Consider the following 144,179-nt stretch of genomic DNA (forward strand, 5'->3'; position numbering starts at 1 on the left):
CAAATACAAGTAATAAATAGGTACCACTTCTCAGTGGGAAGGTAACAGCATTCAATGCAGTCATGCTGACCACATGACCACCAGAGCAGTCCTCAGACAATGCTGGCTCTTTGGCTCAGTAATGGAGATGAGCACTGCCCACTACAGTTGGTTACAACTAGACATTCATGTCAAGGGACTACCTTTACGTTTTGTTTTTTTAGCAAGACAAAAAGGGATGCTCTTCTTGAGATCTAAGTTATCTCTGCTTTTTGTGAAGCTACAAGCTCCTTTGTTAGGCAGAGAACACTGAATTATAAAGATACCCTCTGTGTTTTTGCATTAAAAAACATTTCTAAAGTGGTGTTTTGGTAAAACATGCCAAATGTTGTCCAATTTTTTTAGACTAATGTTTTACCTTTGCTGGAGGTAGAAATCTCAAATGTTAAAGTCCCAATCCATTGGTCCTCTCTTTAGGTTTTCCCTGATGCAGCTAAAACACAGTAGCTACATTGACGTCTTCATCAGGCAAAAGTGTTACAAAATCATACAGGAAGGGAAAAATTATGAAGATATTAGCCACAAGCCTGCAAGGGAGCAGAATATGAAGGAAAATCTGTATGAACTACATTATAATGGTTTGAATGCCAGCTAAGAATGCTTTGCCATCTCTTTTGTTAAAGAAATGGCATGTTAAGTGGCTCAGGATGGATAGTTCATTCATGCCTTTTTATGGGAAATGGCTGCTAGGAGAGGATTTGGTGATCATCCCAGGAATGTGATCCACTTGTGATCCTCAACATGACCATCCCAGCTAGTTTCACTGCATGTGTATGGGGAAAGCATCTAAGGTACAGCCTACAGGGTATGTAAAGCCCCCAGAGGCATCTTTGCGGTTATCAGGGATCTTCTAAGGTCCATGTGTTGCCCCAAATGTCACCAAGTGCCTCTAAAGAGGTTCTGAAACACACACAATCCCTCCGCCAGCAGTTTTAGGCCCAAGAGAATTTTTTTCCTCAACAGGATTTTTTTCTGCTAATTTCCCTATTGTGGGAAAAATGGTCCAGAGGGAGCCAGAAACATGGCAAAATTGCACTCCATGGTCTCTATGGGCTATGGAGTTATTTTGTAAGGTTGACTGGTTGGGGGAAAAGACCTCCAAGGTCCTTTGGGGAGCTTTTGCATCCCTCTAAAATCTGACAGTTGCGCACACCTGCTATGAATACATGTTATAGGCACATTGAAAAAGTTGTTTTATTTTATTTTATTCTTTGGGGAGGGGGGACTTTCAGAGTCTGCCCCCTCTCCAGCCAGCAATAATTAGTAACACCGCAGAGGCAGTGTTATATATTTCTTTCCTCCCAGAACTGGCAGATGCATGGACATCCCATCTTTAACTTTGCTTAAGTCCTTGATTTTTCACACAGCACAGCCACTATGGTGTAAAAGTTTGAAAGTTGGACTACAACTCTGGAGACCTGGGTTCAAGTCCCCGCTCAACCATGGAAACCCACTGGGGACCTTGGGCAAGCCACATTGTCTCAGCCTCAGAGGTAGGCAAAGGCAACTCACCTCTGAACAAATCTTGCCAAGAAAACCCTGTGATAGGTTCACCATAAGTTGAACACACAACAAAAACAACAAGAACAAGAACATTTAAATGGTGGAATACAGAGTCATGCAATGCAGAGATGGCTGCCACTCAGGAAACTTGAAAAGGGGATTAGAAAAAAATCCATGGAGAAGAGGGACATCCATCTGTTGCCAGATAATGCAAGAATATGTGTGTGTGCATGTGTGTAATTGAGTCTTTGTTCTGATGGCGAAGTTTTTTACAGAGCTATTTGAACAGAATGCTGGACTAGATAAGCCTTTCATTTGATCATGGTCCTTATGTTTTTATATTATATTGTCTACCATCACTTGGTAGAAGCAGCCAAAATTGATGAAATATATGGCTTTGTGTCTTTATTGCTAATGTAGCACTTATCTTAGTGTCTTTTAGAATTAGCTGACTCCAAATTCTCCTGTTCATGTAAAGGAGGCTTTAAAAGGATCAGCAGTGAACTGTAGGTCTATTAAATGCTCAGGGTCAAGATTTTTAGTTCATCACTTCCTAGGAGGTAGAAATGTGTGAATCTTCTCTTTTTCTTCCAGTCTATACAAGGGACTGTGATGGCTAGTCTGGCTGGTCTAAAATACACTGCAGAAATAATCCATTTTGAGAAATAATCCAGTTTTAACACTAGAAAACTGTGGAATTAATTTTGAGAGAGATTTAATCTTCACTATCAGAGAGCTCTGATGCCACAATAAACTACAGTTTATTCCCTAGCACTGAGACAGGGGTGTTAAAGCAATCTTAAACTGGATGATTTCTGCAGTGTGTTTTGGACAGCTGTTGAAACTGTACCTTGGAAAAGTTACTTTCAAAGAGTATAAAAATGGCCATTAGCTATGCTGGCTGGGAGATTCTGGGAGTTGGCCGAAACATTTTCAAAGCTCTGGTTTCTCACCATTGCCACCACTGAATCATTGGCCTAAATCAAGTTGCTGGTTCCAACTAGAGTAGATCCCAGTGAATTAATTGCTGAAGGGCATCTTAACTCATATGCAAATTCCATTGTTTCAGTGGGGCTAGTCTAGATGGGACTAGCAATTGAATTTAGGCCACTAACATCCATCATTCTCTGTAAGAAAACTCTCCTATCTTTTACCCTACAGAAATAGCAACAAATCAGCAGGTGGCCCTAGGGAACACAGCCTTGGACAATTAGCCCTAGGCAGGAGGAAAAGATTCACTAGGAGCAGCTTTGTTGCAGCCTTGCCTGCAAGCATGTACCTTCCTTCTGTGCAATGTCAGTGGTGGTAATGGCAGCAGCTGGTTCATTGTGTGCATCAGCAGGGAAGCAACTTTGAAAAGGCCATTCCCAAGCTGCGGTATCATATTTCACAGGTTTGGGTTGTGAATCCTCAGGGAGTTGAGTTAGTTGGTTTAAAACATAATAATGGCCTGGAGGCTTGCAGATTTCTCACAGCAGGCACGTTTGGGCCTTCCATCTACCTTCTCATAATTTATTATGAGCATTTGTGTCACTAGATGGTACCGTGTTTAAGGCCTAGAATGTAATTTTCAGCTTCTTTCTCAGATGTCTAGTTCTTTATATTAGGTCCCATACACAGAGACAGCAGCAATGACAACAATGTCTAAAGTGTGGGATTGAAAACAAATGTTTGCATTTTAAGGCTTCTTCCAAAGGGGATAGAATTCAAAAGTGTGTCTTTTAACCATTGCATTGTTCCAGAACTCTCATCAAAAAAGTGGTAGCAAAATAAGGAAACTGTCCCTCATGTAAAACATCAGCCCTCCAAATGAAATTTTCCTTTAGTCCACAAATTTCTGGCATTGCAGAGCAGCACACTGAAAAACATTTCCACATAGAACCCTTCTATATGTTGTGTTCTCATTCCCTTGGTGACTATGCTTGCCCCCTTTTCTTTGGATGCCTAGATGGCATTTATAAATGCTCAATCAAAGTTTTAAGTCACTGCAATGCTAGAAATTTGAGGATTGAAGGAAAATTTCATTTGGTGGGGCAGAATTCCTATTTGAGGGGTCAAAGCCTTCATTTTGCCCCCTCCTGCAGCTGTGTCCAAGCTCCTATAGTGTTTCATACCATTTTATTCTATGGGTAGATCCACACTGTAGAAATAATAAAATTTGATGCCACTTTAACTGCCTTGACTCCATCCTACAGAATCCTGGGATTTGTAGTCTTGTGAGGCACCAGCACTCTTTGATAAAGAAGGCTAAATATGTTGTAAAACTATGAATCCCAGGATTCTATAGGATGGCGGTACAGCATTTAAAATGCATTATTTCTACCCTACAAACAGATGTACCCCATGTCCTTCCAAATTTGCTTTCCATACTACTATGTGCCCATATTCTTAGGACATTTCGCTTCTTTCTATGATGCATTATCAGGTGTCCTCACACCTGTCAGTTCTTTACATAGTTGGGGAGAAGGTGGATCCATCTTGACTCACCTCACTCCACCCTACCCTACCCAAACCTACCCTGTAACCCTGGGCACTTTCCATGAACAAACTTTCTTTTAACACCATCTTCAGATTCCTTTCCTCTTTCCCACTGTTGCCAAGCAACAAGCATTTTTTTTGTTCATGGAGAAGAGTGCTGACACTTTCAAGAACGGAGGAACCAAATTTCATCAGCACTCTCAACATGACTATATGTCCTATGTTCTGTTTTATTATTGGGCTTAGATGACATATGTTTTCGTATGTACTATTTATACGTTTTTGTCTGCTTACACTGGTGTGTGCATGGCGCTCAGTCTCATTAACATCCTTGGCAGGGTTGCATTAGTGTGAATTGCTACACTATGCTGCAAACCTACAGTATGCTGTTCAACATTACAATGAAAGACATTAATGGAAATTTATGGGGAAACTAAAGAGGCCTTTTTGCACCTTCTATAGCATTGACCCATTTTTTTCTTCCCTTCCTTTAAGGACAAACTGTTGTGAATTAAGATCCACCTCCTCTCATGTATTGAAGAATTCAATGAAAAAGACTTGGCTGTCTCTTTGATAGGACCACAGAATACAAATTATTTCAATACATGATGTTCTCTTTATATAGTGATCATGTTCCAGGCACTTAGGTTATGCAATGGACTCATGCCACCATGTCAACATATACCACCATGCTGCATTTTCAAAATATTGTCACTAGGTGGGGTGCTATAATTTGTTTGCTTGTTGTGCTGGTCCTGCATTTTGGCAACTTCCCTGTATGGGTCAAAAAGGTATTAATGTTTTCCTGTGAGACAAATGAAAATCAGCCTTACTGAAGGTGGGAAATGGAGGAGGAAAATGCCAGAGGGAGGAGCTGTTCATGAAGGACATGCCTAGGCTTCTGTCATCACCAGAGAAGAAGCAACATGTCTATGATAACAGTGGCAGTCTTCAACGTGAGATTGAAGCACCTGGTGATGTCATTAGGTATTATGCATAAAGTGCCAAGCATACAAACTCAGCCACCCCTACCACACACATACACACACCACATTTTCCTGCTTGGAAATGAAGACAAAAATCTCAGCTAAGGGTCTGTTCTTAGATCAAGGAACACTTAGGTCTAATCTGCAGTGGAGAATTAATGCAGTTGGATGCAACTTTAACTGTAATGACTCAATGCTATGGAATCCTGGGATTTATAGTTTGTTGGGCAACTGAGTTCCCTGACAGAGAAGGGTATATATGGCGCGTTACAGACAGGCCTAAGAGGCGCCGTTCTCGCGCCGTGATTACCCGTGAGGGGCGGCACTTCCGGACGCGCCTTGCCTCTCACGCGTAACCGATACGTCAAGATAGTGGCGCCCTATACAGATGGACTCCCTCATGGAGCAAACAGCAGCGCCGGGAGACCGCCTGAAAGCGGCGGTTTGTAATGCCTCTATATCTCAAAAACCTACAAATCCCAGAATTCTATAGCATGAGGGCATGCCAGTTAAATTTGCATCAAACTGTATTATTTTTGCAGTGCAGATTAGACCTTAATCTAGTCTGGTTGCTTCTAGTGAGAAGGTGGATGCAAAGCAGAGTAAAGGGTGAGCCCTGGTGCCACAATGATGGAGGGAAGGAGGAAGCTAATTAAATAAATGTATGGGCCTCCTAGACAGTCTTTGCAAGTTACAGTGACAAATCAGTTAAGCACTGCAGATTGTAGCAATCTGCTGCTCTCCTAGTTGAACTGGAGATTTGCACATAATCCTTTAATTTTGCCTGCAGCTAGAAAATACGCACCAGGAATGTGGTGTTTGGAGAAGAGTGCTTTGGATACCATGGAGAGCCAAAAAGACAAACATATGGGTCCTTGAACAGATCAAGCCTGAAATCTCTTTAGAAGCTAAAATGATCAAATTGAGGCTGTCATATTTTGGCCACATGTTGAGAAGGCACATATCAGTAGAAAAGGGAATAATGATGGGGAAAGTGGAAGGAAGTAGAAAGAGAGAAGGACTGCATGCCAGATGGATAGATTCAATCAGGGAGGTCACAGACATGAATTTGCAAAAATCAAGAGAAGTGGAGGCTAGAGAGTTGACTCAAAGGCAGTTAGCAACAGCAACAACATACTTGAAAGAATTCTGGAGTCATATGGAAGAAACACCACATTGTCTGGTGGTTAGAACTCCTTCTCTTGACGTGGTTCTCTATGTATATGTGTTTAATAAAGGAAAATACTTCAAAACTGTTTCACTTTCATAGTCAACTCTGACATAATCTAGGCAGCAATCTTTCTACTGTTTTCAGAACAAGCTAACACATCTACATGCTTTTCAAATGAAGCCCCCCTATAATATTTTAGTGAAGCTATAAGAAGCGCATAGATGGCCAAGTCAATTTTTTCCAAGCAATGATGAAAATGGAAAACAAGCTGGAGGTGTAGCAAAGTGCTCTTGAACAGTGGTCCCATCTGGGCATCCAAAAGTACTAAAAGTACTACCAGGTTGCACATCTTATCCTTTAGACTCCTAAAGCTTTGAGCAACCCATCCTCTCCAGCTTGGTCTCATGTGATCCTTGGCCTAATTTCAAATGTTCTCTGTAACTGATAAGTTCAGAACCCTGGAAAAGTGTTTTGTCTTGCCCTCAGAAACTCACTGGGTAGAGAAGAAGAAACCTGGTGCTGAAAGGAGAAGCTTCAGGCAAGTCTGCACTTGGCATTCTTCCACAGTGCCTCTGGGCCTTGGTTGTGTCATTCTCTGATAATGCCTTTGGGCCTAGTGGTGCCATTCTTCAACAATGCTTCTGGACCTAGACATAGTGTTATCCCATTAGTTGCTACCTCACTAGTTTCTCTTCCTTGCCTCTTCTTGTTAGTTATGCTGGGAGCAAGGAAGACATTAATTACTAATTTCTTCTCATCATGATGGTGCAAAATGACACTATTATGGTATATAAAAAAATGAAAAGAACAGAAATAATGAAAGGAAATCAATAGTTAACACTCCTACAGAAAAACAAAGGACAATTATCAGGCTCTTCATACAAGCAATCTTACCTCTGCACTCACTTGAAAGCAATAAGGTGGGTGGTGTTGCATTTAATGATAGTTAACAGGAGTCCTTTGCCAATTCATACTAGATAAGACAGTGTTCTAAATGAATTTTTCAGATTTTAAAAAGTCATATAAATCAAATCCTTCTTTCTCCCAAAATAGCAGCAGACAATACAGAAATATTAGAAACAAAACATGCAAGGATTTGTCAGTGACATTATCTGGATGTCAATACAGTAAAGACTAGTGGCTTAAAATACCCTAAAGCTACCAGGTCCCCTCTGATCTTAGAAGCTAAGCCATGGTTAGTACTTGGATGAGAGACCATCAATGAATGCCAGGTGCTGTCGGCTATATTTCAGGAGAAGCAACTGGCAAAAACACCTATGAGTATTTATTGCCTAAGAAAACCTTATGAAATTTATGGAGTCACCGTAAGTCAAGAGATGATTGCACATACATACAACCTCAGAGAAAACAGCTGTTGTGGAAAGAACTTAGGTAGTCCTTGAACTGTCTTGCAAGTTCCATTGGTGTTCTTAAGCAGTCCCCTTCAAACTAGTCATCTTCTGGATGTGCTGATGTGGTCATGTCGGCTGAGGATGGTGAGATCTATAACCTCACATATTGGAGGGGGTATTATCCTGTAGAAATCTATTTTGAAACACAAGTATGTAACTAATACATTATGAAGATATCAGCAGGAATTCCTTGTCAAGTAAATATTAAAAAATCAGTTGGGCATGTGGAACATTTAATAAAAGAACAAAAGAAAAGTAGACTGTACAAGAAGTCAACCAAGTCTCCATTAGGCTCAAAAGGGCTCCATTATTACTAATAACAGTCTGATTGAGGAGGAAGGCAAACAAGACAAAAATTCCAAACATCAGGCCACCATGATCAAAGAACAAAAACCTCAACCAAACCATGGATATCCACTAAACATTAAACTTATATTTTATAAGATCTCATATCCCAGTTACTTATATCACATCAGCACTGAGAAGAGTGGAATGAAAGTGTGTCATAAGTTTGTTTTTATAGGAAAGACAATTGTGCCATAAATTAAGCTGTTGTAACTTGTTGAGTTGTTTAATAACTTTTTATCTTGTTTAAATTATTCATTTATTTTTAAGATGAAATTATTTAATTTCAGAGAGCTCACAATAAAAGAACTGAAAAAAAGTATTGCAGAAGCTGTTGGATTGCAGCTCCAGTCAGACCTAAGTAGCACAACCAGTCAACGGTGAAAAGTGATGGGAAACCTGCAAATTGCCCATTTGTAACATGAAACAACACAAGAAGCCAGTGAGATGCTGTGGCTGCAATCCTGCTCAGTAAAGAAGCTCCACTGAAGTGAATAGCTTTCTTTTCTAATTATAAATGGTCACAGGAATGGTCAGGACAAGTCATAGAGGGGCCAAAGAACCAGTGTACATGTGCACAGTGTACATATGCCTGTTACAATCAATCATACTTGTGATGATTGAAAAAATGTCTAATCTGCAGTTCAGTGGAGGCAGGAGAAATAACGTTCTGATAGCAATCAGATTTACACAGATTCACAAAGTCCTATATGGCCAGAAACTGTCACTGGCATAAATCTCAGGCAACTCACTTGGTTTCAGTGACGTCATTCATAAATGATGCCAGTGGGAAGGAATTTGGTATTTCTTCATATCTGCTGTGTAGGAGAGAATGACAGATATCAAGCTTGTTTCTGGGGAACCATTCCGCGGCAATTGCTTTTGAAAGGAAAAAGACCAAGTCTGCTTAGCCTTGTCTCAGGATCTTGGCTGAGTTTACAGTTCTATGTGATTTGGCAACAGCTATGGCAGCTACCTACCCTTAGCTTCCTCCTTAGGATTTGAGAATGTTAAAATTCCGCCTTCTCTGAAGTTGAACAGTAGATGTCTACCTCCCCAACAACTGTAGATTTATTTATTTATTCTCACAAGAATTTGTGTGTGTTTCTGAGTAAAACACAGTATAGGAAGGGAGGGAGGCCTAAGATGTCCTATCCCTATTCCATGTAAAAACCTAACCAGTCTGGCAACTCCTTACTTCATCACCAGTAGTTTAGTAGTGGTAATGGAACATTTTTAAGTGCAGATTTGTTGTTGCTGTTGTTAGCTGCCCTCGGTTCAGTTCCAACTCATGGTGACCCTGTGGATGAAACATCTCTAAGAATCCCTATCTTCCACTGCTCTGCCCAGATGCTGCAAACCCTTGCCCACAACCCCCCTGACTGAATCTGGTTTGTGGCCTTCCTCTCTTTATTCTACCCTCTACCTTTCCTAGCATTGTTTTCTCTAGTGATCCATGCCTTCTCATTATGTGGCCAAAATACAATAGTCTCAACTTGATCACCTTTGCTTCCAAGGAGAGCCCTGGTCTGATCTGTTCAAGAACCCATTTGTTTGTCTTCTTGGCTCTTCATGGGATCCAGCATCACATTTCAAATGAGTTGATTTTCTTTCTGTCTGCTTCCTTCACTATCGGTCTCTCACATCTGTACATGGTAATTGGGAATACAGTGGCCTGAACGATTCTGACTTTAGTGCTCAGTTGTATGTCTTTGCTCTTCAGTATCTTTTCCAGTTCTTTCATAGCTGCCCTTCCCATTTCTAGTCTTCTTATTTCTTGACTGCAGTCTCCATTCTAGTTAATGTTTGATCCTAGATATGGGAAATTTTTAACTATTTAAATGTCCTTGTTGTCTAGATTGAATTTGTGTATTTCTTCTGTGGTCATTATTTTTGTTTTCTTTATGGTCAGCATCAGACTTGCCTTTGCACTTTCATCTTTGACCTTCCTTATTAACTGTTCCAATTCCTGAATGTCTTCTGCTAATATTATGGTGTCGTCTGCATATCTTAGATTGTTAATGTTGCTTCCTCCTATCTTCACTCCTCCTTTTTCTGATTCTAATTATGCTTTTCTTATGATATTTTCAGTATATAAGTTAAACAAGTAAGGTGATAGGAATGCACCCTTGCCTGATCCCTTTTCCTATTGGGAACCACTCTATTTCCCCAAATTCTGTTCTGATAGTGGCCTCTTGTCCTTGATACAGATTCCTCATTGGGAATATCAGATGTAGTGGCACCCCCATGTCTTTGAGTGCATGCTATAGCTTTTCATGATCTGTACAATCAAATGTGTTGCTGTAGTCAGTAAAACACATGTTGATTCTTTTTTGGAATTCTTTGGTACGCTCCATTAGCCATTGCATTTTTGCAATGTGGTCCCTAGTTCCCCTTCCTTTTCTGAATCTTACTTGCACTTGTGGAATTTCTCTCTCCATGTATGGTTGGAGTCTATGCTGCAAAATTTTGAGCATTATTTTGCTTGCATGTGAGATTGTATTTCCTTTCTTGTGGGTTGGTATCTATATCACGTATCATAAAAATCTCTATAACCAACTGAGTGATTAAACACTCAGGCAGAGCTCAGCAAAAAAACAGGGAACCTTAGCAGCACTGGCAGATAATGTCATTGTTCTTGCTAAGCCAAAACCACAGTGTTACGGCCCTATGAGCCTGGCTGTGCAATACCATTAGTGAAAAGCATCTTCTGCTGCCCCTGTGGGAAGCATGCTTGTTTAGGGGGTGCAAGACAGCACTGGCGTCATTAGGGCAGTGCGGTGGTGTGGCCCACACTGGGTGCCACCCCAGAAGGGGGGATGCCACATGGCCAGGCCCTTCACCCGTGCTCCCCCTGCATCATCCGCACATGCGCTCCTACCCCCCCATGCTGTCACCACATTCCCAATGTGCGCTCCCACCCCCAGGCTGTCCCTGTGCTCCCGTCTGTGCCCTCCCAACCCCCTCACCATCTTGTGCTCCACTATGCACCCTCCCACCCCATCCCCACTACCTGCGTGTGCTCTCTTCACTCAGTCTCACCTCCCACATCATTCTAAACTCCCCTGCATGCCCTCCTACCCCTGTGCTGTCTCCATGCTCCAACCCCTGTGTTCGCACCTCCCTGCTCCATCCACATGCTTCCTTGAGTGCCCTCTCAACTCTTTGCACTGTCCCATGTTCCCCTGTACACCCTCCCACCCACCCTGTGCCATTCCTGTGCTTCCCCATGTGCCCTCTCAACTCCCACATTGTCCCCGCACTCCCTCAAGTGTGCTCCACCCCCACACTCCCCTACATGCTCTCCCATACACACCCTGTCATCCAAACACTCCTCTCCCCAAAAGCTGCCCCCTGGCCATCCTGGATGGGGCACCACAGGGGGAGGGAGTGCATAGTGCTCCTGGAATCCCCACCCCCAGAAACCCTGGCTGACACCTGGTGCAGGGAAGCCACTGCAAGACAGGCTGAATGACACACACGTAAGGCTCTGACCATCAACACTTGTCCGACAGTGGCACACTGCACTGCCTGGCACTTGTTGCTGCTAAAACAGCCACTGTTGCTGTCAGTGTGTGTCCATACCTTCCAAATGTCCCAGTCTGGCAGGGACAGTTTCAATTAATCTTTTGCCTTCCCACTTTTTGAATTCTTTTTTTAAAAAATCCTAGTTTCTCTTCCCCCCCCTCACACACCCCTTCTCCTTTGCATACCTTAATTACTGCAAACTGAGTTCAAAGTGCAAATTTAGTCATGCTTAACTTGATGAGGGCGGTGGAGGAGAGGAGAGGTGGAATTTTGTCCTCCCTTTCCATGGACTCATGGAAAAGCAAACTGCTACTGTCTCTTCCAGCTTATATGATTTTCCTAAACAACTTCTGCCACCTTGATCACAATCTGTCCAGTTGTTGTTTGGCCACACATGTCCTGGTTTTCATCCATGAAATAGTGGAGGGTATGATCCACCATATATGCATATTTGGGAGGACCTGGCCTGGGCAAAATCTCTTTCTGCCATTCACTCAGAGGCTTTTTCCAATGGAGCTTTTGTGGCATGTAGAGAAACAGCTGATAGTCCCAAAGTACCAACAGACAACCACTACTGCTACTAAAGTACTGGCTTATGAGGATGGATATAGTGTACTGTTTCTTTAAGAGACCTGTGCGAAATGCTTTTTAGACAAATGTGGAAGTAACATTAGATCTCACCTTGGGCCTAGAAGAGCATACATTTTGAGCTTTGTCATCATCATATCCTCCAACATTTCACAGATGAAAAGTGAGTCATATATGGCCAAGGGCATCAGTGTGTGGTCAAAAGGGTGTGGCAAAGCAGTAAGAGGGATAAAATTATTAATGAGGAAAAACATGTAAAACTACTGTTTCAAGGAGAGAAACATTGGAATGGGCATATTGGTTTTAGAAAGGTATGAAAAAAAGGAGGGAAAGCCAAATGAGCATATTGGTTTTTATTCATTAAACCTAGAGTCCTCCTGCAGTTAGTTCTGGTATACATAGATGAAATTGGTCCCTCAGGTTACCTGACCTCTTGCAGACCTCCTTGAGCTAAGCAATTCCCCCAACAATTATGGAGATGCAGACACATTTGGTGGGGATCCTAAACCATTCCTCCCCCCTTTCTGAGTAACAAGGAAGAGAGAAACTGGGACGTTTTAAAAACAACTGAGAAAGTGGAAAGGCAGATGATTCATTGGGACTATCCCTGCAAAATTAGTGAGAATGGATTAGATCAATAAATGCTGATGTTTACAGAGGACTTGAATATGCTGAGATTTATCTCATGATGTACATATCAGTGGTGTAGGAGAAGGAGGCCTTGCAGGGTCAAATATATGAGACCTTTTTATTAGCTGGGACTATGGCATCATCTGCCAGCTCCCTCCCCACCCGGACTTCCCACAGTATCTAGAGGGCAAATAAATTTCCCCAGTAACAATGTAATGTGGGAGGCTGTAAAATCTGACTGAAAATGTCCCATTCCTGTCCACTTTGGCTTGTTCACTCCAAGTATTGCAATGTTTATACAATCCATTTCTTGTTTTACAATGTCTAGCTTCCCCTGATCCGTGCTTCTCACATTCCATGTTCCTGTAATATGTTTTATGCAGCTTTAGATTTACCTTTCACCTCTGAGAATGTCAACAGCTGAACATCCTTTTGGCTTGAATCCAGTTGTGTCATTAGCCACAACACCACTTGCAGTTATCCCCTGCTATTCCCTAGTAGCTTATTGAGTGCCTTCCAACCTGGAAGTCTCATTTTCAGGTATCATCTCTTGTTTCATTTTGAATTGTCTCATCATCAGGTTTTCAAGACAGAAGATTTCATGAGTGGTTTTCTAGTGCCTTCTTCTGCACAGTACTAACACAGTTAGCTAGGTGCTACTGCCATTGTCTCAGAGGTTCTCTGCCAATGTCACCCCAGCTACTGCTGCTTCTAGGTAGTTGTTTGTCTATTTACTCTGGCTCCTCAGCAAAAGCCTGACTGACATGCGAGACCCTACCAGAAACACTGCTTCCATCAGTATGGTCTCTTGTTGTTGTTGTTGTTGTTGTTGTTGTTGTTGTGTGTTTTCAAGTTGTTTCTGACTTATGGTGACCCTGATGCAAACCTATCATAGGGTTTTCATGCCAAGATTTGTCCAAGGGATTTGCCATTGTCATCTTCTGAGGCTGAGAGTATGTGACATGCTCAAGGTCGCCATTGGGTTCTATAGCCGAGCTGGGATTTGAACCCTGGTCTCCCAGTGTCTTAGTCCAACATTCAACCCACTACACCACGTATGCAATCCCACTATCATGGAAAGAGAATGGCATGGTGGGCACTCAGTGTATACCTACTATTAATTTTAATCGTATTAGCCTATAAAGGACTAGTCTGGTGGGCTAATATATTTTTTGCAAGATTTAGTGCAGGAAACCCACAATCCTCACTCTAATATAGTACACACACATATCCTTCCCCCCCGTCCTCCCCCTCAAATTTTGCCATTTTTATTCAAAGGCCTGTGACTTCCCCCTGGTCTTATGTTTTGTCTCTGAAAACTGAGGGAATGGGAAATCTGCTGACCTGCCAACCCTAGAAAGCAATATACAGAGAAGAGAAAGCTGGCAGAGAGAACATGAGAGAAAACACGTGGACTACGGGTTGGGGAGTAGAGTGGAAAGAGCAGGAGTTTGTTCAAGGAATAGGTTTGTGTGTGTGTGTGTGTGTGTGTGTGTGTGTGTGTGTGTGTGTGCTCTCTCTCTCTCTCTCTCTCTCTCTCTCTCTCTCTCTCTAAAACCCCTGAGGCCTTTACTCAGCATAATATAGCCAGTCAAGTGAATGCAACGCTTTTAAAAGGCTCTGGCAGCTCTTTCATTAAAAGCCTGACCGCAAGGCTGGGTTATAAATTATTTGATATTAAAACACACATTTTAAAAAAGGGAGCGAGGGAGATCATTTTCAAGTCATGGAATAATTATTTGGGTGCTTGATTCTAGCTCCAAGCCTTTCCAGCGGAACCAAAATGTCACAGGGCAGGAAAGAGTGAAAATGAACGGGAGGATACTGTTCCCTTAGAATGGACCTGCCTGCAAAACCCAGGCCTTCTGGCTCCCTGGCTCCCCTCCTAGACTACCTGCAGTGGGGTCTCTTGGGCAAGTACCAAATACTATTTTGGGGCTCAGTTCATGCTGCTTTATGGGTGCACAATATGGTATTGATGGCACAGGGTCAGCACAAGATGATCCTGATGCTATTTCAGCAGCCAGTGCTACACCCCACTAGTCCAATCAAGATGCAAGGAACCAGGTTATTTGGGCACAAAAAGGGAGAAAGTCCCTCAAGCATTTTTCCTCATCCTGTTCAATAAAAATACATTAACAACAACTTAATTAACAGTTCACTATTCTTTCATGACCCTCAACATTTATTTACTGAGGTGCTTCCTTCCTCTGCCTAATGGTAGGGCTGGTTCTTGAGCCTTCATTTCTCCCCCCCCAAAAATAAAGTGAGAAGCCACAAGGGAAGAATCCATGTGGCAGCTCCTAACCATGCCTGCATACATTCAGAAAGATGCTGACATCGTGAGGAGTTACACAGCACAGTGTGAATGTGTGAGCTTACAGCTTCTTTTCTACTTGCTCCTTGTGCAACTGTTGAATATGGCCTTTCCGCCTCAGTGGATGTATTTGAAGCAAATGCAACAGTATCACCCTTATGCGGCTGGGTGAGTACAACTCCCAGCCCATAATCAGAAGTGTCACTCATCATGATAGTAAGTAATTCGAGATTAGACAGTACAAGGGCTCGCTATTGACAGTCAAGACCTTCATAGAATCAAAACCAATGTGTCTAGACAAAGGTTGAGAACCTCCTTGAGCTTTAAACAGCACACTCTGTTAAATACAGAGCTTCATTTTCTTTTTTGCTCCCAGATAAGTATGTAGGGGCCCGATCCATGCTTGTTTCACAGGATTCTGTCAGTACTTCTTCTGTCTGCAAAACATTACTAGAAGCAGAAGACTTCTAGCGAAATGCCTTTCTTTGATTCTCTCTTAAGCACTTGCCTCCATTCCCTACTAGATGTAAAATCAGACAAGTCAGACTCTTTCATCATTTCTTTCTTTACTTGTGTTTGAATCTCTTCTGATACACCATCCATAATTAAGAGAGCAATCCTGACTGTAGAGTAGGACGATACTTCAATATCAGGGCATCCAATGCATTCAAAATTCTCTCAGGCTCATTCTGGCTCAGGGAAGTGGGAGAAGATAGGCTTTCACATTGCTCCCTCTTTGATATATTTGTTGTGGTTATTACTTCCATCTCATAGAAAGCAGTTTTCCCACTTTGTTGGTAGCTGACAGGAAGCTGAAAGGGATTCGATCTTTTTGAATCGAAACTGCACACACCACACTCCTGATCTCCCGTTTTCTCTTCTTTGACTTCAATGCTCTAAAGTCTGCAGAACTATGCAAAACAGGACAGGAAGAAGGGATCATAGGTTGTGTCTTCGTCTCCACCAACAGGTCCGTTTTCATCTATGGACGAGAAGATCAAAAAGGATGTTGAGAAACTGGAGTGTGTCCAAAGGAGGGCGACTAAAATGGTGAAGGGTCTGGAAACCATGTCCTATGAGGAACGGCTTAGGGAGCTGGGGATGTTTAGCCTGGAGAAGAGAAGGTTAAGGGGTGATATGATAGCCCTGTTTAAATACTTGAAGGGATGTCATATTGAGGAGGAAGCAAGCTTGTTTTCTGCTGCTCCAGAGACTAGGACCTGGAGCAATGGATGCAAGCTACAGGAAAAAAAGATTCCACTTCAACATTAGGAGGAACTTCCTGACAGTAAGAGCTGTTCGACAGTGGAACAAACTCCCTCAGAATGTAGTGGAATCTCTTTCTGTAGTGTTTTTTAAACAGAGGCTGGATGGCCATCTGTCAGGGATGCTTTGATTTAGATTTCCTGCATGGCAGGAGGTTGGACTGGATAGTCCTTGCAGTCTCTTCCAACTCTATGATTCTATGATCTCACCCATCCTGTGGCCCCTTGCCATCTCAGGTGCCATAGAATGCTATAGTATAAACAGCAACCACTAATGTCACTCAAATGTTATGTAGCATTCTGTTCATTAATTACAATGGCATAAGTCTGAATCATGCCATTTTTAAAATTGTTTTCCTGGTGAGCATCCAATGATCCAAACTCCTCCCAAAGCTACTTTTTTTAGCAGGTAGCAACTCTCCATGGCCATTTCTGTGTTGCTGGAGAAAGGGGCGGGGGATGAGATATGAATACACCATGCATCCAGCTATGAGAAAAGAGTTGGATGAATCTCCACTCATCCCTCCACAGAATCATACGGGCAACACAGAAATGGCCATGGTCAGGGGGCTGCACTTACAAATGCAGGCTCTCAGACATTATGTTGTTCTGAAAGTTTTCAAGCGCTGGACTAATTCTGTTCGCAATAAAAATGTAACATCTGGAAATTAAATTGCATGCTCTTGCTTGCTGTACTGATTACTATGGCATCTTTTGGTAAGATGACAAGCATTCCCCCACCCCAGCAACTGTACTGAACTGCCTTTGTGGGACATTTTGTGATAAGCTTGCAAGAAGCTGCGTAGAGCCACATTAAAAAAATGTTTTGCTGGGATTTGAATTTGCTGGCTCTGTGATTTTTTCCCCCTCACTCACTTTCCTGGCTGCTGTAAACATTTGTCTGCATTTTCACTGGTGTGTTCTGCAGAAGATCTACAATTTGAATTGTACCTCTTGTATCCCAGCTTATTATTTTGGCTTCTGCAAGAGCTGTCTCAATTTGGGCTGTAACGGTTACTGCTTTTTTCTAGTATGAGATCCAATTCTAGAAACAAGCATTCTCATACATGAGGCATATTTGTTTTCTGAATATGGTGATTTCTTATAATCTCAGCTACAGTATCACATCACACTATCAGATCCTTCAGAGCATCGGTGCATTGCAGTCCTTCTAAAATAAACCAGCCAAAGAAGTAGACCTCCTGTGTTTTCATCTGGTTTCTTTTGAGCTTAGCTTTCAACCCAGACAAAACACAAGTTGCCTTTTTTACAGACTTGACTAGTACAAAGTAGGAAAATGGCAGTATAAGTGTGACTGATCTGATTACTTTATAATATTTTAAGGTTTTCAGGTGATGAACTCTGAAATCGCTTTCTAGGAATTCTTTAACACATAGAGTCATTTCCATCCCTCTATTTCATCAGCAGATTCAAGAACTATGCTCACTGCCTCTCTTTTTGTCACACATTGTCTTGAATCCTATTGTTACATTGAATCAAGGGAATTTATCAATGTCTTGACTCACCATTCATCAGTTTAATTCAGTGAGCCTAGTGTGGTGTAGTGGTTTGAGTTTTGGACTAGGATTCTGGAAGACCAGAGTTTGAATTGCCAGTCAGCCAAGGAAACCTACTGGGTGAACTTGGCCAAGTCACACTGTCTCAGTCTAAGAGTAGTGCAATAGCAACACTCTTCCTTGGCACCCCCCCCCCCCCGTTATTTGGTCACCACCAAGTCAGAGCTGACTTGGAAGCACAGAACAACAACAAAAAGAGCAGCAACAACTGTAATTTGGACTAAATCAGGCCTTTGATTCTCAGTATATAGGAATGTCATCCAGGACTGACATGTCAGGATTTCAGGAAATGCATGTGCAGTTTAGGGTGGTGGTGGACATATTCAAAGTGATAATAGAATTTGTATTTGAATTGTATTTGATAAAGAGGGAAAAAAACAAATATGCTTACTGATTTCTTAGGACACAATTTGTTGCATCATCACATGGCCTGCAGCTGCAGTTGTGTGCTGATTATCTTTCCCTTATCTTGCTTTGTCTCCAAGCATAGAATTTGGTGGCTATGGATGGGGCTAGTCTACAGCCTCTTAAAGCTCCAACACATTTTCTTCCACCATGATGTCAAAAAGCTAAGCCTTTCTCCCAATGGCAGTACCAAATTAAGCAATATCCACCCACCATTATTTGTGCCTCTCCCAAGCCAAAATAAACTTCTCCATCTTTGATTTGATTTTAGTTGCCATTATTTCAAATTTCAAACAAAATTTTTGGAAGAGCATGCTTAAGAGGAGGGAGAATATGCTTTTTATGATTAACAAAAGTAGCTATTTGTTGTTGTTGTTGTTGTTGTTTAAAATATGAAAAATACTGACTTACTCTACTTCTCTTGCTCTTTCAGCACAAAAAGAACTACATGGTCCATGAAAGGAATAAGGGATAAACTAATTAATTCCAGACCACAGAAGTGGAAAAGAAAGCAAGGACTCTGCAATTAATCAGGAATGCCTAAGCCAATCTCTTCTATCAGATATAGTAGGAAGTGCTAATTGCAGAAGATAAGCCACTCAGTGGGGAGTGCAGCATTGGCTTCAGAATTAAAGAACAATGATGATGCTTTGGTGCTCAAAATTGTAGGATATAAGGGGAAATAAAATACATTACCCATAGTGTGTCCTCATCCAAGAAGAAATTGATGAAGTGGTAGAGATTGGGAATTTATGCATAGGGAGCAGGGATGGACAAAGTGTGGCCCCCATGTTCACAGGGCTCCCCTGAATATTTTTGTTTTAAAAAGTTGACATTAAAGCTAGTGAACTACTAAATACTTTATATGGTTGTTGTGTGCCTTCAAGTCGCTTCCAGATTATGGTGACCTTAAGGCGAACCTATCACAGAGTTTTCTTGGGCTGAGAATGTGTGACATGCCCAAGGTCACTCAGTGGGTTTCCATGGCCAAGCAGGGAATCAAGCCCTGGTCACCAGAGTCATCATTTAATGTTCAAACCACTACACCATGCTGGCTCAAAATACTCTTTAATAGTCAATGGATACATGAAATAAATGCTGTGATACTGAAACCACATCAAAAAGTATATTTAATTGGCAATGGGACAGTTAACGTCACAGTCCACTTCACAGTCACTTTCAGAACATTTAAAATTAATTTGTATATAAATCTACTTTTAATAATAACTAATTAGGCTATGAGTGGCAGGATTTTATTTGTTAATTATGAGATGCAGTTTTATTTGTTAATAATAGAATTCAGCTAAAAGTAATATATGGAAATATTTTTTTTAAAAATCAGCTAAGCTCTGCCCCTTTCCTTTTGGCTACGCTTGTTTGGCATAGAAGCGTCCAACCCTTGTCCAGCCTAACAAGTGGCCCCAGATCCACACAGGTTGCTGACCCTGACACAGCCTAGAGACTAAGTCTGTACAAGAAGTACTCTCAGAGTAAAATGACAGGAAATGGGGGTGGAATATTCTCTTTCATTCAAATATTTTAAATACACTGGGTAACCCAGTGTGACAGATGTGAGCTCCCGACATGAAACTGACTGTCCTCATACTCTAGCTAGCTCAGCTTCCTTTCTGTGAGTGTAATAGTTGTGACAGAGGTAGTATGGTTGTTATACAAGAAAATGGTTTGAGAGATCATGAAAGTAGATTTGTCAAGATGTTTATGAAGATGCAGGAAGCTGGAGGAATAGGAACAACCATTAAAGCAGGGGTGGTCAAGACTTTAAGGTTGCAAGATTTTGTTTTACACTAGAACCTCATGGCTCATCTACAGAGGCCAAGTGCAGAACAGTGGTTTAGGAGAGCAGAAAGATGTGAGAAATAAGTGCATGAGTTTGTTTACTGTACCAGAATTGGAATTTTCAGACAAATCTAATCCTATTTTCTCCCAAGCTTTCATTATTTTAGGAACCAAATTGGACTGAAGATGTTGTCCTTGTTGTTTTGGCCATGGTTTGAAACTAGAAGTCATTCCAAATCATTCTCAGAATTGCCAGTAGATCTTGATTTACTTGTTGCCCATTACTGGATAAAAGGGTCAAGAATGAAAGCTCCAGTTAAACTTTTTCTAGCCACAATATTACTATTAGCCACATCATTACTATCCTCTTTCCCTTCTTCATTGTTATAAATGTCATCATCATCATCATCATCATCATCATCATCAAACAACTAGAAAAAGTTCAGCTGGAGCTTTCCATCTTTAGTGCTAAAGTTACAGAAAGGAGGTGTAAAAATGAAATTAATAATTGTATTTACATGTACTCCCTTCCCAGTGAAGATCTTTTGATCTTCTTGAATGCACTTGGGCCTTACATTTGGGCATGGTTTATACACTTGGGTCATTTACACAAAATTCTTTTTGTGTATGTCTCTGCCCTTAATGTTTATATGTCCTTGCTTTGTGAAGGTGAGACATTTTTTTTCTTTTCAAGATCTCTTTTTGCCTGCAGCTCTGCCTTTGAAAGCAGACTATAGTTGTCTAGATGGGCAAGATCATAGACTGTAATGAGGGTGGATGGAGGGGTTGGGGCCCCTAAGACTAGTTTCATTAGGCTAAGCTCCTCTGAAACAAAGGGACAAAATTAGACCATGCAAACTCCTATGTAGTTGAGCCTCCTCAGGAATTATCAATCAGAAGTATACTAAATGATCAAGTACTCAGAAATATTAAGACAGCTTTGGTTGTTGAGCCTTCCCAACAATAAAGACTGGCTGCAGTCTATCCTGTGCAATCTACTTGGGAGTAAGCTGCAGTGAGCACACGGAGGGCACTTCTGATTTCTGCTTGTAAGACTCATCTTATTTTAACTGATAATGGATGGTAAAAGTAATTTGTCTTTGGTTGCAAGTAGGCAAAATTCATGACAAGCTGCCTGTCAATGTTCACCTCCTCCCCTGAAAACAGTTTTGGGGTCCCATGTATAGTCTGACTTGGGGTAAGATGGCTTCCAGTGTTAACACATGGAAGTAGAGCAAGTAGAAAGCAGTCACAGTCATAGGCAGGGTAGCATAATTTTGCTGAAGGAGCTGTTGCTTGACTCTTTTGAGGAGGAAGGACCCTCCCATCTCCTTCACGTTTCATTACAGTTCCCAAAACACATTGGCTTTATTTAGCCATGTTGATTATTAATGATGGTTATGTACCCTGAGACTTCTCTAATCATTTTTTAGAAAGCACTCGCAGAGTAAATCAATAGAATAAATCATGCAGCAAACTTAAAGCATTACTTACTTGGGGTGCTAATAAGAATAAGCTGCAAGCTGGTTTCTAGAAAAGCCTGTTGCTTGCTTCCTTTCTTGCTTAACCCTCCCACTGCCCACCTCCTCTTCTTCTTTCATGACTTCCAGCTCTTCTTGTTCTACATCACAGGCTCCTTTCAGCTTGCTGTGCAGTCGATATGTCAATGGAGAAAAGCTATAATATATGTCTGGCTGTATGTGTTTGTGTGTGTACTGGTACAGATATATAACAAGATTCAGCTAGCTCAGTTTAGATCAGGGACTGAAAAGGCCTCTAGGTACAGACAAGTCTTTGTAAGTTTCCCCGGCCATTTCTGCTCCCCTCCCCCTGGCTGACTAAATGCAGTTTTAATGTCCATTGCAGCATATCATGTGAGGTTCAAAATCCTCCACCAGTGCATCAAAAGATCTGCCTGTATTACCTGTGGTTGGAAGTTGGGGAGTATCTGTGTGGATGCATGCATATGGTGTGTGTCTCCATGTTAAGTGTATGTCTCTCTTGGGCTTTTAGTCTGAACTGTAAAGAAGCTGCCCAAGGTACCAGCCTATTTTGTGGGTCAGCATTGCTCCTTAAAAGCCTGGAGACAGCATAGTGTAATGGACTATGTAGAGAAGTGGAGTACATCTCTGGAGACCAGGGTTCAAATCACTACTTGTAAACCCCTTGGCTAAGTCACATTCTCTCAGCTTTAGAGGGAATCAAAGGCAAACCCCCTCTGAACAGAATGTGCCAAGAAAACCCCATGAGAGGGTATGCCTTAAGGTTGGCATAATTCAGAAGCATCTTGAAGGCACACAACAACAACAACAACAACCATTCATCATAAGGGCTAGATACCATAAAGGCACCAGATGCCATCCAATCTTGGAATATAAACAGGGTCATCTCTGGTTAATATGTGAATGGGAAACCACCAATGAATACCAGGTGCTCTAGGCTATATTTTAGAGGAAGGAATTGACAAAACCACCTCTGAGTATTCTTTATCTAAGAAAAACCCATGGCATTTGTGGGGTTACCATAAATTGACAGGTGACCTGAAGGCACACGCAAGCACACCCACACATCCACCACCTCACTGACATGGAAGCCTCCAGGGACAGATACCTTATAGTGAGAATCTGAAATCCAAGTACCACCTCATCTATAGCTATAACTATAGTCAACTAATGAGAAACTTGTGTTCTAAGAAAAGGAAAGTCTGATAATGTCTCCAGCTGCAGCTGGGATTGGGTGATCACATGGTGCCAGTCCCTTCCTTACTCCCTCTTTCTCCCTCTCCACACTATTCCCAAGCAGCCTCTTTTCTTCTTCTTTTCCAATTTGTTTTCTTTTCTTACACCCCTGAACCTAAATCACATTGCCATAATTGCAGAATATGGGGAGGGAGATGAGTTTAAAGAGCATACTTGGAAAGTGAGTCCATGCCAGGAAACAGCTTCTGTCACATCAACTGAGGACATGTGATAAGGAAAGCTCCCAAACTGGTATGTATCTGGTTCCTCTATCTAACATGATTACAGTGAGATTGCAGTGATATTGGGGTTCATGCGAAAAAGTCCATAGCTTAAACCACTGTGCCATGCTGGTTCTTGAAGATGTTTTATCCTGACCATTTTGGCTCACAGCTGCAGAATTTCCATTACACCATGTCATTTGGAAGCAAACCAATATGAATCTCCCCAAAGCACTTATGGGACAAAGACAACTGTAAAATCTACTGTTTCCATCCACTTCTTTCATGTCCTTGGGAAATGGCAAGCCAAGAGATATATAACCTTCTAGATTAGATGCAAAGCAAGGAATCTGCCAACTCTGCATTCTCCAGGGTCTAATATTCTTCTTAGAATTTCCTGAGGTGCACAAATTTGTGTGTTTGTAGTTCAGTACCAGCACAATACACTTTCAGTTTAGGCATTTTGCTGTATTACAACCCAAATTCTCTTTGATAATGTGGGACTCCTTTATACCACTCTGGCAGTTTAATGTTGCCTTAAAGCAGCTGTGAATTAGTCAGGGTATGAACCACTCTAGTGCAAATGACATTTCAAATTCATTTGGTAGTATGCAATGACATGCATTACACAGAGACCTTTAAGCTCTAGCTTTTCTGAAAAGCTGTAGTTTTCAAACAATTGGGGAGAGAGGAGTATTCTGAATTTCTGTACAAATTCTTATTTGTCCCACTTTGTTTGCTTATTCACAACTCTGTATACAGTATACTATAAATATATACTCACACACACATTCTGTACATGTGAGACAATGTGGAAACATTACATGTCTGGACTACAACTCCCATAATCCTCCTTCTAATTTAGTGCTGGGTGGGGAATTTTGGGAGTTATAGTCTAAAAGTGTAACATTATCTAATATGAGAAATATAGAATAGCACACACCACCCACTTGGCCACACAATATTTACAACACCAGTGCTTAGCAATTAAGTGGTACATATCAAATCTTCTTTCTTTATTTATGCATTATTTTAGACCCCATACACTACTTATAGTTGAGAGTCCAAAGCCGAGTGAATGAGTAGCTTTTCCCTAGTAGGGCTTCCTCTAAATGTTGGTTGACTATCTGGCATCCGTCTCAGCCAGGACAGCCAGCGGTCAAGGATCATAGGAAATCAAAGGGGTGGAGAGAGGTAAGTTGAAAAAGAGTGACCTAAAGCCACCAACTCTCTCTCTCTCTCTCTCTCTCTCTCTATATATATATATATATATATATATATATATTATCCTGAGGCTTTCAGCACTGCTTTCTCTTGTGTTCTTATGTTAATTGGTTAGATAATCCTTACATTTAATAGCACAATTGCTGATAATACACTGGAGGGATAATGTCCTTTATTATACCTTTAATGAGATAGTTCAGATTATACTTCACATGTTACCTAAAAGAGTTGTCGCTTACACACTCCCATTTTGAGATTAGATAATTAACAGCATAGCTATATTCATATTTTTTCATAAGAAATCCAAAATGGTTTGCATGCGTTTCCTTAGAAACAAACATATCTATGGTGAATTTACAGCAGTTTAATTTAGTGAAGCTACCTATATTACATTTCAAAAAGCTAAAACCTACCCATCCTAGTTTGGAAGTTTAGGCTACAACTCTGTACCCTCTTACCTGGGAGTATGTCTCTCTACCTGCATTAAATTAGGCTGAGCTTAACTTGTGATGTAATTTGTCCCAAAGTGTGTGATGTGGGGTGACCTTTTGGACTTCATCTTCCAGATACAGTAACTTTTCCAAGCCTTGAGTGCAAGTCATTTTTCTCACTAGTAAAAGTTTGGGCTGTAGCAGTGAAAGAAAAGTCTTGTGTGGATATAGATCTTTCACATGAGATATCTCTGGCTATTTATTTCTTAGATCATACATGAATGAATGCATGCATGAATGAACACACTACAATTCCTAGAATTCCATGGTGTTGAGCCATGGCAATTGAAGCGGTTTCAAACTGGATTGGTTCTGCAGTGCAGATGCAGCCTCAGACATGTCTTGCAAACTCAGGACAGCTGCTGTGGCTTGCTTGCTTGAACCCATTTCTCTTTATTGCGGTCTTCTTCTTCTCCTGCTGCCTTCCACTGTTCCCTGCATAATTGTCTTTTCCAGGGAGACATGTCGTTTCATGGTGTCCAAAGTATGATAGCCTCTGTTTAGATGCGTACTTACAAGCCGTGTTTGTAACTGGCTGTGTGGAAGGACTGGAAACGATCCAGACAGAGTCCTTGGTGTAATGGGGTTCATTGGAAGAGTTAACAGTGAGTCAACCAGGAGGCCTACTAGTCAGCCTCAGCATGAGAGAAATTCATTGTGTTTCTGGTAGCTTTACTCCCTCCGCTTTCCCAGCACTTGCCAGTTCAGCAGCTGGTCCCTTTTGTAACCTGCTGAGCAGATAAATCTCCACTTTTTCTATGAAAAGCCACATCACATTTAGAGGAAGGGCTCCTGGCTGTACAGAGGTTCCCTCTTTCGCTTTAGCCCACACATTAATGTGGTTGCACACTGTCTCTGTTGCTTTGCACTTAATTGTTAAATGCTGTGTCAAAAACTTCCTTAGTTTGAACAGCTCATCTGTTTTTGTAATTCATGACGTTGATAATATAGTCACATACATTGGAAAACATTTTTAGGTAGTGGTGCTTTGCAAGGAGAAAATATTACCTTGTATCATTCCCAATGGAAGGATACCTGTGATCTCCTCTTGAACATCTTTACTCAGGTAAACTCCATTTGGTTTGATTAAGACTGATTTCATGTAAGTGCCTTTGGGATCGTCCCTTAGATTGCAATCCTAAGCACATTTCCTAGGGGAGGACAAAAACTCCATGGAACTCCTGTGAGATTTCTAAATAAAACACACTCTTATTCTACCAAATTGTTTGTTCATTTGCTTTACAACAGGCCTCGCCTGAAAGACAAAGAGCCCTCCTTCCGACCACCATCTTGAGGGGGAGAGAGGCCTATGTCAGAGAGCAGATGAGCTGGACTTTCCCCCTTCCCTACTGTCATTCCCTTCTCCTTTTGACCATCCATTAAGAACCCAAGCCCTTCCTCCATTCCATCTGCCTTGGTCCAGGCCTCGGAGGTAGAGAAGAACTGCTGGACCTCATCCCCTTCCCACCACCTCTCCCTTCTCCTTTTGTGTCGTGTCTTTTTAGATTGTAAGCCTGCGGGCAGGGAACCGGCTCACTAAAGGATTGTATGTGCAGTGCTGTGTAAATTTACAGCGCTTTATAAATAAAGGTTAATAATAATAATAATTACAGAAATGCAGTGACTGAAGCAAGGTGGTTTCACTTAGTTTTTGCCCTCCTTTCATGCAGTTATTTTTCCCCATTTAAAATCGTGGGAGTGGGTATTGTCCTTTGAGTTTTCATATACATAAATCCTGGTGGTGGCTGTTTAAAGCTTTACAACCATAAATAACCATTTGTTATTTGTAAAAAAAAAAATCTTTATACATAGATGAAGTGTAAAGGTCCTTAACTGCCTGCAGGCTCATAGACAGAGCACCCAATGCAAGTTGGATCACTGACAAGATGCAGCTTAGAGTGGTTCATAATGTAGTAGTGACTTCTGGCTAGTTTCCAAGGTGAGCAGAAGCAGACATCTTTGGAATCATAAAGCCCATCCTTGAATCAAGATTGGCAAGGGCTTCTCAAAACCAGCAGTGGGATGGATTTTTCCCCCAGGGTGCATTAATGATTTGATCTTTAGCTGTGCTTGTTTATTTGTTTGGCTTTTTTTCAACCCCCTTGAGCAGATTTCATGTTCTCTGCCTTGGCTCTATGCGACTTCAATTATGCTGAGTGTTTGTGAGAGTCAGCGTGCAGGGAGAGGCGCCGATTCATTACTGTGAAATGTGTTTGATCTCATCTCAGCTTCCTATTTGAAATGGAAATAGCTGCATTTGTCAGTTTGTCAGGTCCCCAAGTAATCAACCCACCAGCCTTACCCAACAGGCATCTCTCCTCCTCTGCCACAGCTCTGGAAAGCTAATACTCAGCCCACACTACATTCCCTTAACCTAAGACAGCCTTTCTCTCCCCCTTACACATCCCTTGGGTGATATTGCTCCAAAGAGTATCACTTTCTATTTCTTTTGACAACAGTAACTTCTGCATTGTCATCACATCCAAGTTTTAATCCCTTCTGTGTCATCCACCCCCCCACCCCCACTGCATGTCCTGCAGCCTTGTAGTTCTGTTGCTCCTCACAAAGCATGCATACTCTTCCTTCCCTGTATGATTATTCACTGAGAAAGGAACTGGAAAAACCACCTCTGAGTATCCCTTGCCTAAGAAAACCTTATGAAATTCATATGGTCACCATAAGTCGACAGATGACTTGAAGGTGCATGTGTGCATGCGCGCGCGCGCACACACACAGGCTGTAAGAACAGCTTGGCCACTAAAGACAGAGCAAAGTGGTTGCAAGATTTGGCTTCGGTCTTCTCTTGATGGATGAAAAGGATTACAGTGAGTAAACACACAGACAGAAGATAATAACAATTGGGGTGGGTAAGGACAAGGCAACAAGAAAGGAGGTAGGATAATAAATATTTGGACAGGAATATTTAATGTCTATATTGATAGTCATCCCCTCTCTCTTCCTTTGTTTAATTGCTGTTGTTATTATCAGTGGAATCTTAAGTGCTATGGTGTCAGTGTCCATTCTCAAGCATGGACACAATCCCCCCCCCATTTATTTCTATTAATGAATCCCATTTTGAGAGAAGTTGGGATATAAATCCAATAAATAAATAAAAATAAAATAAATTTGTGGCAGAAAAATGTATTTCTCAATGTGTGGCAAACCACAGTGAGAGAAATAGAATTATAGTTTTGTGAATAATTCTGGGGAATAATTCTACACATACAGGTGACAGTTATACAGTATATAGGAGATAGTGTGCACAGGATACAGCTTTTCCAAGAGTCCAATTTCCATTATAATAGAAGAAGACAGAAATTTGTCAATTACAACAGGTGGCAGGTTGGAAAAAAGAGTATAAACAATACCGCTTAATGTTTCCTAAAGAAGGTGTTTCCCTATTAGTTATTGCCACTACAGAAAAGGAATTTCTAATTCCACTACTACAACTGATCACAACTCACTAACGGGCCTCTTTACTGCCCAGATCAGGGCATCAGCAACCTCACACTGTGGCCCCGATCCAGCCTCTGGAAAGAGCAAAATGGAGTGGCAAAAAGCAGCTTCTTTTTGCACCCTCCAAGGGGCACCATAGCCATGGCAGCACAGCTTTATGACACCCCTTTGGTGCTGCATCATGTGGATGCAGCACCGGAGAGGCGTCATCATGGCGCGTGCCATGTGGGCTGGTGCACGTCAAACTGGCACCCTGGGGGTGTGGTTAGGGCATCCAACATGTGGACACTGCACCCTAACTCTGCCCACAGGCCAGCACAAAGTGCTAGTCTGTATAGGGCCTAATTAGAAATTTGGAGCAGGAGTTCATCACTAGACCTTAGAAAAAGAGAAAGAACCTGTAGCAGCCATCCCCTAAAATATGCCAAAAGTCAGTTTGGTTGCAGTCAAGTGTGATCGTGATTGGTGAGAATGACACCATTCCACTCTTTTTTACTGCTAAAGTGACACCATTCCAGGGAAATGAATTTCCTCTATAGTAATTCAGTGCACTCCATGTGAGAGCCAGGGAAATGTAGCAGAAAACAGGTACACTTGAGCAAAGGAAACCTTGTTTTAAATCTCCACTTAACTGTGAAGCAGCATATTTGGCCTTGGACTACCTAACCCATGTCAGCATACCTTGTTACAAGGATATAACTGTAACACTGGGACAAACAGATCATCAGGAGTGAAGATAATACTGTAAAAGTGTATGTGTGTAATGTAAATGTGTTAGAAATGTGTGTAAGAACGTAAATGTGTGTAAGAAAAAGAGAAAGAAAGAGAATAATATCACAGTTTTCTTGTTGTCTACATGTGGCCCTCCATTGCCATCTGTGTGGCTTCCATGTGTCTCCCTGACAATAAAGTCACCACTAAAAGTTCCACTGCTTCAGGAAACGCTGGTGCCTAAGTTCATAGCTAAAATAGTGAGGAAGTGTATTTTAATTCATTATCTGCCCTTTCAAGCTTGTCTCCTCAAGGATTGCTATGGCATTTTTCTAGATATAGTTCCTTCCTCTCTTCCTTACCATCACACCTGATGCCCACATCAAAAAGACTGCCACTTCCTTCTCCTGGTGCCAGAAATGTACATATCCCTTTGTCTAGTTAACCTGTAAGCCTGTGAGAGACACTCTGATTTGTATTGTCTCTTGAGTCCAAAACACACTGCAAAAATAATCTAGTTTAAGACAATTTTAACTGCCCTGGCTCAGTGCCATGGCAGAGCTCTCTGACAGAGAAGACTAATTGTCTCACAAAGCTACTGTTCCCAGAATTCCCTGAGCTAGGGCAGTTAAAGCAGTCTCAAACTGAATTATTTATGCAGTGTGTTTTGGACTTTAGGATTACGAAATAACATATTACAAGTAACAATGTTACTCATAGTGCTACTTCTTGGAGGAAGGAAACAACTCTTTACCAAAAAGAATATAACAATTGTTACACTGATTTTTGACGTTGCAAGTAACATTTACTTGTTACTTTCTGTCATTACTTTTTGAGAGAATAATGATTTCAGTAGACATTTTGACAGCAATTTCCTACATCCATACTTTAGGCATCCCCTCCCTTGGCAAAATGAGGAAACAACACACAGAAAAATATTAATTAGGGCAAATAAGTAACTAATGAGTTTCTGAAAATTTCTTTGCAATGACAATGACAGTGAGTTACTTTTGGGTGGCTTTGCAATTGGTTACCTAACAAATTATTTCTAAAAATAGATTGTCATACTCTGTTCTAACAGGGCTGGAATATCCTCTGTCAGCACAAAGCAGCTTGTACATATTACTATGTTCAGCATCAATTGTTTGTGTGGATGGATCAGAAGGAGATGGAAGGAGGATGAGAACTAGAAGGTACAGTGAAAAAACAATAGGCAGACTTGAGAAGAAAACAAGGTAGTGAAACATGAACAGTGCAACAAAATGAGAGTTCAACAAAGTAAGGGAAAATAAAAGTACATTACATAATTATTAGGAAAATGAAGATGCACCTGTTTTCCTCCCTACTTTGGATGTGTACCACCCAGTAGGTTCCAAAATCTAAAGTGGGCCCTAAACCAGAATAAATCACCTACCCATCTTTTACAGTATTGACCATGATGAGAGGGCCGCAGGTTCCTTGCTTCTATAAAATCAATTTAATCCAACTGTTTTTGAGAAAGCCTCCCCTGATTTTAGATATGTGTTTGTTCTGCCTTTGTTCCCCAATCATGTCAGCCCTTGTTAACTCCTCTTGTCATAATCTTTGTAGTTCTTTACTATGTAGCTTCAGAGGTCATCCCATTTCAGTGGAATTTCCAGAGCTGCTCTAACTGTTGCTGAGTGGAGGCTGAATATTAAGAAGCACCGCTGTCCAGAAATTGCTGGTGATAGGATGGGCCAGTTATTGTATTTCACTAACTCTGGAGCAGTGGGAATTTGATTCATTTTGGAGTTAATCTATTACCCTTTGGCAAGCTTTCAAGATAGTCACATACCGTAATTGCACAATATGAAGAGAATGGGGAAGGAGAGTTCAATTTATTCCATTAGCATTTTAAAAATACTCTAATTACAATGAAAATTGAACATGTTTAATGTGAAAAGGACCTTGGCTTTATCTTGTCTCTTCATTCAGACTGCAGATTTCTCCTCTTTTCTGATTCATTCTATATCGCTCTTCACAGCTGCTATATATGCACATGTACATGCACACACACACACACACACACAGAGAGAGAGAGAGAGAGAGAAATGTCTCCTTCCTACTCTTTTTATTGGCTCCCTGCTTATTGCCTGGTCCTTTAGAGACATTTTTGTCTAGCACCTTGTAGGCTCCTGGAGGCAAACTCTATAATTTCTGTGTTTATATTTATATATTTATTTTACAGCATTAGGGATGGAAAGCACAAGACTATGCATGAAAGTACAATACTCTCATTTTGGGCAACATGCAAGACTGCAACATGCAATATGTTCTTGTTAGACTCATAGAACTGTAGAGTTGTAAGAGACCACAAGGGCCTTCCAGTCCAACCCCTTGCCATGCAGGAACTCTCAATCAAAGCATCCCCGACAGATAGCCATCAAGCCTCTGTTTAAAGAACTCCAGGGAAGGCCAAGTATTAGCTATTTAGAGATTTCCAAAAGGGAAACTAATGGTTAGGACTTGGAGATTATTTTAAATGAGGCGCTCACAGAGATATCAGGTGATTCAGATACTGAATCAGTGATATTTGATAGAATTGCAGCAATGCACAGCACTCAGAGTTCAAGATGTCTTAAGCTTCTGCCATACTGCAGAATTAATACAATTTGAAACTGCACAATTTAACTCTTATGGCTCCATCAAATGCAATCCTGGGATTTGGATTTTGTTGTGCCACCAGAGTTCTGTGATCAAGAAAGCTAAATATTTCACAAAACTACATTAGTACTGAGCCATGGCAGTTAAAGAAGGTTAAACCACATTAATTCTGTAGTGCGGATGCTACCCAAAGAGGGTTAAGTAGTTTCTAGTGTTCCAAAGTCTGTCATCTCTTATCCAGTTCTAGCTTCTCTGTGTTGTAGGAATGGAAAGAATATTTTTTAAAATGTTCAAAAAATAATTGATAAAACATATTTTTCAACTTTGGAAAAGCCTGATAGGAGAATCCTAGAATGACAAAAATCTCTGCAGTTCAGGACTTCTGTGCAAAATTTGCTTGTGGTGGTTTTGTGAAGTTTTTTTTTTTTTTTTTCCATGCAGAAAATGCTGTTTTCTGTGCAATCACATCATATATGATTTGGTGCAGAATTAGTCCTGAACTGCAAATAGTTGTGTGTGTGTTTTAACACACTATAGGTTTTGAAGAATTTCTTGTAGTGGAAAGATCACTGATAACAGTACTTGTTGCCTCCTTCAAGAAAAATATTCATGAATAATTACATCCCTATTGATATGTACACGGATATTCTTAGGGATATTTTCACTTCTTCTCTTCTCATGCCCTTATTCTTTCACATCAAGCCAAACTAGGTTAGTTCAGTGTTAGCATAGCACACTTACAGAGGTATCATTACTTTATTGATTTTCTTACAATAAAGCCTTAGTTTGTTTTGTTAGTCATTGGTTTGTTTGCTCCTTAATCAGAATCTCTAGTCACTGCAAACATTCATTTGCCAGCAATAGAAATGCTCCTCCAGTTGAGGAGGAGGAGTAGTGGAGAGATTGTAAACAAGGTATTTTGAAGTTCTCAACTTGAGGACAGACATGGAAAGAGCCAAAAGGATATAGCTGTTTGAAGGGGAATCACAGTGGGACATTATCTATTTTCCTGTGGATTGAATAAAGAGTACTGAACCTGTTGACTTGTAGGTTTGCTTTTACATTTTAAAAATAAAAAGCATATTAACCAAAAGTTATTAAATCTGTAGGGTTCTCTCATCCAAATGAAACTGAACCTCACAGCAGTGCCCCAAGAACCTTTCATTGCTTGGGAAATTTTCTGTCCAAAGTGTGTGATTGAACGTCTACAGTATTGCTAATTTAATCAAGTAGAGCTGAAAACAGAATAAGCAGGTTTAGATTCAGAAGGAGGAAGAGGAGGAAAGAACATCAACAATGTAAGATATGCGGATGATAACATATTACTAGAGAAAAACACCACAGACTTGGAAACATTACCAAAGGAGGTCAAAGATGAAAGTGCAAAGGCAGGCTTAATGCTGAACATAAAGAAACAAAAACTAAAGACAATGGAAGAAATACATAAATTCAATTCAGACAATGAGGAAATTGAAATAGTTAAAGTATTCCTGTACCTAGGACCAAACATTGATCAGAATGGTGACTGCAGCCAAGAAATAAGAAAAAGGCTAGGAGTGGGAAGGGCAACTATGAATGAACTAGATAAAACCCTAAAGAGTAAAGACATACAAGTGAGCACTAAAGCCAGAATTGTCCAAGCCATAGTATTCCCCATCACTATGTAAGGATGTGAGAGCTGGACAGTGAAGAAAACAAATAGGAAAAGAATCAACTCATTTAAGATGTGGTGCTGGAAAAGAGTACTGAAGATACTGTGGACAGCCAAAAAGACAGATGAGTCCCTGAACAGATCAAATCAGAATTCTTCCTGGAAGTCAAGATGATGAAACAGAGGCTGTCATACTTTGGCCACATCATGAGAAGACAGTAATGTTGAAAAAGGTGGAGGGCAGTAGAACCAGAGGAAGACTGCACACCTGATGGCTAGACTCAATTTGGGAGGACTCTACAGGACCTGAGCAGTGCAGTGGAAGATAGGAGGTCTTGGAGATGTCTCATCCACAGTCACCATGAGTCAGGACAAACCTCAGGGCAGTTAACAACAACAATGTCTAGGTAGACCTCAGGAAAGTTACTTGTTTGAACTTCAGCTGGTAAAATTCCCTCACTAAGAGGGTCACTGGCTATTTTGGCTGGTGGATTTCCCCTGTTGTAATGGGACTTAGCAGTTTGGATCAGCTGTATGTTTCAAGATCTAAATTCATTATATATCTTTGAAAGCACTTCCTATAAGAAAAAGAAGAAGGGAAGAGGAGCCAAAGGATCATTCCAAATAAAAGGACCTGAGAACTGATCTCACCAAAGCATTTATCAGAGAACACAGAAATATGCATCAGAACAAGCACTTGTTTGATATATGTGATTTGACGAATAACAATACTTCTAACAAACACATTAAGCCTACTGCCAAATTAAGCCTTAAATGGGATTCAGCATGAAATGCAAGTTCCTGTCAAAGAATAAAAATATTCAAAGACCTCACAGTCAGGCTTGCTTGAAATCTCCTTTGTCTTCATGGTCTTTCTTGCACATTTACCCAGGACATTTACAACCTTCAGCCTTAGAAGATACCAAGGAACAGGTAATCTAAGGCTGGGAAATTGTGCTGGGCTTGAAGACCATCTTCCAGGGGCCATGTGCCAAAAACAACTGTCTTGCAGAAGTAGCCAGAAGACCTAGACCAGCTGCTATTGCTCATTCTAGCCTATGCACACTGACACTGACCTGAACAGCAATCCTGCACTAAACACATAGCTTGAGGGAGATTCCTCATTCCCCCCAGCTACTGGCTAAACCAGAAGAGGAAGAATGGAGATGTTGAACAGGAGAGGAAGGCACTGCAGTGAGGGATTTTAAACCAACTATGGGCTAATATTCATCTCACATCAAAATGATAATTAAAGCTGACTGTCCTTTCTTATCTTGGACAGAGAAGAAAAATGAGTAGCAAGAAGGGACAAATGAAAGTAAAAAGTAATCTCCCTTTAAAAAAAAAGAAAGGAAAGGTGGGGAGGGGGGAGAGAGAGAATATCCCAAAGTATTGCTGAAAGCTGCCAGACTGGCAATCCAGCTATTCCAAATGTTCCATTTTCTTGCAGTGCAATTGTCATCATATTGGAAGCAGGAGAACACATTCTTAAAGCTCTTTCTGAAAGCAGAGGGGAGTTGAAGTGAGTTTCCTCTCCCTTCTTTTACAGTGAGATGAGATGCAACTGAGAGACATGTTCCTATTCTGTGAGGGATCAGAGCTTGGAAAAATAACTGGCTGTCCTGGCTGGGAGATTCTGGGCATTGTATCCAAAACAGTCTGAGTATAATCACCACATAATTCAAAGTGCTGGTTGTGATGGATACAACTTAGATCCAAGCTATGTGAAAATCGGTATCTCCCTGAATCCTATTATCTTTAGGAGAGTGCTTCTACTTCTTGCCACCACCTTCATAGGCTCTTCTGGTCACAGACAGGAGAGTCTTTTCAGTAGCTGCTTGTAACTATGGAAATCCCGCCCAAGGGAGGCTGGATTGGCCCCCTCTTTGTTCTCTTTTTGCCCACAGGCAAACCCTTTCTTATTCAAACAGGCCATAGCCCCACTGGTTGAGATAGAAAGTTGTGCAAACGGTCTGCTTTTTATCAATACATAACATGTGCTTAATGTGTTTTTGTTTTAAATTAATGGTTTAATTGGGTTGATAGTTTAATGCTTTTTAACTTTGGTACTACTTATTGTTTCAGCTATTTTGCTTTAGCTTGTGTTGGAAGCCATTTGGGGTCCCATACTGAGAGACCGGCAGGAGATAAATGAAGTAAATAAATAGATAGATTAAAAAGTAACCTCTCTTATTTCTGCTTGTGATGGTGTGAATCTGTTATTTTCAGCCTGTATTACTTGTGCATGGATTTACCAATCTGTTCTGCTTATTACTGCACTCACCAGGGATTGTTTAAAATGAGTACATTATTTATTGATTCGTTACTTTACATCCTGCCTTTTCCCCACTGAGCTGTAGATGGAAATACAGTGACCTGTGGCTGAGCCCTACTGTGGATGTAGAACAGTGATGTTTTATTCCATGTCTCAAGTCAAGTCTCTACTTTCATGTCTTCAGTTGAGTCTCAAGTCCTTGCAAGATACTTTCAAATTGAGTCTCAAGTCTAGGAGTCAACTTTAATAGGAAAAAAAAAACACATGGTGGTATTGGTGAAGTGGGTGGGTGGAGCTTCATTAACTGGAAAATCAAGAAGACATGCGCAAAGTTGGGTAAAAATAATCAGACGAGAACAGCAAATGTGTTAGGCAATGGGCTTGAGGCAGAAAGCTCCTTCTAAAGCTTTTTCAAAAGCTTTAGAAGTCTCCTCTGAAGTGCAGCGGGGATAGGCTGCTGGGTAGACCTCAAACAGCCACAAGCTCTTTGCCTAACATATTTGCTGTTTCTGGATGAAGTTAGGCCAGCAAGTCAATTGCTAAAAATATACAAGTCTTGAGTCAAGTTGAGTGAGTGTATCATTTATTGCTGAGTCGAATTCAAAGCAAGTCATTGAAGTGACTTGAAACTGACTTGAGTCCAAATCACTTGAGGTAAGTCTACATCACTGGTGTATAGTAGTGACCATAGAGTCGGAAGAGATCACAAGGGCAATCCAGTCCAATCCCCTGACATTCAGGTACTCACAATAATAATAACAATAACAATAAATTATTTATTTATAGCCCGCCCAATCCCAAAATCCTGGCTATGTCCCTGTTTGAGGGCGGTTCTGATGGCGTAGAGCCTGCCCCCTCTCTCCCTCCATGCTGGACAAAGAACCCTTGACAGATGGCCATCCAGCCTCTGTTTAAAAGCTTCCAAAGGAGGAGGTTGAAACCAGTTCCTGGAAATGATCTTGCAAAATTGAACCAATAAGATTCCTACATAGTTGAGCTCACCCTGGACTTACCAGTCAGAACTATACTACATGATGAAGCAAGCACTAAAGAATATTAAGACACCTGTTGTTGTTGTTGAGCACTTCCAAGATCATCTTCAGTCTATTCTGTGCACACTTACTCTTAAGTAATCTACACTAAACCCAAGAATTGATTTTTTTGTGAAAGTCTTCATATTTAAGTATGTTTGCATGATAATGGATGGGAAAATAATTTGCCCTCCCTTTGCAAGTACGGTCAGGTAGACAAAGTGAATAACAACCTACCAGCCAATATTATTACAGTAAAGGTAAAAGTAAGGGTTTCCCCTTTGACATGATTGTCAAGTTGTGTCCGACTGTAGCAGGTGGTGCTCATCTCCATTACCAAGCTGAGGGAGCCAGCATTGTCAAAGGTGACTTTGTGTCATGTGGCTAGCATGCTGAGGCACATGGAATGTTATTACCTTTCCACCAAGGTGGTACCTATTTTTATACTTGCACTTTTACATACTTTTCAACAGCAAAGTTGGCCGAAAATGGGACTAGTGATGGGAGCTCACTCCATCACACAGCAATTGGGTCGCAAACTGCCAACCTGGTGACCTTGCAGTATTCATCTTAACTGCTAAGCCACTCTGTCTCATTGACATATTATCACAATATTTACATTTATATCCCCCCTTTCCTCTAAGAAGCTTGGGGAAGCATGCCAGGAAATCCTGCTCCTTAAATTGTCCTCACAGCAACCTTGGAAGGTAAGTCAGGCTGAGAGAAAGTGTCTGGCCCTGGCTTATCCAGTGTGTTTCATGGCTCAGGAGGAATTATCCCAGTCCAAACCTCTAGCCACTAGGCCATACTGGCTTGCAGGAAACCAAAACAAAAATATTTTTATTTATGTGTTTTTAAATATATTCTCAATATAAAATAGCTGTATCTAAATGTATTTGAATTAAAAATTCACCTACTTGAACAAGATCTGTGTTGGAACATTCAGAAACATGAACAATTGAGTTCTGATCTGCATATCTTTCTGGCAAGTGCAAATCAAGTCATTTTGAATCAGAATAGCAAAGATTTCTATTCACTGAACATCTCCACTATGTTTGTTCAATTTTTAAAAACTGGATTTATATCCTGATTTTCTGATAAGGAGTTTCCATGGTTTTCATTCACAGCCACCCCATCCATTTTATTTTTATAGCTAGGCCCTTTTAGAGCAGTGCTACTCAAAGTGGTGGTCTATGGACCAGTGTTGCACCATGAAACATCAGCTGCTAGTCTCAGGTCATTTTGCAGGAAAGAAATAAACACATGGTAATTATGTAACAAAAAATATGGCATCAGTCCCTGGCACATTTGAGAAAAAAATCGCCAGTTCTCAACATCAGATAGCTTGAGAAACCTTGTTTTAGAGTAACATCTTTCTGCATTAGGAATGTCTCATGCTGAAAACGTATGTCTACTTACCTAGGAATAACTCCAATTGGTTACAACAGGAGTGACTTTTCAGATGACATAAGTTCACTATCAGTGATGCAAGTGGTTAGCTAGCTGTAATGCCTCCAAAAATAATGCTGCTCTGAGAGCCTCTAAGGCTGAAGGGCGGGGTATAAATGCCATAAATACATAAAATAAAATAAATAAAAATAATTTAACTTAAAAGGAGATCATAGCAACAAACAATTGGAGTGAGAATTAAATGCTGAACTCAAATATTCCATAGCCAAGGGTTTGGGGAATTGCAGCCCACTTCATTGGATATGTGGGTTTAAAATTTATTATTAATTTCAAATAGAGTTGTTGAATCAATTGATTTATTTATGTTTTAAAACACTATACAACATGTGTTTCAAAGAATCTAATTTAGTTGAGGCTAACCAATAAGATTCAAGCCATGAACTGTTATTCAGAATTTCAGATATTTATCAAATATATGAATACATATTGGAGTGTTGTACAAACAGAATTTTAAGAATTAGCAAAACAATTCATTTTCCTCAGCTATCTACTATCAATAATATGTAACATCACCACACACTAAAGAATGTTGGCAACAGAGTATCCTAAATTGCCACCCTGGATGCAGCTTACTTTTGTTTTCAGCAACTGAGCACATGCACATCTTGCTAAGAAAACCCCAAGATAGGTTCACCTTGTGTGTGTGTGTGTTTTACCTTAACTCACTTCTCAACTTATAGTGACCCCATTAATTTTATAGGCTTTTCTCAGGTAAAGAATACTTAAAGGTGGTAATTGTAGCTCATAAATAGCAAATAACTGCATCCTTCTGGATTCCAGAACCTATATGTCAGGAATGCCAGTTGTTTGTTTTAAAAACATCTATCTATCTCTCTATCATCTATCTATCTATCTATCTATCTATCTATCTATCTATCTATGCAGTGGGTTCTCAGAATCTGCTGGGGTTTGGTTCCAGGACCCCTCTGTGAATACCAAAATCTGTGGAAGGTCAAGTCCTATTATATACAACGGCATAGAAAAATGGTGTCACTTATATCAAATGGAAAAATTCAGGTTGCTTTTTGGATTATTATTATTTTGTGGGGGGGTTGGTTGAATCCATGGATGCAGAATCTGTGGATAGATCTATATGAGAGAGATAAATATGGCTGAGAGTGGGATTCATAGAATCATAGAATCGTAGAGTTGGAAGAGACCACTAGGGCCATCCAGTCCAAACCCCTGCCATGCAGGAAATCCAAATCAAAGCATCCCCGACAGATGGCCATCCAGCCTCTGTTTAAAGACCTCCAAGGAAGGAGACTCTATCACCTTCTGAGGAAGTGCATTCCACTGTCGAACAGCCCTTACTGTCAGGAAGTTCCTCCTAATGTTCAGGTGGAATCTCTTTTCCTGTAGCTTGCATCCATTGCTCCAGGTCCTGTTTTCTGGAGCAGCAGAAAACAAGCTTGCACCCTCTTCAACATGACATCCTTTCAAATATTTAAACCGAGCTATCATATCGCCTCTTAACCTTCTTTTCTCCAGGCTAAACATCCCCAGCTCCCTAAGTCGTTCCTCATAGGGCATGGTTTCCAGACCCTTCACCAGTTTTGTCGCCCTCCTTTGGACATGCTCCAGTTTCTCAATGTCCTTTCTGAATTGTGGTGCCCAGAACTGGTAGACTGTGTGACCAGAAGGAAACCAAAATATTAAAACAGTTTGCTACTACATATGCCCTTGTGTCGTCTTTGCTCAAACCTTTCCAGACAAAATCTGCTGAGCACTTCATTTGAACCAACTTTATGAAGACCCTCCAAAGTATGCACTGTGGCCTCTGAGATTCAATTACTCCTATTTTCAATCAAGACAGAGGATATCTGAAAATAAATGTTATTAGCTATGTCAGACATTTAAACACTAACGGAAAGTGGGCATGTAAGAACTTAAATGTAAGTGAATGCATGCCTCATTTTCTTTCCTATTCTGCATTGACCTTCTGAGACCCTGCTAATGTTCTGTTCTCTACAATTTGCATTCTGGTCATTTTATTGTCTCAGATGCAACACACGCATAGTTGCCATGGAGTTATTGAAGTGAGCTCATGTGTATTCTACTACAATAACTTCTAAGATAATCTGCAACCCATTTCTTGTTTGACATGGATTTTGTCAGCCTGAGCAAGCATGTTCATACAATTTGACATTTTTTTGGAGTGAGATAGAGATAAAACGCTGATGTAGAATCCTCATAGTCTCAAAACTACAATGTAAAGGGATGAATTGTTGCATGTCTTAATGAGCCAGTTCTGATCACCTGAAGAACTTCAAATGTTTGACTTTTCAGGAGGAGACATACAATTCTGAATGTCTGAATGTTTTCTGAAAAATCAAGCATTTGTACATGGTGTTCTGCTTTAACTGAAGTACCAGCAAAGTCCAGGTATCCAAAGTCCATGAGCAATGGTTGGAACAGGGGTAGGCAACCTGTGGCCCGCGGGCCAGATGCGGCCCGGTGAGGCCTTGGGACCGGCCCCAGCCTGGTCCTGCCGCCGATTGCCCTGTGCTTTCACACACACACACACACACACACACACACACACGTGTCACACGTGTCACACGTGTATAATTGGTAGCTCGACTAGCATGATATGTGCCAGGTAGAAATTTAGGATCTTCAGACAAAGGATTATTGTTGGCTCCACCAATGTGTATGGCTCTGCCAAGGCTTTCAGGATCTGATTCCATGTGTGTGGAACAACTTTCCTTTATACCTCTGGCTGGAGGAGGATCTGATCCACTTTCATGAAGGGTTGAAGACCTTCTTCTTCAGTTCACCAAATTAAATTGCTGAGCATGCCTTATCATGACTGAGATGCATAGCAACTGAAGAGCATTTTGTTTTTAGCATATTAGTGTACTATTTTACTATTTTAATGGTGTGTTACAGACTGCCCAAAAGAGGCGCCTCCTCAGCGCCTCACTTTGCTGCACAGCTGCGCCGCAACATACAAATAGCGCGGTGCAGCTGCACAGTGAAAAAGGAGCCCAAAAAAGCAGCTCCTTTTTGCGACGCCGCAAAGCGCCAAAGGCGGGGCTGCTACGTCGCAGCTGCGCAGCTCCATCTAGAAGCTGCGCAGCTGTGACATGGTGGGTGCACGCGCCGTATGGATAGTGCTGCGCAATTGCGGCGCATGTGTGACATGCTTGGGTTGCGGGGCGTGTGCATGCTCTGCCCCGAGGCAACCCTAGCACATCGCGGACGCGCTACAAATGGCCCGTCTGTAACCCGCCAATATTTCACAGCATAATTTTTATTGTATATGTTCTGATGTACCACCCTTTGGTAGAAAGGGCATTATAAATAATAACAACAACAACAACAACAACAACACTTATCATCATCATCAGAAAGAAGTATTGAGGTGCCACTAGCAACAAGGCATAAAGTAGATTATTATTAAATAACTAAGGAGTCATAAATCTGTTAAGCACAAGCTGCAAGCTAGGAATAGTGTTGCTCTCAACCAAGAACAGGAGTTCTTATCTGCCTTTCATGAGGAGAGATGTGTGGCCAGTGCCCAGATCCTTGGCTGTACTTTATGAAAGCATTTTTTAGCTGTGCTTTTCCCAAGATCTTGACTGCAGCCTCATACTGCGTCTGTGGTGAAGAGGCAGGACCAGACGCCTGAGCCTCCGCCTTTCCCTGAGGCTTCCCTCTTGCTCTGATTCTGAACTGACCTGTTGAACAGAAGAAGGGCTTGGCTGATCTTCAGACAGCTGTGGAGTCTCTTCAGCTGGCAAATCTGCTTCTTCATCAGGCAGATGGATATATGAAATGGCTTGGAGTGTAAAGTTTTGCCATGAGGATGAAGTGAGTTTGGTTGAGACTAAAGTAAGAGAAGAAAGCAGTACTGAATTCTGGGAAAGATGCATAAGGGATACAAGTTATACTTGAGCATTTAACTTAACATTCCCCAGCCTATTTTTCAAAATGTTTTAGATCAGTGGTTCTTAACCTGTGGTATGCAGACTGCCAGGGGTCCATAAAAGCTTGAAGGCTGCTCAGCTCAGCTCTGCTCTGCAGCAGAGCAGCCATGTGATAAGAGCCGAGGCAAAGGCAGGTTGGTTGGCTGGCTGGGCCTGCATGTTGATATTCAATCCATTCCAGCTGCAAACTGGTGGGAAGAATTAGAACATTATTATTATTATTATTATGGTTTTAAATCTTGCATTAAGGCAACAAAAGATATTTAAAAGGGGTACCTGGTTAAGAAAAGGTTAAGAACCACTGTTTTAGATACCATCCCTACCACAATTGACCATTTGAATTGCTGGGAAGGACAGGAGCTGTACTCCAAAATATCTGGGAGTCACCACAATCTAGAAAGCCATTCTCAATGACAGCTGCCATTTTCCATAAGGAAAAGGCATGATGGTGCTGAAAGGCATGCAGCCTGTACACTGGCAGACTGGACCATAGCTTCTGGGATGGCATCAGGAGACGCAAGCAGGACATGGACCTCATCATGATTTTACAGACAGAAAACCATGCATGGATGTACACATACAGCTCAAGGGAATTTTTTTAATGTTTTAAAATCTGTTTTTATGGAAAGATATATAGCAATTTCACATGCTGAGAATATAAATGCATGACTGTGGTAGTTTTATTGCTTACTAACAGGCCCTCCACATTTCCTGTTTATTAAGAGCACACCTTACTATTTGCCCCTTGAGAGAATCTTCTTCTCTCTTAGTTCTTGTACTGAGAAGCATGCCCTCCCTTGCATGCTGAAGAAAACTTTCTAAAGAACCATGTAGTCAATTTTTTCTACCTCATTTTCTTTGCAACATGAAGTTTGACCTGTGTTTCATACACATGATTTTTGTAAGTAAAATTGTTTTATTTCACTCTAACTAGAGATTCTGTTTTAATTTAGGGACACTTGGAGCTGAGAGTTAAAATGGACCTAGTTTCCTGCTCACCTACACTCTGCTGTATTTGCTTTGCTGGAGAGATTAAACAATCTTTCCTATTTCCTGAGTTTCTAACAAATCCCAAGGAAAAAACAATTCTAACAGGTTTTTTTTTAAAAAACAAAAAAAAAAAAACCCTATGTTTTAATTTTAAATTGTTTTAACACTTTTTTAAAAAAAAAATCCTAAACTGACATTTAATTGCTTTTCAGCTTTTATATGAATACTTCCTTTAAAAAAAAACTGTACCATTTTTAAAAAATATTTGGAAGCCACACTGTATCTTTATAAGGAGAAAGGTAGAATATTAATCAAAATATAATGTAATAAAACAAAAGGGAAGCAATGTGAAGATGTCTTCTCTAGTCCACTGCCTTCTGGTGGCTGGATGATGTTAGACTGACTCAGCTGCCTTTTCTCTCTAAGCTGGTGTGGATGCTTCTGAGTGGATGACTGAGCGTATGTCTGTCTACCACTGAGCTCTCTGTGTCACACTTCTCAGCTGAATTCACAAGAGCCTGCTGCTGGCTGCCCCCACAGTCCCAACCAAACCTGATAATTGATGTGGTAATCCTCTGGATTCCCTCATTAGCAGTAGCTAATGGCTGGTGTGTTAGCAAGGAACACCCAGAGCAGGACCAATTCAATTAAGCCTCTAATAAAGCCATTGTAAACTACAGTAATGATGGAGTTCAAAGTAGGGATTACGGAAACTGTTCGCAATGGTTTGTGACAGCAACAGGGCCATCCCTCTTTTTCCTGGTAATTGAATGCTATGGGGCTGAATGACTTGCCTGGAAATCCTGTCACTGGTTGTCTGGTAGAGTAATTTCCTCGGCGTGTGTGTTGATGAGGTTGGAACTGTCGCATGGGAGCTTCATAATTGCACCATTTTATTCTATGCTGTAATTCGTTGGCTCTGTTTCTCTGGAAGCAATTGGTTGAGCTGCTGTGTGATCACAGAACGTTTGCATCCAGTCAAGCCATCCAGGGTGTGTATCTATCAAGAAAAATATGTTTGCAATCCAGATTCTGTGGCAATAGTGGAGGTTAGTTAGCATTTGGCTGTGGAATCAATGTTTCACAGAGCCTGGAGTTATACAGGGGACTCTATCAGGCAAGTTCATGACTTGTAAGCTGACAAAAAGAAGCTGTGAGTGTTAGAAAAATTAAGGGAGAAGAGAATCCAGACAAAGGCCAGGTGGCCAAAAGAAGAAATATTTAGGGCTCGTTCCTACTATGAGTTAAAGCGAATTGCTGATTGGTTTATATGACCATCATTCTCATTTAAAAATATAAGAATAGATACCTAAAACAAACAAAACAAAAACAAAATGGGAAAATCCAGTATCTAAAACAACTATAAGGAAGGGTAAAAGAGAATAGATATAATAGATTGGAAGATTGCTGAAGATAACGGAATTATATGGATGTTTGTAACATAAACTACGAAGACAAAGGTGAAAGATATTCAACTTTATTTCTGTATTGTATTGATTTTATAATTATATATAATTAATAAAGATTAATGGGGGGGAAAACCAGTTCCGATCCTACTTTGATCGATTTTGGTCACAATAATGTGAGGCAAACACAAAAACCTGGCTTTTCCAGACACCAGTTTCCTAGCAGTTCTTTTGGAAAGAATCGATTCCGGAGCATGTTCAACAAGTGGGAACAACAGCTCTGAGTTGCATAATTCTGGAGGGGAGGGACTAATGGCAGAGGAGTGTTTACCATCCCCCCTCAGTTTATGATAGATTAACCATTCCCCTCTCTCTCAGCGCTGCCTTTGTGCTTGAAGGGTGACTTATGGGCATATGATTTGGAGTTGCTAAAGCTTACTGCTAACATGGCACCTCTTTCTGGGTTTTATCTGCCCTTCTCTGCAAGGCTGTGTGTGTGGGGGAGGGAGGGAGTTTTGGCACTTTAAGAGAGAAAACAAATCCTTTGACATTTAGCTGGTCAGCTATGAGGAGCCAGACTCCATGGGTGGGAGGTGGCAGCTGAGCCCCAAGTGGGCCACCTGAGTCCGAAGGGGCAGCAATGACAGAGGGAGGAGGGGAACAAGGCACCGAGCTGGCTTTCTCTTTGCCTATCCTGGAAGAGGGCTGGGGGTTCTGGCACAAGGGGAACAGGAGAGGGGACACGGCTTCCATGGGTGCTATGAGCAAGGGAAGAGGGCTGTGGAACCCATCCAATCATCTTCAGCAAACTCCAAGACAGAGCTATTTTCAGAGGGAGGGAGGGAGGAAGGCGGGCAGGCGAGGTGAGCTGGCACCTTCTCAGTGGACTCATGACAGCAGTGCTGCAGGGAGAAAGATCCAAAATAATGCCAAAAATGCCATGGAGCTCTTTAGCATTGTGGTCCTGAGCACCTCTTTGGGGGAAGCACCTCCTGAGTGATGCCCATCCAAGAGTCCTCTCCCCACCCAGAGCCCAGCCTGCTGCTTACTTCATTGATGATGCACAGATGATTGACATGCATTTTGAAGCAGTGCAAACTGGTGGTGATAACAATCATGCCAAAAAAGAAGTAATTACAAGTGGATAATGAAAAGATCCACTTTCATAGTGGGAATGACGGACCTTTTGGAATTGATTTACCAACACGGAGCGAAGGCGAATCCCAAACCAGTTTAAATGTAAGTGGGAATGAGCCCATAGGAAGCAGTGTGGAAAATGAGGGAACTAAGGCAGAGGGAAAAATAGAGACAAAGAAGACAGGAAAGTAAGAAAAAGAGGGGATTATGAAAAGTGGTACTAGAGGAAAAACTCTTATAAATTGAGCACTAAGCAAAGTGGGGGAATTCTTTTAGCTATCACTTTTCACCTGAGAAAGGAACCTCTGGTGTAGCTTGAAAGAGCATTAAATAGTTGTTCATTCAGAGAAGAGTTGACACTATGAAAGAAAGGTTGCCCTCATTCTGAACTGTTTTCCTTTACTGGTATCACCATGTGGAAGAAACCTGAGTGGAGGAGGGATGTTGCTTTTCATGAAGTCCCCAATCTGTGAACAGGGTGTGGAGAAAAAAGTGACCAAAGGGAGATTTCAGTTTTTCCAAGTGCCCTATATTCGTTCTGAAAAGATGTATAAATGAATGTTTGGGCAGTGCTATATAAAACTCATGGCTTGTATGTTTTGATGCTTGTGAAAAGAGTCTATCTGTAACCCAAAGGCAAGTATAGTCCTTTTGTTTTCCACAGATCAACTGATGTGATTCAAAGATTTGCCAAGTGTGTCTTGCAATGTTGAAGAGATAGACAGGCAGAGGTGCAGAGATGTCCATATACAGAGAAAGAACTTTTAATACTATTCCCCAAAGCAATAGTATAGGAATAAATGTTCTTGGCCTTGCTATTAATTGGCTTTAAAGGAAATGGCGAGAGAGAGAGAGAGAGAGAGAGAGAGAGAGAGAGAAGAGTAGTGTGAGAAAGTGTTTCTATTAAATTACACCTCTGGAGCCTGTCAGTTGGAATCCAGACAACCAAGGACTCAGCACCAGTTCTGCTTCTTGATGTCAGTCACCACCTCCAGTTTCTGTGTCTTCTTGCTTCTCCCCACTTCCTATCGCCTTTGTTCATTTAATTCTTCCTTATAATAAAGAACACAAGGGCATTCAAATGCAAATAACGGTGTGCTAGAGGAGGAGGGGAGGGGAGGACGCTTGAAGAGGAATATATTAATACCATCCTCCTTCCTTTCCAGGTTTGTTCCAAAATTTTTTGCAGAACAAAGGAGGGGGGTGGGACATTGCTTTGGAGAGTCAAGGCCTACAAAACATTTGCTATCTGCCATTATTTGGGAAACGGGAGGAGGTTATTAAAATGATAGACAAATGAATATAACAAAAGCTACTGCAAGTGGCACCTATGGCTGGATCTCTCTCAGAGTCAATGAGTGACACAGTCCTCATAACTTCCAATGGGCAATGCAGTTTGCTTCTAGATGCAAAATAGGAACCATCTTTTCTTTTCCTTTAGGCAGCAAAAATGGTACCCATTTTGCATCCAGAAACAAACTGCATTGCCCATTGGAAGTTATGAGGACTGTGTCACTCATTGACTCTGAGAGCAACAGACTCATGGAACAGAAGACCTTTCCTTTCATGCTGCTTTGCATAGTTGAGGTGGACGTGTCACAGTGCGCCAATGGCACATTGATGATGGTGTCCCTGCGTGCCAAGAAGAACCTGGTTTTTCCGGAGGGTCTGGAGGGATGCCACACGGTTTGACTACTGCAGCGTCCTTCCGTAGGAAAACTGGGTGCCTCAAGCCCACCCCTTTGGGGCAAGCTGGAGAGCCCCTTAGTTACTTAGAAAAATAGGAAAGTAAAGCCAGGCTACTTTTTTTTTTTACAGTAACTATTGTGGGAAGTGTAACTATTCCTATGAGCACTTATCTTAGGAGACACATGGGAGTATCACAAGTGTAAGGTGAGATCAGGACACCACATAAAATTCCTTGCATGCAGTTGGGCTGCTGTAAACTAAGTTGTACAGTTTTTGTGATAAGTTCAGGGATTGCTGATCCAATACTGAAGGACCAAATTCAGTGGTTTGATTAATGGTAAAGATAGCAGGTAAAGATAGTAAACAGCTACATCATCTTCTTTTCATTAATCCCAGCAGGGTAACAAAATATAAGCAAGAACAGCTACGTACAGAGTAGATGCATATCAGAGACACAAGCCAATGCTCAAGAGATAAATTTATTATAAAATTTCAAGGAAATAGATTTTTCAGGCCTAAGACTTTTTCATATAGGTCCTTTTTGTGGTGGACATTTGCATCTTTTGTTTTTTCTTTGCCACACTGCTCTTTTCATACCACAAGCTGTAATTTCAAATGAATAATATAATTTCATGCTTTCACCTTATAGCACAGCTGTGCTCCATTTCTCCACTTTCTAACAACATGTAGTATTTTTCTAGCATTCTCTATCATATTTGGGCACACCCCTGACCTTTACATAACAGAATCTCATGGATTCAGTCTTGCATCCTCCGCACCTTTCATTTTCATATTTCGGGAGAGACACAATAGCTGCTTATCTCCATTTTGGAAAAAAGACATTTACTAACCTCCCATCACAGTAGGAGTAGGAAGAGCCAAGGGGCAGCATGAGGTAGAGGTAAAAAATTATAAAATGATAGAATAAGGCCTAAATGCCCTAAAGATATGAGATCCCATCTGATCTTGGTAGCTAAGCAAGGTCAGTTGTTATTATTACTTGGATAGGAGACAGTCAATGAATACTAGGTGCTGTAGGCTGTGTTTCAAAGGAAGGAACTGGCAAAACTACCTCTGAATATTCCTTGCCTGAGAAAAACATATGGAATTCATGGGGTCACAATAAATCAACAGGTGACTTGACACACATGGGGGGATGATAGTGTTAGAAGGGATGGCAAGGGCTTATTAATCCAACCTCCTGACATGCAGGAATACAAAACTGAGAAACTCCTGAAAAATGGCCATCCAGCCTTTTTGCGAATTGGAAAGAGGTGACATTTTCAGTCATGTCCATTATCATTCAGTTTCTTCTTGTCTCTCCCAGATTTAAAGGAAATGTTCTCTAGTCCTCATAAACCATATTGGGGAGGGAGATAGGATAAAGAGGAGAGGTAGATAAACATCATTTTAGCACAAGGCCCTTTCAAAGATGTGCAAAAAAATTTAAACTATTGTACTCGCAGAAAAAGAATGAAAGAAATGTGAAGTCCAAGGTTTTCTTGGCCGGCATCCATAGTTTTTTGTGGGGTTTTCAGGCTATGTGGCCATGTTCTAGAAGAGTTTATTCCTGATGTTTCACCAGCATCGTTCTCTGAAGATGTCAGCCACAGATGCTGGCAAAACATGAGGAATAAACTCTTCTAGAACATGGCCACATAGCCCAAAAAACCCACAAAAAACTAAGAATGAAAGCAAGTTTGAGAACAGTCTACAAAGACTGACATCATTTTGATAATAATGGACATTTTCCCATATGACTACCATACCTCACTGGAAATTCTACTGAAGAATAGTAAAAGTTGAAGGTAGGAGGCATCACTGTTGTATTTGAACACATCTACAACAAACTCGCCTGAAAAGCAGCAGCTTGCAAAAATTAAAATATTACAGGACTGGCATTTTGAATGAATTCTTGGAAACATTAGTGCAGAACAGTAGGGCACTGATGGAGCAAGCATTATCAGACTTTTTGAGGGGCTGGGGGATAAAGTAGGAGGAAGAGTACAATGGTGACAAATTGTGAGTGACACTGTGTACTAGCTCTTGTAATCACACTTATTTTTCAATCATTGACTGGAATAAATATTAATTCCCATTCCAGTTAATGTTGCAGTTTAAAACACCTGTGTGCAAAAGTTCTTGCATGTTAGCTGTTTTCACAGGCACTAATTCAAAAAATATGTTGAGGTGTATGGGTGGGGGGAACACAACAATTTTGTCCTGCTTACCTCTACTGAGGGCATCACAGCAGGGGAATCTGCAGAGGAGTAGTCCAGAGTCCAGTCCAAGGATCACACAATACCAATCAGTCAGTCTCAGCAGAGGCAAGAGCATAGTCACAAGACAAATCCAGAGGTCAGATAATTTGAATTCAAGAGTAAGGAATACAAAAACAACAAGACTGGTTGTTGGTTACAAAGAACCTCTGCAGCTGGAGGCCTTTTAAGAAGCCTCTGCTTGTCTCAGCTGTATCCTATTAGCTCTCCTCTTGGCTTCTAGCCTGGAAGACCTCCTTCACCTGCCTTCTCTCCACAGGTCCTAATATCTGCAGCCTAGAGTCCATAGAGTCTCCCTCAGCAGCTTCCTTAGCCTACTCTGGCACTGCTGATCCAGGCAGCCCCAGATCTGCCCCTGTCTCAGTCTCCTCTGTGTCTTCAGAGTCTGAGTCCCCTGACTGTGCCTCTAAGTCAGGCCCAGGGCAGTCCATGACAATTTTAGGATACCATTAATTTCCATTTCTTGAGGCCTTGTTTAGCTTGTGTTTGATTTGACAAAATTCCATTCATCCTAGCATATGTTTCTTGGTATTCCTGGAAAGTTGCTTTTAAGAGGAATAACTATTGATATGCTGAAGACATTCATAACTGGACAGGACTGGTTGTACCATTGGATTCCACAGCATTATCCAACCCTTGCTCAGGTCCCATTTATACTACATAGTTATTGTGCTATTATTCCACTTAACTTGCCATGGTTCCATCCTATGGAATCCTAGGACTTGTAGTCTTTTGAGGCACTATGGCTGAAAATTCTAAATGTCTCTCTCTAACTACAAATCTCATGGAACCATGGTAGTTAAAGTAGTATAATAGCATTACAATTGTCTAGTGTGAATGTGTCTAGTGTGAGCATGATGGGTGGTTTCAACATAACAAACATAACATATGTCCATTCTTCTTGCAAGTAACTTTCCAGGTTCTGACTGGAATTCATGGTACTTTGGCCCTCATCTTCTCCCTTGCTTTTATGTGTGTCTTGCTACTGGTGTGGGAACACAGGGAAGAAGTGATGTTACAGATGCTTCTGGAAGCTGCTTTTTATGTTCCCCTAATACCTTGGATGTCATATCATTTGCAAACAAAATAGGGAGAAATAAAATGGTGGCTTCTGAAAAGTTAATAAATGGCAGTGGCAGTGGCTGCGACTGCCTAGTGTTCAGGAAATTCAGAGAAATGGCAACTAGCTGGACCAATTCCTGTTTCAGTTTGAAATAAAAGAGGCAAAAAGGCAGGCAGGCAGACATGCAGGAAAAACTAAGCCAAACACATGGCCACCACTGAATAATATGGGTATAACCACCTGCAGTTTTTGCCATCTGTGGGGAGTCTGGAACTGAACCATCATAGATGAGTAGGGTTCACTGTATATGCAATTCTCAAAATGGGCTTGCACTTTGTGAAGCCTCTCAGGGAATTATGCTGTGCAAGAAAACACATGTCCTATCACACATCAGGGGCCTGTAGCACTTCAGTCCTATCTGTTTTGGTCCCAATGCATATGGGTCACTTTGTCAGCTCTGCTACATAGTTACGTATCAGCAGCCCTCTATTGGATATACTGTAGACTTTATGCAACTCCCGGAGATGTCAGTCCACTTACAAGACAGAAGATCCCAACAGGATTCCAGCCATAGTTTATGGCTACAACTCCCAGAATGTCTCCAACTATCATGATCGTTATCTGTACTGGCTGAACAATTCTTAGAGCTATAGGCTAATAACATTCCAAAGCTCTAGTCCTTCGGTGTCCTTATTATTAGATTATTTTGTTGATTACAACAGAACTATATGCTGTACATGCCAGGAAGGCAACACTGTAACATTAAGCAATTAACCAATGACCATTAGAATTACCAGGAAGAAGGGTTATGGCACATTAGAACAGCACAGGATTAGTATGCAGAGGGTATTGGGCTCAATCCATTTATCACCATTTAAGCTATCCCAGGCATCAAGGGTGAGAAAGATCCCTGCCAAAACCCAGGAGGACCAATTTCAAACTGAGTAGATTGTTCTTGTATAGAAGGGCCAATGGTCTGATTCAGAGCTTGGAAAAATTACTGTTTTGGACTGAAGCTCCTGAAAGATTCTGTAGATTATAATCCAAAGAAAACAAAACAAAACTCTCTGTTTTCAAGCTTCGGATTCAATGTCTTTATCTAATGACAGATGAATGAATTTCTCTTTATGCACCCAGACTCCTTTTTCCTCACCTGCCCACTGCAGGGGCTGAGGATGTATTCTGTTGTTGGAAAGACAGAGCTACAAACTGAGAAGCACTGAAAATTCAAAAAATGAAATTGACACAAGATCACCAAGTGCCTGTTTATTTTTGTGAAAGCCCAACATGTGGAATAAATTCGGGGGGGGGGGGATTTAAAATACAGAATAATATATAATAGTTTTATAAACATACATGCATAAAATATAAAGCACAGAATGATCTAATTGACATACATTTCTGTATTCTGTTATATACAATTGCTCAGTACAATTTTATCCTAAGAACATTCAGAAATACAAACTCCCTTCCATGATTTTTTGTGGGCTTTTCAGGCTATGAGGCTGTGATCTAGAAGAGGTTTTTCCTGACATTTTGCCAGCCACAGCTACTGGTGAGACATCAGGAAAAAAAACCTCTTCTAGAACATGAACTCATACCCCCAAAACCTACAAAAAAAAATATGGATACTGGCCATGCAAATCTTCAACTTCACATCCATTCCATGAGTTTTCAAAACAATAAAGAAAAATACCATTTGAACACAAGCCTGTGGAAGGCAGCTGCACTTGTTATAACAACACTTTGCTTACCAAAATGTTCACTGGATACACAGAAAGTAACAACTTGAAGAATGGAATCAGGAATAATTGGGTTATTTGAATATTCTGATGATTCTTCAGGATACTCCAATTAAAGAGGCCAGATTCAATTGTGTATATTTACTTAATATAAGGCAGGCGCTTCTGCAACCATAATTTATTTGGCAGTCAAAATCCCTTGAGAGCTAGTGGCATGTTTATTCTAGGGTAGTCCATTGGAAGAGGCGATGTCTTGACACATTTGAGATGCTTTTTGAGGGAAATGATCAAGGACTACAGAGCTTTCTCAGTATGTGCCATATCAATGGAAACTGTCCACACTTTCACCTCTGTTAAAGTACTGAGTGATGTATATAGAAATACAAATCAACCAGACCCTTTTGTAAGGCGCAGGAAGGAAAAGGGAGCATTTAGGGCATCTTAAGGAAGGCTTAAGAGATTAGTCTGATCCATGTTCCAAAACCTGATCCCCATCTCCTGGGTTAATGTGCAGATCAGAATGTCGTGATACTCTGGATTTTTCTGTGTTGTTCTTAACTGTTTACAGTGGAAAGAAATGGCCCAAGGGCTGATTTTAATGCATTCATTGCTCCTTTTTAACAGTTTAAAATGTTTGGGGTAATTATGGGAGATGTGGGAGGTATGGCATAGAGACAACCATGTAACCCCTCCTTGCCATATAATCTACTTTAAAGGGGCAATATGGTATTATGTCTGCTAGCTTCTGGGCATTTGCAATCCCATTTTGAATGTGTGTGGACACACAAAGGGGGAATTCATGGAATCAGTTGTGCTTTGTAGTGTCTCAGAGCATCTGTAAGCAGTAAACAAAGAAAGCAAGGAACTTATAATGGTACACCTCAGACCACCTCATAACAATAACAACATATTATTATAATTATTATTATTAACATATGATGCTTGTTTAAATGTAAATCTTAGTACAGATTGTTTTAAAAAGAGAAATGGGATGGGATGGGATGAATTTAGTAAAGACTACATGTAAAAATGACATAGACTGGGAATGGGGCTCATATTGTAATATTTTTTCAGTTTTTAATTGTACTGTGTTAATTTTGTAAACCACTCTGAGTCCCAGTTTTGGGGAAAGAGCAAGATATAAATAAATATATAACAGCAAGAGCAACAACAACAACTTCCTCTTTGGGGCTTTTCAGTCTGCCTTCCCTTATCCCATTCCATGTTTGTGGCTGGTGGCTTCCAGATAAGTGAGGTGTTGCATCAATTCCTGTTTTTAAGCCTCTTTCACACTAGAACACTATAGCACTTCAAGCAGCCTATAACTGTTATGACTCCTTCTGATGGAATACCAAGATCTGCAATTTTGTGAGATATTCAGAATTCTCTGCAAGAGCTGCCAATCTGTCACCATGCCAGGATCTAAGATGTAGCTAAGAAGCCCTTTGAAGTGATACTGAGATTTCCCTTCAGGCTATAGGAATAAACTTTCAGTGCACCTAACCTTACAAACCCTTTTCACCTCCTGCCCTTGAATATATCCTGACCTTAACCTGATGTGGTTTGCAATTATCCTTGAACTTCTTTTTCCATATTGATGGTCTAGTGGAGAAACCTGGCAATTAATGACAGAAAAGACATTTCTCATGAGTGATTTTGCAAAAAGAAGAAAGAAGAGTAATTAGAGGATTTAGAGAAGGGATTGTTTCAAGCTAAAATGTTACCTTGTTCAGTAAGTGCTTTGTTCATTTTTGTATTATTTTTATTTTATTAAGAAGCTGTCCTCCCTCTTTATAGGATTTATCTCTGTTCCATGCTCTCTCGCTGGCTGTGTGTGTGCGGATTGCACATTTAAAGGTTTTATAAAAAAAATAGTTATCCCTTTTCTCAGGATAAACATCAATATAAAAATTGAAGAAGGTGAATATTTAGTGTCTCCCCATGGAGCAATAGGATATTCAAGCAAACAGGAAAGCAGAATTAAAATTTCAGAGGAACACTTCTGTGCGATCAGTTTTAATTAGGGTGTCCACAGATTCAGTTTAGTACTCATAGAGTTTATAAACAAATAAAAAGAACATATAGTACATGCAAGCTGAGAATCTGCATTGCCCAGCTGAGCATAAGTGATCCACAGGTGGAACTCCACTACAGCTCTTCATCCACTACCCCCAGACTGAAGGTTTTGCTGTAACAGCCCCCCTGAATTCTGAATCCTATGGTTGGTGGAGAGCAAGGGAACAAGAATTTTCTGGCTATGTCCTGTAGCTAGACACAGACCAGAGGCATCTTCTGCTGAGATCTGCTGTAGTCTCAATGGATGGTGCTCCAGGTCTGCATTTGGAGCATAGTCAGACATTTTTCTAATACCCTGTGCTCTCCAACAGCCATGGAATTGCCATAGAGGGCTATCGCAGCAAAACCATTAGTCCTGGGTGAAGAGTATAGAATATTAACTTCTGCAATGACTTAACACCCCCACCCAAAAAAAAAAAAAAACAAGAAACAAGCAGGTGTAAGATGGACTTATGTTGGTCTATGCTACTAATAGGATGCCAGCCATTGTCTCTAATAAATAGGTTCAAATTAGGATTGGTTGTGAATTTTCTATTAGACATGCTTCATCATCTAGTTATTATATAAACTTTGGATAAAAGAGAGAAGCACCAATGAAAGTCATCCTTCTGTCTCAAAAACAGGCCAAGAAGAGCTGGTATGGATTGGTGAACAGGACCCAAGCAGATGGTTTCATCCAGTGTTACAAACAGCACCAGGGCAAGAGAGGGGGATACAAATTATGGGCCATTAAAAAATTCCCAGGATTTGACTATGCTGCATATGCTTTAATTTTTCTTGGGAGTATCATTATTTGTCAATTGTATTTTATGTCCATTGCAAAAATCTGGGAATTTAAAATAAATTAATGAAATATAAAATTCTGCATTATAAAATACTATATAATACTAATTACTTGTAGCTGGTCTTTCCTAGTTGTAAGAAAGACAGAAACTGGGCGCCAAATGGGGGGAAGTAAGCCACATGTGAGCAAAGGGATTTAGCAGGACTGGTGGGTGGAAGGAAGGAAATGAGAAGAGTTGGTGGGAAGCAGTATCAGAAGAAACTATAGATCAGTTTGCAAGACTGGCAGTGGTGGTGATGGCTAGAAATGGAGACTTGGAAGTGATCCATCATTGTGATATCAGGAGGAAAAGGATGAAAAGGAATAACAGCATCTCCAGGGTCTGAGTGAGTGGCTCTCTCAATCCTTTGCCAGCTCCACTACTTCTGAGAGCAGCTCCCAAACACTTTCTGGCTGACCTGGATTGGCCCCTGAGGTCCAGCCACCCTGAAACATTCACTAGGGCCTGAAACCACTCTCAGTGACTCTGAACAGCATTTTGGAACAGGTGGATCAGTGAGAAAAAAATCATTGCCTTGCAGTGAGACCAAGATGGGTGAATTACCAGAAAAAGTTTTAACACTGCAGGGGGACTGACCAGTTAAATTACAGTGGGCCCTTGGTGTCTGAGGGTTTTGGTTTCAGGAACCAATGGATACTTAAATCCATGGATGCTCAAGCCCTATTATATACAATGGCATGATAAATTGGTGCCCCTTATATAAAATGGCAAAATCAAGATTTGCTTTTGGGAATATATATGTATATAGAATATTTTCAAGCTGTGGATGGTTGAATCTGTGGATGCAGAATCCATGGATTTGGAAGACTGACTGTACATTGAATTGTGCAGAAGGTGAATTAAAAATAACCATAAGTGGGAATGAATCTAGTAAAAAGAGAGAGAGAGAGAGAGATTATACCAGCATAACAGCCACATGTGGCATTTTAACACTTAGAATTAAGGTGTGTGTTTGGATGGCGGGGGGACCACAACAATCTTATCATTATCTGACTTGTGGAGAAGTTCTGGTCTTGAAAATAATTTCAATATGCTGAAATTCTTTAATTTTTAAAATTGTCATTAGGGTTTAATAATTAAAGTTTAATGTATACATTAACCTTTACTGTAGAATTCTTGTATTTCCTGACTCAAATATTCCTTCATGGAAGAAATGTTGATTTTCCTTGTATGTGACCAACAAAAGTGTATAACATCTGCTTCACTGCATCATGAGTGTGCTGAAAAACACCATGGGATATTGTTTGTTCTTGTTTGTTGCATTGGTTGGTACCAAAGAAGTACCTTAATGCAAAAACCCAAATAATAATAATGGCTCAGTACAGACTGCCGAGAAACACCTTTTTACTCCAGAGGGACGGCGCATCCCCCAAACCACATGCCATCACTCCGGAGTAAAAAGAACCTGGATTCTACTGGTAATTAAGAAGCTAAAAGTCACCAGGGCCAGACAGCTACACCGTCGAGTATTATAAAACATTTAAACAAGAGTTGCTAGATCCATTACATAAGCTGCTGAACTCTATAGCTGATCAAGGATTACCACTATCATGGGAGAGTGCGACAATTGTTTTGTTACCAAAGGAGGGCAAAGAAAAGTTATCAGTTAAAAACTACAGACCAATATCTCTCCTGAATATCAACTACAAAATATTTACAATGGTGTTAGCAGAGAGGTTTAAAGTTATTTTGAATAAGGTAATTAAGAAGGAACAAAATGGTTTTCTTTCTGGGAGGCAGGCAAAAGATAACATTAGAATACTACTCAACATTCTTGAATACTATAACACAAAGAAACAAAAAAAACTCGCCTTACTTTTTGTCGACGCTGAAAATTCGACAATATAAGATGGGCCTTTATGTTAGAAATCATAAAAAGAATGGAATTGGGAGACAAGTTTTCAGGTTGTATGAAACAAATTTATAAGCAACAGTTCGCTCATTTAAAAATTAATGGGAGTAAATCTGCAAAGTTTAAAATCTATAAAGGAACTAGACAGGGGTGCCCCTTATCACCACTACTATTTATAAACACTGTGGAAGTTTTGATTAATACAATAAGGAACAATGAAAAAATTAAAGGTAACAGAATAAAAGGCAAAGAAAGGAAAGTATTAGCGTATGCGGATGATATTGTGGCAATAATTGAGGACCCTTTAAAAAGTGTTGACCATCTAATATGCAAATTTAAAGAATTTGGAAAGTTTGCAGGTTTCAAAATAAATAAGGAAAAAAAAACGCATTTCCTTACTAAAAATACTGAAAAGCAAGAAGAAGAAAAATTAGCTAAAAAAAACAGGATGTGAAATTACTAAAAAAGTTAAATACTTAGGTATATGGCTTACAAATAACAATCTGAATCTTTATGAGAATAATTATAAAGAGAAGTGGAAGGACTTAAACAAGGATCTGCTGAGATGGAATAAGTTAAATCTATCGATTTTAGGGAGAATTTCTCTTATAAAAATGTCCATCCTCCCTAAGCTTTTCTTTCTGTTATACAATTTACCAATGATTATTAAGGAAGAGCCTATAATTCACTGGACCAAGGAGTTGAAGAAATTTGTATGGAAGGGGGGGAACCAAGAATAAAGTGGGAGACCCTAAAGGATAGTAAGGAGCGTGGTGGTTATGCGGTGCCAGATTTAAAGTTATACATGTGGGCTTGTAAGCTCTGCTGGATTCAGGAGTGGATAAAACTGGAGGATGTTGATTTACTGAATTTAGAGGGGGGGGGACTTAAAGTATGGATGGCACGCACACTTATTATACAAGAACCAGGAACCATCTAAGGAATTTCGAAATCATTATATAAGGAAGGCTCTCATATCATCATGGGGAAAAATCAGAGAAAAATTCTACAATAAATTGCCTCTATGGACTTCGACACAAGAAGCTTTTTTCAATACAAGGAATAAAGAGTTGAAATAGCTAACATATAAAGAATTGACAAATAGTGATACAAAGGGGAACTTAGTACTAAAAGAAAGAGAAGAGTTAACTAAGGAAGGATATAACCTAAATTGGCTAGAATATCTACAAATCAAAACTAAATTCAAAGATGATGTTAAGTACAGAAGGATAGAAACAGTGATAAACGATCAGGACGACATATGGTGGAAGCCACAGAGGAAGAAAATAGCTAAATTTTACAAAGTATTATTAAATAAGGAGCTGGAAAAAGAAACAATAAAAGAAAATATGATAAGGTGGGCGCAAGATATCGGACAATCAATAGCATATGAGAATTGGCAGAAAACGTGGGGAAAAACAAATAGCTTTACTGCATCACAAACATTAAAGGAGAATCATTTAAAGATATCTAACAGATGGTACTTCACTCTGTCAAAAATTAAGAAAATTTATAAAATACCAAATTTAAAGTGTTGGAGATGTGGGAAAGGTAAGGGCACTTTATTTCACATGTGGTGGTCATGCAAGAAGGTTAAAAAAAAACCTGGTTCAAAATACATGCAGCAATTCAAGAAGCATTCTCTCTCCAATTTAATATGTCTCCAAAGTTTTATTTATTGAATATGTTACCAGCTATGGACAAAACGATAGAAAAAAAGTTTTGGAGAGTGCTGTTATACTTGGTCACAGCTGCAAGACTTGTGATTGCAAAAAACTGGAAGAATAGCAAACCACTACTAATAGAAGAATGGATGCTGAAAGCTCAAGAATTCAAGGAAATGGACAGACTCACAAAGCTATTAAATAACAAACCTGAAATTGACTTAAATGCAGAATGGTATCCGGTAACACAACTCTGTGGTAAGGCATTTGATATCAAGGAAAATTTCTTATTATAAGCTTGAAATGTAAACGGAGATAGAAAAATGTTACGGAAAAGGTTATATATTGTGTATGAACATTTGGGGGGGATATATTGGTTTTGGTTTTGTTTTTTCAATGTACTTTTCTTTTTCTTTTCTTATGTGAAGAAATTGTATCTTGTATCATGTATTATGATGAAACAAAGAAAGAAAAAATAATAAAAAAATAAAAGAATAAATAAATAAATAAATAAAAAGAATCTGGAAAAATTGGGTTCTTTTTCTGCTGCCATAGTTATGTCATGAGTGTGCTAATGGCGCACTCGTGATGTAACTGGAGCGATGTGCAGATGCTATGCGTCCGCTATGTCATAATGGTGACACCCATGTACACAGGGCGCCGCATTATAGCACTGCCACTCCATGCTAGGGTTAGGGACTGTGCGGTTGCCGTGCGGTCCCTAACACTAGTTGCACCACTGCCATACCACAAAGGGCCTGTCTGTCCTGGGTCAATAATAATAATAAGAAGAAGAACATTTTAAAAAATCTTCACTGTTTTTTCCCTTGGAAAAAAAGTTTGTTTCACACATGGCTAAAATTTGGGGAAATTGTTAACAGTTGTTCAGATGACAGTGCTGCAGAACAGGTACATTTCAATTAATTCAATAACATTCTCTACAGGTAGAGACTGCAGAGTGGGCAAGAGGTTCATTTTGCCTTCATCTTGGTTCTGCCATTGATCTTACTTGGATGTAATAATCCCCAAACTACAACTGTGTGATTACATTTGCTGTTCTTGCATGCAAGTTTGGAGAGATAACTAATTAATTTTTTTTTATGACAGAAGGACCCAAGGGCCTCTGGTAAGACTCAAGACTTATTGTGCTAGCCTGTGATGTGTGTGTATATACATGTGATAAGAGACAGGCTGTTCCCACCCTAGGGGTTTTGTGAGAATAATGCACTACTCAGAGGAACAGCCTTGCTCTTACTGATGGTACACTTTGAGGTGAAGGCCCTTTTGGGCCCTTTCACACACTACAGTTTTAGCAGTATGTTTTCACTTTAACTGTTATGATCCTATCCTATGGAATCCTGAGATTTGTAGTTTAAAGAAAGATATTTAGACATCTAAGTCGGAGAGCAATATTTAACCCCAATATTAAACAGGATGGGCCAGGGCAGTTAAAGGAGACTCATAATGCTATAATTTCTGTAATGTGAAAAGGCTTTTGGTGACAGTCTTCATAGTCATATCCCAAAGAGAGTCCAAATCTGCAGGTAGTACTATTGATCTTTCTTTCTTTCTCTGTACACATCTGTGTGTATGTGTATACTTACACACAAACACACACACACACACACTCACAAAGAGATACAGACAGCTCACAACAGTATCCTGTGATGGAGAAAATCTAGGCATTCCCTCTCTCCTAGCAAGTGTGAAAATTTCAGCTAAGCTCAGAGGGGCCAAGAAGACTGAGGTGTGTGGCAGAAGATGCCATCATCCCAGATAATTAAACAGTACACTGAGAGTCCTGATTCCAGTACCTACTGTCTCCTAATAAATCATAGGTTTGTAACAAGTGGCATTGGACTTCATGTGTCCTCTCCCAGCTGTCTGGCCACCTTTACCCTGCTAGACTGCCTGGACAGGTCCTTTTCTAGCCAGAAAAAAAAAAAACAACAAGAAAAAAATTTGAAAAGATGAATTTTTCTGTCCTGGAAACACTAGGAGAGGCAATTTGCCTTTTAAGCTTATTTCTTGTCCAGCATCATTAAAAATAAACTGATACCCGGTTTTCATAACCACCCCACTTCTTTTTTTCTAATCTCACTCCTCATTTCTGGCAGTCATTATGAACCCAGGGCTTCAGAGGCTGAATATTAGGCCCCCCCAGACATGCCATGGTTGACCATCAACAAAGGAGACCAGAGAAGGGGAAGCTGATGTGTAGAGCAGTTTGTGTCACTACAACTAAAGATGCCACTTTTTATTATGGGCTGGTCAGATCCTGAGTTTACCTGTTATCACACAGGAATAGTAGCATAGGCCAGTGCCATTATTTTCAGCTTAAAGGAAAATAAAGGGTTCACAGGATAAAGGGTTCATCAGGATGAGGTGCATAAGAGACGACAGCAAGTGCTGGTGAAGTAGCAGCAATGACTTATGTTGTGCTAGCATCTTCATTCATATCTGGGGTAATTCCACAAGGTCTTATGGGAACAAAACTGAATGGTCAAGTAGGAAATCCTAGGTTTAAGGATGCTGCAAGTATTAGCATGGATGCCTTGGGTATAACAGTTAAATTTTTTGTGACTCCCACATCTAATTGGCTGCTACTTTATTGATCTTCATTGTGGAGATGTTCAGGGAATTCAATCGCTGTAAATTTGGATGTCAACTTGACCTGATCTGCACCTTGTCAATGAAAATGTGCACTGGAATGTAATCATCTTGAAAACCTCTATCTAAATGTGTATGGAAATGCATATTTTGAACAATATGTTTTGAAATGCATAATTTAAATAAAATACTTTTAGAAATGCATGCTTTGTGCAAAAGATATTGAAAAGTATGCACTCACATATGATTCTTTTAATGCAGAAAATGGGGGCATAATGGATTTATGAATAAAAGAACAGAAAATTAACTTGGATTGGAAATATTTAATCCTATTTGTCTCCCTCTACATTTAATTGTATTTTAACTAGCACAATCCTTTAGAGGCAACTATGTGAAAAAGGAAACTTCTGGTCTCTCTTGTTTGCTTTCCTTTTGAGAAGCTCATTGATTGCTCTAACACAGCTTTCTTCGTTTGGGTGCTCTCCAGATGCATTGGTCTCCAAATAATGTGACCCCCTGCAGCCATCATGGCCATCATCCCCAGCCACTTTGGTCATGCCACAGGCTTATCTAGGGACGTAGTTTATATTTTCTGTCACTTTCTTACTCATCCTCAACCATCTGTTTTGCCAGCTCTCTTCCTTCCTATGACTAAGAACATTTCATACTCAAATTATCCATCACATTTAATGCTGTTAACTTTTGAACACAGACTGTGCAATCCATAGAAATGTACAATGTCAACAGCGCACACACACACCTACCTTCTGGGATCTCTGGCATCACCAACAGCAGCAAGGAATGATATTTCCCCCTCCAGCACACCGCACTTCAAGCATGTGATTGCTTAAAACTTCTTAAGTCACGAATGACAACTCTGATTTACAGGTGAGACAAATCCCTATTGTCTCTTCTCTTCTCCAGCTCTGTGATTTGGAAGCCTGGCAAATGGGATTGATTTGTTTCTACTCTACAGACAGGATAAGAGGAGGGAGTTTTAATTATTTCAGACAAGTGCCAATTGACTTTTGGTGCAAATGGTAAATGGATTCTGAACTGGCTGTTGGGCTGATCTACAGGTTCAGCAAAATCACACAGCCAAGTCCTCCAAGTGTTCCCTTTTCAGGTATGAGATCACATCTTTGATCCTCAGGTGTACAACAAGCAAGGAAACCAGTTAACCATTGTTCTCTGCATAGTGGAAACTAAAGTAGAATGAACCTCTGTGTTGGACTTTTCTCTGGAAAATCTGAATATAAATCTCATTTTTGTCTAGAACAAAGAATGATACGTCACAGGTATTTTATCTTTGCCTAGCCTACCTATGCTTCTCTGCTAACAGTCAAGTAAAATCTAATAGAAGATCTCTGACATACGTACATTTACTGCCCTGGTCTAAATGATAATCAGGGTTTCTAAGATCACATCTCTGAACATTTAAAAAAAAAAAAAAAGACAATGATACATATGAAAATGAGGTTTATCTTGTTTTATTTCTGTGGGGTTAAATTTTGACCCAGATGTTTTACAAACAGAGGATCATGGAAACTGAACCACAGACACAGAATTAATTTGTGTCCCCTTAAATAGAATCAAACAGGTTCTTTGCCGTGTTCATGGCAGATGGCTTCCTAGTGCTTTCTTAACACCCACTACTACCAAGGAACAAGTCAGAGGGTGCATGTGCCAGGCTGTCATTGCTCTCACGCCACAGCCCAAAGACACATGGGTAGTACTAAAAGTTCAAAATTAGAGAAGAACATCCTAGTCTTTCACTTAGCTTTCTTTCTTTTCTTCCATTCTTCCCTTGCCATATTTAGTAATGCACAGTTGAGATATTCTGAAATTCAAGAAAGAGCTGATGCACACTTTGTAATACAAAAGCCTCCAAGAAACATACTTTTTGCCTAGGAATTGGGACCCTCTGACCAATTTTGAAATCTGCACTGCTATTGAATTTATTGTCAGCAACCCTCCTGCATTTTTCTTGGAGACAAGATAAAGATGAGGCCTTTTTCTAAAGGAGAATTTGTGTTTCTATAGAAGCCCCCCAAAATACCTCTCTCTGTCTCTCTCTCTCTCTCTCTCTTTGAAAACACTTTAATCTTTTTAAATTGCACTTTATTTTTTTAATAAGTGCTGTTTAATTTTGTTTAATTATGTTTTAATGTTCACTTTTGTACATTTTAAAGTTTATTGTACTTTTAAATTGTAAGCTGCTTTGAATCCCAATTCTTGGGGGAAAATGTGAAATAATAATAATAAAGTGGTAAAGAAGGTAAAATATTTGGGTATATGGTTGACTATCAAAAATTTAGATCTGTTTGAAAATAATTATAAAAAAGTTTGGTTCCAAATTAAGAAAGACTTACAGACATGGAACAATATGGAGTTGTCATTACTGGGGAGAGTGGCAACTATAAAAATGAATGTATTATCAAAAATAATGTTTCTATATCAAAATATACCCATTATTATTAAGGACAAAGTGTTTACGGATTGGAACAAGGAGGTTAAAAAATTTTTTGTGGAAAGGGAAAAAAGCTAGAATCAAACAGCAAATTATAAAGAAAGAAAATGCAAAAGGAGGGTGTGCCCTACCTGACTTAAAGATTTACTTTTGGTCATGTGGGCTTTTGTGGATTCAAGACTGGATGAAAGTAGACAAACCTAGTTTATTGAGTGTTTAGTTGTGTAATATAAGATATGGCTGGCATGCCTATTTATGGTATCAGAAACATCAGATTAATATAGATTTTCTACACCACGCAATTCATAAACCCTTGTTAAGAATATGGAATATAATTAAGAAACGATATTATCAAAAAACTCCATTGTGGGTATCAACCCAGGAGGCCCTTTTTAGTAGATGGGGAAAGAATAAAGATTGGTTAAGATATAAAGATCTTTTGAAGATAAAGGGGAATGGAGAAATAGATATAAAAACGAAAGAAGAACTGAAAAAAGAAGGAAAAAGTATACAATGGTTTGGATATTTACAAATAAAATCTAAGTTTAAAGAGGATGCAATGAAGGTAGGATTTGAAACAACAGAAAACAATTTAGATAAAATTCTCTGGGGAAAGGATAAAGGTAAAATTGCAAAATTATATAAGGTTCATATGACATATGAATTGGAAAATGAAAATGTTACTGACAGTATGACAAAATGGGCCCAGGAGATAAGTCATACGATTTCTATGGACAATTGGGAGAACTCATGGGAAAAAACTGCTAAATTTACGGTTGCACAAGAATTAAAAGAAAATTATCTGAAGTTCTCTAATCGATGGTACTTTACACCAGTAAAAGTTGCTAAAATGTATAATTTAAGCACAAACAAATGTTGGAAGTGTCAAAACGAAAAAGGTTCATACTATCGCATGTGGTAGAGTTGTTTGAGAATTAAGTGTTTCTGGAAAAAAATCCATCATAATATACAAACAATGTTAAATATACAATATCCTATGATACCGGAAATTTACTTATTGAATATGACCTCTTATTTGGGAAAAGACAATGAGAAAAAAATATTGGAAAATTATGCTTTACCTTATAACGGCTGCAAGAATACTACTAGCAAAAAATTGGAAGAGTAAGATAATACCAGACATAGAGGAATGGTTACAAAAAGTTCTGGATTTAAAGAATATGGATATATTGACATGGATATTAAAAAATAAGAATGAAGAGGTGGAGAACTGGAAGACTATAGATTACTTCTTGAAAAAATATTGGCATATAAACAACTAAGCAATAATATGACGATAATATTACAGGAGTGGGAAAAAATATTACTTGAAGAGTGATAACATAATTAAATAAGATAAAGAGTTTTTGTGGATTAAGTAAATAATGGATATGCATGCAAGGATGAGTTGTTTATTTTGAATTATGTAAGATTGTAATTGTTTGGAACACAGATAATAAGATGTAATAGTTACGCAACAGAGTTGTTGGAATTACAATGTATGTTGTTCTTTTAATCAATAAAATTTATTTTTAAAAAAGAAATAATAATAATAATAATAATAATAATAATAATAATAATAATAAATTATTTTTAGAAAAAGATATGCTCCACACATACCTTGTTTCAAAGGAGGGGGAGAGATTTAAACAAATTGGGAGTGGTTTTTTTTTACTTCCATAGCCAAATTTCAGCAGTGTGTAGTAAGTGCAACTTACAATGTGGCAATTTATCCAGACCATTTATCTACCTCTGGCTATGAATGCCCTCATGGCAAGGAAAGGAATAAAAAAGGTTGTGGTAGCAGTAAAAGAATCACAATTCTTTCTATTTTCTCTGGGAAAGGGTCCTCAGAGCCAAGACACTCTGAGAAGAACAACTTAGGCAATTGCCTATCCTATGGCATAGTTGATAGTCTAGGATGCCATCCCTCCCAGAGAGTCTTGTCTTCAATAATGTCCCCTGACCAAACACAAGGAAGCCAGAGATTCAGGAAACAGGCAACATTGAGCCAACAGCCTTCTGCTGCCTTTCTTCACGAGTGACAAGAAGCTGCCAGCACATAATGGATGGCAATGTTGTGGTATATACCTATGAGACTGTAGCCTTGATATTTTTCTTCTTGCATAAATATTATGTTTTTGCATAAATATTTGGTTTTGGCAAGAGCCAAAACAAAAAAGAGGTGTGACTGTAGTTAATTTGTTCTCATCATTCTGGAGCAGTTAACACGAGCTGACTGGGGGTACAGAACAAAGTGTGTTGCCTGCTTGTTTTATCTAATTTTATCCTGTATTATCCTGTATTATTACCTATTGTTTTATATGTATCTTGTAGAATGTACGCCATTGGCAGGTTTCATTTTTATCAATTTTATAAATTGTATGTACAGTGCTGTGCAAATTTACAGCTCTATATAAATAAACTATAACAACAACAACAACAACAACAACAACAACAACAACAACGTTACCTCAATAGACCTGGGTGCCAACAGGGAGGCATTTTATGAAGCAGTTAGGTAAAGGTGAGAATTTTCTTTCTAACCTGAACTTTCTCCGTTAAAAAAAGAGATGGCGTAAGCTATATTAAGTATATGTTTTGTGTCTTCTGACCAAGTAATATTTGCTATCACAGGCCTTCGGTTTTAGTTATTCTGCCACTGTTGCTAGCAACAGTCCTATTTACACAATCATTTTGCCTGCATCTGGGGAACAATCCTTTAAAGCCTATCTATGTATACAGAATAATCTCACATTATTGCCCTGCTGAGAGTCCTGAAGTGGTATATGCCACTTCAGACTGGAAGTAGGGAATTAAGTACTTGAATGGCTCCTGTGTCAACATGTATTCTCCTTGTGTGTAGAAAATTAGAAGTGGGGGGAGGATATGCTAGAACATTTTTGTGACCTGCTAGTTTTCTCAGTGCAAAGTGTTGTTTTCTGTTTAGAGAGGGACGCTTAAACATACAATCCTCCACTAGCATTCGGAAGTGAAAAAAATTGAAACAGCACAGTTCTGTGTGATTATCCTGAATATTTAGATTGGCTTTGATGAATCATAAAGAATTCAGAAATTCTAAACTACAGAAAACATAGCTACCTGTCACAGAGCACAGGCAGAGGAAGAGGGGGAAAGTGAGGAGGGGAGGAGGAAAGGGAGAAAACTGACTTTCCTGCAAAGATCTCAAAGTAAACTATGGAGCTTATCCCACTCACTTTTGCCCCTGATCTGCGCACTGGCAGGGGATGCATGTGGCTGAGGGAAAATGCATTTTATCACGTGCTGCACTGTCCCCAAGGTGGCCTCATGCCATCGCCCTGTGCCAAGCTGTCCCTGATCAGGGCTCAGGCACATGAATTTTGAAAGACAGAAGCTTTCCAGCAGAGCAAAATCACGTGGCTGAGCCCTGATTGGGGACTTGGTGCCAGGTGATGGCATGGGGGCAATGTGGCATGCGATCAAATGTGTTTTCTCTCAGCCACGCATGTGCCCCGCCCATGCCTAGATTGTGGGCAAAAGTGAGTGCGATAAGCTTCCTAGTGACCCTCTTTTCCATTTTTATATTTACAATAAACGTGAGGTTTTTTTTAAAACTAAGAAACCAACTCAAGTTCACCTACTGGATTTGAATCTGCAACCACTACCCTGCATTGGCTCTTAAGCATATATGACTGAATATTTTGGTTGAAAAGCCAACACTTATTATTTCAAGATAGTAATCCTTTAATTTGATTTTATTTATTTATTTATTTATTTATATAGCACTGTAGATTTGCACAGTGCTGTACATAAAAACAATAAATATAAAGGAGTAAACCTGCCTATGGCATATAATCTAATAAATAATAGGATAATACATATAAAATACATAACAATACAGGAAATGGTTCAATAAAACAGGCAACAAAAAAGAATATCAAATAGCAAGTGACAATCGTGCAATGCCTGGGAACGCTTCTCTGAACAGGATGGTCTTCAATGCCGTTTTGAAGCTGGTTAAAGAAGTGATGGCTCTTGCTTGTGGGGGAAGAAGGTTCCAGGAGTGAGAGGCAGCAAGTGAAAAGGGGCAAATGCGAGATGGGGCAGAGGAAATCCTGGGCTCTGACAGCAGCCCTTGACTACCAGAACGGAGGGCCCTGGTGGGAAGGTGAGGAGAAAGAAGGTCTGATTAGTAAGAAGGGGCCAGCCCATGGAGGGCTTTAAATGTCACTGACAATTTTGTGAGCAATCAACTGGTTTTAGGGGGATGATGATGACGATGATGACGACAATGATTTTATTCATTTATATCTCAGCTCCCTGCTCCCTATAGCTCAAGACATTTTAAGAATTATTAAAACCAGTACAGATTAAAAACATATAGAACATCATGATGACATTTAACATAAGAAAACGATTGCGGTCTTATCTCATTACAAAAGAAAAATAAGAGACAGCGAGATAGAAGCAGCTTTCTGCTTACTTTCCCACATGATGTCATAGTACTTCTGTTCTCTTTCCAGAGGGAGCCAGTTGTAAAAGCATGGCTTTTGCCAAATGGATTTTTCCAGCAGGACAAAAGGCATGGTTTTATGATCAACTTCCTTGGCAGTAGAGTGGAGGTGCTTCGTTGGCATGTGGGAAGATAAGCAGAAAGCCACTTCTATCTCACTACCTCTCATCTTTCTTTTGTAATGTGATAAGACCTTTAACCTATAAAGCCATTTCAAATTAATTAAAAAACATAATATAATTTTTTGACAAAACAGCACACTATTAAGAACCCATCACAGTTAACTCCTGAGAATCTGACCGAACAGGAATGAGTTCATTTATCTGCAGAAGGGAAGCAAGAAGGGAGCCATCCTACTTTCCCTAGGGAGGGAGTTCCATAGTCTGGAAGCAGCCACTGAGAAGGCCCTCTCCCTTGTTCCTACCAGATGGATCTGGGAAGAAAGTGAGATAGAGAGAAAGGCTTCTCCTGAAAATCTTAGAGCTCAGAAAGGCTCATATTGGAAGATAAGATTCTTCAAATTGCCTGGATCAGATCCTGGCTCAAACCAGGACTTTGAATTGTGACCAGAAGCTGCTCAACTACTTCTTTCTTCTCCAGTCAAGCATAGATTTTAAACTTTGTTAAATAATATGTGCAAATCAACTGCCATATGCAGATGAATAGTGTCTGGGTGCTGAGTCTTTGGGGAGAGATAGCAACTCTAGTGGTAAATCAAATGATAGTTTTGCTTTATCAAGTATTGGGGTTTAGAAAATTCAAAAGAGGAAAGGAAGACTTCTTATCTTACAAGAAGAGCTAGCAATTATTCTGCCAGCCCATCAGTTTTTGCCTTGTCCAGTTGCATTATCCCCTAGGAGAAAGAGAAAGGAGCAGGGAGGGAACAATACTCTATTCTATAATTTAATGGATGGCTACATACTGTACTTAACATTCTTTCCCTACAACCCACAGGTACTCATCACAGATGCTTGCAGAGCCGTCATTGCAAGGGATATGTTCAAACACTGTCTGCCTTGCCTAATTGTCTCTGTTCAAGGACCCTGGTGAGGGGTCCTACAGACAGAGTGCCCCGCTGTGTCAAGCAGCAGCCTTTCAATCTCCTAGGAAATCAGCCACATCTGTGAGTAGGCAATGTGCTTTCTTTGACCCTCAGCACATGTAAAGCTCAACCACTCAGATGTTCAAAGTCAACAGGAGAAGGGCAGCAACTGTAGGTTCAGGGCAAATTGCTTTTATGTTTGATCAAATCTACAAAAAGCCTGATTATCACAAGGTTTTTCTCATTCAAACTCCCTCTGGGTTAACATCTGGCAACTGCAAGAATGTGGAACTTTCTCTCATAGATTTAACTCCAAATCTCAGGAAGGGTGACAGATAGCATCCTGGAATACAAGTTCCTGCTACAGAGAAGAGGAGGAGAGAGGTAGCTGGGCAGCCATTTTAAGTGGTGACTGTTTAATTGTTTTTTAAACTCTAGGAAGAGTGTGCTTGTAGTCACACCTTCAGTGAGTCACACCTGTGAGTCACTAGGGGTGGAGCTAGTAGACTAGCTCTTTATTTCTTCTCCCAGAGCCGCGCGCCGAAATTTTATTTCAATTTTTATTTCATTTTTTTTAATCCAAGGAAATCTACAGCAAAGGCAGAATTGATCGAGCTCACTGCCACAAATTGTTGAAGCATCAGGGGCTTAGCTTTGGTGTTTTCTGGAGGATTCTTTTTTTCAGGAGGAAGTCCACAGTCCTGTTCCAGTAATTTCCTAAGACTTTTCAGTATGGACACTGACGGAACCACGGCAGTCACCTGCAACACTTGTGGGATGTTTGTCTTCTTGCCTAAAGAAGTGGAGAACTTCACATGCCCCAAGTGCAAGTTGGTAGCCCTCTTGGAGGAGAAAGTGCAGCAGTTGGAGTCCAGAGTAGCTACACTTCAGCATATTAGAGAGCAGGAGGATTTCCTGGACAGAACAGAACTAACAATCCTGGATGAATACCATGCAGAGGAAGATGCTAGAGCCAAGGAGGTCACTTCACATACACAGGAGGAAGACAGCTGGAGGAATGTCACACAGAGAAGTAGGCCAAGAAGGGATTGTTCAGGGAGCTTGCAGCTAGAGAATCGATTCAAAGCTCTTTCCCTTATCAAGGAGGATGAAGAAGAGCAGCATGGACAGACTTCAGGGACAGAGCAGGCAAGCCTGAGCGTCCCACCCAAGGGAACAGCTGCTGCTAAATCTCGTAGGAGGCATGTGGTCGTAGTGGGGGACTCCTTGCTGAGGGGTACAGAAGCAGTGATTTGTAGGCCTGACAAGATGTCTCGAGAGGTGTGTTGTCTCCCAGGGGCAAAGATCCATGATGTGACAGAGAGGCTGGCAAGACTGGTCAAGCCCACTGACCAATACCCCTTCCTCTTGGTCCACGTGGGAACCAATGATACTGCAAGACACAGCCTGCAGAACATCAAAAGGGATTACGAGGCGCTTGGTAGGAAGCTGAAAGGAATGGATGTACAGGTTGTCATCTCGTCTCTTCTGCCAGTTGAAGGGCACGGTCCAGGAAGGGAGAGGAAAATAGCGGATGTGAACAACTGGCTTCGCAGATGGTGCCGCCAAGAACAATTTGGATTCTTTGATCATGGGCTGCGGTTCCATGAGGAGGGACTTCTTGCAACGGACGGGTTGCATCTCACACCAGTTGGAAGAAATGTTTTTGCCAACAGTCTCAAGAACATGATCAGGAGGGCTTTAAACTGAGTTCCGTGGGGAAGGGAGACAATATTAAGGAAGGCGAAAGGGCTGGAGAAAATAGTCAAACAGACATAGAGGAAACAAGAAGAAAAGTGCAAGGATCCAACAGTGGGAGGCAAATAAACTTGCACAAGCAAAAAGTAAATGGGACCCGTGGTCTGCGATGCCTCTACACTAATGCACAGAGCATGGGAAATAAGCAAGATGAACTTGAACTCCTAGTACAGCAAAGCAAATATGATATAATAGGCATCACTGAAACCTGGTGGGATGAGTCTCATGATTGGAATGTGGAAACAGAGGGGTATAACCTTTTTAAGAGAAATAGGCCAAACAAGAAAGGAGGAGGAATAGCACTATATGTCAGAGATATTTACACCAGTGAAGAGATCCTGGACATCAATCCTGGAAGCCAGGTGGAGAGCATCTGGGTAAAAATTAAAGGGGAGAGAAACAAGGATGTTACGGTGGGAGTCTACTACAGACCCCCAAGTCAGACTGAGGAATTGGATGATGCCTTTCTAGAACAGATGAGCACACAGTCAGAAAAGAGAGATGTAGTAGTGATGGGCGACTTCAACTACCCTGATATTTGTTGGAAGTCAAACTCAGCCAGATCCTCAAGGTCTAGCAAATTCCTCACTTGCCTGGAAGATTATTTCATGGTCCAAAAGGTGGAAGAGGCAACAAGGGGGTCAGCTATTTTGGATCTGATCCTAACCAACAAGGATGACTTGGTTAATGGGGTGCAAGTGGTGGGATCCTTAGGTGGAAGTGACCATGTTCTTCTGGAGTTTGTTATACAATGGAGAGGAGAAGCCAGGCATAGTCAAACACGCATTCTAGACTTTAGGAGAGCGGATTTCAGTAAACTTAGAGAAGTATTGAGGGTGATCCCATGGTCAGAAATACTAAAAGAGAAGGGAGTTCAGACCGGATGGGAGTTTCTCAAAAGAGAGATACTGAAGGCACAATTTCAAACAGTTCCAGTGAGAAAGAAAAATGGGAGGTATCTCAAGAAACCAGGATGGATGACTAAGGAACTTTCAACCGAGCTAAGTTTGAAACAGAACATGTATAAGAAATGGAAAAAGGGGGAAATCACAAAAAAGGAATTCAAAGAAATAGCAGGCATGTGCAGGGGTAAAGTCAGAAAAGCTAAAGCGCAGAATGAACTCAGGCTTGCTAGAGAGGTTAAGAACAACAAAAAGGGCTTTTTTGGATATGTCCGCAGCAAAAGGAAGAAGAAGGAAACGGTAGGGCCACTCCGTGGAGAAGATGGCAAAATGCTAACAGAAGACAGAGAAAAGGCAGAATTACTCAACACCTTCTTTGCCACAGTCTTCTCAGAAAAGGCAAAGGGTGCTCAACCTGAAGATAATAGAGCAGAGGACAGAACAGGGGAATTTCAGCACAGAATAAGTAAAGAGATAGTAGAGGAATACCTTGTTAATCTAAATGAATATAAGTCTCCAGGACCAGATAAACTACATCCAAGAGTATTAAAAGAACTGACAAATGTAATATCGGAGCCATTGGCAATAATTTTTGAGAACTCCTGGAGAACAGGAGAAGTCCCAGCAGACTGGAGGAGGGCAACCGTTGTCCCCATCTTCAAAAAGGGGGGAAAAGAGGATCCCAACAATTATCGTCCAGTTAGTTTGACATCAGTACTAGGAAAGATTCTAGAGGAGATCATTAAACAGAGAGTCTGTGAACATCTAGAAGGCAATGTCATAATCACAAAAAGTCAACACGAGAAAGAAGTCATGCCCGACAAATCTGATCTCTTTTTTGATAAAATTACCAGCTTGGTAGATGAAGGGAATGCTGTGGATATAGTATATCTTGATTTCAGTAAGGCCTTTCACAAGGTTTCCCATGATATTCTTGCAAACAAGCTTGTAAAATGTGGGCTAGACAAAGGAACTGTTAAATGGATCTGTAATTGGTTGACCGGCCGAACCCAAAGGGTGCTCAACAATGGCTCTTTTTCATCCTGGAGGGAAGTGACCAGTGGGGTCCCACAGGGCTCTGTCCTGGGCCCAGTGTTATTCAACATCTTTATCAATGACCTGGATGACAGAATTGGGAGCACACTTATCAAATTTACAGATGACACCAAATTAGGAGGAATAGTTAATACTCCAGAGGACAGGACCAACATTCAAAATGATCTGAATAGACTAGAAAGCTGGGCCAAAGCTAACAAAATGAAATTCAGCACAGAGAAATGTAAGGTACTGCACTTAGGGCAGAAAAATGAAATGCACAGATATAGGATGGGAGACACATTGCTGAATGAAAGTACATGTGAAAGAGATCTAGGAGTCCAAGTAGACCATAAGTTGAATATGAGTCAACAGTGTGATGCAGCAGCTAAAAAGGCCAATGCAATTCTAGGCTGCATCAATAAAAGTATAGTGTCTAGATCAAGAGAAGTAATAGTGCCACTGTATTCTGCTCTGGTCAGGCCCCACCTGGAATATTGTGTCCAGTTCTGGGCACCACAATTCAAAAAGGACATTGAGAAACTGGAGCGTGTCCAGAGGAGGGCGACTAAAATGGTGAAAGGTCTGGAAACCTTGCCCTAAGAGGAACGACTCAGGGAGCTGGGGATGTTTAGCCTGGAGAAGAGAAGGTTAAGAGGTGATATGATAGCCCTGTTTAAATATTTGAAAGGATGTCCAGAGAACAGGACCCGGAACAATGGATGCAAGCTACAGGAAAAGAGATTCCACCTCAACATTAGGAAGAACTTCCTGACAGTAAGGGCTGTTCGACAGTGGAACAAACTCCCCCGGAGTGTAGTGGAGTCTCCTTCCTTGGAGGTCTTTAAGCAGAGGCTAGATGGCCATCTGTTGGGGATGCTTTGATTTGGATTTCCTGCATGGCAGGGGGTTGGACTGGATGGCCCTAGTGGTCTCTTCCAACTCTATGATTCTATGATTCTATGATTCTAGATATTGTGGCTCAATCAATCCTCGGTTTAGTCATCCAAATTTGGCTTAATATGTGGCTCGCTCTATCCATCCAAAATCGACTACATTTTAGTCATCCAGAACATCACATGCTTGTTGCGAACTCTATGGATTTTCATAATATTCATTTTATTTATTTATAAATTGGTAGTTACATTTCTCTCTAGCTTTTCTTCCAAAGAGCTCAGGGGAAAGGCACACATGGCTCTTCCCACAGCACTTTTATCCTCACAGCAACCATGTAAGGTAGATCAAGCTCAGAGAGAGTGACTGGCCCAAGGTGTCATGCAAGGAGTGTCATGGCTCAATGCGGACTTGAACCTAAGTATCCAGGATCCCACTATACCACAGTGTCTCCTTTCACTTATTTCTCATATTAATTAAACATAGTAATAAATGAACTATATCACCACTGAACATTTTGCAGGCACAAACCAAGCTATGATGGCAGCCCTGGCACAGGTTTGAGGGGCTTTCTCCCTGGGACCCCCACCTCAGAATTTCCCTCCCAGCAATGTATCCCATAGGTGTCTGTTAATAGCTTTGGACAGCTCTTTGTGGGATTTGGAAGGTGGAGACGAAAACATTAATTTTTGCATATTCACCTTCTGATGTGATCCACTTCCCCTCTTAAGACTCTGTACTACATGCTTTCCCTCACAATTGTCCATAGAAACATTGGTTGTTGTTGTTGTTGTTGTTGTTGTTGTTGTTGTTGTGTGCCTTCATTCATTTCCACTTCATGGCAACCCTAAGGAGAATCTATCATGTGATTTTCTGGGGCTGAGAATGTGTGACTCACCCAAGGTCACCCAGTGGGTTTTCATGAGAAAGTGTCATAGTCCAACACTCACACCACTACATCATGCTGGCTCTCCTGTAGCAACATCTCTACCCCATAAGGTTATAGGAGGAGATAGGAACCGAGTGATTCCTCAACCTGGCACTTCTCCATTGAGACGGTTAAAAAGAGGTGGGAATTATGCCAAGCTAGCATGACTGTTTCTAACCCCTTCCAACAATTTGAAAGGAAAAGCATCAACTCAGATGACTTAGCAGCTGCCATCTTACTTCCCCCTCAAAGGATTATGGTTTTCAACATACTATTAATATATCTTGGATAGGTCTAAAAGATGGGAGTTATTACAGCTATCTGGAAACTGGGACATATCTGTTCAGAGCCAGCCTTTTTAATCTCTATCTATACATCATGAATTGGCAGAGTATGGCTGTGAGCTGCATGCCTGCCCCAGTGATGCATTTATGGTGCCCTAGAACCTCTATAAATCAAAAATGGCCATTGAGGGTCACACATAGCCTTCGAATACTCCAGTTTGTCAGGGACAATCCCAACTGATTCTCTGTCTCCTCAGTTTTTCATCTGCTTTTAAAATGTCCCAGTTCCTCTCTCCTCCCCCCCCCCCCATTTTCTCCCTTTGTCCCCAGTCTTCTTCAATGATTGCAAATTGAATTCAGATTGCAAAAGTAGTTGCACTCCACTCAGCGAGCAGGAGAAGGGCAGGGAGAGGAATCTTGCCTTTCACAGTGGTACAGTCAAAACGAAACTGGCTTGCATGTTCTTTCTTATTAATAATCCTAACCACAGTCAGATATTGTGTGGCCACACATGTCCCAGTTTGTATCTGTGAAATGTTGAAGGGTATGGACATGGGGGCTATTTTTACACACTTTGGAGTCATCTCAAGCTTTTTAAGGCTCAGAATTCTTCTTTTAAAACAAAAACTGAACCAGAAATTACTTCCAATTCCTGTTGTAGAAAAGACCTCTCCTGGGCTTAACACAGATAGAGGAAGCCACCAATATATTCAAAATGTCCTCACCTCAGAGGTCATTGGGGGCAAAAGTGTGCCCCCCAACTCCCTATCCCAAAAATTGCCTATCTCTGCTATATATAGATATAGATATATGTACACTGTGTCTTCTCTTTTCAGAGCATAACTGTTTTAGAGAGGAAGGAATAGAGAAGATAAGGAGTTAATTTGAAGATCCATAAATTCATCAGTTTCTGTAGTCCCTACACTGATGCAGATTGCAATTTGCCCTCCATTCCCATCACCGAGTCTATACTTTATGTGACCAATTCATCACATGATAACTAAGTTTTTGAAGATGAGCTCTTGGTGTTTAGCTGCATAGTCTTCAGACAGAAGAACCACATTTGATTTCTCAGCAGCTTGGGAAAACCTTGCTGAGATTGTGCTCTTCTGGCAGAGTCATTTGGAGAGCCCAATGTCACCATCACAGCAGGATGAGGCCACAGATTCAAAATCTGTGTGGGGCATATGAAGTGTTTCTTAAGGGGTTCCTGTCTTTGCCTTACAATGTCAGATGCTGAAACCATCCCTGTTGGGGAGGGAGGAAGCATTCGCTTCTTTCCTAATATATATCAGAAATAGCTGATTCTCAGAAGCTGATGGAATAAGATTGTCTTTCTGTTATAAAACCTCTAAGGCAGCTAGCAAACTAATTAAAACAGACAATACAACAGCAAAGTTTTTTTTAAAAAAAGAAAAAATAAATAAACTGAGTGTGTTAAATAAGAGAACAGCTAAAACAGCAACTTTAAAAGAAGAATTTCATCAGATCAGCTATCAGACACATGGGAAAATAACAGTGCTGTTCTAAGTATGCTTACTGGAGAATAAGCTCTATTGAGCCAAACAATACAAATGCACCAGCTTCCAAAAATGATGTCAAGGTGCTTCCAGCTGGGGTTTTCCTGACTCTAGAGATTAAATGATGACTAGAAAGAGGGTCTCTTCTGTAGTAGGATTTTGTTTGTGTGGAAATCTCCACACAGACAGCCAAAAGGTAGCATGTATGATGTCCTTTTAGTGTTGGGTAAAAATATTTCTACAATATAATCAGTCTCATTTTCTTCAACCCCAAACCTTGAGTGCAGGGCTTTGTTTCACAAACTGATAGAACTGGTCTCCTGAACCAGCTAAGGACCTTAGCCTGAGAGTAGAAACATAGAATCATAGAATCACAAGGGCCATCCAGTCAAACCTCCTGCCATGCAGGAACTCACAATCAAAGCACCCCTGACAGATGGCCATCCAACCTCTGTTTAAAAACCCCCAACGAAGGACACTCCATCGCACTTTGAGGCAGCATATTCCACTGTCAAACAACTCTTATGGTCAGGAAGTTCTTCCTAATGTTTAGGTAGAACCTCTTATCCTGTAGCTTGGATCCATTGTTCCGTGTCCTAGTCTCTGGAGCAGCAGAAAACAAGCTTGCTCCATCCTGAATGTGATACTCCTTTGAATACTCAAACAGGGCTATTATATCACCTTTTAACCATCTCTTCTCCAAGCTAAATATACCTAGCTCCCTAAGTCTTTCCTCATAAGGCATGGTTTCCAGACCCTTCACTATTTTTGTGGCCCTCTGCACACACTTCAACATATCAACATCCTTTTTGAATTGTGGTGCTCAAAACTGGACAAAATTTTCCAGGTGAGGCCTGACTAAAGCAGAATAGAGTGGCACTATTACTTCCCTTGATCTAGAAGTTTATTGCACAGGCCCCTGGAACGAAGCTTGTGTGTTACAAAAGGGGCTGGGATGGGGCTGGAACCACACCCAGGAAGTCCCTGTTCCGTTCCGTCCCCCATCCGTCCTACAGGAGGCAATTTTTGAGAACTGTTCAGCAAGTGTTCTCAAATATTGCCTCCTGTGGGACAGATGGGGGATGGAAGGGAAGGGAATGGAACAGAATGGGGACTTTTGTGTGTGGTAAAATGCATCCCCTTCATTCTGCACTCATTCCTGGCCCCTTTCATTCCATCCCCAATCCGTCGCAGTGCGATAAACTCTCTAGACACTATACTTCTTATTGATGCAGTCTAAAATCACATTGGACTTTTTAGCAGCTGCATCACACTGTTGATTCATGTTCAACTTGTGATCTATAAGGACTCCCTTTCACATACAGTCTTGTTACACCAGGTGTCCCCCATCCTATATCTATGCATTTCATTTTGTTCTACCTAAGTGCAGTACCCTACATTTCTCACTGTAGAAATTCATTTTGTTAGTTTTGGCCCAGCTTTCTAATCTATTAAGGTCATTTTGAATTTTGATCCTGTCCTCTGGGGTATTAGCTACTCCTCCAAATTTGGTGTCACTTGGAAAGTTGATAAGCATGTCCTCTATTGTTCCATCCAAGTCATTAATAAAGATATTGAACAGCACTGGGCTTTAAAGTAGGGGTGCTTTAAACCTCTGTCCTGTTGTGAAACCAATCTGCAAATGCATTGCAAAAAAAAAAAAAAAAGGGGGGGGGGTCCTTTTGCAGCAATGGGATCTTTTTTGGAGAAAAATTGTGTGGAAGGCTGATCTGGACTGGGGCCACAACACAAAGCAAAGAATTAATGCCTCTCCTGTCCTCTACTCCAGAGTTCCAGTCTTGGTTCCACATACTCCTTCACTTTTCTGGTACTGCTAGTCTGTGAAAAAACCTGCATTCAAGAGATATATATTTCAGATCACATTATAATTTGGTCCATTGACTCCCAGATATTGGTTCAGCTGTTCTGCTGTCTCATGTGAGTCTAATGAGATGAAATACAGAGATGGGGCTTATTAACATTGTATTAACATAACCTCCCCTCCCAGTGGTATCCTGAAATATGTTTAAAGCATGGAAGACAAAACATGACATTGTGGGATCTAGTAACATAACACTCAAGGTCTAGGGAAGTCATCCTCTACCACCACTGATTGAATCCAGGTAGGACCAGAGACAATGGTGTCACCGGGGACACAGTCTTGTGAGTGACATGTATAAGTGTGCAAGTTTGTAACACATAACTAAGTCTGGCTTATGTACATGTATGTCTCTATTTGGCCAGGACAGGAGCTATCATTCACACTTTGGGCCTGTCAAAGACCTCCCCCTGGAAGAGGTCATTGGTGCTTACCAACGATGGAGAAAAAAGGGAGGGAGGCAACCAAGACAAAAAAGATTTTGCTGGTCTGGGCTATGAGGGGAATGAAGGCAGATGCACTCCATCTGCAAGCACACTTTCACTTCTTTCCCCCATGATCCCAAACCAGCTGCTTCTTCATCATCTTTATTGGTTTCCTGCTCTCTTCCCTTCCCAACAGTTCACAGTAACTGGCCCTCCCTAGATCTTGACAACTAATAGATGAGGAGAGGACATAGAATTGTGCAGGCAGTGCTATACACCTGACATGCCTGATATAGGATCTTGGCCTAGGTGCCCAGTATGGCAGTCAGAAGGCCTTTCCAGTCAGACATCATAGTTAGAATTATTAAAAACAGGTGAATTAGCAGTCAAGGAGAATTAGCAGAGGCATAATCTCCATATTCTATGAGACATGGGGAATGCGAGGTAGGAAACTGGATGGGAGAGAAGAAAGTGTGACTTGGAAATCAGCAGCTGAGAATTTGCTCTTTGATTTGTATTTTTGGATTCTGTGCTTGTTATTCTCTCAGAAGAGTAATTGTGAAACTTTTAGCAAGAAGGAGTATGGGTAGGAGGGGAACAAAAAATCTGGAACAGTTTTTTGTGGTATAAAAATCTGGTTTTACAGGCCACAAATGCGATGATTGTGATGTGTTCAATACATGTCAAATAAGTGGCAAGGTGTGTTGAGGAATAGTACATGTAGAAAGAGAAAAAATATCCCTGAGCCTTAGTAAGCTCTCCTCACCTGCAAAAACAGTATTTCTCTGTCAAAATTAAAAAATAAGAGACTCATTGTGGCCTAAACCTCTCCAACCATGAGACTGCCTCAGGCTGCAAGCTTCTTACAAAGTCTCTGATAGAGGTATTACATAGTATGGAATGCAAAGTGTTAGCAGCATCCTTAAACAGGATGCATTTTTTTTGCTAGCGCTGATAAAGCAAAGAAGCCTGGACTGATATCGCGTTCAGAGCAAGACAGATTGCAGCAGCTTGGCTTGCTTCGATTATACCAGCTATGCTATTTGCATACAGAAAAGTCAATAACTCTCCTTTGGCTTCTGTTGTGACTTGTTTTTTTCCCCTCAGCAATAAATAACTAATCAGCACCCAGGGTCAGTGCACAAGTGAAGCTGCATTCTTAAAGGACCAGAGATGCATAAAAAGACCCAAACTGACTAGCTACTCGTTGAAGCACAATGAGTTCCCAAATAAAAAATTCTAATCATGAAAAGAAGAGTCAGTTGGAATCTGAACAAAAGAACAGGACTTTTAAAAATGAAAATGTACAACTACTCATGCACAGAGCACACACACTGCGATAACACACCTGCTCACTTTCCTCATATGTGTGTGTACATTCTTTGTTGATGAGACACATTCAATGATATTCAGATGTCAATATAAAATGGCAGAAAATACTGAGACCTGGAAATTTGATAGCAGAAGAGTGTTAACAGGCTTCATAGAAGAGGCACCATGAATCTAACACAGTTTTCTTTGGAGTGAATGATATGTAAATGAATGATATTTAAGTAAACTAACAGGAGAAAAAAAAAACCTACTAGAGAACACAGTAAAACAGGACTGTAGAACTCTGCTTACATCCCTTAAAAACAAACAAACCCCTAAACCCATGGATCTTAACCTTTGGGGTACTTTAAAACTTGTGAGCTAGCCAATAAAACCATAAATAATACTTTCCCTTTGTAAGTAGCAAATATAAAAAAATGAAACTTGGGAAACATTGATCAAAACATATTATTATTTTTATCTTTTTTCCATCAACTCATTAATTCGAAAAGTTGTTGTTGTTGTGTGTCTTCAAGCCATTTCCAATTTATGACAAGCCTAGCTTATCAAGCGGTTTTGGGGGGCTGAGCACCCAAGGTTATCCAATGGGTTTCCATGGCTGAGCAGGGATTATAACCCTGATCTCCAGAGTTGTAGTCCAACACTCAAACCACTATATGACATTGACTCTGAAGGTGAACTTAAATCGTTGTTATGATAAAATATATAAAAAGCAAATGAAAACGTGACCATAACATCTGCAATTGTTTCTATCTGATCAAATGTTTCACTGCTTGAGTTCATCACAGATCAAGAACAAAGTCCAATCTACATCTAGTCCTGGTCAACACTAGAAAATTCCACTTCACAGCAATCGCACTGAAAGCTTTGATAGACAAAAATATTCAGCAGCTGTTTTCCAAAAGATGAGCAGGTCATGTTCCTAAAAATTTGAATTCAGCATGTTATCTTCTCAGAAACTAAGGAATTCTACATTTACCATTATGTTTTAATCTCTGAGTATTTTTCTTCTGCTGAGAAAGAAATTACAACAAAGAGTGCATTTATTTCATGACATTCCAGACTAGGGAAGTATTTGGTCTGTTATGGAGAAGAAGGGCTGAATGCTATCAGTCAACAAATGATGAAGATTAACCACTATTTTGGATGCTTTTTCTCCATGACACCCGGTGCAGGAACCTCACTGTCACAGAATTGCCTGACAGGTACCAAACATGCAACTAAAGTGCAAAGGAAAGGCTTGTGTTTATTTCTGAAAAGACTTCATTGAAAATGTGCTCAACTATTTCAAATATTTAGCTTTTTATGGCATCATTTGAATGGGAGCTCAGATTTAATGATTTTATATGTTGCTCTGAAAAGGCAAGTCATGTCTCTTTTACTACATCTTCTACTAGATCTTCTCCTATTGTTTGGAGCTTCTTACATACAGTAATACAGTGAGCAATTTTTTTATTATCTGACCAAAAGGTTCAGCTGAATCCACACAAGAAAATTTTGGAATGTACTGCTTCTTTCTGGTCAGCATGTTTTCCTACAAATTCTGCATGACTTTGTTGAAAATACCCATTTAATTTTTTAGGCCTCAGGCTTTCTACAACTGGCATTTCACAGCACAAAAATGAGCAGAATGAACCCTTTCCCACTCCTATCATGGGCCACTAGTCCTTGCTGCACTAAGTACTTACTGCAAAGAACACATTGAAGCTTTTTCTAAGGACTTATGCTAGTACTTGTGAATCTGGTTTCTAAGGGGGCATTCGCACTCATTTTTTTGTTCCAAGGAGATGTGGATCGCTACGCTGATGCATATCAGGTTTGTTGTTCCCATTTTGCTTTGGGTTTGCAAATCTCTTCAAGTCATTGTAACCCCTGTGTTATTCACACATGCCATCGTTTTGGGATAAAATGGAGCTGGCTTCCTTCTTTTGATTCAGAACTGCCGGCTTTGATTCTTTGATTCACACTGCCGGGGATGGGGATCAATGTGGATCTTTCAGGAAAAGTTGGGGGGATGGCATTGAATATTCTGGGGTAAGTTGGTTTCTTGCGAGCACCCCTCTCCCCCCCAGTGCATTGAGTACATTCAGGACATGTGTGAACAATAAGGATTCATCCTGGATTCATCCCGGGTTATTTTCGTACTGTGAATGGGGCCTACAAGTATTTCTCTGTATGACCATTTCTTTACTAGAGCCATGATTCACAGATCTGGGGCTACATTGGTATCACGTGAATTTTTGAACTGCCCTAATAATTGATTTGAATGACACTAACATGCCTTACAATACAATAACCTTCCAGGGTGGCTCAATTGGCCCTGTATAATTAATCAAAATTTATCAAATTTAGAAATTCCACTGAAGCTTATGTGTCTTACATAGGCTTAGCACACACATACATAGTTTTTCTTTCATTGGGTCCATGCCTAGATGAAGGCCAGAAAAACAGGACCTCACCCAGACCAGGTATGTTTTCGGAAATGCTTGTGGCTTCTTCAGATACACAGACAAATATTATTCAAAATTAGTGACAGTGCTGATCAATAAAGGGCAACTTCAAAATCCATAGTTGATTAATATATTTGTTGGAATAAATCAAAATTCTACCAATTTGTTAAAAACAATTGCAATTGATCCTGGGTATTCTGCATCACATCACCTAATATGATCCTGGGAGAATGGTTGCTAAGAATCCCTTGCTAGTTGCCTGGTAACTGTTTGACATTGTTCACCATACTGTTATCTACTGTGGTTGTGTTTTCAAATTTTACTCTGGTACAATGTGAGCTAGAAGCTTCGTTTTTCTGAAATGACAAATAGGCCCTCAACTAAAGTCTTCTCAGCCAAGTCTCTAATAATGAGCTTTCAAGCACCCACTTATTCATTTCCAATGACAGTTTTTCAGACATCAGCTCACCTCCAGTGATAAGAAACATCATCTCTCTCTTGCGCTGCAGCTATAAGGACCAAAGTCACACACAAATGCAGAATGGAAGGAAAACAAAACAAAATAAGGGATTCCATCCAAATATCCTTCTGAATGAGTAGAAAACATTTCTGTTCATGTAAGTGTGGGTTTGCCAAGTCCCTTGCTCAAAGAATTGAGGGAACCTCTAGAGTCTATATGGGAGGCCACAACAGGCTACAGTTCAGGGCAAAAAATATCAACCCCTATGAATGACAGGAAATGTTTTTGTCTATGCTCCAGGGATCTTGAATCCAAGCCTTAGATTGTAAGAGAGAAAGTAGATTTCTAAACTGGGCCACAAAGCTGCAATAAATGATGGGCCCTGCAGACAACAGCCTCTCTGTATTGTAATTATATGTGACCAATTGTACAAAAAGGTTTTACAGCTTTCCCACATCTCCTAACCAGTGTGAACAATGCTCCAAACACAGTGTTGCAACACTGGGCATTACAAAATAGGAAAATTCCAATAATGCATTGATAGGTTCTTCGTTCAGTGGGGAAAAAAGAGGGATGTATTGACTCCATTTGGAACAAGGTACTAGATTTCATGGTTTTATTCTCCACTTTTCTTTGTAACGAGCTCTCTATTCCACTGAATTATCTCTTCTGTTCTGTGCTAATACTTTGAGATACATAGTGCTGGGACAGCAAAGACAAAGTGAAGCTCTGGATTCATGCCCTGTTGGAAGACAGCATTCCTCTAGTCAGATTTCTCATGTTTATTTGTACCTCTGCTAGGAAATAAATGTGTTGGAAATGCTGACTGCCCTGACCCCAATTTTGTTGCTCACACAGAACATGCAAACTAAGACAATGTAGAATCCCATAGAGTAGACTGGGAATGGCTTTGTCACATCTGATTCATAAATGCACATATGCCTGAATATTTCTGAAAATGCATGGATGAGCTTTTCTTTGTAATACTTTTTCTATGCCTACACCTATCATTTGACTCATTTGTATCACTTACATACACTCACTACCCTCACACTCAGTTGATCAATGCCCACAAACAATCAGACCATCAGCATATCCTCTTCACATGTCTCATTTTAATCTATATGATCACCCTTATTCTAGTGCTGCCATGGCTGTACTAAGGTCCTTGAGGCCATAAAGCAGTTCCAAAATGAGAACCTCCCTTTGTGCACATGTGTGAGCTTTCCCACTGGGACTCTGCCATTTCATTACATTCTGACAGATCTGGCTAACGTGAATCAATAAGAACACTTCCTGGAGCAAAAGCCAGCCATTCTGGGGCACAAAGAAGAGGTTGATCTGAGTAACCCCCCTCAGAGGCAGTGAATCACAGTGCATTTCATTCCACAACTGAAAAGAGAAGCCTGAGTGGTCAGTAAATGCTATCAATCCTTGGGGAGGGGAGAGGGAAGACGAGCTACAGTCCCCCTGTTTTCTAGAAGCAATTATCTCTTGACAGCATCAAAGTTACAAGAAACATGTGTCTACATTGCCAATAGCAGAATGGGGGCCTTGGCCACAAAGGGCCTTAGATCATATCCAATTGCAACATGTTCCAGCCTTGAGTGCTGTCTCATTGTATCTCTACACTCCCTTCTCACCGAAGCTCATAGCTCCTTCTATGACCAGGCAATTGGTTGTTGATGTTGTGTGCCTTTAAGTAATTTCTGACTTATGGTGACCCTATCACAGGGGTTTCTTGGCAAGATTTGATCAGAGGAGCATTGCCTTCCCCTGAGGCTGAGAGCATGTGACTTGCCCAAAGTCATCCAGTGGGTTTCATGGCCAAACAGGGCATCAAACCATGGCCATCTGTGCCAGCACTTTAATGCCTTAGTGGAACTGGAATGTTCAAAACACTATAGGATCTCAGCCAATAGCCATGGAAACATTTTGATGATGATAAGTACCTCAGTTGTTGGTTAGTGATGGAGTGGGGTGGAGTGTTTAGGAGGAGTGTGTCTCACATCTGCCCCTTGTTCAACTTCCTGATGCTTGGATGGGGAAGGGGAACTGGCAAATTAGTGAAACAATCATTTGAATTAATTAGATTTGGTTTTAAAATCTCCTAACTCCTGCCAATTGAAAAATCTATAAAAAAGTATATATCATATATATTGACAAGGAATGGAGTTATCTCAAGAATAGAATGGGGTTTTTTTTCTTTTTAAAAAACTGTCCTCAAAAATAGCAAACAGTGTCCATTTATCAGATGACATGGCACGCTCTAAAAATGTCCAGTTAAATTCAATCTTTCCTCCTGATAAGATGCCCATTACTCTACACTTATTCTAGAATAAAGGCCTAACCTTTTGTTTGCTTTTCACATTGATCCCTTCAACTGTTGCTCTGCCCTCACTGGTAGAATTTTATATACACAGTATACAAGTCCATTCCTTCTTGTTAATGAAAATTGCTAACATTGATTTGAATGGGACTCAAAGGAATGGAGTGTGACTTTTTTCTAGAGTCTCTAATACAGTTTAAGCCCTTTGAACTAAGAAAACGTCACTGTATTGTCTCCAGTCGGTGCAATACTTCTGAGTGTGTCACTTTACAGACCTTGGCTGGAATTCATTTAGGGATATGTACACTGCACACACAATGCCAAAAAGTCACCATTGCACAATGGATATACTCTGCTGAAAAGAGTGGAAGCAGAGTTGTATAGGGAGCACATTCATCTATACTTTGTCTTTGCACATTGTGCATTGTACACTGCGGTTGTGCATACTGTATTTTCCATTTTGGTTACACATTTTGGCTGTGGCATATGTCTACATGTGGGTATTTATGCTGCACTAAGGTGATGTTGAGTTGAGACTAATAAAATTATAGTCCCATCAGTTTCATTGGAATGAAGTCTATGTGAAATATTTGCCTTCTGAGATCAAGATTGGTATGTTGTTTTTATTGTTAACTGCCCTTGAGTCAAGCTCTATTCATAGTGATCCTGTGGATGAGACTGCTCCAAGACTTCTTGTCCTCTATTGCTCTACTCAGGTCCTGCAGGCCCATGCCTGTGGTCTCTCTGATTGAGTCCAACCATCTGGCATGTGGTCTTCCTCTCTACTGCCCTGTACCTTTTGTAGCATCATTGTCTTTTCCAGTGATTCATGTCTTCTCCTGATGTGACCAAAGAACAACAACTGCAGTTTAGTCATCCTGGCTTACAGGGCGAGCTCAGGCTTAATTTGTTCTAGAATCCATTTGTTTGTCTTCTTGGCTGTCCATGATATTCTCAGCACTATTCTCCAACACCATATCTCAAATGAGTTGATTTTCTTTTCTATCAGGTTTCTTCACTTTCCAGCTGTCACATCCAAACACGGTGATGAGGAATACAATGACTTGAACAATCCTCACATTGGTGTTCAGAGTTATATCTTTAAACTTTAGGATCCTATCTAGTTCCTTTATAGCTGCCCTTCCCATTCCTATTCTTCTTCTAATTTCTTGGCTGCAGTCTCCATTTTAATCAATATTTGATCCAAGGTATGAGAATTCCTCAACAATTTCTATTTTCTTGTTAACTAGGATGAATTCTTGTAGATCTTCTGTGGTCATAATTTTGGTTTTCTTAATGTTCAGTATTAAACTTACCTCGGCCTCCTTAGGTTATATTATGTATGTTTGTATACACACACACACAAACCATCACATATGTATTTCTGCACTAAAATAAGCTGGAAGATCTTACTAGTTTGATCTGTGAAGCATTGAAAATGTTCTCTATCCTACACATTGAATATTGTTATAATATTGTGGAACAAAACTATTCCTTTAGAACCTTGGAACTTTGTCTGCCACCCTCCTCTCAGATATATGTGACAGGAGCAAAATTTTCTGGAAAGATGGATAAGTAGTTATCTTTTCTTTCTCTTAGCTTTACTCCCACATGGCTTTCTGCTGTAATGATGCAGTGATATCCGGAGATGTTTCTGAAAATAGGAACATTAAATTCATTTGAATTTGCACCTGCTTGTATTGAAGAGAGGAGGAAAAGAGGAATAGAGAGCACCATCTAGATGAATCTCAGCCACAAACAATTCATTCAAATCCACCTTTAGAAGCTGCATAGTGTGGATTGATAGCAAAATAAATAAATAAAGGAAAATTTTATATACAAGTAGTTTACTTTTAATCTTCTCATACTTACATACATACATCTTCTACCCAGAACACACCACAAAATCCACTGGCTATAGCCACAGTCAACAGTCCATATCTGTTCAGGCTCACTGAACACAGACCTGCAACTTAAGGATCTAATTCTGTTCATTATCAGGCTGCCATATCCAGCCACAAAGTGGTGAGGGAAAGCAGATCTACAAAGAAGAAAAAACAATAGGACACTACTTGTTATTTACAGTTCCAAATTTCAATCACTCAAATGTATCATCAATGATACAAAGCCCATCCTGGGCAATGACATTACCTTCTCCCAGATCTCTGCCCACTTACAGAAGCCTGTCTAACTTGAAACAAGTACTTGCCAGTATTAACAAATACAGTAATGTAATAAAGAAACAAAATAGGACCCAGACCTTGTGACAAATCATATGTCTAAATCTGCTTCCATGTGTATTTGGGTAACACTGTTATAGGCCCCAAAAATGCAATCCTTGACAATATAGGTTCACAAACTTGCTCATTTTTCAATATTGAAACACTACGAAGGTCTTTTAAAAAGACAAAGAAGCCAGTCTCTATGCAAGAAGAAGAAAAAATGAAACAGCTATGACATCAAAAATGGCAGTATTATACCCCGCACCAAAAAGAAAAAGAAAGCCCTGAGAAAACTTTGTCACTTTCCTGAGAGTGGCCATTCTGGAACAAAAGAACTTCAAAGCCAGACTGAACACAACATAAATGATCTTCAATTCATCAATCTTATCTGTGGCTAAATAAGTGACAAAAGTATTTTTATCACACTACATGTGTCAATCTATTAATCATGGAAGGATTCCTGTTGTTGTTTTTTAATCACCCAACAATTTTTTTGTGTAGGAATGGCCATTGTGGTGCCTAAACCAGAAGAAAAAAGTTTGACTTCTCCCATTATATTACAAAAATTCATCAGGTTGGCAACTGAATCTTACTTCTATACTAGTGATGAGATGCCATCCTCTTTTACACCTGAGGTCTGAAAATTAGCTTTGGAGGCATAGGTTAGGGTGCTTGGCACACACTGTTTTATCTTCTGAACCCTGCGTCAGGCAGCACTCACACCCCCAACATCTGCTGCATCACTCTGCTTAGAACTGACAGAACTGGCCCTCAGGAGGAATATAGAGTTTTAAACTCATACTTGGACATTTACACTTTTCTCTCCTGTTGAGCCTGCTCTGCTTAGCCTTTTGGAGTGCTTAGTCCTTGCAGTTGTAATTCGGGAGTTATAAGGTGTATCTGTGTTGTATTTGTAATTCTGTAGCAGAAGCCCTTCAAGGATTCTGAAAGGAGAACAAGTGTTGTTCTACTTTTTCCCTGGTAGTGGATGCCACTACATTTTGGTTTGACATTGTTGTTGATGTGTATCTTCAATGATGTCTGGCCTATGGCGACCCTAAAGCAAACTTATCATGGGGTTTTCTAGGGCTGAGAGTGTGTGACTTGTCCAAAGTCACTCAATGAGTTTCCATGGCCAAGGAAGGAAGTTAGCTTTGATCTCCAGAGCCATAGTCCAATGCTCCAGTCACTATATCATGCTGGCTCGACATGGTTTGACATTAGCCAGACATGATTTGTGAGCACTACTGATCCCACTCCCACCCAATTCCTGTAGCATTAGCAAAAAAAACCTCAGAGGTAAGGAAAACAGTTGCAGAAAGCATAGATCAGCTCAGAACCTTAAAAAGCTCAGGTAAAAAAACCCATACCTCAATCAGGAAGATAAACATTATCTGGCATTTTATTTTTTGCATTTCAAAGGACTCATTATCCTCCACACTGTAAGGGGGAAATATGGACATGTGCGTAGGAACGTTATGTTGCTACACATATTCTAATTGGCCATTAAAGATGGCACCAAACCCTATTGTCACTGCTAGGGTTTATCCTAGGAACATGATGTTAGAGAGAGCATTGAAGCATGTTCAAAGATGCTCTCCTATTTGCTGAACAACCATGAGCAGTTTGCAATAGGATGCTCTGCAGTTAAAAGGAATAATAATAAAAAACCTCCTCATCCAGACTGTAGTTTCTTTTTCAGATATAATCAGAAACCAGCTAATAATCATACAAACCTTTGCAGACTTCAGTAAAGAAACCATCAGGGAGAAATGCTGAGCTGAGGTTGATGATGAGTCACTGCTCAGTGCCAAGAAATGATTAGGAATGAAAGGTACACAACTGGCAATACTGTTTGCACAACAAAAGCAAGAAGGCTTCTTGCACAGTCTAGTGGCATTTTCAATTTGCACTGAAAGCTCCCTCAGCAATACAAAACCTGTGGAGACAAGGCAGTAGAGACTGGTCCACATGGGGGAAAATGGCAGCATTTCCTCCTTTGATCCTGCTGGATAGAAAGTGTGGTAGATGCCATACTTTTTCCAAGGCAAAGGAGAATCAAGTACCATACTTTAGAAGCCTACTGAACCAACACAAGGGATTGTTCTTGAGTTCAGTTGAATGTTAAGCATTTGTACGACAGTGTCTTTGCAGGAGAGGAGGCAAGGGACAAAGCTAGAATTATTTAGTCTTACCCACTGGTGATTTTGACTTCCCCTCCATTAGCCAAATTTGGCCTGTTCCAGTAGTCCTGATTGGAATGGCTATCTCTGAGACAGGGAAAGGAGTGTCGTGGTTGCCTGTTATGTCCAGGAAAGTGCTACTGAGGGTTCTTGGTGATTGGTCTTAAATATTCATTATTTGTGCAAAAGTTATTTGTTGTGTAAAAGTGATTTCACCAATATCACCAATCACTCCCCCAAATCCCAGTTGTATACAGATGGTTTTATGAATTTAATGGCAGTGCAGTGTAGTTACAGACCATATAGCTTGCTTTGTGATCTTGAAGTCCTCTGAATAGACTTTATTTTTTTTTCTCATGCTGTCATGATAGGCCTCCAAGCTAGTCAGAAACTTATCCTTTGGCAGTGCTGGAGAAGGAGATAGTGGGGCAGTTGTCTGACGTTCTCCACTGACTTAAATAGAGGTGCTATTTTTCCAGGGCATGGAAAAGTTGCATTTTTTTTAAAAAAGTGTACTTTATTGGTGCACCTTCACAATTATATATACAAAAATGCATATAAGAACACCTCTAGGACTGGAGGTTGTAACCCAATACCTGGTTTGGGGGCCCCTACTGTAAGTACCTCAGTTTTGTCTGGATTCAGCTTGAGTTTGTTTTTCCTCATCCAGTCCATTACTGCCTCAAGACATTGATTGAAGGGACAAATGCCATCTGTCGTCTTCGCTGATGCCCGAGACATGGATTTGGGTGTCATTAGTGTACTGATAACACCCTGCCCCATGTCTCCGAATGATCTCTCCCAGCGGCTTCATGTATACATTAAATAGCATCAGGGACAGGATGGCACCCTGAGGGACATCACAATTAAGCTCTGTTTTTGAGAAGCAACTGTCCCCGAGCATCAATCTCTGGGATTTGTCTGAGAAGAAGAAATGGGACCACTACAATGCAGTGCCTCCGATTCCTAACTCTCTCAGGCATTCCAAGAGGATGTCATGATCTATAGTATCGCATGCCACTGAGAGGTCTAGAAGCACCAACAGGATCATGCTCCCTATGTCGATGCCTAGACAAAGGTCATCAGTTAAGGCGACCATGGCAGCCTCCACCCCATATCCTGTCCTGAAGCCATTTTGATATAGGTCTAGATAATTGGCTTCACCCAAGACCGCTTGGAGCTGTAGAGCAACAACCCTCTCAATCACCTTGCTCAGAAATGGCAGATGGGAAACCAGCCTATAATTTTTCATATCCAGGCGGGTGGTCAAGGGAAGTTTTTTTCAGGAGTGGTCTATAGACTGCTCCCTTTAGAGAGGATGCATTGATGACACTGTGGATAACAGATGGATTAGCTTAGCAACAATAGCAGCCATTCATGAGCCAGCTGCCCTCAGCCAATGAGATGTTGGCAGGGAGAGATTGAAAGTTCCATTGTGACAGTTAAGAACTTCAGATAGGGTTTGGTTTTCAGAGCAAGAGGGTCTTGCTACATCCAGAGAGGGACAGTTAGGCCTTGAAATCCTGAGAGTGAGGGTTCCAGGGATAGAGAAGGATGGTTAGGGGTAGAGTCTGAGTGGAAAAGGGCTCCCTACCATTACACTTCCAGGACTCTAGAAAGGGAGTGGCTGGAGTGTGATATCCTGCGGGATATTGTTAGCTTTGGTTGCTGTTAGGACTAAGTTTAAAAGAGGAACTTAATAGAAGGACTGAGTAAATCTTAGTTATAAGAAACTAGGGATAGTTATAAAAAACTAGGAATTTAGCTAGAGAGTTATAAAACCAATAGTAACTATAACAACATGAAAGTAATAATTACATAAGATATCATATCAAAAACAATACTGTTAAACTTTCTTGTAAATAAAGTTTGATTTGTTTGACTCAAAGAGGACCCACCTGGACTTAAGTTCATACCACGCTACTCACATTGCAAAACACGGATGGCAGAGGTGGGATCAGAAAACCCCATAGGACTGCCATCTTAAGGAAAAGAAATAAGGTGAAGGAGTGTTGTCTTCACATAATTTGGTGGCAGCTTGACATCATAGGAGTGGATTGTGGTGGGTGTGCATCACATAAATTGGTGGCAGTGGTGGGATAACAAAAGTCCCAAGTGCCTGCCACAATAGAAAGGTTGTCCCTCACAGACACGTCTAAGAAATGCTATCAAGGCATCACCCCCTTGGACAGCCAGACATGATGGGCAGGAATCGAAGGGGCATGTGATCTTCCTCATCTTTCCAAGGATCTTGTCCACGTCATCAGTACTTGCCAATATTGCAAGAAAACTCTATGATAGGGTTGCCATAAGTCAGAAACGAATTGAAGACAAACAACAACAACAACAATAACAAAGTATAGACCTGAACTAAGCCCTGATCTTCCACCATCTTGTTTTAGATTATACAGGCAGTATATATGATAGTATACATGACTCCCACAGTGGTGGTCCAATATCAATATACATTCTACATACCACAGACCACTGCTGTAGCAGATTTTCATATTAAATCCTTGCCTCACCCATTAAGCATAGATCTAGATTTGAGTCAAACAACTAGATGTGTTTGCAATTTCATCTTCTTTAATATTTATTTAAGTTTGAGCCCACAGGCATTGCTTCTTCTTATTAGGGTTTTTTTGGGGTGAGGGCAGGGGGACTCAAGACTGGCTTAGAGGTCATGAATTTTTCACACTTGCATGTAAAAATGCAGAATACTGTGAATAACAGCAACAACAGGCAAAGCAGTTACCAATGTGATATTATGAAGATACTGACAAAAAAATAAATGAAATATTATAAAATGTTTAAGAGCTGGAGAAAGTATCTAAGATTCCATTGAGTGAACGAAAAGATGGCTATAAACTAGGACAATTCTCATTGGAGTCTTGGTAGTCCTGACCCTTGGTGTCTATTCATTTCAGAAGTGGCTCAGCAACCCTTTCCTTTATGAGGGCTCAAGCCTCCTCTGTGCCCCTTATTCCAAGATTTATGTTTGTCACAACTTCTCACCACAAGCAAATCCTGAATTGAAAGTATCTCAATATGACATCACCACACTTCTCAGTTCTGTTCCATTTATTGCTTCCAGTAATGGTTAAAACAGAATCATGACTTCTTTCTTCACTACAGTGCTTCCCTGAACTGTGTGGCGGATGAGCTTTCGTGTGTATGAAATTCTTCACACATTTCCTTGCCAGATGGAATCTATGCAAGTATTCTTCAATATGAAGTGGGAGGGAGGGTTCTTTGGCATGATTAGTCTGGCTACAGGAACAAGAACCGCCCTCCTGTCCATAGACTAGAACAGATGGGAAGCACCGTCTGCTCGAGTCTGGACTGCATGTTCCATGGAGGAAAGACAACACACACATCTTCTTCTTCTTCTAGCTCTCTGTCTCATACACACACACACACACCTTTGTTTTAGATACACTTATACAGTCTACCTCTCCCTCCTCCTTCTACTATTTCTTCCATACCATTTGTTACAGGATTAATGGCATAGTGTCAGACTCTCTCAATACATCTCCTCCTCAAGTTTGCCTTTATTATCTGAGCCAGGCTGGCAACATTAGGGCCACATTTGTCTATTGTCATATAAAAGGCCATGGAGTGGCAGGAGGTGGGGTGGCACAGAAGTCTTAAAGGTGGTAATTAGTTCTTAAGCTTTATTAGCTCTCCTACTCTGGCAGCAGCCAACAAAACCCATTCAATCTGCTGTTTAGAATGTCTCTGTATTTGCAGACTTGAAGAGTTTTATCTAGGATTTCTAGGTTGTTGGAGAGTGGTATGCAATATAATGATGGTGATATTTAATGTTCTCCCATCTTTTCCTAGCAGCAGCTTTAAAAAAAGAACTGAAAGTAGATTCAGGTAAAAGGGTGAAAGTCATTCTTTCAAGCTGCTTTGATTTCCATTTTGCAAGAAAGCCAGGGATATAAATCAAATCACATCAAATCAATAAATAAAGGCATTTTGAGGAGAAATCTTCAAGTTTTGTGTCTTTCTTATATCCATCCTAAAAATATTAAAGAAAAAGTAACGAAATGTCACAGTAATGAGCAATGCAACAAATGATACAAGTTATTGTCTTAAGTATCATCACGAATAACAAAAATAAATTACTTTTGAAACACTGTAACATACAGCAGGAATATATGTATTATGTTTATGCATGTGCTTTGAAATCCCCAGTCAACCTATGGTGATCCTTTGAATTTTATGTGGTAAAAATATGTTTGATATTTTTGAATAGCTTCTCTAACTTTGCAGAACAAATGAAAGAGTGGGGATACCTGGAAATTCATATTGTGCTGAGAGAAGTGATATGGAGACTCTACCAAAAGATGTACACAGTAATAGAAAAAAAACACACATGATGTTTACCATCTATATAGTATCTTTTTTTTTTGAAAAGGTTTAACTTATATTACTTCAGGATTCCTTACACCATTCTTGTGGGGTAAATCCGTGTTCCAATTCCCATTTTGCAGTTGGAGGATAGCAGCTTGCCTGAAGTAACTTAGTTCATCTGAGGAATTCTTCACAGCTCACAATCTTAGCCATTGTATTGCACAAACTCAGACGTTGCCCAAGTTTACCAAGTGGGTTTCCATGGCAGAGCAGGGATTCAAACCCTGGTCTCCTAAATCATAGTCTAACACTCAAACCACTATATCATGCTCACTCATACCCCCCTTTTATTCTCTGTCTCTTCCACCACTTTCTTTCTCCCATCCCATTTCCCTCCCAACCTCACTGTCTGCTAAAGAAGTTCCTGTAAAAGCCAGAACTGTTGACCTACAGAGGGCTTTAGAAATTAGGGCAAGAGCCAAGTGAGGTCAGGCCAAGGATTGCATGCAACATTAGGGTTATAGGTTGCTCACTCTTCCCATATATCATTGCAACCAGTGCTGGATCTGCGCACATGTCAAGTAAGTTTAGGGCTTCAGAGCATGACGGACATCTAAAACAAGTATTTGAAGTAAATCTCAAGTTTTATATAAGGGCTAAAATAACACCTATTTTCGACAATGCTATGGAACCCCATGAAGTCTTAATCGAGCCCTGACTGTAGCCAATGTGACATTTGTTACTTTGCAAAAATTCTAGCCTTCTGCTCATTATTCAATTTGATGATGTAAGCAAAGATCCAGTGATTTAGGGTAAGATTACATCTAACACTGTCAAAAACGTAGACCAGTCATCGAAAAATAAGGCAAAATAAGATTTTTAATAATAATTGTGTGAGACATATTATTTTAAGTATTTGGAATAAATGCAAACTCAGACTATCCCCCAAAATTCCATTCTATCCTTGAAGCTCTTTATAAAGTGGACAAAAGTGTCCAAATGAAATAGGTAACCTATTGGGATTTACTAAAGTGGGGAAATGATCATATTAAGTTTAAAACTTAGGAAGAGCTTGTAAAAGATAGATTTGGCTTTTGATGGTATTGGTATAAACAAATACTGGAAAGATTTTAAACTTGGCAAACAACTTTTTGGTTTTGAAAAAGAAAAAAATGAATTTGAATTGAACTTACGTACGGATGAGGAGCATCTGAATGGTAAAATTTATAAACTGTCATTAAAAATAGAACTAGAAGATGAACAAATTAAATAATATATGGTTAAATGGCCTCAAAATTTGGTCTCAAAATTTGAGTTGGAGCACTGAGGAAAATGTGGACTGATGAACTTAAAGATATATTAAGATATGATTTCAGAGAAAACTTTTATAAAATAATGTATAGATGACATTTGACTCCAGCCAAATTATCTAAGATGTATAAAGGACTTAAAAACCAATGCTGGAAATGTGAATCACATGAAGGTACTTTTGACCATATGTGGTGGTCATTTGAGAAAGCTAAAGTGTATTGGAAGCAAACAGAGAAGGTGATGCAAAAGATTCTTAAAATAAGGCTACAGTTAAGACATGAGCCATTCTTATTAGGTATAACAAATGAAAAATATAACATGATTGCTGCAGCAAGACTGTTATATGATCAAAACTGGAAAAATGTTCATCTGCCAATAGAAGAAGAATGGATATTAATATTATTAATTAAGGAATAGATTTTTAAAATGGGAATGGATATTAAATGGATATTAAAGGTCAAAATGGCAGAGATGGATAAGTTATCTATTTTAATGTTTAAAATGATTGGATAATTTTTTTAAAAAAGACTAAAAACAACTCTTACTCTAAATAAACAAGAATGAAGGGAAGACCATGCTTGTGGGATGCGATTATTGAAGTCTCTATAAAGTCAGCCCTCCGTATCCACAGAATCTGCATCCATGGATTCAACCTTTCACAGCTTGAAAATATATATGCTTTTAATATGCAAAAGCAAATTTTGATTTTGCCATGTTTATAAGGGAACCCATTTTACTATGACATTTTGTATATGAGACTTTAGCATCCATGGAGTTTGCTATCAACAGAACCAAAATAACAAGTGGGTTGCCTTTCTTTGTTTCTTTCTTTCTTTTTCTCATAAGTTATCTTCCTGTTTAGTGGTAAATAGATGTTTTAATTCAATTTGGTGCTATAGTCTTGATTTTGAAGGGTAGGAAGTTACTACAGGTAACTATTTCTTTTTATGAGTGTATAAATATGTAGTGTATGATTTTTAATTTTTTGGTATTTAATTTATATACTAAAAATTATCCTAAAAAAAGACAAAAGAAGACAGCGGTTTCTGTAAATTTTGTATATGCTAATTTCTATCTATGGTTGCATATTTAGAAATTGCTTTAAATTAAATCCAAATCCAAACATTGCATTAATGTGGGGAAGACTGTGACTAGGCAACCTGTGTATCTGCTCAGGCTTCTGCCCAGTTACTAATTGCTGATGCCCATCCTCAAAGCCTGATCCTGCTCTCCATTCCTGTAGTTTTTTATATTTAAACTTAACTTGGATGGGACAGGTCTTCAAAGCAGAACATGGCTTCAAACACAGAAGTGTCATCTAACAGCTCTCTGTAGACTTGGGCACATACATGGCCATCCTAATTTAGGCTCCTGTTGTTCCTAGATGCTTTCCTTGGCCCAAATTGGATGTCAAGATATTTATGACTGTCTTGAAGAGGTCTCTCCTTCCATCAAGCACTACCTCAGGAAAGGAACTCTTTTACTCTAGTTGGTGAACTGATCCCACACAGGCAGGAGGAAAAACACTGGGTAGAAAACATTTTGCACAGTAGCTAAGCAACCCTCCTCAGCTCTGGAAACTTTACAATAGGAAGTGAGGCCATATGTAGTAGTTCCTAAGAAGCAGTTGCTAGGGAACCTTGATGGTTGCTTAGCTAGCATTCTAACTGGTTCTCTGTTGTTATTTTTGTTAATTGATTCCCCCCACCTCCATTGTTGATTATAGGTTCAAATTATTTGCAATAACTTTCAGCTAATGCTCACAGTTCCCTACCTATGGAACCTGGAATTGGGAGTGTGGTAATTCTAGAAAGGGGACACCAATATTGACAAATAGATCTTTCTTGGTGGATGTCTGTAGGCTAATCCATGACTTCTACAGATGAACAAACCATTCAGTTTGCTTTCACCTATGATTAATTTTTTAAAAATGTGAAGAAATAAGCAAACAATTTGTTAGATGTGGGTTTCTTCAACATGGAAAGGACTATGTGGATGTCCCCAACATGGGAAGACACCTATCTGCCATGTAATTGTTAAAGAGGAAGAACCTGTAAGAAAAAAATGTGGTGGAAATCCTAATTCAGTAATATAAACATGATTAAAAACACAGAAAGGTTTTCTGCCTAAATAGACAAAATGATAGTTTTTGCTTTCGTCCACATTCACACTTTTTAAACCTTATGTTCTTTCCACTGAATTTAAGATAAATTTTCAATTCTCATTAAAAATTAACTGAATACAATTCATATCTGTCCACAGTTTCTTGTATGATGATGAGCCTTATACTCTACAAACTATCTGTTCTTAAAAATAACTTCCTCTACACGCCTCCACCCCTTGCCAACAGGATTGATTGCTGTGCTGAGAACATTTCATTTTTATTTTTAAAAAAGAAGAGCAGAACAAATTTCCATTTGCTATGTTTCTGTTGCACCCTTCCACCACTGTGGCATACAAGAAACTCGTCTCAATTCGAGTCTGTAAAATGTTCAGAATAGTACCAGAACAGGTACTGTCATTTTCTTGGCCAGAGACAAACCATTTTATTGGGCTGGGTTCAGTGGTAGCTGTTCTATGCTCCAGTCAGCAAGTGTCCCAGGGATCAGGAGGTTAGAATGCAAGAACTCTCAAGCACTTAATTCAATCCAGGTCAGTCACAAAGTATCTAGCAGGATGGAAGGAGAAGCAAGAGAGTGGTCATCAGCCAGTCTAGGATTCATTCAGCAAGTCAGCAGTCCAGATAAGTAAAGCCAGGAAGAAGTAAAACAGAACTGTAAGGAAGCCAGTCCAAGGTCAAGAAAACATGAATGTCAAGAGTACTATCAGTCACCCGGATAAGAAGTTGTGAGTAACAAAGACACTGGGGAGCTGCTGGAAGAATTAGGGACAGCTGTCTCCAAAACACCAGATGCCTAATTAGGTCAGCATTACTTACTTAACTAAGGCGGGTTACAGACAGGCAGGGAAGACGTCTTGAAGGTGTCTTCCCCTGAATACGGAGCCTCCAGACCGCCCGCCCCAGGGGCGTGGCTAAGGTGGATGGGGCTTCCACACTGTGGGTAGTGAAGACGCCTCACCTGGGGCCGTTTCTTACCCACAGCTTCCATACCGCCGCCTCGCAGGACGCTGCAAAGAGAGAGGCAGCTTCCGCATGGGCGGCCAAAAACGGGGCTTTTTTTTCTTTTGCCGGCTGGCGGATGTGCAGCTGCGGAGCTGCGGCAGTCAGCACCGGCGGCAGAAAGTGTATGTGCACATTTAAAGCACCCAGGCCCCTTTAAACTTTTTCCCCCGCCCTACCCAAGAACAAAGGTGGCTTCCTGCCAGCTGGTGATCAGCTGGTGTTGGCATCCTTGTCCGCTTGCACGTTGCCAGTGTCACCAGCATCATGGATGCCTCCTCTCCTTTGGTCCCCGCGCTCTTGCTGAATCTGCAATGCACAACCACAGCTGTCGCCGCTGCCACTGCTGCCACCACTGTCCCCCTGCCATCCCCCATCACCTCCCTTGTACATATGTAAATATTTTAAGTTTTAGCGTTTTTTTATTGTTAGGTGAAAATGGCGCAGGAATGTGTGTAGGGGTTCACTTTAAATTCCAAACTTTTCACAATTCTAGCAGTGCATGCGTACATGTTGCTCTAGGGTTAGGGTTAGGGTTACGAGCATTAAAATAGAGTGCAGCTGTGCTGCAGCTTCCACATCTGCATGGCATCTGACGCTCTAATTAGAGCCTCGGTGCAAACTGTGCATGTTCCAGGACCCCGACTCATTATGCGACGCAGCTGACTCGGAGCCTTTAAATGGGCAACTTAAATTTGCGGCGTGACAATTGTGGCGTACAGGTGCAGCAGCTTATAGACGGAGATGCGCAGTTGCGCAGTATATAGAAAAGAAGCGGGAAAAAGTGGCACCTTTTTAATGACGCTTCTTCCCGCTTGGGGCGTGCAGGCGGCGCGTTCATGGCGGCATTCAGGTAAGGGCCGTCTAAAGGCTATACCTTCATGACGTCATGAGCACACCCCTTTTTGCCCGTCTGTAACCCGCCTAAGTCTGGGAATGACACAGTCTTTCTTGGTCTTTTTGTCACTTCACAAATGATGGCAATGGGTTTTCAGTGCCAGCAGTGCCCTGCTGGGGAATAGGGTCCCTCTCTGCCTCACCCTTGGCTCTACGGACTCAGGAAGACCCTCGTAATTAGGAGCTGCTGATTCCTGGCCATCTGCATCGTTCCTCTCTATTGGAATCCTCCAGAGGGTGAGTCATGCCACATGAAAGTTGGGCAATGAATCCACTCTGGGTGTTAGTGTGGATTTTAAAGGACCAATCCAAGGCACTGAACATCTGTGGGGGATTAATTTCAGCACCTTGCATAGAGAGTCTTGAGTCCTTGCAACCCAAGAGCAGAGTCACTGCCAGAATGACATGGAAGCTACTGGATCCAGTTTCTTTTCCATTAAAGGGAACATTCCCTGAGAAGTTTACTCAAAACTTTCCTCACTGTTCTGGAGAATCTTTTAAATAAAGTAGGGGGGGAGGGGTTAAGAGGAGGAGGATACAGTCTTTCTTATTCTGTCAGCTGTAAGCCTGGCAAAGATGTCTTCTTGAGAATCATGGGCAGACAATACTGTGCTAGATAGATCAATGACCTAACTTGGTATAGGCCAGCTTCCAGTGTTCATAAAGCAGTCTTCAACATTAGTTACGACTAATCACCTTAGGGTCACCATAAGGCAGAAATGACTTGAAGGCACACTACTACCACAACAAAAGGTAGAGTCAGATAATGCTTTCCCACACAGGTCAGATCTATCAAAACTACTGATCCACACCAGGTCAGCCATCACAAAAAGTTTCTCCTTTCCTAATTTGTCCTTGGATTGACTGATTGACGTTGCTTCCTCTATTCCTCCTGGAGAATTGTTGACATGCCTGGTGCCACTTGTCAGTCATCCCAAGCTGCACATATCAATCTGCAATTCCTTAGATGGTTCTGACCCTTGCTCATCTGAGAGCCAGGATATAAATAACTGTGCAGGAAATGAAAGTGCTGATTGAGATTTAAATAACATTTACATAAAATTCTGTCTTGAGTACTAATTAATTAAGCTCTGATCAGCACACCTTGATGGGGCTTGTCTGATCACACAACAACTGGGTTGGGGGTGGAAATTATTAGGAGCACGTTTCAAGGCTTTTTCAGTAGACTAGCCAGAGTTTTGAAAGGTTACTTTTTTGGACAACAACTCCAGCTCTAAACAAATGGATGCTTTTTGGTGGATTCTGGGAGCTGTAGTTTAAAAAAACAAAAATTTTCCAAGGTCTGTGCAAAGAAGCCAAGACAAAAAGAGAATGTGCTTCAAGTGCAAATCCTGTCAGCAGGGTTTGTTCCTTTTAACCCAATGCCTCTACAGTGCCTACAATTTAAGGTGCTTCATAAATAGCAATAAATTACTGATCTTACTCACAGCTCCCTCCAGGTATAAGTACATTCATGCTAAAGCAAAGGTTTGCATACTGAAAGAGTGAGCAGGTGGCACTTTGTGATTCTACTGCTGTAAGGTGAAAGAAAGCCCCTGTGGTCCATTAAAGCAGTAGTGAGATCTGGGATTGTGTGTGAGTTCAAGATTTGGATCCCTGGTTTGATCTTGAACAAACACTTTCACCTGAAGAATGGGAATAATCTGACTGAATCAATTCTAGAGGTCAGTTCTCAGGACACAACATCATAAGGTCTACAAAGTACCTTAAATATAAAGTGCTATGCAAGAGGGGATTGTAAGGAAAGGTGTGCTTTATCCCCAATATGTTGCTGCACCTTCCATTTCATTCCTGTCTACTTTTCACTTCTATGTTGTTGTTGTGTGCCTTCAAGGTATTTCTGACTTATGATGACCCTAAGGTGAACCTATCATGGGATTTTCTAGGCAATATATTTATCTCTATATCAGAACTCTATACTGACATGTTGGTTTTCTACCCTCTGCCTTTATCCCTTTTCTGTGTCTCTCTTCTCATTGTCTCTCCCTATCTCACATTCCTGCTACTTTTTTCTTACTTCCACCTGCTATGACCTTTTTAATTCCTCCTTCCTCTTGCATATATACCCAGCTACAGTTGTTTTCCATCAGAAGTCTATATGTGGCTCATATATAGGCAGGTAGCTTGGCTCTACAGCTCCCTCAATTCTCTATCTGGTTCCTACCCCCAGAACAAGCCAAAGCAGTGCCCCCCAACTGCCTTCCATTCACACTCCATCATTACTACTCACTCAGAGTGCAAGCAGATGGCAGATGGGCTCATACACTCTGGAAAGTAGTCAGGATTTTGGGAAGGGGGGTCCAGACTAAGTGCCACCATTATAATGAGGCTTGGGCACAGTGGCGTGGCAGCACACACCATTCATTGTATCTAACGGAAGAGGGGTCCGAACCCAGGGACCCCTCCCCCTTGGCTACGTCCCTGAAACACTACAGCACTGGCCAGATAAAGCAACAGAGCTGACTCTCAGAAGTCCTTCTTTAGGTCAAGAAAGTGAGGATGTGGTGGGTTGCCTGTGTTATTCCCTTCCCATTGAAACCATCAGAACAAAGCATTTGAGGCTCAGCTAACTCTGAACAGCTGTTTCAGGAAAATAATTTGCACAACCCACCAGTGTCCTCCTCTGGAGATGCAGGCTGACCACGTCTTGGATGTAGCATTTGTGGAGCCGCAGAGCCAGCCTGGTGTAGTTGTTTGAGTGTTGGACTATGACTCTAGATACCATGGTTTGATACCCAGGTCGGGCATGAAACCCACTGGGTAACCTTGGGCAAGTCACATGCTCTCAGACTCAGGGAAAGGCAATGACAATACTCCTCTGAACAAATCTTACCAAGAAAACCCTTAGGGTTGCCATAAGTTGGAAATTACTTGAAGGCACACAATAACAGAGGGGGTCCTCCAAGCAGAAGGTCTACATTTATTTATACCCCGCTCTTCAGCCAAAAGGCGATCAGAGTGGCTTACATTTTTTAAAATTAGACATTTCCCTGGCCTCAGGCTTACAATCTAAAAAGACAAGACACAAAAGGAGAAGGAAATGGCAGTGGGGAAGGGGGAAAGTCCAGCAGATCTTTTCTCACTTTGATGCCTGGACCAAGAAAGATGGATTGAAGGGAGAACCCTTCTTCTTAACGTGGCTAGGCCTGATGGAGCTGGCCTACCCATCTCTCCCTCTGGATTGGGGGGGGGGAATAGAGGGAGGGCCTTCTTCTTTTTCAGGCAAGGCCTGATGGAGTTGGCCTGCCCATTGGTTCAGTATCTTGCCACCTCACATGGCATACCCCCAATATGTCACAGATGAATACAGGGATACATCTGGCCAAGTAATATCAGCATGTGGTCAAAATGGCAGAGGGTATTAATGAGGGAAAACACACCGGGTAGGAGAGGCTACTCCAGTTTGCTTTTGCCTTGCACTATAGGGAAGGGCAGGATTCTTCCCCCTCCTGTTCTCTCCTGATAAAATAAGTGCAAATTACTTTTGCACTTTCAATTTATTTTGCACCAAATGAACTAAGCTGAGGACAAAGTGGGAAAGTGATAGGAAGAAAAATAAAGGGGAATGCTTTAAAAGCAGCTGGAAAAGGGAAACAAAAGATTAATTGGGACTGCCCCTGCCAGATCATGACAGCTTGAGGGTATGAAGTGGGCACTTTGCTAGTTGAAGAGTCACCCCGCTTCTCCTTTTTCAGTGGGCACACTGAAGCACAGCTCTTCGCTCTTCTCCCCATTTTGGAAGGGATGGGATCATCTGTGGACATTTTTTAAAAAAATGCTTACACTTTGGGTGAGCCTTAGGGTTTTCATGATCATCTAAATCATCTCCCTCTTGTTTTACTACACATCTCACCTAAGTTAAATGTTAGAATGAGTGATAGATGAATCTTCACATCAAGCTGTCAGAAAATCCAGGTTAATCCCAAGACCCATAGCTCAAACATACACAGCATGCCAAAGGGTAAATCATGGTGTGTGGGATCATGGGAGAGCCCATGTGATGTAGTAGTTGGAGCACTGTTGGACTATTACTCTGTAGACCAGGGTTCACATGACACTCAGACAAGGAAACCCACTGGGTGGCTTTGGGTAATTCACACTCTCTTAGACTCAGAGGGAGGCAAAGGCAAACCCTTACCTTGGCTCCTGTGTTGGGAGAAAGGTGGGATATAAATTAAATAAATAAGGTAGAGAAGTGTGCTCTTGACATTAAACCTCAAAGCGGAGTAGATCCATTATTTGTGGCTATTTTTATAGGTGTACCTGAAGAATAATAAACTGGGGAAAAAAATATAGAGCGAGTTTGCTGTCCTGCTCCCCTGTGAGTCTGCTGTCCTGCTCCTCAATGGAGTCCCTGTTTCTGTGGCTTGCTTTTATGCATTCTTTCAATTTCACAGCCCATTCACCCACTTCTGAAATAACAAGGATGGTTTCTAGTCACGATAAAATCTCTGTATGATAACACAAGGCAGCATGTGCGGGGAGGTCTCAAGGCTGAGGTGATATGGTGATGGGGAAATGAAAGATACTGGCAATCAAACTTATTTCCTAAGCCAGTAGGGCGTCACAATATCAGATTAGGGTGCTTCCACATGTCAGCTATCTGTAGGAATTGTGATGCTTTGAAGGTGACTGGCACATTGATTCAATTTGCTGGACATCCCCAAGCCAGGCATAAACCGTGGTGATTATTGTCTGCCTGCCACAAGCACATTTGTACTTGCAAAATCAGCATGGGGATGCAGAAAACATTGCTGCACAAAAACCCAGAAATATTTAGTCTAAATCCTTTGGCACCTGCATTAATGCAATATTTACCAGGCATTTACACTTCCTCTTCCTGTTTTGGTTCTACTCTCCTTGCTTAGTGGCTGCAATGCAACTGGGAGATTATGATTTTACTTTAAGGCAAGAAAGGAAAGGTAGCTACACCCTGACCTCCCATGAGGCAGAGCAAGGCAGCTGCTTCAAATAACAGATACCAAAAGAAGGGGCAGTGGCAGCAGTCTGTGGGTGCCCCAAGTGCAGGTCAGAGGAGTCCATGTCACATACCTTCATCAGTTCACAACTGAAAACCAGGACACATGTGACCAAGCAACCTCAAGAGGGCAAAAGTTATGAATGAAGAAGGGACACACAGGCAAATAGAAGCTGCAGCAATTTGCTTTTGCTTAGGCACAACTCTATCCTGAGTTATTTGAGTGCAAACCGCCTTTGCTATTTAAACTCAGTTTACATTAATTGGACTAACTTGAGAACAAAGTCAGAGGAGGAAAGAAAAACTGGGACATTTTAAAAGGAGCTCAGAAAATAGGATAGCAGAGGATTAAATGGGATTGTCCTCCTGCCAAATCAGAATAGTTGGAGGATATGTTGTCTTATCTTGTCTTGTCTTGAAACCTGAAACTAGGCTGGTGCCTCTTTTTGGTGGTGGATATCATCCAGGCAGTTGTCAGTCTACAACTTTTGTATGTGAAATGAGGAAGAAAAACCAAGTTTTCTGTTGGTTGCCTCAAGGGGGAAAGTATCTGGGTGTAAACATGGGCCTGTTACAGACAGGCAAAATAAAGCTGCTTCAAGTCACAGTGGAGGTATGGTGTTTCAATTATGCATGCGTCCTAAGAGTCCAGAAGTCGCACCAAAGCCATGCTCCAGCCCTAAGGACAGGAGTGTGGCTTTGGTGCGACTTCTGGACTCTTAGGACGCATGCATCAATGAAACACCATACCTCCACTGTGACTCGAAGCAGCTTTATTTTGGCTGTCTGTAACAGGCCATGGTTCCTGTGTGTTCTTCCCTGAGTCCTTTTATGCATCTACCCATGGTTGCAGTAGGCCAAGTAACAGTGCTTCCTGTTTTCTGCAGCTGTTGGGAAAGAAGGGTGCATGAATAATCCAGGAGTCATTTTTAGACTACAGTGACAGCATTATGATTCTACTTCAATTGCCATGGCAACATCCTATGGAATCCTGGGACTTGTAGTTTAGGGAGAGGTTATTTAGAATTCTCAGCCAGAAAGCTTCTCTGGTGCTTCATCAAACTACAAATTCAGGATACCATAGGATACAACAAGGAGAGTTAAAAATTGAATCATAGCACTATAAGGATGTCGTATAAGAGGGCGAGAGAACCAGTATGGTGCAGTAGTTTGAATATTGGACTATGACTCTGAAGATCAGGTTTTGAATCACTGCTCATTCATGGAAACGCACTGGATGACCTGCTTCTGCTCCTCAATGAGCAAATTACACTCTCTCAAGATCAGGGAAAGGCAAAGCCCCTCTGAACAAATCTTTCCAAGGAAACTTCATGGTAGGTTTGCCTTAGGATCACCAAAGGCTGGAAATTACTTGAAGGCACACAACATCAACAACTGGAAGCCCCCCCCCCCCTCGGGTGAGGAATGGGCAGGAACAGCTGCAGCTACTTCTTCTTTAAAATGTGCATTTCAAAGTCAGCGTTCTAAGTCAACATATAAAGCATCTATCTGTGTCTAGAATTCTGATGCTTAGTCCCAGCTAAATCACCCAGTTAATCAATTGTTGAATGATGAATCAACACAGGTAAATCCAATTTATTCAGTGTTTCTATTCTAGTCATGACTAACAATAATATTTAAACCTGTCTTCTGTGAGACAGTATGTATGCAGTAGTATTGGTAGTATATATTATCATTTGGTAGTGACTTTTCAAGCAAGCTTCCCACTTGCTTTTTGAGACTATCATTCAAAGGATTCTGGCAGAATGTTAGTTAAATAAACACAAGGATGCAGCACTCCATTTGACAGCAACAATCTATGCATCATACTCACACTAAATATTCCAATTGCTGTTAAGGGACTGGGAATGGAACATACTAACCATCAATGGAATTTGCAGCGTGACCTCCCGCTTTCTGACCATTCCACATGTCTCAAAGATCAACTCAAAATTCTGACTTTTGGAGCAAGTAAATGTTCCTACTGAAAGCACTGTGTTGTCTTTTGTAATTTCAGGATGACACTTTATCTGTCCATTCATCTATTCTTTCCTTCAACTTATATCGCTGTCTTTTTGGCACTAAAGAGAGCATACCGTAAACTAGTACAAATAGACCAAATGAATAAAAGCATAATACAGAGTAAAAAAAAATTAGTAAAAGAAAGGGGGGCAAACATCAGTTTAAGGCCTCATGTGCAGCAGTTAAGGCCCACTGCTGAAGACCTGCTTGAATAAAAAGATATTTGCTTTCTGTTGGAAGGAGGGACAGAGGAAAACTGAACTATGCTTCCTAGATAAGTAGCATCAGAGCTAGGAGTTGGGGATCATACTGAGTAGTCCCTGCTACCATTTTATTCCAGAGCTGTAACACTAGAGCCAGTGACTAATGTATTGCCACCTAATTTCTAGTAGCTACGTGGTGGCTGCCCCACATTCTTCCTTTTTTAATGAGAATAAAAAAGATATGAGAACAAGGTATTAATGAGCAATTGCTAAGGCCCTGGCATCACTAAGTGGCCCATTTCTCATGTGTGTCCTGTGTTCTCCTTTGGAAAAAGTCTGGATCCAAAATGTGTTGCCATTTTAGTTTTCTGAAATAGCTTCCAGGTTTGTTTAAAAAAACACACACACACAACATGCATGTGCCTCTAGAGAAGAATGGCTCAATTTGAGTAAGGAACAGTCTAGAACAAGAGTGTAACTGCTTCAGGCTGGACACACCATCACCGCCTACAGCTACGGTAATACTCATCTGCCCTAATGCTTTTAATTTACAATGGAATATGTTTCCTGTTAACAACAGTCTTTGAAATGAGATGGGTTCTAGATAGTCAGACTGTACTGAATCATAACCTGGCTATTGGGCTGTTTTTTGTTGTTTCTCTCTGGCTGGTTTACAGTGGATAGATCTTTTGATCAATTTGGATGGATGTACAGATATCTTGTGGTTGCTTGGTCTTGGGTTTTAACTGTAGATGTCTGCAGTGTCTAAAAAAATCCTCTTGGATTGTCTCGGCAACATAAGTTTCAGGTGACAGTTTCTGTTCTGTAGGAGCTAGAGTCTCTCATTTCTTCTCACTGTTTCATTTAACCAGGACAGCATCTCCTGATTCTACCTCTGGCAGTACTTTGGTAGAATAGTGACAATTGTAGAAGTGCCTGATTTAAACTTTTTCAGAATGATTTACCATTTCTAAGCACTGCAATAGAAAGAGTTAAATATTTTGCAATACAAAAAGTTAAACGTTTTGCATTTAAGTAGCTTGAATATTTTGTCCAGAGCTGCATCTACACTGCAGAATTAATGCAGTTTGATACTGTTTTAACTGTCACAGACCAATGCTATAGAATCCTGGGATGGTGGGGTTTTTTTTGTTTGTTTTTTTTTTGTTTGTTTGTTTTTGTTTTGTTTTGTTTTGTTTTGTTTTGTTGTTTTTTTTGAGATATTAGGCTTCTCTGTCAGAGACCTCTGGAGCCACAATAAACTACACATTCCAGGATTACATAGGATGGAGCCATGGCACTTAAAGTGGTGTCAACCTGGATTAATTCTGCAGTGTGGCAGCAGCCTAAGATTCCACTCAGTATTCTGGCCTTTAAAAAAATCCTTCTTTTCATCTCCAGAATCACAGCTTTCTGTCATCTCACACAGTCTTTTCACTAAGCGTCCCAATGACTCCCCAGGTCTTTCAATTCTTTGGTGGAAACAGGCCCTCTCATAACCTACACAATATTTGGGGAGAGAGTTAGGTATTGGGGGCAATGGGCTCCAATGGTTCTGTTCCAATCTCTCAGGTAGATTCCAGATGGTGATGCTGGGGAACAGCTCCTCCTGTAAAAGGGAGCTGACATCTGGTGTCCCTCAAGGTGCCATTCTGTCCCCCATGCTGTTTAATATTTACATGAAGCCACTGGGAGAGATCGTCCGGAGACATGGCACGTGGTGCAAATCTACTTCTCTATGTCCCGGACTGCTGCAGTGACCAAGTATGGCATCTCCACTCTGAATACCTGCCTAGAGTCAGTAATGGGCTGGATGAGGGAAAACAAACTCAGGTTGAATCCAGAGAAAACGGAGGTATTTGCGATAGGAACCCCTGGTCCAGGAATGGAGATTTTACAACCAGTCCTGGACGGGGCCACACTTCCCCTAAAGGATGAAGTTTGCAGTTTGGGAGTCCTCCTGGACCTGTCTCAACAGCTGACATCTCAAGTGGAGGTGCTGGCCAGGAGTGCATAGTACCAACTTTGGTTGATACACCAACTGTGCCCCTACCTGGCCCAGGGGGACCTTGAAGTAGTGGTACATGCACTGGTAACCTCTTGTTTAGATTTCTGTAATGCGCTCTACATGGGGCTACCTTTCTACCAAGTTTGGAAGCTTCAATTGATCCAAAACGCAGCAGCCAGATTGGTCACAGGAACACCTAGATTGGACCATATCACACCAGTGTTAAAATCTCTATGCTGGCTGCCAATCAGCTTCCGGGCACAATACAAAGTGTTGGTTATCACTTTTAAAGCCCTACATGGCTTGGGCCAGAGTTATTTGAGGGAATGCCTCTCCCTACACCATCCATTCCGTACTCTCAGAACAACAGGGAAGAATTTACTTGACTATCCAAGAGCAAGACTAACAACAACTTCCCACAAGGCAGTTACGGTTGTGACCCCCAAATTGTGGAACAACCTACCGGAAGAGATCCGTCTTATTACCACCTTGGAAGCTTTCAAGAGGGCACTTAAGACGGATCTCTTCTGGCAGGCATACCCACCTGACCTATTATGACGACCCTAAAAGAACCCCACCCGACTATAATAAGATGGAGAATAGATGACAAGCCAGTTTTTAGTAATTGTAGCGATATTGTGATATTGTGTTTTTATTGAAAATGTTGTAACGTGTATGCATTTTATGCTGTGATCCTGCCTCAATCCACAGGGAAAAGCGGGAAAATATAAATAAAAAAATTATTATTATTTATTAGTATAAAATACTGATCAAACTCTGCCAAAACCTTTCCATAATCATTCTTATTGTTCTCCATGGTAAATATAAAGGATATGATGCTTCTTTCCCAGTAGCATAGGTGAGTGAACCAACCTGAACTTCTCCAGGCTTTTTGTGGATTTCTTGAAGTGTTATGGAAATAAGTAACTCTTTGAAATCAGACCATTCTGTAGGGTGGGAATGCTTGTTCTGGAGTGGGAAACTGTGCCATTGCAAACAGTTCTTTGAAGATGGATTATATTTTAGAGATGAGCCAGACCAGAGTGCCTCCCATATCCTACAACCAGTACTGTCACCAGGGGGTGTTGGGTGAGGACTGCACCGGGAGACACGACCAAAGGGGAGTGATACCTGGTGAGTGCCCCCCACCTCCCTGTCATGTGCCACGTGGCAGGGAGAGAAAGAGCATGGTGCCCCCCATCCCTGCCCTGAGAGGATATTTTCATTTTAAAGCTTCAAAGGGTAGGTAGGGAGAAGGCCCCATGCCCCCCCTTCCCTGCCCCATGAGACTTTACTTTAAAGCCTCACAGGGCAGGGAGGGAGAGGGCCCAGCGCCCCCGTCCCTACTCTGTGAGACTTTACTTTAAAGCCTCAGAGGGCAGGGAGGGAAAGGGCCCTGTATCCCCCATCCCTGCCATGTGAAGCTTTTCTTTAAAGCTTTGCTGGGCAGGGAGGGAGAGGACCCGGTGTCCCCCATCCCTGCTCCTCATGGCTTTACTTCAAAGCCTCGCAGGGTAAGGAGGGAAAGGTCTCTGTGTCCTCTGTCCCTGCCCTGCAAGGCTTCACTTTAGAGTAAAGCCTCACAGAGCAGGGATGGGGGGATGCTGGGCCCTCCCTGCTGCATGTTGCTTTACTCTAAAGGCCTCTTTTGCCTCTGTCCCAAGCCCCACCCCTGAAGCCCCTTAGCACCAGGGGACTCCCCAGTGTGAGATGCCACTGCCTACAACTGTCCTGAATTTGCAGGGACAGTTTTTCAACCACTTTTAAAATGTCTCAGTTTCTTTGTCGTATTTCCACTTCCCCCCTTTGTCATCATCTCACTTCAGTTTCTGCAAAGTGCAAATCAGTTAACTCAGTGGTGGATAGAGGAAGGAGAGGATCGGATAGAATTTTGCCTTTCCTGGTAGCTTCAGGGAAAATCAAATGGATACAGCCTCTTTTAGCTTACTGCATATACTCATGTATAAGTCTAGAAATTTTAGTCAAAAAATTGACCCCAAAAACCTGAGTTGACTTATCCACGGGTCAATATAAATACTGTACTTTAACTCTTAGTTTATAAAATGAACTATCCCCTGGTAAAAGGCAAGAGTGAAATCTGTCCTGGAAGCACTGACCCTCCTCTGCTGTCTTATCCATTCAGGCTTTCATATAAGCACAAACACTTATGACTGGTGGAATCTTGTAAATCTTAGGCATTATTTTCCTTGCTCCATTCTTTAGATCCTTTGATATATGCCCCTAAGTTTTACTCTCGACTTATCCATGGGTCATATCAAAATCCATAATTTTGGCCCCCAAACCTGCCCTTGACTTATACATGAGGTCGACTTATAGTCAAGTATATACGGTATGTGTTTTCCTCTTTGCCTTCTTGACCACACTCTGTTCTTGCTTGTCCACATGTAGCCTGGGTTTCATCTGTGAAATGCTGGGGGGTATGGTCTCTCCTAAAGAAAACCTATAATTAACTAAGGAACAATCTAGAAAAAAAAGAGTATAAATAACGGCTTTAATTTGGACACAGAATCACCTATAGCTCACTAGTAATGCTGCAATTAAGGTCTACATCAAAATAGCCTTTCTCAACCAGGGTTGCATCTAAACTGTAGAAATAATGCAGCTTGACACCATTTTGAGTGCTGTAGTTCCATCCTATGGAATCCTGAAATTTGTAGTTTTACAAATTTACAAAGTTTTACACTGCCAAAGAGTATTACTGCTTCACAAAAATACAAATCTCAGATTTCTGTAGGATGGAACCATGCAGTTAAAGTGGTATCAAACTGCATTGTTTCTATAGTGTAGATGCACCTTAGCACCCATTAGATGAATCAGACTGCAACTTTCATCATACCTGGCCAAGGGATAGTTGGAGCAATGATGTCACTAGGGGCGTGTGGAGGATGCAGACAGCACCAAGTGACACCCTAAAAAAAAGGGGGGGGTGACACCACTCCTCCTCAAAAACCTACCTTTTGGCAGAAAGGGGCTGTGGCGTTCACCTGTTTCCCTTTAAAGTGCTTTAAGAGATGGTGGGAGTGAGGTGAAGCTCAGTGGAAGGAGAAAGGAAAGGCCCCAGAATTTTTTAAATTAAAATTTCAAATCTCAAAATTTTAATTTTAAAAAAATCTTCACTGTGTATATGTAAATACATTTAGGTTATGCATATGATATTGTCATTTGAAGGTATAATTTTAATTTTCCTAGTTGTTTGTGTCACAACTATTAGCACCACATTCAGTGGTATATGGGAATTATCATTTGCAAGTAACATCAGTGAAAAAAAAGTATTACTAAGGATTCTGTATGGTGTGAAATGGGAGGAGATCAATGAGGGTGTATGTGACACCAAGAGTGACCGAACTGGGTGACACCAACCCTAGGGATGCTGAGTGGGAGTTGTAGTTCAATGTGTCTAGATGTCACCAGAATGGGGAAAGGTTCTACTACATGGCTCTGCTACAAAGGGTGTTGTGTTTGGGTTACATTCCTTGAAGTTGATTTGAGTTTATCATGACCCTATGCATCAGTCATTTCCAAAAGTTCTTATTGTTTAATTCCTCTCTTATAGAGTGCTATGGGGAAGGGGACAATTAAAGGTTCAGACCCACATTTGTGGTGCTAACATTATGTATGCTAGAGGAGTCCCTGGGACTAGCTTTGCTAGCCAAGGCAGAAATCTGTGGTTGCCAAGCCCCTACTTCAGCCCCTGCAATGACTTTCCATTTTGCCTCCTGCAAAAAAGAGCACACAATTCTGTGTCCTATGTTTATAACCATCCTTTGTTGTCTGCTGTTTAGTTTCTTTTAATATTAAATATCATGTCTATACTGCCCATATTCTATTATTTTTGTATCTCCAATCTGTCTTTTCCTTCATTTGTTACTCTTTCATCTTGTCTTCTTGCTGTTTTGCTCATTCTTTGAAGTTAAATCCTTCAAAGACAGAATTTCTTTTCTTTTCTTTCTTGTTCCTCCTGTTTCTTTTACTTTTGCTGATGCAAGGGATTTCTCCTTCTCCTCCAGCTATAGAACTTGGTGTCATTTTTGATCCTTCTCTCCCTTTTTTTCCCTTCTCAACTTCATCATTAGTTAAACCCTGTCGTTTTCAGTTGTCAAATATTGCTAAAATGCATTCTGTTCTTTCTGTAGTTTCTGCCCATGCTCTGGCTTGTTCTTTTATTTAGTTCTGATTAGATTATTCACACCAATGCTTATTTTAGTTGTTTTCTATAATCCCACCTGGTTCTGTTTTGCATTTTGCTGTCCACCTTTTATTTCTGCATGCAAATATTATTAATGCTATGTACATCAAATACAAGTTTTGGCCAGGACCTGTATTCATTGATTTAGAAAGAAAGCCAGTTTAAATTGAACCAATTATGAAACTGCCAGATTCAACACAGGTCCAAATAGAAAAATCAGTTTAGAAAGCCAAATCTGTATGCTTCCCATCAAACATCTTTAGAAATCAACAAAAGAATGTAACTTTATTTCTGTTTTTCAGTTTGCCTTAAAGATGAGAGCATTGCCTTACAAATTTCAGATGAACATGGGCAGGTTCATATGTGGCACCTATACCACACCGGGGCATCCTAGGCCACTGAGAAATAAGAGAAATAATGGTCAATCTCTCAAGCACAGTAATCAGATTGGCAATGCAGAAGCTGAACAACAACCTGTTCTATGCCCATGTCCATACAGTGTTAACACAGAATTCAAGCTTACTCTTCTCTTTCCCTCCCTCCCTCCCTCCCTCCCTCCCTCCCTCCCTCTCTCTCTCTCTCTATATATATATATATGGAAGTATTGAGACTTTCCAGTTCTTTTTGTTTTGATTTTACCAGGTTGCATCCAAACACATTCTTGAAATATCCTAGGTTTCACTCTCTCTTCCACCCTTTGTGTTCTTCCTCTGATTGCATGTCACATCTAGCCTCAGGCAGTGTTTCAGAAATGGATATTCAGTAATTTCCACAAAGTCTTTTTTATTATCATTCAGGAGTTAAAGTGCTTTAGCAATAGTAAACTAGTTAAGCATTAGAATACTTTTGTTTTAATGCTGACATTCCTCTTTCCCTCTCCTGATCTCTACTGAATCTGTGTCTGGGAAACAATCATTCTGTTTTGACTGGTGGCTGCCATCTTAGCTAGTTCCAGAATAATACAGAATGTCAAAATGAGATATATTTCATTGCATAAAATACAGATTAATTTAAACTGACCTGAGAAGTAAAACTGAAAAGCCTTTGACATGCTGGGAGTTCCCAGGGAATACTTCAATACGAAGAAAATGTAATGTTGATATCCAAAATGAAATCTGTTTGTACAGAAACAAAACCTGGGTCGTTCAGATATTTTTTCTGTCATCTGGAGGGGCTCTTAGAATACATTTTGCATAATCAATTACATGGTCTAATGGAGGAGAGAGAGAGAACAGAAAATGGATGCAGTTTAGAATGATGAAGAGAAAGAGAAGGTGTGTGTGTGGGGGGGAACCCTAACAAACAAGGAATAGCCATGAATATATACAGTGCCTATAAATAATGTGCAAAGTAGCAATTCGTGAGAGTAGCTACGCAAGTGTTGTCACCATATATATTTCAACTGTAAGCCGACTTCATGGATAAGTTGAGGACAGGTTTGTGGCCAAACCTATGGATTTTGATATGACCTCTGGATAAGTCAAACTTAAGGACATGTAAATAAATAATGTAAGAAAGGATCTAAAAGATGAAGTAAAGGAAAACAAGGCTCAAGAACTTTCAGTAGGCTTAACTGTTTGTGCTCATACGAAAGGCAGGATGGATGGGATAACGGGGGGGAGGGGGTGTCAGTGTTTCCAGGACATATTACACTCTTGCTTTTCACCAGGGGATGGTTCCTTTTTAAAATAAGTGTTTAAAAGTACAGTACATTACATTGACCAATGGATAAATCAACTAAAGGTTTTGGGGGTCAATTTTTTGACTAAATTTTTTGACTTAAACATGACTATATACAATAACTCTAACAATGTGGATAAGAGGGCAAAGTACCTGGGCTTCCAGACAATGAGGGCACCCAGATCTCACCCCTAGCCTGCCATGGAAAAAGAAAAAAGGAAGAACAAGGAACAAAGAACAGAGATGACAGTTTTAGTGGTACAGGTGTTTCTTCTCCAGTTGCCACTCCCACAGTTCCTTGACTCCAGCAGGTGTTTTTAAAAATAAACAAACAGCTGAGCTTTTCAGCTCCACAAAAAACTATGGATGCCGGCCGTGAAAGCCTTTGACTTCACAGCTGAGCCTCTTATCATCTCTGACTCCTTCCCTCCTGGCAGTGTGGGAGGGAGGCACTAGAATTAACATTGCCAACTTCTCCATCTCCTCCTTCCATAGCACAGAAGTAGTTGTGTGTTTGTGCATGTACTGTATGTGTGTTCATTTGTGTGGAGAGGGGCAGCAGTAGCATTGAAGGACTGTTGTAATGGGTGCTCTTTTAAAAAGAGTGGGATTTCCTGGAGTGGCAGCTGGTGGGATGCTGGAGGGAGATATATGCCAATTGTTCAGTTATTTATTTTCCTGCCTTTTCTCCAGTCTGAAAGCAGCATACAAAATTTAAAACAGATAGAGCTGAAAATTCACACACTACAAAAGTGAGAAATAGAATGACACCCTCAACAGGATTAAAAGGGTGAAAATACATATCTCATAGAAGTTTCCTAAGCAAGAAATTTTCAGAATTTCAAATAGGTGCAGAGATTGGACGTTATGATAAATGAAAGATTGTCTAAAGTTCTTTTTCGTGTTGTCTGCTCTGCTGGGACCAGTGTTATAGAAAGTCCAAAAGAAAGTCTGGGGGAAGATGAGAAATGGGGAGCAGCATGTGACAGAGGCAGAAGGTCTTGAACACTCGTCCTTTTGCAAGCATATACTCTACACCGTCTGTGGTCTCAATGACTCCACAAAAGCTCTTCATGTGATCCTGCTCTATGAAGAAACAACTAACACAGAGCACTGAACATCAAAACATTCTGGAATCTATTACTGTACACTGTCATTTCTGCCTCAAAGCACTGGTATTAGGTAATGCCTAATAAAACTGTCCACTGGGATTAGAAGCTATATCTGTCAGTCTCAATATTCTGCCCCATTTGTTCCTCTCTCCCTCCCCTGACATCTTCCATTGTTGCAGAGAACAGGGGAAAGTATCAACTTTTGCACACACATTGTTTGAGTCTGGATCATTTTAAATTCAAACTGCTAATGAAGCTTACGAAGAGCCAACATGGTGGAATGGTTTGAGAGTTGGACTATGACTCTGGACATCAGAGTTTGATTCCCCACCCAGCCATGGAAACCTACTGGGTGACCTCATGTAAGTCACACACACATATTTTGCAGATATCCCTGCAAAAGGGTCATCTAAGGGTGGCTATAAGTCAGAAATAACTTGAAGGCACAGAAAACAACAACAATGATGATGCTTAGACTCAGATCTGGTCGTCTAATTCAATTTGGACATCTTCCAATTCTCTCTGAATCAGTTCAGTGCAATTCAGAATTCAGCTGTATCCAAAACACACTTCCATGGTTCTCTAGTTCTGGTCTATCTTGACCAAATGCAATGAGAAATCTCCCATGGGCAGGGGTTTTCCAGCAGACAATGAGCACTAATCAAGCAGACACTAATCCTCTTTTGCAGACCCTCCCATCCTGAGGCCTGCCATTAGCAACAGAACAATACACATGCAAATCACTCCTGCCTTTCCAGGTCACACAATATATATATACCCAAGTCCTTTCCAGGCAAGCATTCTCTGAAGACGCCAGCCACAGATGCTGGCAAAACGCCAGGAAGAAACTCTTCTAGCCCAAAAAAACGACAAAAAACTATGGATGCCGGCCATGAAAGCCTTGGACTTCACATTTATTTAATGCATTGGGGACTCCAAATTTCTGAGAGTCAAACCCCCAGAAGGTGGCCAGGGACGCAGCTCTGTCCCTGGCACCCACCACTCTGAACAGTTGGGTATGTAGTTACAGTGGTGCCTCGGGTTACGAAATTAATTCGTTCCGTGGCACCGTTCGTAACCCGAAAAGCCTTCGTAAGCCGAATTGCCATAGGCGCTAATGGGGAAAAGCCGCGATTCCGTGCGAAAAAGCCGGAAAAAGCACCAAAAGTTTTTTCGTAACCCGAAAAAACATTCGTAACCCGAAACAATAATTCCCTATGGGATTTTTTCGTATCCCGAAAATTTCGTAACCTGGGTATTTCGTATCCCGAGGTACCACTGTATAATGAAATGAAACTAACATGGCTTGCATGTGCTAGCCAAATTCTAGAAATTGTAGTTTCGTGAGACATTTAGCATTGGCTACAGTTCCCAGAATAGGATGGAGCCATGGTAATTAAAGTGGTGTCAAACTGGATTATTTTTGCAGTGTAGATGCAGCCCTAAGCTGTTTTCCTTCCCACCATGTGATTTCCTTAGAAATATTTGCCTTCGGAATAAGACTTGCAAATGAGGCCAATATTTACCTTCCAGTGACCAATCACATAACAGTGCATGATAGAAGAGTGAGGAAAATCACATGTACTATGACAGACAGATATCTTTCATCACTTGAGAGTAATATTTGCAAAACAAGGTGATAAATATTGTCAAGTTTCGTCCTGAGAGTTGCTGGTAGAGAAAGTGTGTGTGTGTGTGTGTGTGTGTGTGTGTGTGTATGTATAATGCATAATGATTCTTTCTTTTTTCTGAACTCATCATTTCTGTGTCCTTTTCTACATATGAAAACAAAAGTGTGAACTTTCATGTGTGGATGCCAAGTTATAATTCTTGATGGTCCACTCCCTGTAAAAATCTGTTCTCTTTAATTCCTCACTCTAATTCAGCAAACTTTCCAAAAGGCTGTTTTCATATGCATCCCTTCATAGTCTGTTTGCTATATTTGTGGTTAGTTTTCTTTTTTTAAAATAAGATTTTTTTAAAGAGATACCTGATTTGAACTTCATATAAAACTCAGCTGTTCAGTCTCTCTTTGAAAGGTTGTTAAGCTCATAGTTTGTTATATCTCATAATGCTCAAGTCTACTCCTACAGGCACCCAGTGAAAAAGAAAAAAGGGGGGAGAGATAATGCATCAGTTGTTACAAGTAAATATTATAGCTTCCAAGCTTTTGGTTACTATAGCTAATACAGCAATTTTCACTTCAGGTTCATTCCACAGAACTGAAAGCAACATCAAGTGGTTCATGAAATATTGTTCACCCCAAAATGCTCTAGGAGTGGTCTTGGTGTTGCTCTGAGGACATTATCACACCAGCCTTGTGTCTCGTGACAATTACATTATGAAAGGAATCAGGAATATACTGCTTTGAAAATATTTCTTATCATACTTCTTTCCAATGACTGGACCCCTTTACCCCAGATTTAATAAGCCTCTTCACATCAATTCCAGCATTACAGCCATAAGGTGTCATATGGGGGACTGATTCTGTCCTTCCACTCCCACTCACTATCCAGAAGCAGACTAACTCCATGTCTTTTTGTTCATTCATTTTTAATTTTGTTGTGTTCACATAATTATGGCAAAAAGAATTAAAATTATTTTTAATTTATATCATTTGCCATAAGTATGTCAACACAGCGCGCATATATATATGTTAAAATGAATTTGTAGGAAATGATACAGACGGTTAGTTGCAGATTAAGCCACCATCACCAGTTCTTTTAAGCTTTGTAAGAATTGTGTGGTTCAACCAAACTATTGGTCACTTTGCCTTGGAAAGGGAGGACACAGAGGAAAGGGGGAAGAAGGAACTGCTTTCCTTTTTACAGGACAAGGTGTCCTTTTTGCCTGTGCCTGTTGTTAAGTGCTGTATGCAGTCCAGTCAGCTTCCTGTCTCATAGCCTCTCTCAGGAGACTGCAGCAGCTTCACAGTGCCATATGCATCATTTGCAATGCACTTTAGGATAAAAACTGGCTCTGCTTCTGGCAACAGCCAACATCTTCAAGGCGGTATATCTTTGAGGGTCTGGCTGCATATTTTTTGCTTTGTAAAGCTTAGTAGATATGATTTAAGATGCCTGCAGCTTCAGGCAAAATGCCAAAATATAAAGGGTTTAAAATGTCCCTTGCTGTCTGGGCTCTTGGCAAGATGTATACAGCTTAACATTACAGAAGTCTGAATATTTGTTATATGCTGAATCCACCATTTACCTGTTGTAGATAGTTAGATTGCCAGTTCAAGGCTAATCTGACAATATTTGTTCTGGATGTCCCAGTTTTTCCAGTTTAGCCATTTAATTTAAAATGTAACCATAACCTTTAGAATGTAAAGATGATTTTGGATTATATTTTTAAAACAGTCATCCCATGGATTGATGGTGGTTGTTTTACTCACAACTGTAATTTCCCACACCATTTCAGGGTGTGTGTGAGAGAGTGTAAGTAAAATTTAGTACTGTACTTTTATAACCTGAAAACAAACACTGCCTTGTTCTTGAAAATAAAACAGTGTTTCAGCCGTTTCACAATTTTTTCAGTCAGTGTAGCATAGTAATTTGAGCACAGGTCTGCAATTCTTGATACCATAGTTCAAATCCCAGTTTGGCCCTGAACACCCACTGGGTGGCCTTGGGCAAGTCACTCTCTCTCAGCCTTGGACATAGTAAACCCCCTCTGAACAAATTTTGCCAAGAAAACCCTGTGATAAATTCATCTTAGGTCACCATAAGTGAGAAACAACTTGAAGGCACACCACCACCACAACAACAAGAACAACATATCTTTCACAAGCTTTAAAAAGAAAGGGAATAATTATTGTCTTCAGACTGTTAGGTGTCCCCTAATATATATGAATGAGGGTCTTGGAGGGGGGGGAATGGGTTGAAAATAACAAGTTGAGCAGACCAATTCAATCCCTCATGCCTGTCAAAGAGGGATTAGACTGGGGCAGCAGTGGTTTTATTCCATGGATGTGTGGGTGTCTTTCTACCCAAGAAAGTACAAAGACACTACATGGCCACAGAAACCTTTTGTTATTAAATGGGGTATGGGAAGGACAGAGGCAGAATTAGGGTTGCTGTGCCCAGATTGTTGAAGGCCCTGGGGTTTCCTTATCAAAACCTGAGATCTAGAACATTCCTTGTGGTGTAATTAATTATCATGCATCAAGTACCAACCACAATTGCTTATAGTTTGTCATTAACCCCCCCCCCCAAAAAAAAACCCCATGTACACATACAAACACATACACAGAATATATTTTCTTGTTTGGACATTATGACAAAAATCCTAACTAAAGGCCTTGTTCCCAGATCAAGGTGAAACAAAGAAATTATTTCATTTCATTTACAGTATTTAGGGAGAGAGAATAAGGAATACTTTATGTAACACATTTGCTCCTAACCAAAAAGTGGATGAACAGCAGAATGGAAGGTGAGCCCTGGTGCCACTACAACTGGTGTAGAGAAGGAAACTAACAAAGTAAACCCCCCTGGGGTATCTTTGCAAGATATAGCAACAAATCAATTAAACCTTGCAAGTTGCTGTTCTACTAATTGAAATAGAGATTTTCACACAATGCTTTCGTCTATCCTTGAACTAACCCCCTCCAAAACTGGAGAATTCGTACGCTCATCTCCTGTCTCAAAGCCAGACACTGAGATTTGGTAACTGTAGACAGAATGAAGGTATCTTAGATCACCTAGCCCCCAAACCCCATAGACTGCCCAGGGTCATCCTGATTACATGCAGGTTTGGAGTTTCTATGTAATTAATTTCCCCTCAGTAGAAGCAACCACTGGTGGGTAGGGGTGTAGCTATGGCAGGGGAGCAAAATGAAGCCTCCCAAGAATTGTTCCCCCTACCATGAAATCTATTTCAGTCCTCAAATGTCTAGCATTGCTGAGTGAGACACTGAAAATCTTACACATTTATGATTCTTCTATTTGCTGTGTTTGCAGTCCCTTGAAAACTTTGCTTGCCCCTTCTCTTGGGGTGCCAAAACTGTATTTCTGAATGGTCAGATTACATTTTAAGTTACTACAATGCTAGAAATTTGGGGACTGAAGGAAAATTTCATTGCAGGGACAGAATTCTTATCTGGGGGACCAATGCCCCCATTTTGCTCCCCCTTAGCTACACCCTTGTGAGTGGGGTGATAAAAGGAGAAACAAGGAGAATAGCACACTCTTTTTAAAGTGCCTTACCCCCGATAGGACAGAGGCACATTTAAATTTACAAATGGGTTTTATAGCATCCACCCATAGCTGGATTAATGCAGCCCGTATACAGCCAGATGCCAGCCAGGCGTATTCTGTGGCTTTTCAAAAATGAGATTTTTCCCATTCTTGAAAAGCTGCAAAATAAGCCCAGCTGGCATCGGGCTGTATACAGGCTGCATTTGCAGGGCAGTACGGTGAATGCAATAAAACCTTGTTGTAAATTTAAACACGCCTCTATCCTGTCAGGGATAAGGTGCTTTAAAAAAAGTGTGCTAATCGTCATAGTTGTCCTGTTCCTAAGCACCTGTAAGTTTTTTAAAAGCAAATAAGAAATGCCTTTTAAAACAATAAACAGATGCATTTGTTGATTAGGCCAACATGTTAGGAACGTTTGGCTTTACAATCTTGTTTATTTTCCAGTTTTCCTGCAGAATATATTTATATGCTGTGTCACATTTTTGTTATATGCTTAGGCGGGAGAGATACAAATATGGATGGGCAGAACAATGTCCTGCTATCTTGCTCTTTAGTTGTGTATGTGCCTTATCCTGTCTCTCATATATGTGTGTGTGTTTTGATTTTCTTGCAACCATGTGCAACCTGTCTCTAAGTGTCAACATAAGAACTACTTCTGCTATTAGCAGCCAGGAGGACTTGAGGATTTGATTATTGGAGTGGTAGAAGTAAACTCCTTGACCTCAGTACTATCATCTGCTTCTCAACAGACATCAGAGGTGGAGAAAGCCCTTAACTAATAGGCAAAAATCTGCAGTATGTGGATGAGATGGCTAAAGAGGACTTTGATTCATGCTGTTCATTCCTTCCTCTTTCCAATCTCCTCCTTAGATAGCAAATTCAATATCAGAGACAAAAAATTCCCAGCTAAAACAGTTGCTTTTACCACCCATATTCAACTGAGCACCAGACTGCATGCTACCTTCATTATAAAGAACTGGCAGCCATATTCTGCAATGTATAACGCAAACAGTGCAATGCAACTGCTGTAATGTGTAACACAAAGCTGGATTCCTGTCAATGGAATTGGGAGTTTCCAAATCAGTAGCAGGAGAAGGGTTTGCTAGCATGACACATCCAATTTAGTGGACAGGAGAAACAATGGAAACTCAGACACAATCTAATTTAATTGGATGATGATATGGAGATTGACACTTCATGGTGCAGGTCAACAACACCATATAGAGGTAATATGCTTTTGTGGGGTGCAATTTTAGTTTCCCAGGGTGTTAACCCTTTTAAAGGTAAACTAAAATATGCAGGTATGAAAGTTAAAGTTGTTAGAGTTCAGCTTTCATCAGCAAAAACATGGGTCAGACTATATTTTAATATGCTTTCCTAAAGAATAAAGACTAACTCAAAAAACAACAAACATGTAGTTTGTGGTTTTACAAAACAAACAATAATGGCTTTAATAAATATATACATAACAAAACTAACATCTTATCTAACTGGAGTTAATATAGCAAGAATAAATTTGTTAACCCTACTCAGAGGAGGACTGTTACAGACTGTTTACTGACTGAGACTGACTTTTTAGGATGTTCAGAAAGTCAGTTAAACTGCCAGATAGAGTGAGAGAGGGGGAAAGGAAAGAAGTCCCTGCCTATGCAGGGAAAGGAGAATGCAATGCATAATTCTTTCAATAGCTTTGAGTATCCTCTGTGTGATAAAACAAATATGTGGATATGCGAGCCCCTGTCATTGGATACTTTGGTCGAGATCCTACAAGCGCAAATAACTCTGTATGCACAGTTGTATATGCTTCCACTGCCTGACAGCTGTCAAGCCCCAGAAGAAGTCCCTGCTGTTGTTGCTTACCAATATGAAAATGAGTGGGGAGATTATTCAGACCATGGAAAAGCAGCTTGTCTCTTCTCAGTTGCGGGGGGGGGGGGGAGAGAAATGAGAGTGCACTCCCAAATGGAATACACTTGCCTTTTACTTCCCCTAGGAGCTCAGACCAGCCAGATTTTCAAAGTCTAAACTGCCTTCCTTCTCCTTCCTCCTCTTTCTAGTAAGAGGAAACAGCAGCAGTCCCTCCCAGGGCCTGAAGAAGAAGAGCCCTCCCTCCAGCCCATCTGCCTTGGTCCAGGCCTCAGAGGGAGAGAAGACTGCTGGGTCCGATCCTCCCCCCCCCCCCCCCCCCCATCATTCACTTCTCCTTTTGTGTCGTGTCTTTTTAGATTGTAAACCTGAGGGCAGGGAACCATCTATTATCCCCTGTGTTGTAAGCTGCCCAGATTCCCAGTGATTGGGCGGCATATAAATAAATCCGACGACGACGATGATGATGATGATGATAGCTGCTGGTCATGGGAGATTTTCTAGTGGTGAGCAAAGGGAAGAAAATAGCCCTCTGCACCTTGTCTAAAATACATACATATGTCTAAGCTGCACTTATACCTTTGTATGTCACTTACAAGATATCAATCACTATATATCAGGAAAGGGATATCATTTCAGTCTTGAGGCCAGCTTCCAATTTGGGAAGGCCCTCAGAGGTTAACCACCAGTGCTGGATTGGGCTAAGGAGCTGGGATCTCAGATATACATATTGGTCCTAAAACCTAGACTCTCTGAGCACAGAGAGTTTTCCTTACTCCCTGTGTCTCCATCAGACTCCAGCCTGAGCCATTTCCTGCTTTTTGTGGTCTATTCTTTGGACACTGCACCCCTAAAACTTTGCACTCCTATCTCCATACTTCCATTTTCGTTAGCTCTGAATGCTGTATCCATCTGAATTACTATCATGTGTTTGATTGCACTGTTGCGAATTTCTAAATAAAACCTTTTATTCACCTAAAACTTGGAGTTCTCTCACATTAGTACCAGTATGTTGTTGTTGTGTGTCTTCACATTCTTTTCACAGAGGTGAAAAGAATCCTCAGGGTATCCAGCTTCTTGCTGCTAAATTCCCCAATCTTTAAGAGAAGCTGACACAATTGGTGGGAATCTCCCAGTCTGCCCACTCCCCAATCCCTTTGGGTAACAAAAGGGTTCATGTGTATACTGGACACTGTAGGACTTCCCACTCTCAGGCCCATGGGACTTCCTTAACTGACCTGTATGTCTTTTCTCTTTTTATCACCAGTCATTGATCAGAGTAAGTGGATCTTGAATATCTGCTTTTGATCTTTGGAAGTTGTTTTATGGAGCTGAGCTTTGTTTTGCAAAAATGTCAGGTAAACATGCCTTGAATGTAGCTGCATTTTATATAAGCTGCTGTGTTGTGGTTTACTACTTAACAAGTTCCTGAAACAACTGAACTGTGCTTTGTGTGCCTGGTGAGTAAATGTCCAAATTAGTAGCAATAATCTAGCGCTGTCCATTTTGTGTTGGCCCTGGCAAGGTAACAGCTGCAGAATCCCTGGATATGAAAGGTCAACTATAAAAATGCATTTGATCGTAAGCGCTCATTTTCAAATAAATGATCTTGCTCAGATTCCTTCCATATGCTGGAAAGAACCAAACAGAAATATTACTTACTTCTCTTCTACTTTTTCTCTAAGCAGATATAATTCTGCAATGCAAACTGTGTGAATGGTATGAGAAAAGATTTTGCATTTTATAAAGAAATATAAAGGCACTTTTTAAACTGACATGCTTTGTTCTAGCAATCAGATAGTACACACATTAGTTCAGATAATCTATGACTATGCAGTACAGAGTGCGCATGAAACTAACTGGGGCAAAAATAATCAGAAGATACTGAGGTTCACTCCTGTGAATCCTGGGAAGGTGAGGCACCTGCATGCCCTATAAAAGTTAATATATGCTGTCCCCAATGTCTCTAGATAGGGCTAGGAAAGACTCTTGCTGCCTGAAGTCCTGAAGAGCTGCTGTTAAGACAGTATAGACATGAACAAGCTGAGCTGACCAGTGTACATCTTGGTATGGACAGGCAGCTTCCTTGATTCTTGTTTTGAGTGAAAGCACTGAACTCAAACATGCCTGGAATTCAAACAAAAGCCTCATACTAGGGACATTGATCCTCATCAGCCAAAGGCCATGTAAACTGGCTTTCAAGACAGCCCAGGACCTAGCATTTTACTTTATATAAATGAAATGGTGGACTTTTAATGTTTGTACTTATACTACTATTATATATATATTTTTAAAATGCAGATATATGCTTTAAAATGCCCGATCGATGAGACACACACATAGAACACAGCTGGTATGAGCTCAAGCAGAGATGGGATAGAGGGGCAAAGAGCATGAGTTGGCCTAGCAGTGCTCCTTCCCCTAAACGCCCAGGTGAGCTGCATGCTGCGCTTGCCTATTTGAGACCAGAAAGCGATTTATGCACACTGTGTGATGCTTGATAAAAGCAGCTTTGAATGTATTTCTGAGTGGTACCTGCACACCAGTCTCCATCGCCACAACCTTTCCCTCCCATGGCTTGCTACTAATGCAGAACAAAGTAGAAGAAAATACAACTTGGGAAAGGAAGAAGGGGGGCAATTGGCTTGGAAGCATATACCAAAGAAAGGTGGCAACTTATTACTGAGCAAATTGGTTGCATGCAGGATGTAGGCAGGTGGCTTATATTCAGGAAACACTACCCCCCTCTATTTTCATGCTTGGTGTTTGACAATGCCTTCCCTTCTGCCATTCACTCATGACATTTTTGTAACCTTTCCTCTCCTTGTCAACAAGACTTTGGAGAGGGAACTTTTTAGAGGGTAGATGTACATGTTTACATGTTCTGTCTGTGTGTGAGAGAGAGAGAGAGAGAGAGAGAGAGAGAGAGAACAAACCAGACAAGATAAATTAAGTGAGCAAAATTATCTCATATGAAAAGTCTCGAAGGTAAGTGAAGATTACAATTCATTGGACTCAGTGTAGGAGCCCTTTAATGGTAGGGGCCATAGTTTCGAAATGTCACTGTTTTTGACTACGGTTCTCAAAATCCTGCAGGCATTATAGTGGATTGGGGGTGCTGGGAAGAATAGTTCAAAAAAGTAACACTTTTAAGCTCTGATGGAGGCTAGTGGGAATTATTCCTGGGAACCAAACCTTTGGCTCATGATTAAGCCTAGTCCTAACTCAGAACTTCTCATACTCAAACTCTGACCCAACACTTCTTTCTTATATGACTAAAGGACAAATTATAAAATCAAATTAGAATGGTGATAATCCAAGTTGAGTTGTAGCCACTATTTGCGCAGCTAAATGTGTAGTAGTTTGTTCAAGCCAAGTATCACATGCCTTCTCTTACAGAAAAACATAGCCAGGGATAGCTGTGTTGGCCATACAGCAAAGTACAATAACAGCATTACCTTTATCAGAACAATCAGAAATCACAAAATATGTGTTGGAATCTTTCAAAGCTCTACTGGCTTCTTCATCAGACAAAGCTGTTAAAAATCATACAAAACAAAGATAAATATGAAGATGTCATAGTTACAAGCCTACATTTTCTCAAAATCTTGTTGTTCTCAGTTAAGATGGTATGTAGGAATACTCATATTGGCACATGCAGCCAGAAAATAAACTTTAAACTCCACTGGCAACACAAAAAGATACTTCTTTGAGATCCAGGTTGCCTCTCTCCTTTGTGAGGCTACCGGCCCCCTTGTTCATTAGAGAACATTTAATTTCTCAAGAAGCCGCTGTACTGTTGCATTAGGAAAGCCTTGAGGTGATATTGAAGAGAGGTGTGGTAATAAAAGCTCCAAAACTGGTATGTTTTCATTCTCTTTTAATAACGCAATTGCAGCAAAACTGAGGCAAGGCCAAGCCTCATGTGACAAAATCCTATATTTCAGACGAAGAAACTGCCAAAACCATCTCTAAGTATTCCTTGCCTAAGAAAACCCTTTGAAATTCATAGGGTCATCATAAGTCGACAAGCAGCTTGACAGCACATACACACATAGTAGACTTTATTTCTCAGTGAGCTGGAATGTTAACATGTCTGTGAGAGTGAACACACCCTTTCATATGCAGAACTCACATGCTGGGCAATGTGTCTCTGTTGTGGCATTTCACTTTACAAGTGCATCATCCGTAGTAGCCCTTTTCATTTTTGTTCATGTGCTCATTTAATCTATATATGAAAGAGACAAGAAACTCTACTTTTTTGACCTCTCCCATCCCCATACAGCCCTTAACAAGTGCCAATTCATCTTGTGAATGTATATGTAAATCAGAAGCTCAGATGCCAAGATAAATCATACAAAGAGGGACTGAATTTTAAAAGAAAGGAAAGAAATGCTTGAAGGAGGAAGACAGTAATGACACATAAGTAACCAACACCTAGTTCTATGTGGAAAGTCCCCACTCTGGTAAGAGATGTTGTTAAGTGAGATAACACGTTTTGGCATAAAATCTGTCCACAACAGGAATCAGCAACCTGCAGCTTGTAGCCCAAATGCAAGTAGCCCTTGCCCTAATTTCAAGATCCCTCTGGAATGCATTAGTCTAGATCTCTGGTAATATTAAGCTATCTCTTCCCTCAGCAGCAGCAATAGCAGCAATAGCAATAGAGAATTATTATTATTATTATTATTATTATTATTTAAAAACAGATTGCCAAAAAAAAGGTGATGGTGGTGTAAAGTAGAATGAGGGCATGCCTGTTCTATTTTGTCTGGAGACATGTGGCCCTCATCAAGAAGGAAAAAAAGGTTTCCCACCCCTGATCTGTACCATGGCTAGTTGGAAAATAACAGAGAACTAGAGAACATCTTGCCTTTTTCTGTAACTGGAGGACACAGTAATGATTCATTCTGTACAAGACAGTGCACCTGATGTATAATACAAAATGGCAGCAAATACGACTTCAGTTTATTTAAAAGAGAACTTTGGCTAAGACAGAATGACGTTTGCTGTCAGTTAGCAGCGATTGCCATATGCCACAAGCGACATCAGTGGTTTCATATTCCGAAAGAGGATGCTAAAAAAAAAGTCAATACATATTTCTGACATTTGACTGCACATTGTTTTGGCCCTGCAAAAGGCTAAGCAGGGAGAAGGAGACTGAGGCTGGGATCCAAAGCATACTGACCTGGAAGTAAAGTCTTACTGAAATGAATGGGATAATAAAAGCAAGGAAACATATTTAGGAATGACAGTAAAAGGATGAACATTAGAACAATCCTGTAGTGGCTTTCAAATTTGGATAGTGTCTTTCAGCAATCTCTCCAGTCTTTTTCAAAGGCAAACTACTGTAGGCATAATCAAGGTTATAATTAATTCTCCACAACTTGTTACACTCATCTTTGCTTCTAGTAAAAAGGAACATATATGTTAAGTCATTTCACCTAACCAAGAGGTTCTCAGATTTTTTGTCCTCCAGATGTTAAGGACTTCAGATCTGAGAAAGCCCAGCCAGAATGGTCTATGGGCAGGTACTCTGCAAGGTGGAATCCAAATCATCTTATAGCATGCAGTTGAGAACTAAAGCTTGTTGAACTTAGCCATTGCTTAGGTGTTATGTGTTTAATTTGGTGTTGTTCCCTATATCTGTATATGAGGAGTGTGGGCTAGTATGATCTATATGTGGATCTTCTTTTTAAATATCCACATCTCTGGCACATTCACATGTGCAGGCATGTGCACGAACATGATCTTGTTCCTCCCTTCCTGAACTCCTGGATAAAATACCACCCTACTGTGCCATCAACATGTACGTCTCTTTCTCCTTTGGTCTGTTTAATCACATTGGCATGATATTACTCCAGAGCTGATGTTCAGGCTCTAGAAAAGAAAAGCACTTATATGAAAAATCCTCTTTCTGGTCATTACTAGAATTAGGGGATTGTGCTTACGGAAAGATGAATGGGATCCTTCCGAAGATATTATGTGGAAAGAAACTGAGATTGGAATAATCATTTCCCATGTATTACACATAACAGGAATCTGGTGGGAAGATTTCCCCCTCTCCAGTAACCCTCCATTTCTCCTTCATTCCTTGTGCACACAACACACATCACACAGACACACAAATACACACACACTGCAGTAAGGATGATTCCCCCCCCCCCCCCCCCCAAAAAAAAAAGATGCCTGCTGGTTGCAGAGGAGACAGAACTTTATGATGTGGACTATTGTTTAAACTCCATCTAGTGCTTTCAATAGTGAAGCAGTGCATGAAATAATGTTCTTGTATATAACCTCCAATGTACCTATCTCCCAGGCTGGCTGGAGGTACTGCTGAGGTTCAGCTCGCTGGTCTAGTGGTGTACACTCCATATAGCCAAAGAAATGCTAGAAAGATTAGATATGATTTTGATTTTCTCTAAACTGGCTTTCCTTCTCTGACTTTCGGTGAAATGAAAAGCAATGACCTAGAGGAAAATAGCTGTGTTCTGTCCCCAAGCCCCTGAGCCATCCAATCCTGGCACACCATTTGTGATGGGGTGGGGGTTGAGAAGGAAAACTAATGACAGAATTCTATTATTGCACAAAGATTTACATGTATACCCACAGTCATATAGCTCTAAAAAAGATGCACAACACATACATTGGGCATAGTATAGCTACAGGCTTGTTTCCAAAACAATGTTTTCCTGTTTGAAACAGCAAGAAGATAGGCGCGCGCACGCGTGCGCGCGCACGCACACACACACACACACACACACACACAAACCACTCTTCTGCTGTAGATGCATCACCCAGGCACACACTGTTGCAGCTCTAGAGTAACATGCAAATATAGCTGCATGCTCTGGGTCTCTTTCTGATATACACAGAGGCAGCTCCTGGTGTTAGTATGCATGTGCTGTAACCAGAGCATTGCTGGAGACAGAGGTCCTTTGGAAATCAGGCATGGTATGCTCACTTTGATATATTTTTTCAATAAACTGACTTTTAAAAACAAGATGCACATAAGGCCAGAGGTCTTGTACCCACAGGCAGCCCTCTGAGATAGGAACCAGTGCTCAGAACAGTGACTTTTTTAGCTGATGACATTTTGGCTGGTGATTTTTGGACAATGATTATCTATACTGGGTGGGGGCAACTGGGAGTTGTAGAATTATATAGTGGGCCCTTGGTGTCCACTGGGGTTTGGTTCCAAGACCTGCTGTGGATACCAAAATATGTGAATGATATGTCACATATGTCACATGATATACAATGGCATAATAAAATGATGTCCCTTATATAAAATGGCAAAATCAAGGTGTGATTTTTGGGATTTTATTTTTGTTTTGCATAGTTTCAAGCCATCTCTGGTTAAATCCATGGATGCAGAATCCATGGTTATGGAGGGCTGACTGCAGTTCAAAAAGTAACTTTTCCAAGCTGTGGTGGAAACCAAAGTGTCAAGAGAGTCTCAATGTCCTGTAACCACACTTGTTTCTCTCTGTGTCTCTTGCTGCCTCTCCTTTTTGAGCTTCTCTAAAAACCTTTCTGAAATTAACATGCCTTTGGAAGAAGCATGACAAAGGCAGGGCATGTGAGTTTGAAAGTGAGAAAATGTCATAGCTAAAGAAGATGATCCCACCATTTTATAAATATTATGTGCATCTCTGCTCGCCAGGTACATTCCAATGGCCCCTAATGAGACTCACTATGTCTGATGGAGGGTGGCAAAAAGAATAATTGATGAACAATCAGAAACAGCAGCAATGGAACTACTGAGATACTTTGCATAAATGTGGCTAGGATGAATGATAAATAAGAAAAAGAGAAGAGAAGAAAGCCTGGGCAGAGAAGCAGACCGGAAAGAAGAAAGCAGGAAACCCCCAGGAAAAGTCCCAAATGCTATACACACAAGTTTAGCTAGAATAACATCTGCTGAAACATCTCATTGCAGATTAGAATCCTCACTCTATACACCTATGATACACTATGATTTTACAGCACTGGATTTTCTAGATTGGAATAACTACCACTCTTGGCCTCACACAGTAACGAAAGAGGATTAGAATCCTATTGTAAGTACACATATATTGAAGGGTTATGAACCTAACAATCTTTTTATTATTCTCTTAATCCTAAATATGGTTAGAGGGCATGAAGAAAAAAATTTAATCCAATTTTTTGGAGAGGAGGAAGCAGGATTCTTTCAGATAGAATTGTGAAACTGATGGATTCTACAATCAGGAAGTGCTTGTTTTTCCTTCCTGTGAAATACTGTGAAGTGGTGCTCCCCCACTTCTCTTTGTTTGGCTCCCATAAGAAGCAAGCTATCTAGTTTCTCCTGGGCCTCTAGTGTGGCACATTGGTCTCAGAACTACTCAAGGCATTTGGCTTATGTGAAGGATATGACAGACTAATGGACAGCTTGCTACTGTAAGCATGCATGGCAGCCCTCTCATCTGATATGTTGTAGCACACGTGAATGCCATGTATTGACTGCTCTCTATTCTCTTGACAACCAGAGTCATGCCTATTCTGTGGTGTTCTGCAACTATGATTAGTTTTGTAGTTGCAGAAGAAGGCAAGGGATTAGTTCAGAACATTGTTGCTGATTTTTAGGATATACACTTGTACATGTACATCGACATCCATACTCACTCTGATATTTTGAGAGGGACATGGTAATTAATGCCTCTGAGGACCCTTCCAGACAACAATGCCTTCAGAAACTGCAGCAGAAGTTGATACTCATGAGGACAAACAAATCCTCCTATGGATTGTGGGTGTTGCTACCAAACATCTCCATCAGAAAGCACTCTAAGGAGAACAAGGATAGTGAGATATAAACGCTGCACAGATTACTAGATATTCATATATATATATATATATATATATATGCATGAACAAAAGCACAAGAAAAAGAGATGCATTTATATTTATAACTCTACTGGAGTACTAAATAAAACACAGGAAGGAAAAAGGGCTAAGGTGCCCTGAAAAATGAATCTGGTTTTTAAAGTTACTTGATCTTATTGCAGACATTCTTAATACATAGCCTTGTTAGTCTGATTAAGAAATAAGGCATGACATTATTTTAAGAGATCCATTTTAAGAGCAATGCAGTCTAAGAGTGCCATACTATTATAAATTTGGGACAGTTTCAATAGCTGGATGTTTTCTCTCTCATTTTCTTTCAAAGGAGAAGAACCTTACAAGGAATCTGAATTCACACTGCTTCATTCCTCACTTTAAAGTGGACACTGTTTTATCCTTGCATGTTTTTAGTACATTTTTTGAAAATGAGTTATGAGTGCAGGCATGTCATCCATTGCCTTTTTAACTACTGGATTCTTCTCAAAATAATCTCTGGTAAGAAGTTCCTTGCACACTTCACAGATTCCTTCTAGTAGTGAGATGGGATCTACAAACTTATTCATAGCTACTGAGGAATATCTAGATATTCAAAGTGAGCCACATTTTCATGAGTTTATTTCTTGGTGTCAATGTGCTGTTTTGGAGATCTTGAAATATTTGCCAAAAGCCAAAAGACATGTTTCCTAGTGAAAATGATAATACTCACTTTTTATTGAAAATGTGTTGCCTTTGATTTATAGCTTTGGAATAACATTTTTCACAGAGCTGAAAGTTCTTATTCAATACTCCATGTTCTCATCAGTGTGCTCTGCCTGACAATGGCAGTCCTCTGCCTAGTGTGCTAACTTTTTAGTTGGTCACTGTAGCTTTGTCTTTTAACACTAATGTGGAAACATTAACACTTAAAATATACTAAGGATTTAATGTTTTTGCTCTATTGATGGAACTGCTTCGCTTAGATTAACCAGGAGGGGGTCCCTTCCTCCCTAGTGCAATCTCCCATGTAGCCCTTAAAAAGATCAGAAAACTTTCTGGAGTAAGGCCCTCAACAGACCGACAAAAAATGCCGGCGGAATGGGCAGAATGGGGGTGGGGCGAGTGCACACCACCCACCCCCATGCCAGTGTCATGCTGGCATCACGTTGCCCAAGCAACCACATGGTGGGTGATGTCACGCTGCGTCTGGTACAGCATGTAGACATGCTGCGCCAAAGAGCCATGGAAAAGCCATGGTGGCACTGGAAAGGGTGCCATCTCTGTGCTGCAAAAAGAAGTCTTTTTTGCAGCTTCTTTTTCTGTCGGGTTGGGGGTGTGGCGTGTGGTTGCCATGTTCCCAACCCAGGGGCAGGGCCACAGTGCTTCTTAACAGCGGCCTGCCAAGCCCCTTAGTTTTTGGCTAATGCAGAAGACTGCAGAGTTGGGCAGATCAGAAGAAGGTCCCAGCGTGTTATTAACTGCTTGCACAATTTTCTGTGTGATGACAAGTTTCCACTATGATTGTATCACGTCATTCTGCTGTAAGCTTTATTTATTAAACTGTTTTTACATTTATGCCCCACTGTTCCTTTAAGGAGCTTTTAAGTAACATACACAGTTATTTCCTGCAACTGTATTCACACAATAACCCTGTGAAATTGGTCAAACTGAGAGAGAGAGTGGTTAAAGGTCAGCTAGTGAGCTTTGTGGCTAAAGAAGGACATGACCTCAGGTCTGACACTGACATTCTGGTTATGACACCATGACCATGCTGACTCAAATGGGCCCAAGATATGCAGCAGTGCATTTGGCCTTTTGTGGTGGCAGATATTTGGACCAAATATTGGCAATGGGGCAAAGTTCTCTTCCACTTGCTCTCCTCTTTCAGCTTACCAGCCTCTTAAATGAGAAACTGGTTGCATTTCTGTGTTGTAGCAGTGAGATGAATGCTTGAAAGCTTTGCTTTTGTTAGAACAGAGAAGCAGATGTTGTAAATTATATACTGCAAAAGGAACTGTGGAAACAATTCCATGCATCACCTCAATAATTTGTTGGCTCTTTATCTTGGCATACTGGATGGGGTGTGGGCCTCTTTCCTTTCATAAAGGAAGGGGCAGAGAGCTCTTCCAGAAAATCATTATTCAACACTAGTTCTCCCTCTGATTTTTACTTCTATATCTTCACGGCAATGACAGCAGGCTGTGGTGGCTCTCTGCCTCTCAGCTGCCAGTGTAGGGAGAATACAAAAGCAAGGGGAAGGGATGGGTTTGTATGACACATTTCAGATTATCATGGCAGCTGGCTGCTTCTGTATTAGTAGGGCAGCAAATCTGTACTGGACTTTAGATTGAACATTGTGCCGGTACACACTGCCATAAAGCAGCATGTTCCTGGCAATACTAGGGTTAGGGAGGGTGCGCCAACCGCACACTCTCTAACTCTAGTACGTGTGGAGGGCACCATCGTTACATGTCCGCACCACCCCAGGCCACTTATGGCAGCCTGGCGGAGGCGCAGAAAGAAGCTCCGAAATGGAGCTCCTTTTGGGCCCCTGGCGTGGCAACCAAACGGCCGCACCAATGATGCAGAAGAGAAAGGGGCCATGATGGCCACCCTTTTTCCTTTTTAGTACCGGGGTTCTGTTAGTGCCTAAGGTGCCATGGTACCCCTTTTCCAGGCCTGGAAAAAACAAGAGATTGGGGCTGCAGGGTTGCCAGTGAGGCTGCCCTGGCCCCAGTCCAGCACTTAAAAGGGCGGGTGCCATTGAATGAGCTCTCCAAGAAGCTCAACCTATTTAGAGGATAGAGTTCAGCACCATGAATATCTCATTTAAAGTCTGGACTAAAATCCAAAGCACAGTCAAGAAAATTTTGTTCAGATTCTCAGATTTTGCATTTTTGTGTAAGTGAAATAAGGAAAGAGAAACTCCTACTGTAGCTCCAATTTTGAACTAAAACAAGGTGTTGGACTAATCCTGCATCTTGTTTTGTCCCCAACCCTCTCCCTCCTCCAAAATAGCCACTTCTGGCTTTGTTTCTAGACTGGGTATGAGTTCTTGGAATTGCATGTCAGCCCCCAGAAATATTAGCCTACCCTTGAACAATTCATTAACCAACCTATTACAAATAACAAAACATAATCACTGTGTCCTGGTGGCCTCGTGCTTAATGCCTGTACTGTAGCCACAAGGTTGTGAGTTCGATCCCAGAGGGCTCCAAGGCTGACTCAGCTTTCCAGCCTTTCGTAGGTCAGTAAAATGAGTACCCAACTGTTGGGGGCAATTCGATTACCGATTGTAAACTGCTTAGAGAGTGCTGACAAGTGATATAGAAATGTACATGCTATTGCTATTGCTATTACATCCCAAGAAGAATGAGTAAAAATTATTCAAATATGGCACTATTCTGTTGGAAAGGTTGTAATGCATTAATACTCTACATCATATATGGGTTTCATGTAAAAAAAGAAAAAGAAAAGTCAAGCAGTTTTGGAAGAACATAATTAATTTTATTATGTGACTAAGGACAAAAAGTGTTTTTTGTGTGAAAAGCATTTACCATTTTCAGTCTTCACAAAGGATAATGAACACTTAAAAATAAATACCTTATAAACATAATATTGATAACAGTGAAACAAGAAATCACACGGTGTTGGAAAACTACAAAAGATTTATGTGTTACTAAATGGTTAAGTCAAGTTTGGCACTTTGCCTTAATGGAAAAGTTAACATGTACTGTTAAATCAATAAGAGCAAATAGGAGGAATGATAAATTCTGGACAGTGGGGTATCCATTTATTCAGCATGTAAATTCAAACCTAGAAACAATAGGACACAAAGTCAACTCGCTCATCTTTGGCATGATAAATAGATACAGTTGTAATGAGAATGAGATCTAGTGAAGAAATAATATTTGGAAAAGTAATAAATTGGTAAATTATAATGAAAAGAACATTTGATATAGATTTAATATAGAGAAGTAACATCACAATGTTTTTGCTTGTTGTGCTTTTTGTCTTTGGTTTTTGTTTCTGCCTTTTTGTTTAGTTTAATTTTTTTTATTTGAAATGTGATATTGATGTTAAATTAGTGTAAAAGAAATAAAAAACTAATATTTTAAAAAAATCTTCCTTATGGAGACCTTATCGTAGGGTTTTCATAGGAAAATTTATTCAGAGAAGTTTTACCATTGCCTTCCTGTAAGGATGAGAGAGAATATTACTTGGCCAAGGCCACACAAAGGGTTTCCCTGATCAAGTTGGGATTTGAACCCTGTTCTCTCAGATTCCCAGTTCAACACTCACACAGAAGTCTGGATCAACTTTGTATCAAGTTTCCATATAACAACATTGTTAGAAATCATTCCCAGGTTGAAAAACATGGTTTCCAACAATTTGAGCACCCATTGGGAAGAATTATAGACCACCATGAATCTGGACAAACCTCCTCTGAACAAATCTTACCAAGAAAACCACACAGGTTCACCTTTGGATTGCCATAAGTCAAAAAACAACTTGAAGGCACACAAAACACATACACATTATTTAAATATCCTAAGGTGTCACAGACACCTTAGGATGTTTTTGTATATTCCATATACAAAAACATGGGGGCATTGTGGCGGGGGGGGGGGGCTCTTTTTTGGATTGAAAACAGGTTTCCTGCATGAAACCCACTTTTTGTGCAGAGACAGAGCACAGGAAACCTTTTTGCACAAAAAGCATGTTTTCTACACAGATTAATTCCTCCACAATACTTGGGCATATTTAATTACAGGAAGAATACTGCAGAGTGGTGTAGGCAACTATGGAAGACTAGGGGATCACATTAGCCTCCCAGGAGAACTTGGAGGACTGCTCCCCCCCAACACCAAACCCATTCCTGGGGGATGAGGAGTGGACATTGTCCTCAAATGTCCTTTGTCTAGGGCCGTGGTGGCGAACCTATGGCACGCATGCCAGTGATGGCATGTGAAGCCATATTTCACAGCACACAGAGGGCGGGGAAGAGGAGGAACAGGCACGTGCAGCTGAAGGCCCAGGAGGGTGGTGGGAAGAAGTCCTGCTCCTGGAGGGCAGATGTCCTGCCCTGGACATCCCTTCCCTCGGAGGTCCCACCCCTACTAGGTAACACCCAGTGCCGGGATGCCTTTTAGTTTGGGCACTTGGTCCCTAAAAGGTTCGCAATCACTGGTCTAGGGGATATAGAGGCATTATCAAAATGCTGTGAGGCGTTTCTGAGCTCTTAAAAGGTATTTTGGGTCATTTTAAGGCAAAAACCTTATTTTGAAAACTTTGGCAAAAAAATGCTTTAACTCCTGGGGATTCCAAGGTGGATCCAAATGTTGGGGAAATACTCTCCACACCCCCTGGAGATAATTTTGGGACATTTTGGAGCAAAAAAAAATATGGAAAAAATCTGGAAAAGCAGGAGAAGCAGGGGGGGAAAAAGTCATGGCCCCTGGCAGCCAAAAACTGGCCTTGGGACCCACATTTTGTCCACTCCTCAGTGGGGAGAAAAATACCATAATTATTCCTCTGCATACATGAGGATGAAATGTATTGTTGTTGTTGTTGTTGTTGTTGTTATTATTATTATTATTATATTTATTTATATCCTGCTCTTTTCTCAGAACTGGGACCCAGAGCAGCTCACAACATGAAAAGGACAACACAGTTAAAAACATAGAAAAGTGATAGATTAAAACAGAATTAAATTGTCACACTATCAAAATAGATTACTTATTAAAAGAACAAAAATACAATTAAAAGGATAAAATTTTAAAACACTTAAAATGATACAACACTCTAACCTGGTCCTTTGAGAACATTCTATTTTAAACCTGCCTGCATAAGAAGGTTTTGGCCTGCCGGTGGAAGGCCATCAAGGAAGGGGTGTCATAACTTTGGAACTCAACCCTCAATGTAAACAACCGGTCTTTGAAGATGAATCAAAATCAAAGAACTTTATTGAATATGCAAGAATAGAAGTTTCCAAGTTAGCATTTAAGCTGAGACTGACCACTCCCCACCCCAATACAATATACAAACCCCCAAAGCTAAAAATCCCTCCCCTTAAATGGGCGAACAAAACTACATTCCCACAGCTCTAAAGATTACACATCCTTTCACCTGCCCTGCTTCTTGACATTCCAAAAGCACTACCAGGCTAGAAGCATACAAAGGCTACAAAGAAAAATCACATTCCAGACTTCAGAGGCTGAAGCGAACCAGACACTCAAGGCCAGGGGAAAGCTATCAGGCCTGAGTGTCTAAAGGAGTTTATTGCGCATGCACTTCTGTCTCCCTTCTGGGCATGGGCAGGGGATGTGCATGGCTGAGTGAAAATGGATTTTATTGCATGCTGAACTGTTGGCAAGGCATTCCCATGCCATTGCTGACCCTAACCCATCCCTGAGTAGGGCTCAGGCATACAAATTTTGCTCAGCTGCAAAGCTTTCTTACACATCCAGAAGCTTTCTGGCTGGGAAAAATTCATGTGCCTGAGCCCATCTTGAGGACAAGTTAGGATCGGTGATGGCATGGAGTCGCCTTGCCGACAGTTTACTGTGCAATAGAATCCATTTTCACTTGACCACGTGCATCTCCTGCTTGTGCCCAGAATGGAGACAAAAGTTTGCGCGATAAGCTCCTTAGTTAACACTCCTGCTCAAACAAAGAAATGTCAAACTGTCCCACCAAATATATCTATAACCCATCATACGTATGCCATCCTGGCAGAACCAACCATGCGTTCTTACAAGGGGCCATTCTGGTCTCCCTGGGCATCCTGTTTCAGGATCAATATCCCTACTTTAATTAACTTCAAATGTTAATTTTTATTATTCATTTATTTAATCTATTGCCTGCCTTTCTCTCATTATGGCATTCATCCACAAGTCTTAGATTGTTGATGTTCCCTCCTCCTATCTTCACTCTTCCTTCTTTTGAGTCTAGGCCTGCTCTTTGTATTACATTTTCTGCATACAAGTTGAACAAACAGGATGACAGAATGCCTCCTTGCCTGACCCCTTTGCCAACTGGGAACCATTCCATTTCTCTATATTCTGTTTTAACAGTAGCCTCTTGTCTTGAGTACAGATTTCTCATCAGGACCATCAGTCAAGAAATCAGAAGAAGACTAGGAATGAGAAGGGCAGCTATGAAAAAACTAGACAAGATTCTAAAGTGTAAAGGTATACAAGTGACCACTACAGTTTGATTTGTCCAAGCCATTGTATTCCCCATCACCATGTATGGATGTTAAAGATGGATAATGAAGAAACTGGATAAGAAGAAAATCAACTCATTTGAGATGTGGTGCTGGAGAAGACAGCTGAGGATACCACAGACAGCCAAAAATACAAACAAATGGATCCTAGAGCAGATAAAGTCCAACTTTTCTTGGAAGTCAAGATGATCAAACTGAGGCTGTCATGCTTCGGTCACATAACAAGAAGGTACAATTCATTAGAAAAGATAATGAATCTTTGCGGGGGTAGGTCTAGGGTTCGATTTTTTTTAACTCTATTGTAATTTGATGTATTTTATTGTTGTAACCCGCCCGGATTCTTCGTGATTGGGCGGGCTAGAAATAAATCATTATTATTATTATTATTATTATTATTATTATTATGATGATGATGATGATGATGATGCTAGGAAAAGTAGAGTTTAGCAGAAAAAGAGGAAGACCCCATGCCAGATGGATAGACTCAGTCATGGAGGTCATGGAGGTCATGAGTCTGTAGGACCTAAGCAGATCAGTTGAGAACAGGGGGGTCTTGGAGATGTCTTAGCCACAATTTAGGGGCAATTAACAGCAACAAACATATAGCAGTCAGTATTTGTAGGTCACTTGCTAATGCCATTGCTGTTCTTTCACCTCCTTCCCTCATGCTCCCATCTTTGCTGCCCCTTGAATCAGTGAGCATTTAAGTCTTGTTCATAAGGGACATTTTATATTCCCCCCCTCCACAGCTGATTATTTATTTATTTTTAGGATGGGAGACTGGCTTGTTTGGAGCCACGAGCCACATTGCTCCTTCATTCTTGAAATGATTGATGCCTCCCCATGGAGTCACTACCTTTTGGCAGCACTGCCTGAGATCCAGGTAGGGTTCATGGCAACTAAGGACTGCCGGTCCTCCTTTATTCTGGAGCACTTCTCTTAGGGAGCCTTTATGAACTATGAGTCCCTTCTTTTAAAAAAGAAAACTAAAGCAAATTCCGACTTATATTTATGAATGCACCCAACTGAGGGGAGGAAGGGCGGAAAGCTGCATAATTATTTTCCAATTCATTGGCTTTGCTAGTGGGGGGGAAAAGTCCTCCTCTTCTAGATTTTTCAAAAGGAGGCATCATAGGCCCAGTTACCATGGAAACTATCCCTTTCCCCCCTCCCTCTAATTGTATGCTGAAGATTTTGAGGCTTGATCCCACCCTTTTGCCTCTGCTGGACTCTTTCAGCATTCACCCTACGTCAGTGCTCAAAACACAGCATTTTATTCTGTTGTGTGAGTGTATATGTGTGTGTGCATGTAAAGAACGAAACTCCTCTTCTCTTATAGACCAATAGCTGCCACCTCCTCATCACCTGCCCTATCTGATGATGCTGACAGTTTTGCTACTGTTCTGCTAAGAAGAAGACTTTGTATGGCACAGATTTTCCTCCTTGCACAAAACTAATAATAACAATTATGCTCCTGGAATAGTGGGAAATAGCTTTTCGGTAAAAGAAGCTATCCGTGTGTGGAATTATAGAACTCCTTGAAACTAATGTGCATGTGTGCAGAAGGAGAATGGAGAGGACAGCAATTAGACACACCACCTAAATGCATATGCTAAAACACATTCACACAGTGCTGAACAGTAGATCATCTGTCTGGATGCACCAAGGCTTTATGTTAGCATGGTTACGTGCATTCCTTAGGATTGCCAGATCACATTTTTTTAAAATGAGATATGTTGCCCCATATTTTAGAGATCTGTGTAGCAGAAGGTATGAGTAATGGATATCCTTAACTACCCCAAATTCTTGGGCTAAGACAAAACATGCTGGGGAAAAAGGGTTTTGGCTTTTAGCCTCAATTTTGGATTTCAAATGGATGTTAGGGATAGTCTGCAAAGACTTCAAAATGTTTGTTGAAGAGGAGTTAGTTCACTCTCAACCCACAGGTATGCCATTGGCAGGTTATATGCTGTTTTGATGATGCCTGTAAAGTGCCATGAAAATTTATGGCATAATAATAATAATAATAATAATAATAATAATAATAATAATAATAATAGGTAAATCTCATTGATTCTATGGGTCTGCTTTAGTTGAGATTAAGCTCTCAGGAAGTTTTTCCTTTCCTCTTCTATTCATCTATACACTGCCATTCCTACAAGCAGTCCCCAATGGCTCTTCCTGCCATCTTATCCCCATAACAACTGAGTGTTGGAATATGATTCTGGAGACCAGGGTTCAATTCCCTCTTGGTTATGAAATCTGCTGGGTGACTTTGGACAAGTCACACACTCTCAGTCTCAGAGGAAGGCAATGGCAAATCTCCTCTGAACAAAACTTGCCAAGAAACCCCCATGATAGGTTTGCTGTAGGGTGACCATAAGTTGAAAATGACATACATGAAGTAGGTTATTTTGAAAGATAGGGACCTGACTCAGGTCACCCAATTAAATTCAAGGCTAGATGGAACTTTGAATCCATCAGTCTTCATTCTAGTCTGACATGATCAACACCACCTCCAATCACTATTTATTTAAAATGCAGTTTTGTTCAAAGAAGCAGATTTCTGTGGGACACAACACTAAGGCAATGTCTCATATTGTGAGAATTTCCTGAGTGTTTGACAAAAAAGGTATAATCCACTATATTCTGTGCAATTCTGGTACTCTGTAAGAGGAAAAATTCTTCAGGGACCTATATTAACATTTGTCCAGTAATTTCTGGTCTGTGGGAATTGTCAAAAACAGTTAAGTCATTTTTAAAAGTAAACAATTCTGATGTTGATTTAAAAAGCTAGAGTTGGCCCTTGCTTGGATTGCAACTGCTGTTTCATGGTTTTACAATATCCATTTATTAATTTTCTGATTTTGTTTTTGGTAGCCTTCCATGCCTTTTCACCAAGAGATTTTTTTAAAGAATCTGGTAAACTTTGTTATACAAAATACCAAGGACAATCTACATAAATTCAGCCTAGACAATGAAGAAATTAAAATAAAGAATTCCCATACCTTGATCAGAATGGAGACTGCACCGAAGAAATCAGAAGAGGATTAGGAATGAGAGATGTCTCTCATCCACTGAGTTGCCATGAGCTGGGGTTGACTCAAGCACAATTAACAACAACAAACAACAATCTTGCTGCTACTCTCTCTGAGGCAATGTGACCAAGTGACTTTGGCAATAGATGCTGAGCTGTCTATTCAGAGCTAAATCCTAAACCTCAGAGTGATATAATGTCCATACAGAAAAGGACAGAGAAGTTTTTAGTGTTGATCAAAATACATTATCAGAAAGATTTTAAAACACACTGCTTTCTTTACCCCCAGGGGAGATGGAAATCATACTACACAAAATGAGGGCAAGTCATTATCATCGTTGTTGATTTCTCTATCTTTTAGTAACATGAGAACAGTTGTAAATCCTTCATCCTTGCTCATTTGGGAAGGGGTCGTGTATTTCTGAAGGTTTTGAAATGAATCACATGTATTCTTAGAATAGAGATATAGCATTCATTTTGTTCCCCTAACCCAATCTGTTGTTCATATTCAGTACCAAAATAGGCCAGGGGTGTGAATCATATGGTTTTTCAGATGTTGTTGGATGGCAAGTCCCAGCAGCAGGCCTAGCCAGCACAGATAATGATGAAGAATGCTGGAATCTACTGTTCAATTCCAGTTAGATATTTTGAAAACTGCATGAGTCTCCTGCTGTAAGACATATATCTCCATTTCACTGATGTTCAGTATGCATGTGCTCTATGCAAGGTAGCTCCAAGATAATTATCGCCTAAAGCAAAGGCCAGGATAGTGCCCTTCCCTTCTGTACGCAACCAACTACACTTGTAGTTCAATTTCATTTCAACAGTAGCAACAGGACAGAATCCTGCACTGGACATAAGCAACAGGATCCCTTAGGAACACAAAATGGGTGTGTGTACACTACTATCCTCTGCTTGGGAATACAGTTACTGCTTCCTTTTCACACACACCAGCATCCACTATCAGACACAGCTGCCACAGTCAGCCTAACAGCTTCTTTTGTTCATGTGTGAGAGTGGACTTGCATTCCCATTAGAAACACACATGAAACGTCTGATCTCCTTTTGGGGATTTCATTTCTAGTGACCCTGGGGAGAGAGTTCCTGAAGAATGATCCCTCCTAGCAACGTACATTAACCAAATTTTAACTTAACTTTTCTTTTCTATTTGAGAAGTGCTCATCAGAGCTAAATGAAGAGAGATGCTGTAGAAGGGAAGCTACCACTCTACTTATCAAGTCCAGTCATAGTAGCATAGGATGATCCAGTGCCTACTCAGCACATATTTAAAGTGTGAAGGACAAATCAAGCAAATCAGTTAGCAGACTGATAGGAGGGCTCAGAATCACTCCAGCTGTCATCTCAGGCTCATAAACTTACACTAGAAATTCTTTCTACTACTGTATTTGTGATGGTCATTGGAGATTTCATTCAATTAATTTAAGTTGTTGCCCATTTATACCTTTCAATAGCTTGTCCTAGCAAAAGGAGATACATTTTTAAAAGATTTCCTCAAAAGAAAATAGAAACAAACAAGTGGGAGTGGTTCGAAGGGGCAAGATGAGAACAGGAGCCCATTCATACTACACAATTATGGTGCTATTTCCCCTCTCTGTCATGTTTACATCCCCTGGAATTCTGGGATTGGCAGGACTGGAGGGGCATCTAGCATTTCCAGCCAGAGCATTCTAATGCATCACCAAACAACAAACCCCAGAATTCCATATTCACTAATTGAGCATATAATCCCAAACTTTAAACTCAAGTGGGGCTGATCTAACAGCTATAGATGAAATGCTGTTGCCCTGTCCTACACCTGAAACACATAATCTCCTTTCCTAGCCCTCATTATCAGAAATGTGCAGGTGAGGCAGAAGTGCTAAGAAGCACTGAAAACATTTCAGTGGTCTTTTTGTTATTGTATGCGGTCTGCAGGAGGGTTATATAAATTTGACAAATCAAGGGCCCCTTGAAGTCCTGAAATCCTCTCAGGTTGAGAGAGTGTGGTTTGCCCAAGGTCACCCAGTGTGTTTTCATGGCTGAGCAGAGATTTGAACTATGGTCTCCCATACTCCTAGTGCAACACTTAAACCACTTCACCACAATGGCTCTCTAAAGGCTGGTATAGAATTATTTAGTTTGTTAGATAATAAATTTACAGAATGGGCTGCACTTTTAAAACAGTTCATAGTTTTTAATGTGAAAATACAAAATACTAAGAATATTGAAATTCTAACAGTGCAATCCCATACATTACTAAAATGTA

Source organism: Sceloporus undulatus, chromosome 5 (assembly GCF_019175285.1).
Source record: "Sceloporus undulatus isolate JIND9_A2432 ecotype Alabama chromosome 5, SceUnd_v1.1, whole genome shotgun sequence".
Taxonomy (NCBI): Eukaryota; Metazoa; Chordata; class Lepidosauria; order Squamata; family Phrynosomatidae; genus Sceloporus; species Sceloporus undulatus.